The sequence below is a fragment of the Haemorhous mexicanus genome, chromosome 6, assembly GCF_027477595.1.
Source record: "Haemorhous mexicanus isolate bHaeMex1 chromosome 6, bHaeMex1.pri, whole genome shotgun sequence".
Lineage (NCBI taxonomy): Eukaryota > Metazoa > Chordata > Aves > Passeriformes > Fringillidae > Haemorhous > Haemorhous mexicanus.
This window is the reverse complement of record NC_082346.1, coordinates 18,339,154-18,466,320: the sequence shown is the minus strand read 5'-3', so window position 1 is coordinate 18,466,320 and position 127,167 is coordinate 18,339,154. Positions and strand designations below refer to the sequence as shown.

The following is a 127,167-nucleotide window of genomic DNA, read 5'->3' as shown; positions in this document are numbered from 1 at the left end:
AATACTCTCTGTGTGTAGGAGGAGTCAGAAATGCCTCCCCATCCACATGCATGATGCTTTCCCAGGAATGCTAGAAGGAAGGCCATGGAGTGCAGTGCTGTGTGATCTGGTGTGGAGCCCTGTGAGCTAAATGAAGCCTTTCTTCTCCCCAGGGAGCACTCATGCTCTGAACAGCAGCAGCACTGTGAGGATAACCCCAGCGTGGGCAGGGGGCTGACTCATCCCTCCAGAAGATTAACACTGTTTATTAATCACAGCTCCTTTGAAGTGAAAAAAATGGAGAAAACCTCTCGTGGCCAACGTTGTGATTAACCACCTAATTGTTCTGCTGGTATGTTCGCTTAAGGGGCTTTCTTTGCTCTGTGTACACTAAGAAATAGTTTCTCATCCTACCGTTGTTTCACCCAGATGATAGTCATTAGCAGTGTACCAGACATACCCATTGTGTAGGCCTTGTCCTGACCTTTTTTCTCCCCCCCCCACCCTCAAGTCCCTGGGTCCATCTTCAGTGTTGGCAGAAGAATGACAGCTCTTCCAAGTAAAGTCTTCTGTTTGTTCCCAAAGCATGCAGGGAGTCAATTCATGGAACAACCAATTCCTTGTCCCTTCCAACTGACCCTCCAGTCATCTTTTGCATCATGGGAGATGGTGCCACAAGTGATGGAGAATGTCTCAACATCATTTTCTGGGAGAAGACCCATCAGGCTGAGCTGGAAGCTTGCTGAATTGCAGAATCACAGCCTCTGCCACCAGCTCTGAGCATGCACATTCCAGATAAGGCTGATGTTAGAGCACAAGATTTTGGAGGGAGCTGGCACACCTAGCCCTAGCTCTGGGGATGTCTTCTCTTCAGTGCACGTGGGTTTGCAAAAGGGCTTAAACCTTGTTGATGCTCTGTATCTCCTAAACTCTGCTTGTCTTTGCTTGAAATATGAGACCAGGCTTAAGTCTTGGGACTTGGCAGAGGACATATGGGTGAGCTTTAGTTTGATCTGCAGTACAAAAAAGGAAAAAGATCACTTTTTCTTTGCCTGCTTTGATATTTATGTATCAGTAAATATGGCAAATCTGGAGACATGCATCTTGGCTAGCAAAATGTAAAAGAAAATGGGATCAATGGAGGACAACTAGTTCTGGAAAGGACAACTTAGTTTTGTCTAATGACACATTCAGGTTCAGCTAAATGTTCCATTTCAGGTACAGATTCCATGAAAATGCACTTTAGTAAGATTTCAAGCCATTTCTTACAATATCCACAAAAAAAAAAAAAAAAAAAAAGGGAAGCTATGAAATGAGAAGTAGCTTAAAGCCAGGGAAGACTTATTCAGTCTCACTGACATAGCTGTTTCCTTCCATGCACCAGTGCACGTGGTGAGCTTTGCAAAAGCACACATTTCCTTAACCCTGCTGCTGTGGAAGTCTATGCAAGTGTCAGTGTGTTTGGCACCAGACCCCAGAGCACCTCAGATGTTCCTCTACGTTGTGCACAGTGCAATGTGGTTGACTTCAAGAGAGGTGTTTTCATGCCCTGGGCACCTGTGTTGCAAGTGTGGCGAGAGGCTGCTGCACTGTGTGGTGCTGCGAGGCTGTGGGCTGCAGCTAGAGGGGGTGAGCAGGCAGAAGATAGTTCCATCTAAAATTTCACACTCCAAAGCTTTTCATCTTGCCCCTCTCTTTCCTCCTTCCCCTGATCTCGGGTGGCACCTGTGTGCCTGCCTCCAGCGGACTTGTACACGTGCAGGTTTATGTCTGTGTGTGTGTGTCTGGGCATGCCTGGTGTATCTCAAAGTGATCATGACTTAGTCTGGTTTGTGGCCAGGCATAATGTGAGGTCTCAGCTGGTGGCTGAGGCTAAAGTGCGTGAGGTGTTGTGCACATGTCATGAGTAAATGGCCCTTTCCTCAGAGATCTTGCGGTCCAAGCGTATGGTTAGGAACAACAGATGGATACCACAAACACACAGGCGCCGTGGGTGGGGGAGGAACACAAAATAACACTGAGATATTAAGATGAATGATTAATGACTCAAATGGGTAAGAAGGGGCCAAAACACTCACTGAGTATTTGCTGGTGATGCTTCACAGGAGCCTTGGCAGAGGTGGCCAGTGGATATACAGTATTTTGGACTTGCTCATCATTAACGCTGCTAAATTTCTCAGTCCATGCTTGTGGCAGTTCAGCTGTAACATTGTGTTGTAGCTGTGCTGTAAGGATGGTGTATTCTGTAAGGAATGCAAACCCAGCACACTGAAACACTGCTCTTTAAAGGAATTTTGATCTTTTAGGATTTGGCCCAACACCCACTGAAGTCAGTGAGCTCTCTACCCTTACGTGATTTGGGACAATCCTAGAATATTCAAGTGGGCTCCAAACTGGGAAAAACAGTTGAGATATGTAATTAAAATAATAATAAGAAATGCATTGTATGAAATGCATTTAATATATTTCTGTTTGCTTGTATGCATTTTTACTGTATGAAATCAGGTTTGGTTTATATCTGCTGCATCTATCTTAACATGTGGTGTATGTTACACTGGACTGATCAGTTCTGTGATTAAAATACACTGTAAATACACAGCGTGCTTAGCACAAGCAAGGTTTTGAAGTGATTTTTAACCCCAGTCTCTTTGGTTTTGTTGATGTTTGTTTCCTGAGTTGGCTCAGTTTGTCTCATGAAGTTCCTTCCATTTTTATTTTTTTTTTGTGGTAGTTGAGTGGCCAGTTTTTCCTAGAGATTGTCCCCACTCGGACAGGTTGGATGTTGGTAGAAGAGGATCACATGTGTCAGCTCCCCTGGGTGTCAATGAATGCAAAATGTCAATGTTGCTGGGTTGGCAGGTTCCACCACCACGGTGTTCCCTCAGAAGTAAAGAAAGTGGGGAGGAAGGATGCAGAAGGTGCCAAGGAAAGATTTCCTGCTCCATCACACACAGTTTGGTCGTGTGTCTGCTCTGTGTAAAGGCTTGTATAGGTGGGTGGCCAGGTGGGATTTCAGATTGTTGGACTCCACTCTGGAGAGGGTTGTATATGCACAACTTTGGACTGCTCTCCTGAGTAAGCTCAAATTATTACAAAGTCATTTCCAGTAAGTCTTTACCTCTAAGGCCAGGGTTGCTCTGACAACCACTCTGGGTGGATCATCTGTGGGAAGTGAACCTGGAGCCTATGGATCTGAAAGGACAAGACTCCATTGTTAGAGCTGGAAGCTGAAGTCCTTTCCTATGGCAGTAGCAGCTGCCTCATTTGTGAACCCCTCTGACATTCAGAAGGATGGAAGCTCCACCTGGGCAGCACGAGTTATGCTGCAACAGTGTTCACAGGGACTTGCTCCAGCCTGATGGCCACAGATGCTGCTTCTGTGCTCACTGTTTGGATGGCCAGTTGTGTTCCAGGTGAAAGCTTTGTGTGTAAAATGGGTGCATGTCCTCACAAGGAGCTACTCTGACTCGCACGCTTTCTTCAGCGTGCTAGGTGTTTGTTGAATCTATTATCATGGCTTATATTTTCACATATCTGGGGGTCAGTGGAGATGGACTTGTGTGCACGTGATATACCAGAGGGAAATATTTACAGCTGTTGTCACACACGTGCAAAAAAAATCTTGTGCTCCTTTTCAAGCAGAGCTTTTCAGACAGCCAGACTCGGTATGAGGATTCAGAGAACGATGCTGGCTCTGATGCCAAACTTGTGGTTTCCTTTAACTCATTTTGCAGGGCCTCTTTTTGCTGGCTAGAAAGCCTTCACTTGAAATGCAATTACCCAGATGTAGAGAGGAGGCAAAGCCCAGCCATATCAGAAAAGGGGTCATTTCCTCACATTACCCCTTCACCATCAACAGTGCCACATTTTTGAAGCTTCCCAGATACAGGGGGAAAGGCTTGGGCTGGACACCTGTATGAATGCATAGCTGCAGATATTCACTGACTTCAACAGAGCTTTGTTCTGAGTCCTCTGCCATAAGGAAAAGTAGGTAGATATAGGGTCAGGTGTAATCTCAGTGCAGTACAAATCAGTAGTTTCATAAGAGTCAATTGAGAAAAATCAGTGGAGAAGCTGACTTTTTGTGTGCACCTAACTGATGGTAAGAGTGTAGTGAACTTCCTCCTAAAAACTGCCTGCTTTTGTTAGCCCTTACATTCATTCTGATCTGCTATCCTTTAAAAAAAATCCTAAAAAATATATATTTTTTGTGATGCATTGAGAGGCTGGTCTTTTTTGAGATGTTTTCATAATTTCTGGTTCTTTCTCTTACTTGTTCCATTCATTCAGTACTTCACTTGTGTTGTCTCTTCATTTTTTCCCCCCTGCTTCTCATGTACCTCTTTCATTCTTTTACAGCATTCAGAAATGCAAGACTCTGGAATTAATTGAACTGAAATATTTCTATAGAATGGACCAACACATAAATCTTTGTACTGCAGAGTTTTTCTTAATCCTATAATTTTCCCCCTCTGATTCCTTCCTGCGTCTTCATTCAGCAATAAACTCAGTGACTATTTCTTCACTGGGGCTGTCTAAGTGCCCATCCACTCTTAACCAAATTTTGAGAAGAAGCTGTTGACAGTGGAGAGTCATGCCAGGAACCTGGAGCCAGGATATCACTTTCTCCTTTTCTGTCTGGAAATGCTAGAAAAATAAGTATTGACTGTGATGATAGTATTGAATTCTGAATGTGAGTCAAGAACACCATGGAGCTGGAAACAGTAATTTTCCTTCATCTCTGTAAACAAGAAAATTGGTCTAATTCTGAAGTTCTGGATGATGGAGTGGGTCTGAGCTGGTGATCATGGTGGATGATGGTGTTCTGTGGTCTGCAGACAGCAGCTGGTAGTGGAAGGAGAGCTGGTGTCACTTGTCCTCATTCATTCACAGGGGCAGCTCTGAAGGCCATGTGGAAACATGGTGTGCTCAAACTTGTGCCTGTCTGCTCAGGGAAGAGGTGTCCCTGTCACAGAGGGTGCTGCCACCTCTCTGAACCCTTCACTCCCTGTCCAGAGCTCAAAGGAGCACCTCGTGAAACAGAGATACTTCCTTGTGAGAAAGGACTGAAAGTTCCCAAATATCATTCCAGTAGCCTTCAGCTTTGCTTGCCTTTTCTGTGGCAGCTGGAGGTAGAAAGATCTACAGCCCATGGGAGCCAGCAAGCGGGTCAGGAAGTGGTGTAATGTTTGGGAAGGGGGCTGTGTGGTGCTTGCTCTTGGGAACAAGGAGACCATCCTAGTTTAGGGGGTTAGACAGGATTGTCAAGGTCTGTCTGCCAAGTCTTTGGCGAAGGCCAGCAGCCTTACTAGTGAGGGACTACTTCTGCTCCTGAAATGAGCTTATTTAAGTGGTGGAGCTGACCCACACCAACATCTTTTACCACTGACTAGCCAGAGGTCATTGAGGGTTTGTGGCTATGGGAGTAGTAGCTGAGGCAGAGGATGATGTGGCTGTACCTCTGTTTCCGAGAGAGGAAGGTAATGGTTATTGTGACAACTGAAAGGCTGGTGAAGCACAGGGGTGTGACTGGAGGAAGGCACTGTGGATGGATATTACCCTACAGAGGGTCTCTGGCAGAGGCCATGTAGACCTGGAACAGCTGGAGTGCATGGGAGAGATGATTTGTAGGCTGGAGCTTCAGCTGATGTGTTAGAGAGGCAATGAGGCTGCCAGTGTGGTGGAGTTCTCCAAACAAGTAGGAGACTACAAAGGGCAGTTGTGCACCTTGGGTGAAGGACCTGTACTCGTGTGATTGTGGGGGAAAGCGACTGCTAGTGGAGGAGACCTAAAAATAAAAGCTGGTTTTGCTGAAGAAGTGAAAGAAATGGAAACAAAAGAGATGCCAGTAGAGAGGAGCAACTAGCCCCCACTAGAAGAGAGGGGTAACCCACAATGAGTGCTGAAGAATGGTGCTAAAAAAGGGGCACAAACACTGAGAAACTGGGGTGCTGGAGACAGAGCAGAATATCTGTAGTTTCAGGAAAGAAAATCAGGTGAATAAGCATATGGTAATGGATATGTGTCAGCAGGTAGAGGAGAGAAAGAAAGGACTGATGCCTATTTGCATGGGTGATATGTAGTAAAACAGTGCCTGATCTGTTTGGGATATGGAGTTGGATCAGCTAGAGACAGCTGAAATATACCTGTGTAAACTGTTGTGAGTCTGCAAAAAATGCAGCAGCTTGAATTAATCATACCCGTTGCAAAAGTGAGCATCTTGGGGTAAAAGAAACATAAATACTGTTGAACGTGATTGCTTACTCAGGAAGGGCAGAGATGGAATATAATCATGTCCACGTATGCAGAAATATTGCTATATTTTGGTGAAGAATCTGGTAAGGATAGCACAGGTTAAAACAGGACATGTGCTGGGAAAATAGATTTGGCTATGAGTTTCTAGCACTGAGGTTGTGGTGGCTTTGATTTCTCAGGTATAGATTGAAAAATTACAATAAACTGTGAGCAGTAATGGCCAATTAATTATTTCTTCAGATTGTTCTTCTGCCTTCAGTCAGCTTTGGTGTTGCTTCTTTTTGGTGCAGAAACTAGAAAAGTTGTAGAATGGACCATGAGTTGATTAATTTTTAAATGAAATGGAAGAGTAAATAAAACTACCCTTGCAGCTCAGTTTATTGATTTCAAAAGGGTGAACTTCTTGGAGAGGTTGATGTGCTCAGCTGGGTTAAGGGGATCAGCCACTCAGATGTGCAGGAGTTCTCTAAGTACAGGGTGCTGCAGCTATTGGGGATCTGTGCATCAGGAAAGGGCAGGGGGCCAGCTAAGCAAGGGTTTCTGTGCTTAAATTAACAGAAAAGGAAAAAGCATGTGCTGGTTAGCTATGAAGAATATTTGCCCAAGACAAAAGGATATGCATGAGTTTCCTAAACAGTCAAGAAATCAGATTCTGGGATTGTTTGTTGACACCAAAACCAGTTTTTCATTTGTTCTTTGAAGAAAATAAAAATCAGGGAGGATTATATGGTAGTTGGTTCATACAATAGACTTCATACAAAAGACAGAATTTAATGACCCAAGACCAATCTGTCTGTCTGTGGTCTTAAGATGAAGAGATGTTTGCAAATATGCAAGTTGTATGGTTCAGGATGGAGACAATGTTTAGGCTATTGTGTACAAGGGGGAGATGAAAGCAGACATGCATAAATAAAATCTGTTGGGGGGTCCTGGCTGAGCATTGCCTGCTGCAATCATTCCCCAGCCGCAGGCAGCGAGGCAATGCTCGAGACTCAGAAGTCTCCCTGGCTAGCAGCCACTTTATTAATAGATGGGGCCCTCAGCTCTACTCTATCTGCACAGAAATTTTTTTCTCGATCCCCTTTTCGTCTGTGTTTGCTGTGTGACTCAGTACCCCACATCTGAAATGGCTGCAGGTGCCCCAGACATGCTGTGGCTGTTTGAAGTCAGGCAGTCCCTCAACAGACTATACAAAGATGAAGGCACTTCTTTTACAGAGAGCAGTTTGTTCCCACTCTCCTCACCACAGTGGGGCTTTCCCTTTGGGAGGAGGTTCAGGGGAGTAGTCCATGCAGGCCTCCTGTGAGGAACAGGTGATGAGTTTTCTCCCACGAATGTCTGCAAAGTGGCATCTTCTGGATTTTTTTGAGGAAGGCCTTTAATGTGACAATTATGCACAATGTGAGATGGCAGAATGCTAGAGGAAGCTGTTAGCCAGTCACTGTTTGGTCTTGTGGTGCCTGTTGTCATTGTTTATTTACACATCAACTTATTTTGGGTGAAGAAAGATCTAACTCATGTGAGTGCAGCATGTGCCAGCAGAGGAGCAGAAGTTTGCAGTGTATTTGTGCTGTGTTTGCATTTTAACTTCTTGCACTAATCTTTGTTAAGAGGTTTCTATTCTTCTCTGCTCTGCTTTCTGGTTCCTCAAGGAACTGCTTTAATAAAATACATGACCCAGCGTCAGTCCTGCATAGAGCGACTCTGGCTGCTCTCCATGAAAATCTTCATTTCTCATGAACTGTCAGCAGGGGAGTGTGACAGATACATCTGTCACAGGGAACTGGTCTGCTTCTGGCAGCTGCTGCTGGTGGCTGCCATGGCTTGGGTCAAGTGCTTGTTCCTCTGACTTGTGCACCCACATCCATTGTGTAGGTGTTTTCGGCATACTGAAACGAGAGTCAAACTGCACAATGACAACTGCACAAAGAATTATGAGAATGGGGAGTAAGAACCTATATTTTTGGAGTTTTGTAGCATTATTGCATAGCTACAATGACTCATCTTCCTTGGTGTTTCCTGGTCCAGCTTCTTTTCTATTAGAAACATTTAGAAAGTGAATAGGGAACATGTGCAAAGTATCCAACTGTATCCGAGTGGATCACTGATGGGGAGAATGGCCGGTGTGAAACTTGCCTGCTATACCCAAAGCCCTTGTGGATTTCTGGTCTAACTTGGAGTGAGGAGGCTGTTCAGGCATGTGCTTTGGGCTCCAAATTGGTAGGAACTGGCTTTAAGTACCAACGAAGTTTCCCACTACCAAAATAGTGGAACAGTGCAGCAGAGAACTTGCCACTCTACGAGCGTGTTCAGCTAACAGTTGTGACTGTGTGTGCCCTAGAAGTAGGTCATGAATGCATCTGCTGAGTTGAGGTCTCCCAGGAACACAGATTTTTGTGCTGCTCGCCTTGGAAGAGGTGAGGTAATGTATCCTATTTGTGTCAGCCAGTCTAGTTTGTAAGGTGTACCATGGTGCTGGAGTCCGGGTGTCCTGACTGGAATTCAAAGGCTGCTGTTCCCCGGCAGGTCAGCAGCACAGAAGCACAGTTTTGATCCCTGTCTTGTGCAGAGAGAAGGCTGTAGCCAGAAGTCTATTATTTAAAGCATTCTCCTGGGGCACTACAGGCTGCTTTTGCTGTAGATCTCTTCCGTGCTCTTCTCTTTTGGCTTTGAATAACATTGCTTGCAATTTAGCTGGCCTTCACCTTAGTGCTTCACAGACTGTCACATTAATGCTTGGCCTTTAAAAAAAAAATAAAGTCCCTCAGTGTTTCTGTTTCCCTTTGAATTCTAGCTAAAAGTTACACTGGAAAAAAAAAATGTGTGTGCTTATGCAAAAAGATGGCAAAAAAATAGCATTATTGATAGATTTGCTAACTGTCCTCATGTTAAGGTTGCATTAGCAATACTTTTTATCTTTAAATCAATGAGGAGTTTGAATGCATAGTCTCAGAACAAACCTGTATTCTCCTGCCAAAAGACTGAAGTGTGGAATGTGTTCCTGCCAGTTACATGATATTTCTTTCTGTGTCTTTGAGCTTTATACTATCACCCATTGTCACGATATGGTATCCTATTCAATTCCAAATAATTTGGCAGGCCTGTAATCACTGGCTTTTCCTCACTCTTGGATTATAGTGATGTTGCTTGGAGAATGTGCTATGTCTAGTAAAAGTCAAGTACTCCCTCCTTTTAGTTTGTCTCCAGATGTGATAAGAGATGTTTTTCTTTTACGTTCCTGCTTGAAAAAGTCATTCTGTGGTGGTGGTGGTGGTGTGGGGGACACCACTGAAAGGGTTAAGTGGCTTTGAGCGCTCGCCGAGATCCCGATTCTGGGTTGTTCTAAGTGACGAATTCTGGGTCACTAACAATGGGAATTGTTCTGAATAATCTGATAATGTTCTCCTCGCTTGTATTGCTTTGTTTCAGGGTGTTGTCACTTCATATCTGTCTGGAAGTGAGGTAGTGGAAGGAGTTCTGGAATAATTCAAAACTTTTCCTTTGCTCTTTATCCGAAATCTTTGGCCTGTGCTGTTGTGTGCTGGGATGCCCAACCCTCCTGAAATGCAAAGGGAATTCATTCTCTCTCCCCTCAAAGAACTCAGGCATCTAAGTCTGAGAGGTAGCTTTTTATTGAATTTTCTTTTCATTTGCATGCATCTGGCCTGTCAGAGCAGTCTGTGAATGACAATGTTCTGTTCAAAACCAAAGCCAGAGAAACATCATCTCTGGGAAGGAACATAAAATATGTGGTGAGTGCCACAAACATCTACGAGATCAGACATTTCATTTGGCATTCCTTTGGGGAATACATCCCACAATTTGACTCAAAAGAATATGTCTTTGTTACTTGGAGCCATTTGATATCTCCTCTGATCCAAGGATTGTTTTAAACTTTAAAAGCTCTCGTAGTCCACCTGTATGGGAAGGGTGGGAGTTTAACCCTTTTGTCTTCGTGCAGCACTTATGGACAGTCAAAATGCTTCCCTTGTAACCTCTCTCTGAAACCACTGGCTCAACCAGATGCACCTTGAGTCTTTTATGTATTTTTAGTTCCCGTGACCCTGAGGCCTGGTGGCTTCACAATGGGCAAAGGTTTTGGAGTTCAAAAGGCAGACCTGTGTCTAGGAAAAAATCTTGTCAGCTGGAGCCCAGATTTTTCCACTGCCCTAGATGAGTTTTGCACAGTAGTCACTGTCAATTTACACAATGGGTTTGGATCTGGGACAAGTTATTAGCCATTGCACTCAAATGGTTGAGAGCTTTTTGCAGTCCTTCGTGGAGCATTTTCAGGATATATAACTGTTTTTTGATGTTCTTATCTGGGTGTGTGACTGAGAGAGTCCAAGTTTTGCTAGGGAGGGGGAAATACGGGAGAAGAAATCTGATTTACAGGTGGTTTTGGCTCTTCTAGACATGCATTTTGAGTGCATTGGAGTTATTGCATCTGAATGCTTTATTGCTTGTCAGCTGAGCAAAGGTAACTGAGCCCCAGGGATGAGGCTATATGCACTAACTGAGCTCTCACCAAAGCCCCTTTCCTCAGAGCTCCCTTTAGGTTTGTGTTAGACCTGTTAAGATTTAGAGCTTCAATCTGCCCTCCCCCATGCTGCTTTATGGCACTTAGAACCAAATTTTGCCCTTGATGCAACATGTGAGCTTACTGCAAACTTCAGTTTCTCTTAGCTTCGCTCTCTGGAAGCTTGGCAGATTACGACCTGCCAAGAGACAATATGAACAGTCCTCAAAGCTTGGACTGTGCTTTTTTCTTCTCTCAAGAAAGCATAGAGTATGGAAAGACAAGGGGGAGTCATGGATCTCATAAAATATATCTCCCCTTTGGCTTGGATTATAATAACAACATGTCTGAGTCACCACATGGTACACTGATATGAAGCAACTGCCTGCAGAAAAACCAAAGCCATGCATTTTTTCTGAAAAATGAGGGGGAAAGAAGAAATAAAAAAACCATTTATTTTCATTCTTTTGGCTAGCCTAATTTTCTTCTATTTCTCATTAACCTTTAGAAAATAAAGCTAGCTTTCCTGAGGGAAAATAGCACTTCTTTGCCTCACCCCACTAGAGCTGCCCTTCAGCAGCCAAATTTAGCTAAAGGCATGCAGTGGTTTCTAGGCCCACTGAGTTGAATCTTACTTCTGGTCTGCAGGGGTCCTGCCTGTGTGCCCCACAAAAGCTATTGCTGAGATTATGGAAAATTGTCCATCTCTTGAGCCGGATGCAAAGTCCCCTGGAGGACAGTGTAACCACTAGGAGTGCTGAATGGATTTCTTGTTCATGATTGCTGTTCAGATCCCAAGACCAAAAAGAGATACCATATCCTTTCCAAGGCCCAAGCATGGAGTTCTGTTCTAGCCTCAACCTTTGAAGTTGGTTATCTGGGCTCTCTGCCCTCTGAGGAGGAGGTGATGAGCACCCCAGAGGCTGGTTTGTCCCAACTACCAACTTCCTTCCATTGGAGTTCATTTCTCCAGAGCCTGTCACAGGAGACTACCATAAATACAGATGTTCGTCACCTAGAGGTAGATGTGATGGATGCCATACAAATTTGGTGGCTTCTGTAAGTGGTTTCTCTTGTGGTTTAGGGATCACAGGTCTGCTTATCTTGTATCTTCACAGAGGAACATGGGGTTTTAAACTCCAGTTTCTTTATCTTCAAATCACCACAGATGTGTAACAGATGGCTGGATTTTCATCTTGGGTGATGCAAAGAAATCAAAGAGTGGAATCACTTGGGTTAGAAAAGACCCATAAGGTCATTGAGTCCAACCATTAACCTAATACTGCCAAGTCCACCACTAAACCTAAGTGCCACACATGCATGGCTTTTAAATACCTCTAGGGATGGTGACTCCACCTCTTCCCTGGGCAGCCTGTTCTTGATGACCCTTTTGATGAAGAAATTTTCCCCACAATTCAACTAAATCCTCTCCTGGTGCAACGCAAGATCGTTTCCTCTCATCCTATCATTTGTTACACGGGGGAAGAGGTTGATATCTATGTGTAAGCTTTAAAGGAGACCACCAGAAACATGCAATGTAACTGAGTTTGTGTACAGAAGTGTGGGTGAGTCTGTGTTTTGTGCTTGAGATTGTGTAGAGAATTTCTCTTCTCTCCAGAACAAAGCAGCGACAGCCTGAAAAATTGGGAACATGGCATGAAGATATGCCAAAATGACACTTTAGATACATATATTTGGTTCTGGTACTAAGCCATCATAATGGCTTGGTTAAAATGTGGAGATCTGCTTCTGAAGGACCCAGAGAATGCAATCTAGAGTTAAACTGTGTCCTCTGTTTGCTTCCAATCTGGCCTTGCCTGGTGGCATTCAGTGCCATGCACTGGTAGTGCTTCATCTACTTACGTGTCTCTGAAGTGTGTGGTTGCATGTGATATTTTAGGAATGGCCTATGTGGCCCAGCACGAAGATTTGAAGAAGTGCTTGGGCTCAGTTGTGGTCTAGGAGCACCACAGCCGTGTTAGTGGAAGACTGTCCCTGGGATGAGTAGAACTTTCCAGAGGTACCCATGTTGATGTCTCTCCCCATCTTTTCTTGAAGAACAGGATGTAGAGCTCATCAGAAACATTTCAGCAAACAGAGGTTTTGTCAGAAATTGCAGACCTGTCTTTCCATTGAGGACTATTTCAGGAATACTTCAACCTGAATGATTTCCAGTGAGGCAAATGGAAAAGGGTTGACACAGGCTATCCCAAGGGGAGCTTACTGCCCAAGCTTTCCAGAGGCTTTCATGCTTGCTAGGTAATTGGTTTTCCAGGCCGTGGGATCTCATAAATAGGTTCATCCTACCTGTCTTCCTCCTCCATGCAAAATGATGGGATGCATCAGCCTCTGGTTGCATCTGTCTCCTTGTATTAACTACAATAGAAATTTTCCTGGTTTACAATAGGCACCTAATTTTTGGGCCTTAAAGTAAATCACAGATCCCTCACCATGTGCCCAAATTCTACATAGGATTGGAGATGGAGAAAAGGGGGATGAGGAAGAAGTCAGTGTTTGCTTGCGAGGAGAGATGAACCTCAGTTTTCTGTGAGTCAGAAACTTGTCCATGGCTGTGGTTGTGTAGGTGCCTAACTTGCTTAAGAGCTGAATGCAAGAATAATTTGTAATATTGGTCATCAAGCTTGCAGATATATGACAGATGGTATCTTCCCTGTAAGCCACTAGATGGTGATCTTTATATTTGTTAGCCACGTGCCTAGGTAGGCGAAGACACTACTTTTTATAGAAACCCTTTATTTTATTTATTTTTTTTTTCACCACAAAGAGACCTCAGTGCACTTCCTACAAGGAAAGTGAACATGGACCCATTTGCCTGAAACCAAAACACTTTCCTCTTACTGTAAGAATGGAAAGTGAAATTGCTTTTGGTCAATGTTTGAATGGAGAGGAGGCTGGTGATCTGCTCCCATCCTTCATCTGCAAGTCAGGCTCTGCCCATTTGGAGTGTCAGCATCATCTGAAGTGTACTGGTGCTGGTCTGCTGAGTTCAGCCCTCTGGACTGCTCCTTTGCAGGGTCTGCTAGCAGCTGGGTGCATACAGTGGTTGTAGGTTCACAGACAACACCTGGAGATCTAATGCATTCAGAATCTCCTCTTTTGGCTTGCCTGCGTAGTTACCCTTGGGAAGCAGACAAGTAGGACTGAGTTTGTTTTAATCAAAAGGTAACCATGGCAATGTTTGTATTGGAAACACCTCAACAGGGGTGCCTCATGCTGATGTTTGTACTCAGACCTGAGGTGCTGTGTGTGTCTTGGGCAGGTTCTGATGTGGCCTTCTTGGTCACAGACTAATACAGGTTGGAAAGGACCTCCAGAGGTCCATCACTTCAAGCCCTTGCAGAACAGGGCAAAATTAGTTCAGGTTGCTCAGGGCCTTCTTGTCCAGTCCAGTTTTGAGCTTCTCTTGAGGATGGAGATCCCACAACATCTCTGAACAACCTGTTCCAGTGCTTGACTGCTTGACTGGCCTTAAATTTGAATCTTTTTTTCCTAAAATCTAGCTAGATTTTCTCCCATTGCAGCTTGCATTGTTCAAACAGAAAACTACCTTTGAGTAACCAGGGCATAAATTTTAGAGTGTCTGATGTAAATGAAATGACATCTTATTTCAGTACTGCAGTCACTTAAGTTTAAAAGTAATGTTGAATTATTGGTCCTTCTTAATGGGAGGCTAAGGATCTAATTTATCATCACCCTGTACCTTGAGGCATCATTTTTAGCAAATGAAAATATTTGTGGTGGCAGATTATAAATGTGTCAAGGAGACAGGGCAAGAAGCCCTGGGAGAAGCTGCTGCATCAGTTGAATCCATACCAAATTTCCCAAAGCCTCAGGGTGGGGGAATTGAGGGATCCTTTGTAGAGTGCAGTGCTCTTTGCTGTATTTTTCCATGATATCTGCTTTTTCTGGTTCTGGTCCAGGCCGTCTGTAGAAGTTGCAAAGTGTAGCACAAATGGGCCCCTGTTATGATGCATCTTCTTTGCTCTAACTGGTGGCAGACAGTAAAGGGACTGAGAAATGGTGCCAGCTGGTCTTGTAGCACAAGAGGACAGTGAGGTTAGCAGGAGTGCTTGTTTGGGGGTGCCTTCATTTCAAGGGAGCAACACACTGAGTCGTAAGCACTTGGAGTTCCTGTCTCTAGACCAACCTGTCCTGTCAAGCACTCCAAGGGTGCTGAAGCTCAGCCAGAAGTGTGGCTGCATCACTGCACTGCCATATGAGGTGAGAGCCATGGTTTGCCAGGGCTTGCAGCAGTGGCCTCAAGATTTGTGTTGTTTCTTGGAGGAGAGGGCAATTGCTGGAACACTTTAGAGAACACATCAACCTGCAGGATGCCTGACTTCTCTGGGTCTGAAAGGTAGTGGAAAACTTGATGGGCAGCCCAAAGAACAGGCTGGTCTGATCCTTGTAAGGCACATTGTTTCTCCAAAAGCTTTCCAACTGCATTTCTGCTGAGGTACATGTGTAGACATCTGTAAAGGAAGGCTTGTTAGCTCTTCCCAGCCAGATGGAAGTTCCAAAATCTTGCCTCTCCCTTCCCCCACACTTAGATGACTAACCTTATTCCAGTGAAATCAAGGTCAGTGTGACCAGAGAAGATGTAACACAGCCAGAACTATTCTGGTGTGGGTGAGCCTCAGCCAGCACCCAGAGCCCATCTGTGTGAGAAGGGCTTGTATGGGCCTGGACCAAACTGCATCCAGTTTGTGCCCTGAGCTGTGATGCACAAAACATTTGACCCTCCAAAGCACAAGCCAGCCATGACTCTGTTTTCTCCCATACTGTCAAACCAAAACGCTGGAGAAAGGCACAAGCTTAACTCTGAACTGCCTCAAGCCAAGTAGGAGCATGATTCCTAAAGCCAGCTGACAGATAAGCCTAGCCCAAGTCTGTTGTGCCAGCTGGGAGAGCATCAGACACTAGATTTTAGTCAGGGCTCGCCTGCCACTTTCTTGTCCCTTTTGGTTTTGGGGATGTAGGACATGGCAAGGCTAGAGTGCTGTTTCCTTCCCTCAGTCTTGAGAGAGGTGAACAGCTGCGCTTCACCAGCTGATCAGAAATGCTCACGGATGTATTTACACTGGGGTGATGCCTTTGCCCCCAGAACCTCCCCTTTCAAGCTGTTCTGCTGTGTGATGGACCCCAAGGGATGGCTCCTGGAACCCTGGGCTCACAACCTCATCCCTTGCTTTCCTTGCTGTAGGTTTGCTTCGCGCACTTTCACACACGCGTGCGCACACACAGGACGCGCCGTGTGTCTCTACACACACCCCTCTGGGCTCTTTCTTCCTTTTTGGCTTCCTCTCACTGCATTGTTTTAAGTTGGTGCCTGGGCTGACCGCCAGTTTAAATTTCATCTGCCTCTCTTCTCCTCCTCCTCCTCCTCCTTCTCCTGTGCCCCCCTCCTCCTCTCCCCCTCCATCCCCAGAAGTGATACTGTTTACTTTCTCTGCTGCTTTCTCAATGTCTTTGTACGCACTGCAAGGGATATAATCACCAGCTGTGGAGAGCTTTCTGAAACTCGAACTTATTCCTCAGTGCCCCGGGCGAGCGACCTCGCCATTAAAAATAAATAAATAAATACAACAATGCAGTATTTAAAGACAAGAAAATGCATGTTTTACATCTCGAGCTGGATCTTGAACAATCATGCTTCTTTTCTCCCTCCCTCATGTGGAATCAGTGGGCTTATATATAGATGGACAGCTATTTCGCTAGGGGAAAAAAGGCAACCAAAAAAACCCCCAACTTCCCCACCCCCCCAAAAAAAAAAAAAAAAAGAGAAAACCCAGCCCCTATGAGCAGCATTTTCCTTTTTTTTAATATTCCCCCCCCCTTCCCCCCCATTTTGTTGTGGTGCTGTTTCACTTTAATTTTCCCCTTGGACAAGAGGAGGAAGAGTCCAGTATGGAAGTGTCAGACTTCGAAGGGCACTTTGTCTGCCGGACAAAGCCTCTACAGCACTAAGGCGAAGAAAGATTAGGGGATAAAAGTGTTTGCCAGGATCCCCTCTTCCTTTTCTCCTTCCTCTGTGTGTGTGCGTCTCTCCCTTTCGGGGAGGAGGTGAAAGGGAGGTCAAACCGTGCCTACTGACCTCTGCCCCTTGCCCCCTGTGAACCAGAGGGAAGCCTTTGAAGTCGTAAAGTGCCCACAAAAACAGCAAACCAAACATGCCGCTGGCTTTTCCCTCCCCTTCTCCCGGCCGCCAGCTGCTTAATGGAAGGTGACAGCGCGGAGGCAGCGAGACGGGGGCGCGCCTCCGCCCGGCCCCGGCGGCCACTTAATTGGCACCTCAAAAGCCCACACACCCCGCACAGGGGAGAGCAGGCACCACCAAAAGGTGAAAACAAGCCCCTGCTGTCTCTCCTGCTGGCCTCTGAGCAGCTGTGATGTGGCTGAGGGAGAACTCGTGCCGGGGAAATGCTGGGTGCGGTGTGCTGGGAGGTCGCTAGTGGCTGGAAAGAGGTGGGAGAGGTTCCCTCGTGGGTGCTGGTGCTGCTCCTTCTGCTGTCACAGCCTTAATAGGACAGTCAAGGTTCCATGAGAAACAGGCAGAAGAAACTGAAAAAGTACTTGCTTCTCTTTCCCTTGACATTTGGGCCATTTCTGGCTGCAGTCCCAATGCCAACAGCAAGTCGAAGTTTGTGGTGTGTTGTCTCATGTGGCAGTAAGTAGGGTCCCCAAGCACAGAGCATGGTAGCCTTGAATGAGAGGTGGGGGTTTTACTCTAATACTTGGAGCATGGCACCTGTGTTGTTTCTGTTGTTATCTTTGAGGTCTTCATCTTAACTCTGGGAGGTGTGACCTGAAACGTTTTGGATGCTTTGAAAGGATAGGGAGTTTGTTCTCTTTTGTGTGTGAATGCCTTCTCGGTTTCCTCCTGGACAGAGGGTTGTCCCTGTTGGGAGCTGGGTGGCCAAGCCCCAGCCAGTGGGCCTGTGAGCCTCCACCTGAAGGAGACTGAGCCTGGCGAGTTCTGCTGTGAGCCCTGCTCTTCCTTCCAGCAAGCCGGTGCCTTGTGTGAGATGCCAGACTATTGCTTTGGCAGATTGCTGCTTGCTTTTAAAATTTTATGGTTTGTTCACTGTCCAACAGCTCTTTCCTCTTGGTGTATTGCTGGGGTTTGCTGTGACCCCCCACTCACATGACATGGGGGTCCTGCCCCAGGACCTTGAGCACCTCCTCCAACAGCAGGCGAGTTGTCAAACTCTGTTGCTTTGTGCATAGGGTAACACTCTCATGTACCAAAAATTATCCCTAAACCCCCAAAAGTCTGGCTCTAAACCTCAGAAAACAAGGCTGGCTATTAGCTGAGAAAAAACAAACAAACAAACAAACAAAAAAAAACACAGAAAAAAACCCCAAAAAACACCAAAAAGGAAAAAACCCAAACCACCCATCAGCCACCTTTCCCATCTACTGCAGGTATGCTTATGCTGGCTGCAAAACAATTGCAATCATGAGCCATGCACAAGTTCAGTAGTTTCAGCTGCCTTTTTCCTGTGCTTAGTGTAGTTTTTACCCTTGGATGCTGGGCAGGAAATCCCAGCCCAAATGAAGTCAAACTGAGATTTGTCATTGACTTTGTGGAACCTGGGACTTTGCTCCTTATCTGCAGCAGCAGCATTCAGGGATTCATATAGAATAAAACCCCTCTGGCTCTCGTTCTTCCTATGCCTCTGAGTGCCCAGATAAGCCCTGTGGGCTCCAGCTGGCATTTCTGATCTCATTTGTCTGGGGCCTGATAAGGTGTTACAATGTCCAATGGACAAAATCCTGTTCTGCAGTTTTACCTTCTCTTTTCCTGTATATATATTTTTTTTTTCATACTGGAAGAGAATGTGGCATTCGTGGCTGATAACCTGTAAAGAATACAATGGTTAACTATAGCAAAATAATTTATGTGTTGTGTGGTAGTAGCAACTGATGCTCAATGCATCTAGAACTGAAACTGCTCTTTTTTAAAATATAGATTCAACCATGTCCACCACAACTGTTTGTATGGGTTTAGTCAACACCTTTTAGTCCTTCTGAGCTCAGTAAAATCTTCTGTTTCTCATGTATAGTTATTGTATGTGCATTGTATTGTATGGTGCTCTCCATAGCACCTCTATAGAGGATCTGATTTTATCATCTGGACTAGCTGAGCTTTTACTCCCTCTCCTTTTGAAAACAGGACTGTTTCATATGCATGTTTAGTGATGTAGACTCTAGAAGTAGATTCTCCCTCTTCCATCTTTAATGTGTGCTAGACTTCTTCATCCAGGTTCTAAAATATTTTTTTTAAAAAAATAAAGAAAAGTAGTGTTTGTTACAGCTTTGCCATTCCAGTCTATGAGGCAGCATCAGGTTCCCCATCTCATATTCAGTTATTTCCCTCTGGGCTCATACCATGCTTACCACATAGAGAAGATTTCAGGAATTTGCTGTCATTGTGTAATAGTCACCATTTAGTGTAGGGAACCTATGTCCAGCTGCCTAAACATTGAGTGTGGACTAAGAAGAGGGGAAGGCACCTCTGGGGGTGGTTTGGACCACATAAGTAGAACAGGAGCTTGGTTCCTACCCTCTGGGCTCTGAATCATGCTCAAAAAATGACTGCCCCTCTCTCTGGAGTTTGCAGGGAGTCTCAGTTTCTAATTTGGCTATCTCAGTGCGGTCCACATGGTGAAATAGTGTCAGGACCCCCCTGCGTGTTTACTTGAACATCCATTAGAATAAGGCTGTGCTCCCAGTGTCCTCAGGCTCCTCTTTGAGGGGAGCTTTTTTAGGAATGGCTGCTTGTTAATGTATTTTTCACCTCAAGGTCCAGCTTTGATGTAGGACCTGCTTTCACAGATCTGTTTATTTGTGTTTGTGTCTTTGTTTATTTAAGGGGTAGCTCTTTTCTGTCTCCTCTTCAGACTTGGTTCTCCGTGCATATGGTGAAGAACATTTTTTGCTTGAGTGAGTCACTGCTTTAATTTCTGTGACTGCCTGCTCATTGCAGCATTGTCAGGAGCCAGTGTCTCCATGGGTCTCTGCTCCACATTTACCCTTGTGCAAAGTTTGACTTTGCTTTTTGAAGAAATGCCTCCTGCTTTAGTGCCAGGTGTGCTCGAGTTCCCTCCCTGCTTGCCAATACCTTTGTTTAGGGAGGGCAGACAGTGCTGGCCCAAGGGAGGTTCTGCCCATGAGGAAGCCAAGTCCATCTTCTGCAGTGACTTGGTTTGAGCCTGACTTTGTGTTACAAATTCACATTCCTAAAGAGTCTGAGTATTCCCACTTTTATGACCCCAGATTTGTGGCCTAGGATGCCAGGAGACTAAAGGGCCACATTTTGTTCCAAGATCAGAATATCAAAGCTCCTCCATACTTGTCTCTGGTTTTGCTGGGTGCTCTTAGGTAAGATAAATTCACCCCTGCCTGTCTTTGTGTGGCTGGCTGCAGTGCAAAACAATGACATTTCCTTTGCAAAATTACAGCAATGGAAGGATTTCCCCTTTAAAGAGTTTTCTTAGTATGATTTCATAGTTTTGCCTGCTGTGTCCATAGCTATGCCTGCTATTTGAAGGTGAACATTCCTGTGAGTGAGCTAACTCCCCATGAAGAGAATGGACACCTTCTTATTTTACAAATGTCTTTGGCAGCCTGTGATCCCTTCAATTGTCCTACAGTATGGGCACCCCTGCACCCCAGGGTCTCAAGGCTTAACTCCCATGTCAGTTCTAGTCTGCATGGTTTCTTGTAGCACTTCCTTCCATTTGCTGCCCTTTTCCCACCCAGGCATTTAGGCAGCTTCTCTTGTTCCCTTTTCCTTAAACACTGATTTCATCTTGGTAGCCTGCAAAATAAATAGAAGTACTGCAAATACCTTGCCTTTGGGGGGATTTTTTTTCTGGGAGGGGGTCTGTTTGACCAAGCACTAAGCTAAGGATATTAATCTCAGATAAAATCTCTAAACCATCCTGCTGATGATCACATTAGTATCTCCTGATTCCAAAAGACTTTGTATAGTCTTTGCTACTTTTGAAGAGTTTGAGAGATGAAAAGACAAGCACCGAAACCTTCTCTTCTGATCTTAGTTCCTTCAGATACCTCTTCTAGTGTTCTAGAGATGGTGAGATGCTGCAAAATGCTCAAAGATTATCCAAAAACATGAAGGCCACATGGCTGGGGAGACTGGATGCTGATCTGTGGTGCAAAGGCATTTTGTGATGGCATTATTTTAGCAGGTGTTTCTCAGCTGCCTCTCACTTACCATTTTGGTACCTGCGGTGTCATGAGAATGTAGTGGGTGGGATAATGTTGTCAATGCATAGTATGACTGCAAAATCTCCAAACACCAGAAGTTTTATCTCAGTGGACCAATGAGACCCTTGGTAAACAGAGGTCTGGCAATCTGTTTGCCCTGCCTGATACACATTCAGTCTACATGGCATGAGTCTTGGCGTCATCATGCTACTGTGTGGTTTGTTTTCCTTCAAGTTTGCAGCTGGAAACCAACCCAGAAAAGCCCATTTATCTCTGCTTTGTATTTTCTCCTGCAGGTGACATTGAATTCACAATTGCCAGCCTTTGAAAAATAGATTTATTAAGCACCAGATTTCGCTATCTCTTTTCTCAATTTCTATCACGATCATAAGGTAGACAACAGGGGTTGTAACCCCAGCAGAGAGCTTATATTTCAGTATCTAATGCTGGAATTCCTGTGCACCAGACAAACAGTGCAAGCTCTGGGACCAGCTGTAATGAGCACAATTCTGGGAAGCATTGACTGCACCATTTTTAGTGTCCCTGCATTTAAAGGGCAGGTTGGTTTCTGCTGCTCGGCATTTTTAAAGGGCAGGTTGATTTCTGCTGCTTGCCATCTATCAACACGTAATCTGGTCAGCCAGTTCTTTGCTGAAATGTACATTTTTATTTCAGATCTTCTCTGAAGGGAGCTTCAGAGTGTGTAGACACAACAATGGGTACACTGCCACACAGGTTCCCACTATGTGCCACTCCTGTACTGAACATAAATCTTTAATTCCCCTTCTAGGAGCGACCTAAGGAAGCCAGAGTCCTGTGGTTGTACAAACATTCATACACACAGTCTGAAAGAAGCCATCAAGGATTATTCCTGGAGTGATTAGGGACAAGTCCTAACAAGCCTTCATAATAATGCAGACTATTTAAAGCTTCTGAGGGCCAGGATCATATGGCAAAGGGCAGGGTAAATGAAAACAGGGTAATTTCTGATGCCATGAACGTGCTAAAATGGGAGGTGGGGAATGTTTCTGTGAGTCTGTGGGGGGAGTTGACTGGAAGGAGGGGAACATTATAATAATAGTTAGCATTTATGTAACTCTTCATGTATTTAAACCACTGCACAAACACTGACTAGGGAGGAACTGGAATGCACTGCATGATACCCAAGGCAGAGCTATTTTATTTTTTTTATTTTTTGGTGTTGATCTAGGGTAACAAGTAGCTCTAGTGAGGGGAGCAGCAGCATGGCTTGCCTGGCACGTGAATGGTGTCACTTATTGCAGCAGGGCCAGAGGGATGCAGAAAGAAATGGGTGTGGCTGTGGTGAGTACAGCATTCCCTGGGGAACAATGGGGAAATCTGGCTCTGCCATGCCTTCTTGTGTGCCCTTACAAAGGTATCAAAGCCCTAAAGTGCCACTTAATTCTCCTTGACTGACCACATTTTGCCCTTGGCTTGCTATTATTTTGGAAAAACATGAACAAATAGGTGCAGTGATCAATAGCTCTGATTTCTCTCCCCATGGGATCAAGGCCAGGTTGGGGGATTTGAAGTCAGATGGAAAAAGGCATTTCCCCATGACTGTGATGGCACAATGAGGTGAGAACAAGTGCAAGTCCAGCCCTACCAACAGCAGACCTGTGGAGGAGCAGCAGCAGGGTGCCTGGCCACCCTCTCTTAGGACATGTGTGTCCTCCATCAGGTTGTTGTCCATCAGGCTGTCTGCCCTGCACTGCTGGGAGAGAATCTGTGATGGTACAACCAGGGCAGCAGCAAATCCTAGCAGCTACAACAGGCTTTTCTTGTGCCTCATTTCCCAGTATTAACCCAGGGTTTCTTTGTGCTACCTGCAACCTCTTACATGATTCCCAGAAGGTTTCTTTTGTCTAGTGGTTGAGAGGCTCTTGTGGGTTCTCTTGTGCATCCTCAGTTCCAGGATGCCTGGATACAGGTGCTTCTGCTTTTGAGATGACTGGGAGTTGGGTGGATGACTGAAATGGCAGGGAAGATGAGAGGAATGGGGCAACCTTTTTCTGGCTTCCTTACTGAACTGAAAACTTTGAGGACTTCTTTTTAATTTTTTTTCCCATGCAGAAGTATTCAAGGCTCTAGACTTAACACAAACAAAAAGAAAAGTGTATAGCAAGATAAAATCTCATTTCAAATGGAAAAAATCAGCTTTTCTTAAACAAAACAGAATGGCTTGATTTTTACTCACTTGTGTTTATTTTCTTCCAGAATGAACCAAGTCACCAGAATTACTAAAGTGGTTGTGTTCATCCACTGTTTAAAACCTTTGTTCTGTGGAAACGTTTCCCTGAAATATTTCTCTTAGTGCTCCCTCTGAGCATCTCTATGTTCATCATGCTTTCTCCGTGCAGGATGCAATACTGGGCTCATCCTACCCACTCCTTCCAAGATCCTTCTTTTGATTTTGATTTTTCTGAAAGATTTTACAAAGGACTGCTAAAGGAGTTGGGAGAAATCTTCTCAGTTCCAGTTTCTCCAGCGGAGAGGAGAAACCATCGACTTAATTTTCTGTTTACAGTTCCCATTTCTTGTGTTGTCTCCAGGGTGGAGATGGATTGAGAGGGCTGCTGTGGTGTCTAGTCCTGGGTGGAGGTTCCTGTATCCCATGTGCCTGGATTTATGGTAGATCTTGCTTATTCTTCCCAAGTGACATCTGAGTGCTACTTTACATAATGTTTCCTCTTCTCATTCAGGCTGCTGTGCAGCACTTAGCTGTTCCTGCTGACTCTCAGTTATGAAATATCTTCTTCTCTCTAAATAGAAAGGCCTGTCTTGGTTCTTGAGAGCTTCCTGGGGTGTTCCTACTTGTGGACTTTAAGTGCTGTGCAGAGGCCTTGCTCCCTGCAGTCCTGTTTTTGGCTGTTGCCAGAGAAGAGCTGCTGCCTCGAGTATTTTCTTGTGCCAGTGCCCTCAGCTGTTGCACACATTTGAGGGCCACCTTTTCTTGCCTTCTCCTGCGTGCTCCACTGTTTGATACCCAACCTAGTGGCTTGGAATCCTCACAAGAAGTGCCTTTGTCTTATTGATGGACTTGGCCCAGGTTGCAAATGTCAGCCCAAGGTGTCAAAGTGAGTCACTGCACACACGCGCATCTAGAGAGGATTTTCCATGCAACATGATGAAGTCATTGACAGCCGTGTTGTGCAACTGTCCATTATGAATCATGAGGTTCAGTGGCTGAGGAAGGCTCAGGCTGTGGGACCAGCTCGTGTAATTATCTCTAATGACATGAATATAGAACAAATTAATTAATAAATGGCATGTTCTTTCCACTCACTTGGCCCCAGTGGTCCCATTGGGCAGCCTAATGTTTTGTGCGTGTTGCTGGCAGGCTCTGTTAGGTCTCCACTTCTTTTGTGGGGGAGGTGAAGGAGTCTGTTCCTTGCCTGAGGGAGATGTCAATGAATCTGGCTACTGGCAGGTAACTATGGAGCAGCAAATCTTCCTAGTGTGAGCTCTCTCTCTTCCCCCTTGCTGCTTTGTTTTTGTTTTCTTTTTACATCAGTTCCTCTCCTGATTTTTGTCCCCTTTCTTTCACCCAATCCATATTCCAATCCATATTCCTCTCCTGATTTTTGTCCCCTTTCTTTCACCCTGCCCTCTCTTCCACTTTCCCTCCTCTGTTTCCTTTCCCTTTTATTCTGCACAGAAAAAAAAAACTTGTGCTAGAAGATAGTTTTTGTGTTTGTCAGCCAAAATTCTGTGCTCTCTTCCTGTAAATATTTCAATTTCATCATGAGACAGCATTAGTTTGTTAGCATTTTTTTGACTGAATGGGCAACATATTCTTCTAATGTTTGTTTCTTCTGGGAAGTTTTTCTTGGTGTTTTTTAATGTCTTAGTATTTTATTAGCATTTCCTCTTGCCAATGTTTTGCTGCGGAGTGCCGCCTGGGCTTACTATGAATGTTTTGGTATGAGGCAAAGAGAATTCATATTTCTGGACTATTTATTCCCTTGGTATGTGTTTTGGGCAAGACCCTGTCTCCATGAATATGCCAAAGGCAAAAATTCTCATGGATTCCTTTGGAGGAGCAGGACTGAGCCTTGCTTTTGCACCCGTGGAGGATTGCTGTGCCCCACAGGAATCCTTGAGGGAGAGGGCTGGCTTGGACAGGAACGGGTGGGACGGGATTTGTGCGTGCCATGTCCACGGGACAGGGCTCTGCTGAGACACACAACAGACCTGACCTGCTCACAGCACTGAAAGGCTCAGCATCACAAGCTTAAGTCCCCACTTTTTCTGTAGTAAATCCTCAGCACTTCTCAGAGCTCACAGTCAGTAATGCCAGCCTTGGCAGCACTCAAAAATAATGAGTCGAGTCTTGAGAAACACTGATGCTGAATGAAAACAATCACGAGACTGAAATATGTACCTGCTTCTTCACAGCTGCTGCCTGGTTTGGGAGCCTGTAACTGAATTCAGATGTTATCTCCGAGTTTCCCCTAGCATTCATGAAGGACAGAAAATGTTTTATATTAATAAAAATTGTACATTTCCCTTGATTTCAAGACCTGGAGTGTGGGAAATGGATTGGCTCTTGAAACGGTTGGGGTAAAGCAGGGAGGGCTGCTGTATTCTGAGGTGAGCTGGCATCCTGGGTGGAACACCAGTAGTGCAGGGAAGTGATGGGGAGGTGCAAGACCTTGTCTTCATCTGGTTAAGTTGGTTCTTTGGGATGGAAACCAGGGGCCTGAGTATGTGTTTCAGCTACTGATAAATAGAGAAATTATGACTTCAGAGAGAAGGAGACTGAAGATTGTGGAGACCTGAGGCTGAGCATAACCACAGCTGAAGTTGCATTGCTCTGAGCAGGGTGACTACAACAGAGGTGGGGCTGGTTAGAGGAGGTTGTGGCCACGTGTTATAGAGGCTGATGGCTCCCCTGAGATTCAGCATTAAAATGTTTCACAGAAAAACAGATAGCATGTGGTATTCAGTGAGCTGAGGGCTTGTACCACACCTAGGCTGGGACTGAGAGCTGACCTTATCTGCAGGTAGCAAGAATTTCTTGCATGGATTGTGTTTGTGTTAAGCTCATCTAATAGTGTTTCCTGCTTTTGAGCCCAGCTCAAAAAAAAAAAAAAAAAAAAGAAAGCTTCAGTTTTCTCATTTGACAGTAAAATGCAGGCAAGGCAAAAAATGAAAACCATCTCAGAAAAGTAGTAGAAAACAGCTCTGGTACCTTCCATTTTAAAAGACACAAATGAAAATATTTGATTAAAGTATTCTTTATTTTTCTCCACACCTTCTCATCAGCTTTTATTCTGTTCTGCCATGGAAAGTGAGGCAACAGAGGGAGAATGAAGGAAAACAAAGCTGGAGAAGTTTCTTGTGTTTTTAGGGGTTTTTACTTAAAAATTAGAAAAATTTGAGGAAGGGTAAGAGAAAATGCTCATAAATTTATTTTCTTTTGAAGAAAAACCACTGTTCATTTTAAAAAAATGTTTTAACAATTCAGTTGTTATTTGAGTAATTCCATACATGGAGAAAGAAGGTTGTTTTCAGAATTCAAATTCTGCAATTCAGAATTCGAGCGTAGGATCTTTGGTTCTTTTAAAATACAAATGTAGGTAAACATATATGAGCTAGAGCAGTTCCTGCAGAATAATAAGGCTATTTATTTGGAATAGCCCTTATTCCCCAGCTACTTATGATGTGTTTAGTTTTCAGTGCCTAACTGGAATGATGATTAAAAGCTCTGTCTGGACAGCAGCCGCTTGCCTTCAAGGCCAGTCTAACTTCCATCTCCACCATAAATAGCTATACACCGTTTGCCATGTTTCTTCGAAGAAGTTTTTTGGACAGTGTTATCCTGATTTTTCCAGGAATTTCCTCTCCCTTGTACTTGGAAAGTGTTATTAAGTGGTGCCTTTCTCTTTCCATGCCTATAATGCATCCCAAGGGTCCTGATGAAAGGCGCAGTCCAACGATTCAACGCTGAACATAAGCACAGTAACATCAAAGAAAAGAGAGGAGCGAGGAAAGGGTTTATAACCAGAAGGCTGCTGAACAATGTAGACCCCTTCATGTGCATCCAGGTGTGGTACCTCTTCCTAGGTCCCTTTGGCTTGGAGCTAAAGGACAAATCCATGGTGTACATGAGCCCTGGCTTTCGGTGTCGTGCCAGAGTGTTGGGTTGCCATTTGGGAGAGCTGAGGTGGAAATGGAAGCCAAACTACCCGTGGCTCTTGGTTGTCTCTCTATATGAGAAACCAGGTTAGAGAAGCATCTGCTTTTGAAGCCCTCAAATAATCATCCTCTCCTCAACAATTCTCAATTAATAATCCTTTTCTTTCTGTCCCTGTGGGGTGCACTGCACCATTTCTCAACAATGCATGCATTTTCTTTCCATTGAAATGCTATGGTTGGTGTTACAGTTTTCAAATTAAAAACTGAATGTGTTTGAATATTATTTCCCACACAAACATTTCTCTGACTTGCAAAATTCTTTTCTGTTAAAAGTGTCAGAATGGATTTTTAACCCATTTTAAGAAACTTTCTGCTGTCAAAAATGACTAATATCCTAAACTCTCTTAAGAATTGTTTGTCCCCATTTTCCTGGCCGAAAAATTATGATTTCTGGAATTGTTTATTTTCTTTTTTTCTCCCTTTAGTATCCCTGTATAGCACTAAACTACACAGGGATGAGAAAAGGGTGATTTTTCTGAACATGGAAAGTAAAAGAAATGGCACGGTAGTTCAGCTGGGATTAAAGAAGTGATTTAAGCCACGCCTGATCTATAGGGAGAACATTTCTGGAACCAAAATGCTCCTACAGGTTTTTCTTGAACTTAATAACTTTGGAAGTTCAGTATACACTTCTACAAGGTCTTCCAAATGGATCTTGTTCGCTAATAAATTCCAAATAATTCTTCCTGGCTTTTGGGCCTTTTCTCCATTAGATTTTATTATAGGACTTTTTACATAATGGGAGAACACAAACAGGAGATTTGGAGCCACAATTTCAGAGCTCTTTGTTCTGAGGTTGGGAAATCAGTTTCCAGATGTGGACCATGTTGGAGATTTTTTGTTGTTGTTGGGTTGGGTTTTTTTTTCCCTTTTCTTTTGTGTGCGTATGTCTTTCTTCCTCTTTTGGCCAGGAGTGAGAGAAGAAAATTAAGATGATGAATGAAATAATGAAAATAATAAAATAACAATGGTCAAAATCCCCTTTGTTCATGGGTCGTGACTCAGCTGAGGGCAGCAGCAGGAGTGCTGCTCTGAGCCTTCTCTGATGTCAACAGCAGACATCACTATAGGACACATTTAGGTGATTTGAGTGGAAGAGGTGGAGTCTGGGGGGATGCATGGAGAAATATGCTAAGTACCAAAAGGATTCTTAGGTTCCTGTTCTCTCCCACGCTCTAATTTCTTTGTGCCACTCCGCAAAGACAACAGATCTCCCCAGCTGAGGGTTTTCCCAGCATGGGGTAGTCCACAGATGGCAAAGTTGGCTTCTAAATTAACTTCCCACAGCACAGGGTGTGGAGGGGGTGGGCTGTCACCAGCTGATGGGGAAGAGAGCCACTCTGAAAAGGACTCCCAAGAGTCAGGACAAACCCTTCTTGAGTCAGCAGCACTCTAGTATTGGCTCTGGAGTCAGTGCTCCAGGTGTTGGTGTGAGTCAGGCTGTCTCCTTTCTCCCTCCTCCTTTTGTCCTCTCCAAGGGAAAATTAAACACCACACAGAAGTGGCATTGTGTGCTTACCCACCACAATCCCCATGACTGGCCACCGCAAAGGCAGCCCCAGTCTGGCTACTGAAGAAGAGCCCAGGGCTGGAGATGTTTGCAGGACAGAGCCCTTTGCCAGGCTGCATGGTGAGGACACTGGGAGCAAGACACATGAGTGGTGTACGTGCTGCTGCCTCTGACCAGGCAATCAAGGGCTCCTCGGAGCCACTGCTTCTATTGTTCTCTTTCATTCCAGCAGGGGGAAGGACACCAAAATGACTTCTTGTTAGATATCCATTAGCAGGGCTTAAGCCAAGGATATCTAGGAGTAAATTCTGAGACAGTAAGCTGAGTCTGAGGCTTTAAGTGTAATGGGGAGAAGGGGAGTTGCATTGTGTCTCTAATCCAACCACATGCAGATGCTTCCATGGGGAGCTACTGAGCCCCCTGGAATTGCTGGACGTTGGCTGAGTTGATGACCTGGAAAAGGAGGAGAAGGGGGACTTAGCTCCATTAGCTCCAAAGGTTTTTCCCTTCTGAAATTGCTGCTTTCAAGTTGTGGACACATCTGGAAGTAACAGCAAACATGTGTAGCCTGTGGTTTTTGAGGATGGGAGATGAGATTCATATGCAAGGGTGGGAGGGGTTTGCCATCCCTGTCCTGTCAGTATGACCTTGGAGGCAATTGGAGACAAACTGGAGGCAGAGGAAGAACTCCCCAGATCAAAGAGAGGTGTCCATCCATCTCTGCCATTCCCTCGGGAGGAGCTGGGAGGTTATTCTTGAATGTAATGGACATGCACAAAAGTTGTAGCACATGACTCACTCTGGTGGTTATGATGAGATTTGCACCCCCTACTTAGGTGATGAGACACAAGGCTCAAGTCAGATGGGTGATGGATGCCCAAAATAATCCTGACTGTGTCTTTACAGCTGTGGCTGCAGCTAGGATATTTATCATAGCCCGGGAATAATAAACTCTTTTACCTAGACTGGCCATTTAAGAATATGGCCACAAGGAAAGTACAGCTCTGAGCCCCCCCACGGGCTGTAAAGATTGTCCAAGCTAGGGAGCTTGGGAGGTATCAGGTAGCTTTGATTTATCATTAGATTTTTTGCTTTAGTCCTTTGTGGGTTTGGGTTTCCAGGGTTTAAACCAGATTTTGGCCATGACCAGACTGATGATCTATCTGCCTTTACATTAGTTTTACTTGACTATCCATCTTTACATTGTGTGAAAAGCTTTCAGCCTCAACAGTGGGCTGAACTCTTCACTGAAGTCGCTGGTCTGGTTCTGCTTTTGGGGGATTTTAAACTCTGTTTTGAAGAAAATTGTATTAGTATGCTGTCTTTTTTTCCTTTTTTTTTTTTTCTGTACTTATATTCTGTTTAGACAGGATTCTTTCAGGAGGTGTCTTTAGGATTGTAATTTTTGTGATAGAGGAGGGAATGCGAGCAAGACATCCTTGTTCTTGCAACAAAATATTCATTCAATAGCAAAGTTTTTCTGGTGTCTCGTCCTGATGCTTGAATTAAAAGGGGCATCAAAGATGGGGTAACAAGTAAAAGGGAAGACTGTGTTTGACCTTTCTGTCCCAGCCTTTCTCTGATAGGGGTACATGCTGTCTCATGATAAGATGGACAAGTATCATGAAATGGAGAAAAATTTTCCATTAAATGTTTCTGTCAAAATAGCAAGATTATGCTTCTGGGTTTGGTATCTCAGTGTCTTGGGAACAAGGGGGAACCTGATTTTTGCTGTGTCAACGTCTGTGTTTATTTGAGTGCTCTTTCCTTGACGTTGTTTCCTTTTGATTTTCCAATGCTATGAGAGAAGTCAAAATAGCAAGGGAAGCAGAAGTGACAATTCACGAGATTTCCACTGGTTTCCAGCTGAATCTCTGTGCCTGGTATTTCTTACTTCACAGGCACTTCCGAAGAGCTGTTGCCAGCAAATGGGAAGCTCTGCTTACACGGAGTTTGGTAATATTTAGGCAGGCTGAATCTGCATTTTCATTTGTGAGGATGAGCTGATTCCTAGAACTACTGTGACTTTCAAAGGTTCTTGAAAACTGGACCTTAAAACCCAGGAAGAGATGCCAGGTTTCCCTTGCTGTCTTGGTAGTGCAGCAGTCAGAGGAAGCACAGGTGATGCTTACAGACCTGGGCAGGTAGGAGTAACTCTTGAGCTGGAAGAAACCAGATGGTATCTGACCAAAGATATCCATGTGGCATGGACCACCTTGGATCTGTAGCCAAAAAGGAGTCATCTGCATTTCATTTGTCTCATTTGTATCCCATCGGGACACATTTCCTGAGGATCTGAACAGAGAATGATTTCTCAGAGGAACTGCTATTCTCTAAGTCGTGTAAAACAAGACACACAGTCCGTGTCGATGAGCAGCCCGGCTTGCCCTTTAAGCATTTTCATGAATCCTTTGTATCTTTGAGTTGAATAGCTCCAATTTCATGGCAGGACAGAATGCCAGAATGAATGAAGAGGAAAAAGGAGGAACAATAACCTAAACCAAGCACTTCTATTGAAAACAGGACCCAGGGAAGAGCAAAAAACTGCTGGCTTCATAGGCCAGCTCTCTCCCTCCTGCAAATCTCCTTCATTGATGAGACAATGTCGGAATGGAACAGAAGCATCTTTCAGATTGCAGACAGCATGTTGGCAGAGGAATGGACATAAGTATCAGAGATTACATGACTGGCCTTAGCCTACAAATGTTACCTCCGGGCTCCTATTCATAAACAGACTGCTAGCACTTTGTTGAAGCAAGGAAAGTGAGTACATTTGTCACTCCACCAGCAGTGCAGCTGTGCAGGGCTTGCACGGGGTAATTGTCCTAGCTCACAAATCCCAGATGCTGTCAAAGCCCTGTGTTAACCGACTGAAAAACTGCGGTAGCACTGCTTAAGAAAACAGAAGGGGAAGGGGGGAAAAAAGAAAAAAAACCAAGAAAAACTAACTAATTGTCTTTAAAAAAGATAATTACTTTTGATGTCTGCATGGCCAGCTGTGACATCCGTCTGCTTTTCTCCTTCACAGCATGCTCAATGCTGCTGAAGGTATGGGTGAGAAATCCATGTGGTGGTTTCAAATTCAGCATGTGCCTTGAAATGAGAACTCAGATGGGCAATATCAATGTGGTTGTAGAAGCATCGTTTCTTTAGCCTCAGTAATGGGAAGACAAAAACCTCATGTGTTTCAGTAACCAGTTGCTAGTTAACAACTACTCACAGTCTTATTTAATCCTCGAGTGCTACTAGAGGAGCAGCGACATGATTGTTAAAAAACCACAGTCTTTCATTAAAAATATTTTCTGAGGTTTATTAATTGAGAAACAAATGTATCTAATGGGTCATAAATAATGAATCTGGGCATAAAACATACTAAATAAAATGTATAGGCCAAATACCACCTCTGGTTATATTGTGTAACCCAATGGAGAAGATACGTGTAAATGAGAACAAGACACAGCCCTGTAATTATAATTATATAGAATCATAGAGAGCTCTGACCACAGAAAAGTCACTGAAATTGTCAAAATCCTGACTTCATGCCAGAAACCTTGGGGCTGAATTTGACAACCACTGTGATGTGTTGTTTAGGGAGAGACCTCAAAGGAAGAAATGTACCTCTGTCCCAAAAACCCCTGCCTTGAGCTGGGCCAGCTGCCCAGAAGTGGTGTGCTGTATCACAGCATCTCAGTCTATCCCACTGCATTTGTGCTCCCATGGTTTTTATTGATGCTTTGCCCTTTTTCTTTCTCCTCTCAATGACTCAGTCTTGAACCTACTAAGATGGTGGTGCTGCTGCCTTTGAAGTTGAAGCAAGTCCTCCTTTCTGTCAGTTCAGGCATTTTGAGCACAAGGCACCCGTGGGTTTCATGCCAGTCTGGTGTTTCCTCTGCCTGTTAGGACACTTGAAGTTTGGATTCCTGGAACCACAACCTTTGCTCATTTGTCTCAGTATAATGGTAGGAAAAAATTTGTGGTGCTACTCCCTTAAAGGCTGATGCTGGCAATGAAAGGAAATTCCTGGATTTGAATGCTTGTCTGTTTACTTATTTATTTACTTTTGTGTTCAGCAGTGGGAAAATATTTTAATCTTTCTCCTTGTCTTGTCAAAAACACTTTATTCATCACAGCGGGCATCAGAGTACAAAACTGGACTGCAATAATTTCTCCTCATCCCGGATCACTCTTGGTCCTCAGTGAAATGCTGCAAGGCTGGCAGAAGACCCATGAGGCATTTCTGAGGAAGAAATGGCCACCCTCATTCTGCAAGGCCACCCCAACCAGCTCATTCCTGCCTTGGGATGTCGGCTCCCTGCCCTGGGATGCCAGTGTGCCGCACATGGTGGATGAAGTTGCCAGCGCTTGCCTTGCCCCTCTGAATAGAGAGGGCATGCCCTGCCACTTCTCCTGCTCATCCTGCCTTCTGCTTTATCCTGTCTGTGAACTCCTGACCTTGATTGCTCCCTCTCCTGCCCATGCTCCCCTCCCTCTTCCAAGCTCCAAGACGGTCTCGTGTTTCTTGGAATCCGGCAGCATGAGGGCTTCTTGTTGATTGGTATAAACAATCTTAAAGGTCACATTTCCCCCCCCCTGCAGAGGGAGTTGGGGTGTGTGTGTCTAAAATAAAAGGCTTCTCTCAAATTAACAACCACAAGGATGTAAACATGGAAGCCAAAGGGAGCTGTTCACTACCAGTGTGGACTGTGCCAAAGAAGCCCCTGAGGGCTTCCTTAGGAAAGAAAATGTGGGCACAAGATGTGGCATGCTCTTGCGGCTGGCTGGGAGGGAGAGGTCAGGGTGCCAGGGGATGGTGGCAATCATGCCCTGCGTGAGTGGTGACATTGGATTTGAGCAGCTTTGTTTGTGCCAGGGCTGGCGCTGGTCATCCCGCTAAGCTGGGGGGGAATGCAGGAGTCAGGGTGGCTTTGAGCTGCAGGGGCAGGAGGCCTGGAGCTGTGAGACAGGGGATAGCATTTCACTCAGGCAGGCGCTGGGTGCCATCCAGCTCCTAGAGCCGCTCGGCTGCCTTTGTGGGCTTCAGTGAGAATTGGGTCAGAGCCCTGTCTGGGGAGGGCTTGTGGAAAACAAGCAAAAAGCAAATGTAGGTGCTCAGGGCTCGTGTCTGCTCTGTGGCTGAACCACAGCCAGGTCTCCACTCCAGAGGTTTACGCGCTTGGTAACGTGCGCTGCAGTACAGCAGGGAGTCGCAGTTTCGACCAGCTTGGTTGTGCCAGGAAAATGCTTTGTAGGTGTGGGCTACACTGGGATCAGAATCCTTTAGCTGCTTTCATTTGTCTAATCCAAGGAGAGAATATAAATACAAAAGGGCAGCACTTACTCACATCTTCATAACTTGTCAAGCGTCTGAAAAACTGTGTAGGTTTAATGCTTTCTAGCCCAGTCCAGCTTTGGAGGGTTGTTAAAGCTGCTTTGCTCTGTGCTGCCTCTGAGATTTTTTTTTCTTGTGGTATATTGCAGGAGACGTGACCCATGTCTTCAGGAAACACAGCAAAACCTCACATCACAGCAAACTTCTCTGAATTACAAGTTAACATAATCTCATTGAAGAGAAATCTGTAGAGATTGCTGTATACATAGTGATGTAATTCTTAAGAAGTTGCTGAGTAAAAATTGTTGGAAGTGAACCCTGGAGAAAAGTACCAAATATGTCTGCTGAACTTTATTCCTCCTTTTGTGGCCACTTCTAGAGACAAGATGCCCAGTTGGTTGAACTTTCAGTCTGGCTCAGTAAAGCCACTCTTTATGTTCTACATCTACCTCAGCTTTTTGATCAAGGGCCTGATGCCCTTTCTGAAGGAGATAACCAGGCACAACTCACAGCAACTTGCATTAGTGGGCATGTTCATAAGCCTGTCACTTTGGATGGTGGGTGTGGGTGAGCAGAGCAGATCTAATTCCAGCATTCAAGACCCGAGAAAGTATTTTGCATGTTTTTACTGCCAGTTTTCTAAGGAAATAAGTCTCATGTGAGTGTGTATTGTGCATGACCTCGTGATCCTGCTTGCTCCTCTGTTTCTTTCCAAAGGACTCTTCAGCTGGTTCTGTCCTAATTTGTGAAGGGAGTAGAGATTTCTAAGATAATCCAATTTCTACAGATATAATGAAATTTAGAGCTGATGAGGAGACATTTCCCTCTAATGAGCACTAATCTCAGAACTTACTCAGACACAAAAAAATCATAGATAGAAGATGTTAGGGAAAAACTCATGGGAAAAGCCTCCTGGGTTCAGCAAACATATCAAGGATACCATGTTACCATGTTTCATTAGATCTTCTGCTGTTTTGTCTCATTTGTGTTATTTCCCTGAACCTCTGCTTATCCCAGGTCAAGCCTCAAATCCAAGCAGTGTCTCAGAAAAAGCAGGGAAAACTTTTGGGGTTTTTTTGACTGGTATTACAATAGATCTTAAGATGCCCAGAGATCAGATTCCCCTTGTTCTTGGGTGCTTTGCGTCTCGTACACAGTAAGAGATAATCCCTGGCCTGAAAGGTTTAAAACATCAAATGCAGGCTGATGAGTGAAACTGGATCACCAGCTCACACTCCTGCTGTGCACCCAGGCTTGAATCTGCTTGCTCTTGCTGATCAAGAGTCCGTGGGGCCATGTGGTTCTAGCTGCCCTTCTAAGAACTCCCCAAAATCTTGTCCAGGTTGTAATTGAGCTTATGATGATCCTGGTGATACTCTCATCAAGTTAATGTTTGAAAAATTATGTGCTGAGTATTTGCCTCCATGTCTAAATCAAAAATGATTACCCAGGTATCTCCTTCTGCTTCACACTACTTTTATTAGATGATAAATAGTCCATTTTTATCTTCTGTGGGGTGGGAAAGGAAGGGAGGTGGCAGGTTTGAGAAGATATATTTGTGTTTTAAACTGTATGGGTATTTTAGCTATTGTCTGCTATGCTGGTCTGTTGCTAAAGGACAAGAACCTTCACTCCTGCTCCCAAATGTTGCATGGCTTGGAGATGAGATCACACTGTGTGAGAGTCATTTGCTGATACACCACCTTTGTTTAAATTCCTAGCATGTTATGTTTCCTAACAAAAAAAAAGTGTCTGAAAGAGCTACTGGTGGCCCAGAGTGGTTGTAAATGTTGAGTTTGTCTCAATGCAAGTTTGAAAACTGGGCCAAAATTCCTTGAATTTGAAGTTTTGCTACAATTTCAGGCCTGACAAGGACTTTGTGGGTTCCTAAATGATGAACTTTTCTGGTACCTGAAATACTAACCCCAGTCACATAAGCACATGTCAAAATTTGAATTAGTTTTAGCCAAGACTGCTGAAGTGCTTTTTATGCTTTCTGAGTCAAGCCCTTGCAAGATGCTCCAAAGTGAGATCCATAAAATGGCAATTTTCCATATGAAGGAAAAAAAAGAGATGAAAAAGACCAAAACCTGCTTTTGTGAAGCACCAGTATATTTTAAGATATACACAGTGAGGAAGACTAGTCTGAGATCCTTCTCCTGAAGGATATGCTGGCTCTGTAGAGGAGAGAAGGAGAAACTTCATGCCTGGATGATATGAACCCTTGTGGGTTTTTTTGCCATTATTTGAATCTTCAGTTTCAAGCAATCAGGGTAGCTGATACTTTCTGTGACACATCTCATCAAACACTTTATTTTCTTTGTGTCAAAGATTTCCACAGGAAATCTCCAGCCAAAATGTAATATTAGGCATGATTCTTCCCTTGTTTCCACTGCACTAACACTGCTTGAGTGGCAGGGCTAAACCTATTTTTTGTTGAAATCTCAGACTGTCAAGAACAGGCCCTTGTGCCAGAGTGGAGCGGGAAGCAGTTTGGAGAAGTCTGCATGCATATTTTCATAAGAGATGTCACGCTCAGGGGGAAGTTTGGATCCACAGGATATGGAGGCAAGGCAGTCCACTTCCCCCGTGGCAAAGCTTCTCTTTTTTCGGAAAGTGTTCCTCCCCTGTGTCCTGGCAGGACTTGGGTCGTGCTCAAAATTCCATCCTGTCCCTCTGCTTCCTGCCCTTTCACCCATCACCAGAGTGATAAAACACCAGTCCAAAGGCACTGTGGAACTGAGTGCTCTGTTATATTTTCAGAAATTAAAAGTAACGTTGCAAAAGCTGGTTCTGTGGGAAGTTCAAAGGGACCATACTGGTGCGAGCTACCCAGCATGTCAGGATTTTTGGTGTCTGAAATCTTTTATGATTTGATGAAAATTCCAGCCTCAATGCTTAGATTTTGATTTTTGCGTACACTGCTGTTTAGCAACATGAGAAATGGTCAGAACCATCATGTTAGCACTGACAAAAATGTCCCTCAAGGAAAGGATCCTTCAGATTTGAGGTTTTGGATTGATAGGCTCAAGCTGAGAAGTTGGACTGCTGGCTTGACAGGGGCAGAGGATGCTGTCCCTAGAAACAGATCCCCACTCAGCTACAAAAGAAGCTTTTCACTTTGAGCAGCTGTCTCTTAAGTTCACTGTATTGGTCTGGGCAACCTGCTCTAGGTGTCTCTGCTTGAGTAGGTCAGACTGATGCCCTCAAAAGGTCCCTCTCCACCTCAACCATGCTTGATTTAGCCCCTCAGCATGGAGTGCATTTCTTAATCTGCAATGAGTTAATCTGGCTACTGGAAGCAGTGTATCTCCAAGAGTACCACAGAACTACCTTTTATTAACCTTTTTATGTTCTGCCTACCTCATTTGTGTGTAATTTCCATGTTTTCTCATGCTGCTCTTCAGTTCTAGACCAGGCAGCTAAGCAGAGTTAGGAGGCGATGTCCTGCAAACAGATCTGGCAGCCACCCCTTCCAGGTCATCCCTTTGGAGCAGCTCCTGCCTGTTTCTCAGTGCCATCCTGTCTGTGGCCCTGGTCAGGCTCAGCATGCCAAAGGAGACAAAGCCTCCTCCTGCATAGCTGGGGCATAGCTCAGCCACATTCTTCAATGGCTGTTTTTCCCCAGTGACCTTACTCTACAGCTCTGGTGGTCAGTGGACTATTATGCTGCGAGCTTGCCCGCATTCCTCCACCCACTCAGGCAAGCTCAGCTCGCTGGGAAGGGGCGGTGAGGCAGGGAGGAATCCGACCGTCTGGAGACTTATTCAAAGGAAACAGAAATTTCAGGCCTCTGGGGCTGTTTTGCCCATCACTTCTCCAGCAACAGGGAGGTTGGAGTAGCTGTGTGAAGAGGGTCTGACCACTGTGGTTGCCACACACCCTGCAGTGACAGGCATTCCCATGGCAAGCCAGCAGGCTCCGCTTGTTGCCACACTACTTGGCCCTTTCCTCACGCTGAGAGGAAACACCAAGGAAAACAGCCTGGAGAAACCTCCTCAGAGCAGTTGCCACTTGCCATGTTTGTGGGAGCCTTGCAGTAACAGGTTTGGGTGCTCAGCTCCTCTGCTTCGAAGGCAGTGAAGATTGCTAAGCTGAGGATCTTAAAACGCAGTAAACCACGCGGCTTGTCGGTTCTGAGAACCTTTTAATTTTGACCACTTAATGTGCAACTTCTAAAATAACAGCTTCAATTTCTTATGTATGTGTGTGAGAGAGAAAGAGAGACTAGACATGAGCTAGATAGGGAGTTGCAACGCAGATGGTTTTTCAACTCTGGAGCCAACTCAGACAGATTACAGTGGGAGAAAGGTTTGTACAGTAAGAGGAGAAGGTTAGAATCCTGCTGGTTTATTACTGCCGTGGTTAGATTAGAAATGTTAAGGATTTGTGAAGAAGTGACTGTCAGGAAAATTTATGATTCTCATCGCTCACTCAGCCACTCTGCACATCCTGTATATTTTCTGACACACTTCCAACAGCATAAATATTAATAGAGTAATACTGACATTTAGGCCTGATCCAAGTCTCATTAAATTCAGTGGAAATGCTCCCATTGTCTTCAGTGGAAGATGGATCATGGTCTTGAAAAGGAACAAAGGAGGTGAAAATACCAAGTGGGGCTTCGTGGGGCTAAATAATGTTGTTATTAAATCAGAACTCCTCAGCTTCCTGACTGAGCATTTCACTCTGTGACCTTTAACGTTAAATTATTGCCAAAACAGGAAGAAGAAATTAAGGCTTGATAAGGGTTGAGATGGTCACAGATTTTACCAGCCTCACTGATGGAATGTGACAATTTCTTCAATGGGAATGAATTGGGCATGAATTGTTCATCAGTCGTTTTGATTTATTCAACCTTTCAGCCCCAGAGTTTGCAGCGGCAGGGATTACTAGAAACTCTGCAATAGAAATTCTTTCTCCCCCTTAGTTTATAACCTCTGCAGGTGCATGAAGAGTTACAGAGAGAGGATTAGGTATTACAAAATGGCTCCGTTTACTTCATTGACGAGATAGCCCAGAATTGGCTGTGTGGATTCCATGTGAGAATCTATTGCAAAAGCTTTTTTGGCATTGAAATCTCTCTCTCCTTTTCTAGATCAAAATCTTCCCCCCAAACCTTTCTGCAGAGCAATTAGTTACAGCTGTGTTTTGCAAAGCCACCTAGGGAATTTGGATGTCCAGTTCCCATAAAGTTTTATGTGAATTAGGTTTCCAAGCAGCTTTGAAAGTTCAGCTGAGTTAGGACTGGAACCTCTTGGTTTTGATGCATTTCTGTACGTGGAACCCCTACATCTCTGGATGACAAATGAAAGGGTAGTTTGAGTTTTTGTCATCACCTTGCAGAGCACAGGCCTCAGTGAAAGAGCTTCACTGGGGTTTGCAGGACCTGCAAAAGCTACACTTTGTGTCAAAGGAAGCAGAAGTAATTTTTCCAGAGTTTTTCATGATTGTTAAGACCAGATTTTCAAGGGAGTCCATCTTTGAAACAAATTACATGCCAGGTTTCCAAAGGATCCTTTTATGAAACCACAAATGTTGCATCTCGGTGCACTGAGTTCTCCTGAAAATCTGGTCAAGGATGAAGGGATGCAGAAGACTCTGTACTCAGGAGTACCTGGCAAGTTTCAGGCCAGAACAAGCTGTAGGGTACATTTTCCTGGAGAGCTTATCAGTGAATGTGTGAACTTTGCCAACTGTGGCCACCCCCAGAATTTCCAGTTCTTCCTCTTGTCAATTAGGAGGTTCCTGTCTGATCTGTGAAGTACAAGCACAGGCAGACAGCCTGTCACATCTACTGCTTGAAGAAAAAATACACAGGCAGTAACAAATAGAAATCCAAGTGAAACAGCTCAAGAACTGCAAGGGAGAAAGTTGGACTTGCACTAGGAACCACATGACATTCTCCTTGCTGCCAACACCTACAGAGGTGATACCTTCTTTATCACCAAATTATGGCTTAAGAGGACAGAGAGGTGGGGAGAGGGGAAAGAAGAGAGAAGCCAACTAGCTGGTGCAGAAGCCTCATGGAAAGAGATTGGTTATTTAAGCTGCAGACTTCTCAGAAAAGGAACACTTCAGAAATATTTCCTGTAGCTACACCAGGGGTCTACAGATCTTAGCCAACAATCTGGAGCCACACTGGTAAACAAACATGTACTGAAAAAAAATCCCAACCCAACATATTTTGAGAAATAGGTCCAAGGCAACTTGGATGACTAGCTTTCCAGTGCTAGTACTCAGTGGCCACAGAGCAATAAACCAAAAAGATTCCCCTCTTAGTTAAAAACAGAAGCAGCTGTTTATGATCAGTCCTGTTTGGAGCCTCCAACACTGTAAAACTAAACCTGCAGTGACCTGAGTGAATGTAAAGATTTTATGGGGCCACAAAATATATGCATGTTTGCAGTGGTGTAATAGAGAGGAGAAGCCAAACTGGAGGATTTGAGCCAGTCTCCCCACATCTTCTGTTTAAAAGTTAAAGTGCACATTAGCTCTCAAAGAACAGGAATAAAATGCTGCTTTTTTTTGAACTCTTGTTTGCAATACTTGTCTTCCAGGCTTTTTGCTTTGCTGTATCTCTACCCCCTGAGCCCTGGAGAATTCCTGGAGTTCCTTGGCTGCTGTGAAATCAGCAGGTACTGAAGGAAATGGCGTTGGGTACTCAGGGGTGGCTTTCTATTCAGGCATGACCTGAGTAAAAGGATTTTATAGTGCTGGTCGGTCAGATGGAGTACACCAGAGAGAGCAGAAGACTTGGACTCCCATTCTTGTCATTCTTGATGACACCAAGCTATCATCTACTGATACTTTAGAGGGAAGGAAGGGATGCCCTCCAGAGGCACCTTGAGAGTTTAGAGACCTGGGCTTATGTGAACCTCATGAAGTTCAGCCAGGCCAAGTGTAAGATTCTGCATCTGGACCAAGCCAATCCCAGACACTGCCTGGACAGGGCAATGAGTGGATTGTGAGCAGCCCTGCCGAGAAGGACTTGGAGGTGCTGGTGGGTGAAAAAACTGGCCATGAGCTGGCCATGTGCACTTCCAGCCAAGCAAGCATCCTGGGCTACATTAAAAGAATTGTGGCCAGCAGGTCAGGGGAGGTTATTGCCCTCTCTACTCTGCTCTCTGAGTCACCACCCAAAGTATTGTGTTCAGCTCTTGGGTCCCCAGTGTGAGAAAGACACGGACCTGCTGGACTGAGTCCAGAGGAGGCAATGGGGTTGACCAGAGTGCTGTAGCCCCTCTCCTCTGATGACAGGTCGAGGGAGTTGGGGTTATTTAGCCTGGAGAAGGAAAGATGAGCCTCTGGGGAAACCTCATAGCAACCTTCCAATACCAAAAGGAGATCTACGGGAAAGATGGGGAGGAACTCTATATCAGGGAGCATTATGAGGAGTAAAGGTTTTAAACTGAAAGAAGGTAGATTTAAATCAGGTATTAGGAAGGACTTCTCTACAATGAGGGTGGTGAGGCACAGGAACAGGTTGCCCAGAGAAGCTGTGGATGCTCCATCCCTGGAAGTGTTGAAGGCCAAGCTGGACAGGAATTACAGCAACCTGGTTTAGTGGAAGGTGTCCTTGTTTGTGGCAGAGGGTTTCAAACTAGATGGTATTTAAGTTCCCTAATGCAAACAATTCCATGATTTTGATGGCCTTCATAAAAATAATGATGGTTGGATGCTGTTGGCCAAATCCTATTTTGATGACTTGTGTTATCAAACATTGTCTTACCCTTTAGCTCTGAAGAATGTCTTTTTTGATCCCTGCAATTTTATTTTTTCCAAAATTCAACATTTTTTTCCCCAAATGTTTTCAGAAATTTTGTTTTTTCTGTCTTGTTTTGTTTTATCTTTTCTCTGGGGTGCTGCTTAATGTGATCTGGATGTTGTCAGGTGGGTTCAAGTGCTTGTGAGCCTTGACCTACCACAGGAAAAAAGATAAGTGTGTCTTGGGTAAACACACATGTCTAGCAGAGGGACGTGGTGCTTGGTGGCTTTTTGTTCAGTTTTCCCCAACTAAGAAAAGTCCTTTAGTCCTTAGAAAGCTAGGATGAAGAAAAATAAGTGGAGTGGTGTAAAAAAAAATGTTCACTTCATGAAGGTGAAGCTCAGTACAGCCCAGCAGAGGTGAGCTGTGGCTTCATTTGCCATGCAGCTCTTTTCCTCTGTACGAAATAAGAATTCCCTCTCCCCATCCCCCTTTGCATTGTTTCCTCTCTTCTCTTTTTTTCTCTTCCTGTCAAATATTTAAGCAGATATTTCCTTTTTGGTGGTGTGCCAGGGAGCATTCCAGCTCTGCCCCCTTTGAAAATAAAAAGGCTGACCCCCATTTCCATAACCAAGGAAGGGACAGGTAGGCTTTGTTTGTGTTCCAGAGCATGACTGTTTTTCTTAGATTTGCACCAAAAGAAGAGAAATGACGCTGTTATTCAGAGAAGGAATTGGTCAGTGACCCCAGCAAATGCAGTAGCAACAGCAGCAAAATGGGTGGTATGAGCTGAACTCTTTTTAGTGATGAACCTTTGGCTTTGGCCAATTCCTTTTCTTGCCCTCTTCCTCTCCTCTCTTTTCTCTCTCTCTCCAAGATTTCCCTATTTTCTTGTGTTTAAGGCACGTCAAACCCTGGAATAGCCCTCACAGGCATTAGTCACCAGTGATTAAAATAGCCACTAAGCAGGCAAGAGCCTGCAATGATTTGTGCTAAATTGGGTGTATCACTGTTTGTAGCAAGGGTTGCTAATTTGCAAAGCTCCCTTGTTATTATCGTTTTTTTATTAATAGCGCCAAGGGGCTCCAGGTGACATTAAAATTCCACTTCATCCTCTGCTGTACAACAGTGGGGAATAGAAGAGTTTGTCACCTCGATGGGCACTGTAAAACTCAGGAGAAATGAAGGACTATCTGGTCTCTACAGCTGAAGAACAGATGTCCAGAAGAGAGGGAGAGGAAAATGGCAGACCTGGGAATTGGACTTAGGTTCCCCTGGCTCTGAGCAGGTTCTCAGCTGGGTGACTGCTCACTGGCTCTCTGCTGGCAGCAGGGGACTTGGTGGCCTGGTGGTGCAGACAGACTAGCTGCCAGAAATGGGTGCTGTGCTGGAAGTGCAGGGGGTACTTCTGGGAAGCCACAGAGTATGCAAAGATGGAAAGAATTCAAAACCACCAAGCTAAAAGGCCACTTTGTGGGGATTTGTGACAGTAAACTCATTTGAAAGGCTGGAAATTTCACCTTGGCCCAGAGAAATATATCCAAAACTGCCATTGTGGTTGTGTACCTACCCTTTCTTACAGAATGACAACAGCAGTGCAACCTCACAGGGACTGTGTGAGCTTTAAGGCTCCAATGTGATACGTGTGCATGACCTTGGACTGCTCCCAGTAACCTGAGTGCAAAGTCCATTTGCTATTAAGGATGACTGCTGTAATACAGTGACTGAACTTATTGATGTATTCATTAAACACATCAGGCTCCCTTCTAGTCAAAAGTATCGTTAGTGGTTCAGGTTTTCACTTCTAGCACCTAGAGGAAGCTGTAAGGATTTACCCCAGTTTGGAGCCCTTTAACTTCAATAGCAAAAAAACCCCAGCTCTGTGGTTTTTATTGCTCGAAGTCTTGGGTTCTCTCCCTGCCAATGGCTCATGGATAATACATGTCTTTGATGCAGAACAGAAATTGGAAATCTTGTAAGAACAACTTGGGTCAGGCTGTGAGTATATCAAAAGGGGTTTTCCCTCTGCATATCTGCTTCCAGCTGAGAGGAAGTAACAAAGAATGTGTTTAAAATCAATGGAATTAGACAAACTTCTTTGACGCATAATAAAGGTCTGGATTTTTGGAGATTTTAAGTGAAGTTTTGGCTATGATTTTGTTTTGTCTGCAGTAATCACATATCTCTGAGTGTATGATAAACTACAAGATCTAAGCAGGATTGCTAGAGGTTTGTGTTGCTCTGCAGCAAGCAACACTCCAGCTGCCCACACTGACAGTGACAGTGGTGGCTTTGCAGACAGGGCACATTCTAAATATTGGTTGTCAACTTGTGTGTTAATCTGTGGTGAGTTGAGTTAAGCAGAGAAATCAACCTGCAGTCAGTTTTAATACAGCAGTACATAATTTGAGGCAGCTGTCACCAGATTAAAACCATGAGCATTTTTGCTCCCAGGGAAGGGGATCCCTGGTTTGGGAAAGCTGCTAATGAAGCATTGAATGCTGTGATGTGATTAGTCTCCTTGCCATTGACAAGGCTTGAGCACTGAACTTCAAGTAAAGTGTGTTTTTGGAATGAGGGGAGAGTGTGTGGGAAATGTTGTACCAAGCCATGAGTGTGGAAAGCCAAGGAAGTTGAGTGATGAGGTTTAGGAAGGCTTCAAAGTGGCTGTGGATGGATGTGCAGCGGAAGGATGAAGTGAGGGTGAGCTGTGAAAATTACTCTCAAACATCTCTTGTCTGCAGCCAATTTATTTTGGTTTTCCTGAGAAAATGTCGTGGAGATAGAGAAAGGACATTTGGCTGCTGGATTCTCCAGCAAGAAGTGTGGTGGTTTGGGTTTGGTAACTCCAGGGAGCCGGAGGTAAAAGCGGAACTGGTGGGGCTGGCTTGTCCAGCTGCAGGATCTGGTGGGACAGTGGCACTACCCTAATGCCCTGACACACTTGCCAGGTTGTGCAATTGTACCTTGGACTGTCCCTTTGGGGTTTCCTCCTGCTTGGTGGTTTTACCTCTCACTTGATTACTAAGAGGAAAGGATGCAAAGAATCTGTGAAGCAGCAAAACTACCTTTCATTTTCAGTTCCAAAGAGACAACCTCAAAATATTCTGAGAATCTGCCCTGGGGGAAGGAACTCTCCAAACCTCCTATTAAGATGCCACCACAGCCCCTCATTTTAGCGAGGTAAGAACTCTCATTAGATCCTTCCCAAGCCATGTCTGAGCTACAGGCTCCCTTTCGTGGGTTCACTAGATGAAGGGCAGAGGGGGGAAAAAAAAAAAAAAAAAAAGAGAAAGAAAAACCCAGTCCAACTAATTTTCCAAATGCTGTTCAGTCTGCACTGATTATATAATGTGATTGATAAAGTTGAGGAGTGAGCTGAGGTCAGAGCCCCAGGATGCCAGCTTCTCCTTCCATGAAGGAGCTTTTTGTGTGTACGTGTATGTGCGTGGCGGACGAAGGTTGTTGCTTGAAAAACCCTCAGACACTCTCCAAAGAATTCCAACTTTAAAGCAGTGTAAAATGCTCCATCAAACATGTTTTACAGCCTTGACATTGCTGCCTGTGAAATCTACTCCAATGACTGTTTCTGAGACTTTTTGAATAATCTCCTGATTGTGCTTTACTTGCTGTTGGGCAGAGTCATCGTGGAAAATGGGGCAGTTGTTTTATAGTCCTGTCTGGATGGGGAAACCTTGGAGGAAGACTGTTTCACCAAAGGTCACTCAAGACATGTAAAATATATTCTGCCTCCAAAAATAAACAAGATAGATATGTATGGCTGGGCTAGGGGATGAAGCAGGAGTAAATGAGGCCTCTGGGGCTGAGGACTTGCTTTCAAATTGAGCAGAGATTACAGCGTAGTGGTCACAGAGAGATGTTTTTCTGAAGCTTTTCTTGTTTCTCCATAGTGCCATGGGGTGGGACCAGTCACGGTGGAAGCTGTCCCACAAGGGAGATTTCTGTAGATCAGATGGGAAATCACTGGATGCCCTCAGGACTGTTGAGTTCCTAGAGTCAGTAACAATGCTGTTAACTTACACAGAGCTGCATGCTGGGCCCTTGCCAATTGTCTGCTGTTCATGTACTAAAGGGACTCTCTGGTGGCTCATTAAGGGCACCTCCATTGTATTTCAAACATTTTTTTTTCACCTGCTTTGCATCTTGTAGGAAATATCCAAGACTAGGACTTTCAAATCTGCCCAAAAGACTAGGGAGCAGAACTGCCAGTGGTTGATTTGGTCTAGGTGTGGTACTGGTGTAGCAAATAGAAACGCACTGCGATAGGGCATGATCTCATCATCACTATGCCCAACAGGAAAATAAACATTTCGTCTCTGTCTCACTAATAATTTGTGTATTTGTTCCAGTAATATCTTGACTCTGGCTTAGCCTTTATGTAGCAGCATAAACCCATTATTCTGTGACATTTCTTCCTTTCTACAAATAAACAGGGTGGAAGAGAGAGGAAGAGTGGCAAAGCACTATAATGTTAGGAGCAATAAGACAAAATTAGACATGGCAAAATCGCAGTTCAATCTGAAGGAAGAAGAGTGTAACATTTCACCTGTGGCTAGGACTTGACAGTACTGTGCTCATACAGAGACAGTTCCTGCCTTGAATCTTTTACAGTCCAGAGAGATGACAAGTGATATATGACAAGCAATCCTTCCTTTTCAGAGGAAGAATTTGGGCACACAGGGTTAATTGTTTTCCTTTGTAAGTCAGCAGGATCTTAGCTGCAGCCAGGAATAGAGTTTCACTGTAAGTTGTTTGGCCAAAGTGTGTGTGGCAGGTTTGTCTCAGTGCCTCACCCATCCTTCTGTACTCTGGTCTTCACCTCTAAGATGTGAGTGATTATTGTAAAGTTGCCTAAAGTTACCTAAAATGAGGTAACCCAGGCTCGAGCCTGGGTTGTGCCTGATCTCGTGCATTTCTATGTTGTCTCTCCTCCCTTTGTGTGCTCAAGCACTAAGGCACTGCAGGCAAAACCAGTGGATGTGCTACAGCTGGCAGCAGATTGTCACTCCAGGGCAGAGAGACCCTAAGCCACCCTCAGCTCTGAGGAACAGGACATGCTCTGGGAAAGCCTGTGAAATACGGGTGCAGAGGTGCAGGATGGCTCTCACACTTGGGGCCAATTCGACCCTTCTCTGGTGTGCTTGTGGTCAAGTCCTTATGCCAGGGAGCAGGCTCTGAGCAGCACAGCAGCTGTTATCCGAACAGTCTGGGACATTTTCGTGGAGAAGTGTCTGGTGGGAGTATGGAACTCGGATCTTGTCTTTCAGCATTAATGCTCGCTCCCGGGCTGGCTGGCTTGAGGCTGGAGCCAGACTGCAAATTGCCCAAGTTATTTCTGCAATGAGGAATATATGCAGAGTCAAGCAGAAAGCATCTCGGAAGAAATGAATTACCAGCCAAATATAGATTATTTCATTTTGAGGGACGTCATCCAATCTACTCAGTTTCTCAGTCATTCAGCAACTTTTTTATGTCTATTAATGCCTTTATTTATTATAATAACTCATTCTGAAAGCTCACCCTGAATTACATCTTTATTGCTTGTTCCTGACATATAGACAGGCCAATGCCTTTTCTTTTTTCTTTGAGGCACTGAGTGCACAAACCCCTCATGTATAAGTATTTCCCAATGGATTTAACTCCTTTTTGTGTAGCAATAGGGTAGGAGAGGGTAGAGACACTGGGGTAATTTTCAAAGGAAGCTACATTCTTTTAAATGCATTTTTGGCACCGATTCAGTGAACTGTACATGTGTTTATTTATGATAGCTTTGATGGGATTTACGCATGGGCTTGAACTTAAAGGTAAGCTTTGTATTTTGCAGAATATTTGTTCCAATGCCCCGTTCGATGGTGCAAGAGTCAAACGGCACAATTTGTGCATGCTGCTTGGGCCAAAGTGCTATGGAAGAAAAAGACAGCTAAATTCAACTAATTACAAGCCCTGCATAAGTCTAGCAAAATTCACGGGCTCCATAATAAACTTCTTGGAAACCTTGTTGAAAATTGGTAGTCACCAAGTGATAAAATACGGAAACCTTTTCTCTGATAAAGTTAAAATGTGGTGATTTTTCTTCTGAAATACTCCTGCAGAAGCACTGATGAGATAAATGTATTTATGTCGTGAATAAAACGCCTGATGAAAACTAATCCGAGAGACGGAGTAACTGATTGAAGAGGGCCAGGATTGTCAGGGCTTCCCATCTGCTTTGCATCACTGAGCCGGGCAAAACATCAGAGCATATTGGTGAATCTGGCAGACGTCATGTTATTTTTATGTCATCCTTATTCTTCCAGGGCCTGATCCAAGCCTCACTGAAATCCATAGAAATTAGTGGACTTTTCCTTTACATCAGCGAGCTTCGAATTGGCTCCTTCCTCGCTCACTGGTAATGTCAGGAGCCTGTGATGGGTCTTGGAGGCATTTTGACAGAGCAGTTGGGCACAGCCGTATTTCCTTTTTAATCCTGCCCTCTGACGATCTTGTTATTGATGTATGGTGATGGCTGGAGTCCCGAGATAAAATGAAATGGGGAGCATAACAAACTGGAAAATACATACTGATTTAGAAGTGAATGAGACCATTCCCAGAAGTGCTGAAATTCAATGGGATTTAGAATCCCAAGGACCCTATTATTTTGGAAAATGGACCACATGCTTTCAAGACATTTGGGCAGCTCTGAAAACTTCATCTATCACTTCTATGGAGAGCAGTGTAGACCTTATGTAATATCACAGGCAACAGCCAGAACTGTTGAGAGTAAAACCCACAAAATGGCTTGATCTTCTATTGTTTTTGAAGGTGTGAATTCCTCTTTTCCTGATATTAAGTAACTTTTGGGTGTTGTCCTTTTCTGTTAAAAGAGGAGTCTGCTGTATATTGCAAAAAGATGTTTATAAATTCCCTCACATGCCTGTCAATCCAGACATCCCTCCTTATTCTTGTTATGTTTATTTATATAGACACATAAAAAACTAGAGAATTTTACACTTATTAATCAAGGTGATTCAGCCATGCCTCCCACTGTCTTTCTCTGATTCCAATCTTATTCCAAAATACAGCCCTAAATGTCACTGGGGTTACTCATAAAACACAGTGCTGCTCTGCATGAGTAAGATTATTTGAATCTGGCCTGGAGTAAAGTTACTAATTCTCAGTGAGAAGCAGAGCTAGACAAAGATTGCAAAATATTGTCCACTAATCTGTTCTTGAATTTTTAAACATATTTTTTGGTCTCTGTTCACTCGTGGATCTCTGAGCTAATGAACTTGCTGACAGGAATGTTCACCATAACAACCCATTTACAGCAAATATTGCAAGATCATTGCACTCTTCCCTTCATTCAAAATAATACCAGTCTCCCTCCCCAAGAAATGACCTTCCTGTTTCGGAGTTTTGTCATTAATTGTGAATATTCACATTGGTAAGATGTTTTGTTTGTTTTACTAAATCCTCTTCCAGCAAGAAAACAGAATTAAACCAATTGAAGTAGAATTTAACAAAGAAAGGCCTCTGAGCTCTGATGCCAAGAGAAGGGATGGTCCCGAAGCTGGAGCAGCAGGGAGATGTGGAGGTCAGTTCCCAATCCACCAAGGGCTTTGCTGCTCTCTACCTTGCAGCACACTGAAATGTGAGCAGCTTCCAGGACCTCAGATACGCTGGGGTGTGCATGAGGGATGCATAATACTGACAAATCATCCGCTTGTGACCCGTCTATAAAAAAAAGAGGTGTAGAAATGATTTAGTTACAAGTTCTTTACCTAAAGATGTCCTTTCATCTGCTGGTGGATATGTTCTTCGAGGAGATTATTCATGGAGCAAGGTTCTAAAATAAAAATTGAGGAGGATGGAGCAAAGCTGGGCTTTGGTGAATACATCTAAACCCTAGACACATTGCAAATAAACTGAGCTTGTTCCCAGGCAACTCCCAAGTAGAAAATAGGCACAACTGTTCTGAACGATTTTCTCTACGATTTGTTTACCTAGCTGTAGGGTCTTCTTCAGAGGCAGGCAAAATCAAGGGAGAGACAGTTATTGACCTCAGCTTGCTTTGCATCTGGCTTGTAATGAGAGCTATACCCACACCAAGTTGCAAATTCCAAGCAGCTTGATGTGGCCTTTTACAGAGAAAAAAATGGTTAGAATTTTTATTACAATAAGAAAATGCAATTTTTCATTCTCTCCTCATTTCAGAAGGTCTGAAGGGATTTTACTCAACTTCCTCTTCTACCTTCAGGCAGAGACCAAATCTGAGAAATTGCAGCCTAATTTTGGAAAGTTCTCAGGATGTAAAAATCAGGGGCTCATGATGGGAAGCTGCTGTTCCATGCACTTTGTTGTCATGAGTGCTTCTGGGAATCCGCTGCAGACCAGGTGCCCCCTTCACCCTCACTTTGTCTTGTTTTATATCCTTACACTCTCTGATCAGAATGATGTAAAAACAAAAAAGTGTCTGATCAGAACAGCAGGAGGCTTTGCCCTGTTGGGACCAGGATGGCTAGAAGGTAGCCAAGATCTGGCCTTGCAGAGACTGGGAATTATCTAGCATCTTCTAGAGTGTGACATACAGCAGAAAAATGTAAATCTTTTCACTGCCTGAAACTCAGCAAGGTCAAATGCAGTCCTGCTGTTACTCTGGCACTGAATTTAGCAGCCCCAGACAAAAGTGCAGGGGCAGCTCAGGGAGGAGGAGAGAAATGACAGCTAAATTCAGGGGTTCTTCCTTTAGGCAAAGTCCTGAAACTATTGTCCAGGCTTTTGACGATGCAAAGTGTAATAGAGTTAGTATTGATCTGCTTTTGCTATGCTCAGTGTTTAGAAGAGTGCGGTGTGTCCTTATCAAGAACAAATGTGAGCCTCATGAATATCTGAATGCAGCTGGTATTATTTTCAAGCCCAATTTAGGTACCCTTGTTAGATATTTTGGCAAAATTCATGAGCAGTATGGAAAAGAGTCCATAGGACTGGAAAATTTTGCTGTGAATTCTCTGTTGTTACATCCACCAATTTGGAAAAAGTCAGCGCAAAGGCACAATCCTTAAAATAAATAAAGAAAATGTCTCATAGCTGCCGGCAGGCACTGGAGCTCCCCAGCAGAGGCTGCCTGGGAGCAGCACAAACTGTGCACAGCTCCTCAGCCCCAGTAAACAGCAGCTTGGTTTCTCCCTCCCTGGGAGAGATGTGCTCTTTGCCATCGGTGTAGGTTGCTGATGCTTCGATCTCTTCCCTGGCTATAGAGACCTACTCCTAATTTGCGATCCTGCGCTACTCCAGGAAGAGCTGGAGGAGACAGAAGGTGTGAATGGACAGCCAAGACCGAGCAGAGCCAAGGGACTGGCTTGGCTCTGGAAGGCAAAATGCAAGCTGAGCCATTGGAGCCGGCTGTACACAGATGAGAAGGAAAATGCACAAAGTGATAAATAACTTTGCTTAGGCTGCCAGGAAGGGCTGCCAGAACATTCTCGCTTGGCTATGCTCTGACTTGGCTCGCCTGCCGCCGCCAGCCCCCTCCTGCACAGACGAAATGCCGGGCCAGAGCCACGCATGCATCTCAGGGCCGGCTCACCCCGTCCACCCACTGGCCAGCCGGCCCCTCGGGCAGCTGCCTCTGCCCGTGCCTCTCCCGAGCCCACCCTCTGCCTGCGTGGACACCCCAGAGGTGCACCTGGCAGGAAGGCGTGGAGAGAGAAAATCATGAGGTGTTCCCTCAGCTTGGGTTGTTTTTGGAGGAGCCACCTCTCCCAGTGCTTCCCTGACAATCTGGATGGCATCTGCCTCTAGCAGCATCCTACAGTGCAGCAAAAACCCTCCTTCTCCAGGGGTCAGCTCCACACCTTTTTGTCCCAAACACAAGTAGTGCACATGGGTGCTTTGATCAGAGGTGACCACATGCCTGCATTCCCACCCATGAGTGCCTGGCAGTTTTCAGAGCAGCCTCAGATGAAGGGCTGGAGCCTCAGCAGGGGATGTGCGGCACAGGGATGAACTGCCAGTGCCATGCACGGCAGCATGCAAATCAAAGCAACACTTTCTGTGGGGCTGTGTGGTGCTACCAACTTCATGCCTCATTGGAGTGGAAGGAGAGACGGATATTTTAGAGGATTTATCAGGCAAAAAGAAGTGTCGGCATTTCTCAGTTTCAACTGGCAGCTCCAGCTTGAGGAAAGCTATTGTTGCAGGATTTCCAACGTCTCGTTGCCTTTCTGATCTGTGGTGCACATTGAACATATGTCTCTGTTTAGTTGCCCATTATTTAACCTAGATTTTTTCCCCCCTTGAGAGATTACAGTGAATTCAGGGCACATGAAGGGTATAATTTATCATTTTCCAATATAGACTGTCATGCACTTATATATACTGAAAATAATTTGTTGTCAAGTTATCCAGTTACCACCTCATTTTATATGCTTCATAATAAGCCATTTGTAATGATCCATGCTCGTCAGAAGTCTAAATAACCAAAATATTGCCATCTCACTACAGATAACTACTAAATATTTCCAGCAGCACTGAATCATCATGATCCCTGGGAGAGCTATGTCCACATTTTTACAGAAACGGTTTGCTACCAGAAAATCCCTTTTCAAGAGTGCCCAGTTTTCTTTTGAAACCTTATAGACTGTGGAAAAATTCATTTTGAGGGGAAAATGCTATTTTATTGGAAATATTTTTTAAGCTTGTTCCAAGTTACATTTTTTTTCCTGTTTTCCTCTTACTGTCATTTATTCCCTTCTCAAAGGGACCCTCCTCACAGCACTAGCACGGTGAAGGTTATGGGCATGCCCCTGTGGTGCATGCAAGGTATTTTTCTAAAATATTAGAATGCCTAGAGTACTCTGATTAGCACCCTTCATGCCACAAAATCCCCAAATCCTTGTAGTCGGTGTTCGAAAGGGGTTCAATCCCACTCTGGGATCCAGATGACCCTTGGATGTACCTGTCCCACCTCCTGACAGCTAAGGTGTGTTAGCCTCCTGCTTAGAAGAGGCTTTCAATTAGGCAGATCAGTTAGGTGCATAGAAACGGCTTAGGCTGAACCTGGCTCAAACCCTTCTTTGTTCCTCTGTGGTTTGGTGTTAAAGCATTTCCCTCCCCTGCAAGCGGGAGACCCCAGCACCATTTGTTGTGCTTTAGCGGCGTGTCGTTGTGCTCTGCTCTGCCAGCCTGATGGGGTAGCTGCCCTCAGGGATTTCCAACCTAAGTTATTTCTACTGTTATTTCATGGCATGACTTCGCACGATGTGACATCCCCGTTTGGCTTGAACAGGGCCCAGTGGCTTGGGCTGCCTGACAGAGGATAGTCAGAGACTAATGACTGCCTGCATACTGCTAGGAGGAACCCCCTGGGGCAGCAGGGGGACCGCTGCCAGCTCTGCTCTGAATTAACATCTTCACTAAGGAGCAGGCAGGGAGCTTAGGCAGCCGAGGACAGAAGGACAAGTAACACCAACCCCCCTGGTGTTGCAGCTGTGGAGAAGTCAGCCTTTTGAAAATACTGCGAGTAGGTTGTTCAGGTCGATCAAACAGATAAATAATCAAGGACCCACACTGTTCCCCAGGGGGTTTTAACGTTTCAGATGGATGTAAACATGGCAAGTTGTTATCAGAGAAATTGCAGTAGCTGAAACTGGACTGAAACTGTTTGTACACAGAAATGATCTCCAGTGCATACGGTTAGGATGTTTATAAAGTGATGAGCTGCTAGCTGCAGTTTCTGTGGCTTCCTAAACAAAATGATGGGCTTAGGTAGAAAAATCCCTGCCCTGCATATTTTCAAGATGCTAAAACAAGGCTGCAGAAAAACACAGTAGTGGAGAAAAAATGGGGGGGTTTTGAGAGCTTCTTTGAAGCAGCTCTCTGGAGGAGGAGCACCTCAGAAAAAAACCCAGGGGACCAAAGAGCAAAAAATTAACACAAGATAAACTCTAAACTTGAATCTTTCTGATTTTCTAGCTCTTCTTTTGCAACTGTATTTCAAATCTTGTAATTAAAAAAAAAAAAAAGCTTTGTTCTGTTAGAATAACATTGTTTTTCTTCTTTAACCTTGAGTGGGCTTTTGAAGGAATTCAGATAACTCTGGAAAGCAATAGGAACACTGGGGTTTTGAAATATTTCTGAAACCAGAAGCACTTTTAAGGGTTTGTCTTTGCAGAATACATCATTATTCAATTTTCTGAAAAATGGGTGTTTTGAAGCCTTTTGAATTTGCTGTTGTTTGTTATTGGTGGTGGGTTTTTTTGTTTGTTTGTTTGGTTTTCTTTGGTTGGCTGGATGTTTTGGGTTTTTTTTTTTGCTTTCCAGATAATACAGTCAAATTACATAACTTGACACTGGAGGGGGACACATGGCCCTCCAAAGGTTTGCTTTGGGAAACCTGGTGTACATTTTGAAGAGAAACAAATGGCAATACAAATGAACATAGATAAGCCAGGGATCTTCTGTTGTTTGATCAGCTGTGCAGCACTGGCACAGAACACCAGCTCAGGGGTGTTGTGGCTCTTTCTTGGGCATCAGGGCCATTGGATGGGAAAAATTTGTTTGGAAACATCTTCAAGAAGTGCCATGGATTTGCTGTCTTGCTGATACTACACAGGAGATCGTACTCCAGTAAATGAATGCTGAGGCTTTGCAATATGGTGTCCTGGAAACTTGGGCTCTTTTTGTCATTTTGCTTCTGATTTTTTCCCCATCCACAGTCCAGTTACTCCATCAGCTATGGGCATGGTTACCTCTGTCCTTTCTTTGGATTATCTGACCAGGAAGTGTTCCTAAACTGTTCAGGGCTGGCAATGTGTTTTAACTTCTTCAAGTTATTCACATCAAATTATGATACTTAGGAAGCTGATGGACTTTTACAGGTGGTAGTTGGGCTGTTGCTCCTAATTTTATTGGGTATTATTCTCACTGACTGCTCACATATTATGCCTTCCCCCAGTCCAGCCCTCCTTGCCGGGTTCATGAGAAGTGTGGGGTTAGGAGTGCTGTAGCCCCCACCTTTTTCCCCAAATCCTCCTCAGGAAGATATGTACTGTAGGTGAGATAAAGGAGAGATATCACACAGCTGGTCTGCACCTATGAACTCTAGCCAGTCTCTGTATTTATTTTAAAACTGTAGCATTGTTTTTGCTTGACTTGTCTTCACTTTCAGGCAGAAGTGCAGTTAACATGACCTCTGTTAAACTTAATGTGGGTGTTATTCATATATCAAATTGCACTCAATTAATGAAATCACTATGAAATAATGTCTTGAATGATAACGGTATGAACTGGGGTAGCCCCAAAGTGATGTGAAATAACCATAGCAATAGTTAAGAATTCTGTGCTGTTGCCGTGGCTACTAGCCTATTTGACTTACCATTGCAGTGGAAGAATATTAGCCAGGAGACAACTCATTTCTGAGACTCCCACATGACAATAATACTTTCTGCCAAACCTCCCTCCCCCCCACCCCGCTGGATTGAAACAAGGCAGACATCAAACTGTTACTATTGTTGATTCTTGCAATGTGCCCCAAAGGGGAAACTAGATTTTCAAATGTCATTAGAAGGGGTATTTGAAGTGATATTTGAAAATTTTCACATAGGTTGCTCTTTTCTTAATAAGAAAAAAAAGTTTTTAAATAAATTGATTAGTTGTATATAAGAGAAAAAATTGTTAACTTTCTGCAGAAATTATTTATATTTTTAAAAATATAAACCATCCCAAACTGAACTATTTTAATCAAAAACCTTGGCATATGTTCTACAAAACAACAGTGTGGTGCCCTTTTGAAATTCAGCCTGAACATTCCCTTTATCTCTCAAGCATCAGAGCAGGCAATCTGAGGAGCTCTCCCAAAGTGCACTGAGATTCGGTGGTTCTTTATTTGCACTGTCAAATGGTTCCTGTTAAATTACAACCTAGAAACATGTCCAGTCTGCTCCAGTAGTTCAGAAATCCTTGTGGTTCTGGTGGCTTTTTCCACTCTTGGTTCAATGTGCCTAGGAGGAAATCTGTTAGCAGGAAGGCACTCAGCATAATCTGAAAATAATGTCCTTTGGATAGGTAATAGGGACCCCACTCAAACCACTACCTGCTCTTGAAAATTTAGACCAGGATGTTTTCTTGCCTGTCTGAAAGGACTTTTCTTTGAAGAACAAGTCACCGGTGCTTTGGACAACAGTTATGAGGATTTCCTCAGATGAAATTTGTAGAGATGATGTTGAATATATGTAGTTGAACATATGTAGTTAAATATATGTAGTTAATTTTTTTTTGGCATAAGACCATATGCATCACTGTAGCTATAAAGCCTCACAAAACTGCAGGGCTGAAGTTCCAACAGCAGCATTAGAGGCGTTTGAAAGGAAGAATGAGAATCTCATTGCATCCTAGTATCCCAAAATTTTTACCACAGATAGGTCTTGTGCTGTAGATGTTTTTCTTGGCCCAGCTTGTGAGATATAGGTAGACAGCCATGGAGTCCTGCGTCCCTGCAGTCAGAGGGCTGGAGTTTGTACAGAATTGCCTCCAGCTCATGGGCATTTGCAAGGCAGCTGTTGGACAAGACACCGGTCTTCAGCTCTCCCCTTTCTGGCTGCTCCTGCTATGGAGACCTGTAGCTGAGGTGTTCCTTGGTCTGAGTGGGGCTGAAGCAGGTGCCTGGTGTGGAGGCAGCAGCAGAAGGGCTGCAAAAACCTCCTCGATTAGCCACTCAACATATCTAGTGCAACTTCTCAGGATGCCCTGATCGAGAGCCTAAGGACAGTGAGTACATTTGGATGACTCACTGAGGTGGGACAGGGTGGAGAGGCTAATCCCTGTCTGCTCCTAAACAGTACAAAAAGGAAGATCCAAAACAAGCAAATTATCACCAACCTCCAAGGAGTCAAGGAGACTTGCTGGTGGATAGCTGGTGTCTCTCCCGCTTCGTGTCCTCGCAAGGGATCCTGGACTGGGCACTTGGAACACACATCTTGATGCCTGCTGATGGCCTGGCTGCTTGGACATGGTGAGTATGCAAGTGTGGGGTAATAATTTTTACTTTAAAATGCAATCATTTCCCCCTCCTTCAAGATCCTGCAGTGAACTTTGCTGCACTGTTGCAACACTATTTCCTACATTTGTTCAAAGAGGAAAAGATAGTTCAGGACCCTGCTTTAACCCTAACATGAGTCAGTCCAGTGTGCAACCTCGGTCACATTGACTGGTGAATCCAGACCAGCACTCAGGGAGCTGGAAAGAGGGGAGCAGTTCAGGAGGAAGCTGAGAAGAGAGGATCTGATGGGAGGAGGAAAAAGCTGCTCCCAGCCCTTGAAGTGCCTGCAAGGATGCGAAGGTGAGAGATGCTTAAAATCAGCAGTCAGCTCTCTGTCCCAGTGATGGCTTGAGAAAACTGGGATGCTAGGGGTGGTCTCTGCTACAGCAAAGAGCGTGTCTGGAGCCTGCTGAGGAGGAAAGGCAGCTTGCATGTAGATTTGTGTTGTTGTTGTTGTACAGCTGAATGAAAGCATAAATCAGCTTTCCCCTCACCCTGCCTCCCCTCCTCTTTCCATGTCCCTTAATACATAAAAATAAGGATCCTTTATGTGAATAAAAGTAGAAGGCGCCTCCCCTAAGTATGTTTTAAAAAAGCCAAAAATAGTCTCGAAGTCTCAACCAAGAGCGAACATAGCCAGAATTTCTGTGGAAAATGTCTGTAGCTGAAGTGGAGTGGGGGGGGGGGGGGGGGGGGGGAGGAATTCGCATTCAAACAGGGGCTGCCTGTGCAGCTGGGCACTTCTCTTTGCCCCAGCCCGGCTGCCTGCCCTACCCCCGCCCTGCGGCGGGGGCTGACCCAGCGCGGAGCCGGGACGGGGCTCTGGCCGGCCGGGCGGACCCCGGGGGGCAGCACAGCCTCCGCTCTGGGCTTCCCTGTCCTTCGTCTGACAGTTCTTGGCAGCTCTGGCGCAACGTGTTGTTAACAGCAGTCCTAATTAATGGGGAACATGTGTGTGTTGCAGAAATCTTTCTTTTTCCTTTTTTTTTTTTTTCCTTACCCCCTTCTTCTGTTTGGTGGAAATACCGTAAAACTGTTTATATCCACTATAAAAGAGGCGGGGAAGGGGTTTACTATCTTCCTATCCCAAAGGTTTCCTTTACCTCAGATCAACCCATTTTGGGAACAGGCACTTCTCTACTCCCTGGGTGCCTTTTCCTAAATGCTTTCACACATCTGCACCACTCTGTCCTGCATTCCTGCCATACCATCATCTTGTCCTAATGAAAAATAGCAGACTTCAACCCTGCCAAGTCCCTCTTTTTCTTTTTTTTTTAAAGACAAAATCCTGTTTATCAAAAAGAATTTCAGAAGTTTGTTGATTTTTTCCATTCATTAACTTAAATTTTTGAAAAAAAAAAAATGAAGAAACTTTTGCTTTCCCAACTGTTTTCCCTTCTTGAGTAATAAGAAAACAAATGTTTATATACCATCTGCCACCAGCATGTTCCACAGATGATGTGGTAGACTCATGTCTTCAGTTCACCCCTAGCTCAAAAATAAGGGTCCCATGTCATAGGTGACTTGCTCTGCAGCTCAAAGAGTGTTTTGGTTGGCTTAGGAATAAACACAGGAAGAGCAAAGCAAGCGAAGCATAGATCTGTCCTCAGCTGGTGCTGAACACTGAGAGGACAAGTGAGCCCAGTGCAGTGCAGGATTTCTCTGATGCCCCGTGAGTGTGGTGGGGCTCAGGGGCCAGAGGGGCAGTGTGGCAGGGCTGTGCTGGGGCAGCGTGCTCTGAGCGAGTTGGACCTTGGCAGCCCTTTGGGGTGGGTGCCCTGTTATGCAAAGCACACAGACCCACAGAGTTTACTGCAGCCAGGCCTGGAGCAAGGACCACTTCCAGACCTCCCCAGGGCACATGGTGATGCTACAGGACACCCCTATAAAGCTGTGCCTGGCCTTTCCTTGATGCTCAAGCTATAGTGACAGCTGTAGGAACCCTTTCACAGAGGGGTGAGTAAAACCTAAGACATGGGAAGAGAGCCCTAATGAATCTGATCTTCTTAAGGGAGGCAGATATTCCTGCTCCCATTTTATAAATGTGGAAGAAGGAGAGATGAACTAAAAAAAGCCCAGATGGTGGAAGTTGGTGGAGAAATCCATACTCCACACCCATCTTCTGAAGTTTTCTACTGCCAGGATGAGGAGAAGCAGCTGATAACCTTCTGGATTTCCCCAAGATCTGGAAAGGCTTTCACATCTCCCAAACTGGAGCATCACCCTTGGGTGGGCTCTCCTGCAGCTGGATAGATGAGGTGGGCTGCAGGATCAACAAACAGCACAAGGGCTGTGGAGTTGTCCTTTGGACTTCAGGTTGTGTGTGTGCACTGGTAACTTGGAAAAAACCTGTCATATCCTGACGAGTCTGGAAGGAAATATTATCCTAGACTGTAACCAGGTTCCTGAATGTGTTTGCTGAAGGTCCTGGGAGACTGGATATCAACAAAGAACAGCTGTCCAGTCTCTTCTGGAGAAGGACATTTCTGAGCAGAGATGTAGGGAATACCTGTTTTGGAAAGAGTGGCTTCATCCAGATACTCCTTGAACTCCGATTGCCGTGGTAAGCTTTTGGAGACGTATAGAGTACATAGGAGGGGAGTAGAATGATGAATAGCAATCAGTATGCTATTTTGGCTTAGGGCAAAGTTAAATCTTACATTTTCCAGAAGAATGTTTTTTCTGGTGGTTTTGGTGTTTTGCATTAAAGAACAAGTTCTGAAATTACATAGATAACACATTTTCCTACATTTGCCCCAAAAGGAGGGAAAAAGAGAAGGCCATTCGTAAAGCCTTGCCCTTTGTTTCTTGTGGAAGACAGCAGAAAATTTGAGACCAAAGCATCAAATGTTTCACTTCTCATCAAACCCATGGAAATGTCATTTTTTCCAGGTTTACCAGAGCCACAAATATGTTCACATAAGCCGATACTACCAGTACAGCTAATGGGCAGGTCCACAGCCAGCATTAGTTGGCACTGCCCCGGGGTATACTTGTTACCTTAGCAGCTTGCCAACCAGGGTATCATTTTCCAGATGATTTGCATGGAACTATGGCAATTTGTATCCACTGAGGACCTGGCCAGCTTGGGTGATACCCACCCAGGAGGACTTGCTTTTGCAGAGCTTTACCCTCATCTTCTAAACCAACCCTCCTGAAGTGACTCACCTTTTTGTCAGGTCCTCAGCTGACCTGAGGCTTCCTCCACGAAATTATGTATTTATATGGGTGACATTTTCTCCATGGCAATGCATTGTGTGGCTTTGTGACATATCTGGAAAAGCCCCACTGGGAGGGTCCAGTCTTGGTGAAACTCCAGCAAAGGAACACGGTAGGGGTACTTTGTTTTGCAGGATGAACAGAAAAAAAAAAAGGAAGAAAAGCAAGAAAGTGGATGAAACTGGTGGAATCCTAAGGTGAAAGAAGAGATGGGGTCATTGCAGAATGACTATAACAGACCTCGTCTGAGGTTACTGATCTGTGACAACCTTGAAATCTTATAGATACTCTGTTTTTTCCCCACAGTCTGCCAAGACCTTGCTGACACATTTAGCATAAAAAAAGAACCAGCATATGCTGGTTTCTGGATAACCCTCCTCTAATGTATTTGGTGCTTTAGCATGCAGAAAGAGAAGGCTCCATCTTTTTGTCTTTTATGAGAAGCCAGCTGGTCCTTCCTATCCCCTTTTGGTCCACAGACTGAACCTATCCAGTTCCCATCCTTTGTGCCTTTCAGGCAAGGGGAGCTTTTCTAAGTGTGTTGTTTGTGATGCCTTCAGGGCTCACCCCAATACACATATACGTGTAGTCTGTAACAGCTTTCAAAGCAATATCCTTACCAGCATGACCCGTTGTTTTCTGGACACTGGTGTCTAAGCAAATAGTGTTGTCAACTTCAGGTAGCACAAACTGCATTTGCTTTTAGAAGAGCAAGGCAGGAAAAGTTGCTGTAAAGTTGGGAATGAAAAGATAAGAAGTACCACTGGTGGGCTGAGAAAGCCACAGCATGCTAGTCCTCAGAAATGTCCACAGCCAAGCCTAGGTTCATCTCAAAAAGGGTAAATATCCAAAATGGGAGGGTCTGGGGAGGCGTACTCAAAGAGGGGAACAAACCCACCCATTTTGGGCTTTCCCACAACTGAGAGTGTCAAACCATGTGTGTGCAGAGTTGACTTCTCATCACCATCCCACCCAAGCCTGTCTGTCCTCCTGGTGCTTCCCTGCTCCATCAAGGTGCCTCTGCAGCTGAGGAGGAGCTTGGTGGGGTGAGGGAGCTGCTGTTCACAGTGACCTGGTGATGCACACCAGGGCTGCTGTGCCGTAGCATTTTATCACCAGGTCTGGCTTGTTTCAGCTATGCTTGTAGTCCTACATGCCTTTTTTGGTTTTTTGCTGGACACTGACTTGGAACTCCGCATTATTTTTCTACTTCAATTCTCTTGACAAATGACTGTTCAATCTAGGCTTCCCCATATCCCCTCTCTGTTTCTCTTTCTCTTGGATCTTAGCCACTCTTGGGGTTTTAACCAGGGTCTTTGACAGACATCTTCAAAGCAACCTGTTTCTGTATTCAGCTTGAGATCAGTTGTATATTATTCTGTGGCCAGCCTTTTTTTTTAATGCAATCTCTGCTTTAGAGCATAGTGCTTATATGTTTCTTCTTTGTGGGTAGAGAAAAAGGCATTCTTCTGATTTCTGGCCTGTGGTATCAGAGCTGGATTTCTCCCTGCCAAGCACCTCAGGACTAGCAGCTGTCAGACATAACTTATGTCAGACAAAAGTCTTATGTCAGCCAGTCTGACTTGTCCCACAGTCGTCCTATAGCTTCCTAGGTGCAGCACAGAGTACTATAAAACTTTCCATATTTTTGGTATTTCAGCCTTGGTAAAACTTCCAACTACTTTGTGCAGCCACTACCTATAGCTTTTTTTTTTTTTTTTTTTTTTTTCCTGGTGTTCAGCAGCCACCTAACACTTCCATGGTCTTTAGATAAACCTGTCTCAGCTACATCTTCTCCAAAAAAAAGCAACAGACCTTGCAAAGGCAGCTCCCTTTTTGAAAAGAGGGGTGCAGGGGCCCTTTGAGAGCCTGGTACATCCCGTCTGGACCCGTTTAGGGTGGTGAGGAGGGTGGCAGTGGGTTTTAATAAAAGGTGAAAGAGGCACTCCGCAGGGCTTTTGGATGCCTGTGTGATTTCCTATGAAGGAGGGTGTTAGATAGAAATGGGGTGGAGGAAGAAATCAAAGATAAGTCTTTGCTGGGAAAAGGATGAGGGGTGGTGCTGTGTCAGAGGTGCTTCTCTGAAAGCTTCCAGAAATCAGGGCTGAAGAAGACTACAGTCAGTAGAAACATTAGGGTATCATCTTCCTAAATTCATGTAGGCAGGTGAGGAAAGGTAGGGAAGAGATCTCCAAAAGTTGCCTGTCTATCTTCCTTTATCATAAGAGAAAATATACAGGGAGGCTGGATATTAAAAAGAATTAAAAATAAGGAGGGGATCTTCCATTATGTCTTTTATGCAAGTCCACAAGGTGAAGGCCCTGCAGGTTTGCCCTCCACTGAAGGCAATCTCTAGGCAAAGTACTTCAGGAAATTGTTATAGGGGAGAGCTGAAGTGACTGATGGCACAAGAGATGGCAGACTAATTTGGGAGATAACAGAGATGTGGGAAAAGTCAGATGTGTATCTTAATGCCCACCAACAGGGAGTTAAGTAACCCATGACACTGAAGTACCACGTTGCTGAATGAGGGCTGTCAGTGCTCCTCTGCAGCCCAGGAGCAAATCAAACTCTGATTTCCTGTGCTAGAGGGAAACTTTGGACAGATGGGCAGGAGGGGTGAGAATTGCAGCAATTCCAGCAGTTTTGAAAACCAGGTGACCTAGGAGAATTTGAGAGAGGGCAAATTTCTGAACCTCTAAAAACCTATGTGATTGTTGATTTTCCTTCATACATCTGATTAAAACCTGCTCAAATTGTGTTAGTTCTTACTATTTGTAGTCTGCAGCTTGACTTACAGAAAAAAAAAAGGGAAGAAAAACCCTGAGGAGAAGAGGAACAGACCCAAATCCACAACACATCAAGTGGCCGTGTAATACCACATTGCAAATGGGTTCACCATGGGCTTGCAGATGACTTGATAGTATAGAACGGCCCACAATGCTCCAGTGACTCATTGCATTTGCTATATCTGTTCAAACTCACCATTCTGAGTAAGAGATCTGCCTTCAAAAAATCTCTAATAAATTCTGTTGCTTTGAAATATCCCTGGTGCTTTCAAGAGTATGATGGCATATCTCATCCTCCAAGAACGCCTCAACCCACTCTGTGGGGCTCTGGTAGGACATGCAGGCAGTTCAGCCTCCTTCAAGCCAGATTAAAACACACATTGAGCCAAAAGGGACTTGAGAGGGTTCCCCACAATCCTCCTGAGGTGAGCAAAATAGATGATTTGGGATAGAAACACAGTTGAGGTGTATTTCTCATCTCCTCCTGCTAGCCAAGGGATGGGAGATGCTGCATTTGTTGATTCTGGGCACTGGGCAAGGAGCTGTACAGCAGTCCCATGCCAAAGATGCCCCTGTGCCTTGCACGTGTGAACCACCAATGTCCAGCCTGTTCTCCTCTGGAGCTTCCCACTGCATTGCTTGAGCTTGATTACCTTGGGCTTTGACTTTAGTAGGGTTATATTGGTACAGCCTAGTGCAAACTAAGGTCCTAAAGTCCCTACCTTCCTCTCTGCCTCAGAAATCCATTTACCTGTATTTATTGGATGTACAGCAGCAACTTAGGTGTGTCAATAAAATAACTGCACTGGTAGCATTTGTGGAAAGACCACAAAGTCATGTCAGTCCTACTGTGCATGATGCTACAGATACATGCACAAGAGGTAGGATGCCCTGATCTACAAGATCTTGGCTGTGGAAACAAACTTATTGAAATCACTTTTAAATTTAATGTTTCATTTATTCAATTCAGCCCAGACTTCTTTCTGCCAGCTTGCTTTTTTTCCCAGTGAACTCTTTACCTGCTCAGCTGAATTAATTATCACAGCTTACCACAGGTTCTTGGTTTTTACTAATTACCAAAATTGGCAATTTCCCTCTGATGTCAGTATGGTTTTTACCTGTGGAAGGACTAAATGAGACCCTCAGGATTACAGCGCTCCATAGGTTTTAGGAGAGGGGGCTTTTTATGTTGCTTCAGTGAGGGTGTGTGAGAGGGTTTGATAGAAAACTTTCTAGCTCAGCTCTCTTTGGTTACATTTTCCACGAAAGGTAACAGATGGTCATTGTGACGTGAACGTTATTCCAATATCCACAGAGGAGGAAAAAGGACCAGCGTGATCCAAACTTACAGGTTAGTTTATTTTAAGTTATTTTTTGACGTCAATAGGCAGTGATATATATAGCAAAATATTTTTCCTCCTTACTGCAGGGCCTTTAAAAGGATATCTTTGTTGTCTCGGTTGCCATAGCAGTGACAAATGTGGATATGTATCCATATGCACATATATACACTCGAGGAGGGATTCCCCAACCCTGGGGCTGATTGTGTTGGCTTCTGTGCTTGTATTTCCTCTTCCTTCCGCTGCTTGAGGTGCTCCAAGGCACTAAGACAGCTTGTGAAACGTCCCCAAGTTGGAAAATGAGTATTTTCAGTCAACCATCTTGAAGCGTGGGCCTTATCGTGTTTTGCAGGGCTCTGTTATGTAGTGCTTATCTCTAAAAACAGGTAGCCAAGGCTGGGCAGGGCAGAGCTCCTCCGTGCCAGTGATTGGTGTGTGAAGGAGATGACAGAGATTTGCGGTGTGATGGGGCTCCATAAATAAATTAGGAGGCTATTAGTAGTAAATGCGTTGTTTACTATTTAGATGGTTCACATGTGCCCAGATTGTGCTGAAAGGCCTTTGATGTATTTAGCTCATCCTCACCTTGGAATAGATTTTTATCTCTGTGCTCATGTTTCAAAACTGTTCCTCCCTTTCAGCAACCTACTAACATACTCCAGAGATTTTCCCCCAGTGGTGTCTGTCACTGTTCTTCTCTGCATTTTTCCTTCCCTGGGCTCTGCATCCTGTAAACAGCAGGACTGTGATCCAGACCTGGAATGGTCCCTGTGTGCTGCCCTTGGGAAGTGAAACACTTGCAGAAAGTCTCTTGGTCTCCTTCCGACCAAGTTCAGTTGTCACTTAACTTGAGGCCCCCCTGTGCTGGTGAAGAGAGAGGATTAATACACAACACCATCCCAGAGAGCAGAAATAGGTGAATCTGAAAAACTAACCAGCCTACATTTTTTGGTTTTAAACTCTTGCTTCCTAATGTTTCTATTTCCCCAGTGGTTTTCATACTGGGCCTTTTTCACTTTACCTATCCAAACCTACATTTCTGAATGCCCACAGCCTGCCAAAAATCAGCTTTTCCCTTTTTGCCTGTTTTTGTTGTTACCAACAAGTGAGATGTTGGAATGAGAACTTGGCTGGCCATTGTGTTGATGACAAATGAAAGAGAAGCAAACACAGCTTGCTTGTCTGCAGCTTCAGTGGTTCAGCAGGGCTGGCAGTAGTAAAGACATGTTATTTGTTGATAAAACACACAGCACCACACTCTGAGGAGGAGCTGAGACACTATCTCAGTGCAATCATCTGCCTGTTCTGCCTGTACCTTTGGAAATCCCAGCTTCTTGTGCTGGCTCAGCTGGAAGAAGTCGTAATGGGGCATGGTTCCTGCTGGGTCAGGTCAGGAGGGGCGCTCCAGGAGGGGCTGTGAGCTCCTGACAGGTAGCACAGGGCAAATCCCAACGTGCGGCCGTGATGTGCGCATTCGGTCTGTGTCCATGCAGCTTGTGTCTCCACATCCATCTCTACACAGATATAAACACACACACACAATTCTGTGTGTGTGTCCATGTACACACATGGAAATGCGATGGAAGGAGCGGAGGCACCAAGTGCCCCGGTGTGCAGGGCAGCTAATTGGTGCTCTCTGAGTTTTAATCCCACCTCCACCAGCTCTCTACAAGGTGATCTCACTAACACTGCTTAATCTCCTCCCCTTTGTGTCACTTCCCTGCTGAGGCTGAGAAGTCTTCATGCAGGGAGTGTCCTTCCATGTGTGTATGCTCAGTGCTCAGCATGGGAGGCCTTACCCAGAGATAATTTAGCAAGCTGCTGCTGGAAGGCATTTGAGGATCAACCTTCAATGAGATTTTGGAGCAGATGCAGGACCTGTGCTCTTAGTGGTGTGGTGGCTCCTGGAGTTAAGGATCCTGAGAGCAAAACAGGGAAGAAAAAGGTCTCATACTTTGTTTGTAAAAGTCCTGCCTCTGGCACAGCAGAGGTTTAGCCCCTGTAAAGAAAAAGGGTGCTAGTGTCACACCCTGATGTTCTTTTGGTGCTTTGGGCTATGCTGGTCATAAAGGACCCTGTGACTGCATGCAGTGCAGTACTGCTTGCAAAATGGTGCTTGCATGCCAGGCTGCAAAGCCAAGGCATTGCCAGAAAGCTCAGCAGCCCTCTGAGGTCAGGGATAAACCCTTGCCTTACTCAAGCAGTCATGACCAATGCATGCTGGGGCAGAGGTGCACCTCAGGGCAAACCCCTCATATTTCTTGCTCTTCTTGTGCAATACCTTTGCATTGTCACTGCTGAACAGTGACTCCCTGGGTTGTAGTCCCTTTGGGGCTGGATTTTGGGGTGCTTCTGGTGGGTGACTGGGGTGGATTGTCCTTCACAGTGTGTGTATGTCCCAGGAAGGGGTGGTAGAAGCTGGCACAGTGTTTAACAGAGGTCTGTGGGAAGGGGTGCTGGAATGCAGCATGTATCAAATTCTCATAATTACGGTGGTAGCTAGAACAGTAGGAGACAGACTTGGACCATAAAGCTGGCAGCCTGAATAGCCAAGAGGCGCAGGATGGCAAGGAATGTGGAACCATGGAGGGGAAACGTGACTTTCCAAGGTTACACAGTGGGGTGGTGGGATAGCCATGAAGAGTGGCCTGACTCCTAGGCTGCTATCTTAGCAACATGACCACATTCTCCTCAGTAATAGGAGCCATGCTGAACTTTTGCCAAGAATCATCTTTGTTCTGCTTTGAATGGTCACCATTTTTGAGGGTTTTTGTGGGGGAAAGGGAGTTAAACAGTAAGTAAACCCATTCTTTTCTACTTCTAGAGGTATTAAAATCAGTAGTGTTGGAAACCAGGAGTATTATTGGCTTTCTTCATTGCCCCAAACCTTCTGGGAGGCAGAAAACCTTCACCTCTGCTAGTGTTTCTTCTAAGGCTGATGTCTTTGCTTTGAAGCATCCCAGCTGCTGGGTGCTTCTACAAGACATCTTTTTGCTTTTTGGTTTGCTTACTAGAGTCAGTGCTGGAAAATGGGACTATAACAAACCTGGCTCCTCACCAGTTTAAAAAGTTGCTTTGTAAATCAAGGTCCTCCAATAGGCAGCAGTCAGAAGTCTCCATCCATCCATCCATCCATCCATCCATCCATCCATCCATCCATCCATCCATCCATCCATCCATCCAATTTTACTGACTTGATAATAACAACCTCTACCTTGAAAATAAAGCATCAGACCCTCAATTACTTTCACATGAGGATAAATAGATTGGTATGGAGTTTATGGGTGTTAGGGACACTGGTCCAGGCTCTGAACAACAGAGCCCATTTAATTTCAAGAGCTGAATCTCCACAAAATGTTCACAATAAAGCCCCAAACTAGGTGCAATAAACCTAACACCAGCCAAGTTTGCTAACCCAAGCTGAATTGTAGGGAAGCCCAGGGCCAGGTTTCCAGTCAGCTTTGAAGCCACAGTTTTAAAGAGGTTCCTGATCAGGATTTTGATCTTCTCACAGGCTGTGCTTCAAGCAATTTTCACCAGCCAGGATTTGAGCTCACTGCTGCCAAATCCCAAACTCGCTTAGGATGGAGCATTGGCAGTGTCCAGAGGCGAGTTTTAGCCATTCCTAGCACGCAGTTTGGTGTAGGACTGGTGCCCCAGGGAAGGTGCTCTCAGTCCAGCCAGCAGCGTGGGCAGGGCTGAGTGGCAGGCAGCTTCCCCTATAGATTGTAATGGTTTCATTTTCACTGGGTTTCAGCACTTGGCATTTTGGGCTGAATTTCACGCCAAGTTTTAAAATCCAAGAGGCCCACAGGCCTTGTGGACATGCAAAACCACCAATGTAATGAAAATTGGTTTAAAATTGATTTAGTTAAAAAGAAAAAGGAAAAAGAAAAAAATAATTCAAGCCACCATGTGGAAACATTTAGAAGAGTCAGTTATGAAGTTTAACCAAATGGAAGTGAATGCCTTTGAATGTGTCCATACAAAGCACTGGCACTGGCAAAAGGAAATCTATTTATCATGAATTTTAATTAAACCAGTTGAGCTCTTTTTTAATAAGAAGTATTGAGTAAAATTTAGCAAAATACCAGTACTCCTTCTTAGACTTTCAGAAATGCATCAGTCTTGCAGTCATCTTTGTAAACATAATTTTTTGGGGGGGTGGGCATTGGTATTTCAGTCCAGGTCCTTGAATATATTTACTAAAATGCCCAAGCACCACTGATTTCTAAGAGGACCTAATGCCCCTGAGGATCTTGGCTTGCAGACCTCATACTGTTTAATCTGAGAAGTTTCTGTCCTTCTTGGTCAGCTGAAAAACTGTAACTGGACTGCAGGATCCTAAATGACTTAGGCACAGTAGCAGTTTATTCTTCTTTAAGGTTTTGAGGCTATGAAGAACTGTAATCAAAACACATAAAGCAGGGGGATGCATTGTAATCCCGAGGTTTCCAGCCTCTCATGGGCTTGTGGAAATCATCTCCAGGCTTAGCACTTAGTGGTCCTTGCTTTAAGTCAAACCGGTTTGGTCAAGGCATAAGGTTGGGTGAATATTTTTATTTTGGGCTGTTTCTGTGCAGGCTGGGTAATTTCCCATTGAATAAAAAGCACTCAGCAGTCCCTGTACTAGGTTTCAACACAGCAAAGAGCCAACTTCAAGTTTCCAGGTAGGTTGTCCTGACAGCGTCATGGAAGAGATTTGTGGCTGACGTTGCTGAGCTCTCACAGCAGCACCAGTTGTCTTTGTCTCTCACTTGTTTTGTTCTGTGCATTGTGGTTTCCCGTTGGGTTTTTTCTCTTGCTGGGGTTGTCCTGCAAACCCTACCTGCAGTGCCACAAGTGCAGGATACTTTTGCTCCCTGTCTTTCCCTTCAGCATATGCTCATGTGCACAGCTCGGCACATAAACACAGCAGTCTCAGAAGGGATGTGATCAAAAGGTTTTAGAAGGGCTCTGCATGTTATGAAATGTTTTGAGGCTCAGAGCCCAAAGAGGGAACTCCATCATGAATTCCCTGTATATAACTAATTTGGGAAAAGGGATTAAAATGGGACAGAGCCTCTTGCTTTTTCTCCCCCCTCCTTGATGGCCCCTTTCAGAAAATTAGGGGGCCCCTCTCCAAGGAGAAACTGTTGAAAATTGCACACTGCTTTCCCTTCCCCTTCCTCCTGAACATAGCCAGAACAGCAATATACATTTCTGAGGTTTGGCAGCAGCATCTGAAAGCATGTTTTTTTGCCAGAGAGGACTGGCTGATGGGGGCCAAAGTGCATGTGGGTTGGGGGGACACTTGGGGAAGCAAAAGGAAGGCACCTGTACCCTCTCTTCCTGCCGCTGCTACTGCAGATCTAGTTCCCACCATTTCCCAATTGGTACCTGAAGATCATGTTTATTCTCTGGATTGTATCATTGGCTGCTGGAATGAGACCCATCAGGCGAGATTTGTGCCTGAACTTCAGTTTCATAACAAAAGCAGAGACAGTTGTTCTTGCGACAGACCTCTCCTGGACTGAACAAAAACATGTACGACCCATGTGCGGTCCATACAACTGAGGAATATGTTAGCTAAGCTAGTCCAGAGCTAGTGATGGTCCTGTTTTATGTTAAGCTTTCCTCTGCTGTAGCATCACTGCCTTCCTCCTGCCAGCCCCATCTCCATGCTGCCTGATGCAGCACCAGCCCCAGCAGCTTGCTGAAAGCCCCCTTGGTCTGCTTTGTTTCTGGTTGCTGAGATGTCTAGACTGGTATCTGGTGCTACAGCACACACTCATGTTTTTAGCACCATGCTGAAGTCTAATGATGTCATCTCTTATGGCTCAGAGGAAGAAATTTCCATTTCATTTCAGAATTTTTATGGAAGGATTTGAAAAGTTTGGAAGGGGGGAGTGTGGAAATTTTGATGCCCAATGAATCTGAAACTCGAAATGTTTTCATGGCTCACAAGCTCAAAAGCCCTTCCCTCACTTCCTCCTCTGCACCTTTATTTTCTTTAAAAGGAAAAGGGAGAGGAAAACCAGAAGAGGACAATAAAAGAGTTTTTCTCCCCTCCTGAGCAGCACTTTTGAAATACCATAAATGAAATATTCTCTGAGCATTTTGTTAGCATTAAAAAAGGATTATTTAGTTAGAAAGAAGCCTTTCTTTGACAAGTCCAGACTATTTCCAAATCATTTATGGACATAAACCTGTCTTTTGTTGTGCATGTTTGATGTGGAGGTTCTAGGGCATGCCCAAAGCCCATGCAGCAGCAATATGAGCTTACGAATGTTTCCTTATTGTCTGTCATCATAATCAAGAGAATAAATATGTACATTTAGCTCGCCACCTTCCTCAGCTTGGGATGGGAGGAGGCATTCTTGCTCCAGTGATCTATTGTCACGTGGTTAAACTCTGCTAAACTTCCTCTGCCAGCCCACAGCAGAAGGGTGGATGGAGCTGTTCCTGCTGGCCCCGAAGTTCAAGCCCCCATCAGAGGAGCTGCAGCCATCAGCGTGGGAGAGGAGAGAGGGGCTGCTGTTATTCGTGTTTGTACATGGCTGGGTTCCACTCTGGCAGACGGGAGAGACTGAAGTCTGAAAGCCATGGGCTGATAAGTGGTTTTTGAGAGATAAGATATGAAAGACTCTGTAATTCTGGAAGAGAGTGTTGAGTAGTTTATATGTGTAAGTCCAGATGTTCAATAGAAGGAGCTGTTCCAACCCTTCAGCTGAGAATGTCTGCTTGCACGTGTATGGTTGGATGTGCTCATGGCAATGGCCAAGCAATGTGGTCCCCAGGAGCAGCAAATGGAGCGCTGAGCTCCCTGTGGAACTCAGGGAAACCACAGGGTTAACGTCCTCAGGTAGTGTCCCATTTTGCTTTGACAGATGTATTCCACTGAGAAGATGAGGCTGCTTTCTGATCACAGGAGCTGCACACCTCTTGGTCTCAGGGGCTGTCTTCCTGGTCCCATGGGACACTAATTTACTACTGGCCCATTAAATGCTACCTACATGTGGGTGGTGTGGATGCCTGAGTCTTCCAGAACACAGAGAGGCTCAGTCAGACTCCCTAATTTCTCCCCTGAGTAATGAGTAAGGTGTAAAGTAGCTCACCACTCACATCTGATGGAGCTAAGGTGATAGTGGCCACTGCAAGGCAGGAAGAGGGTTTGTCCCTGCCTCTGGTGTCAGGCTTTGGAGCACAATTCTGGAATTTGGGTATATAACCTGCTTACCAGCAAAGCTGTGTGAGTATTCCTCTTCCAGAAAGTGCTTTTCTTGCAGAGGGAAGGCTTGTGTCCAGAGCAGCTGGACCACTTAACTGCTCTTGAATGTGAATCATAGCTGAAGGAGGGCTGCATTTAACTAGAAGCATATCTTATCAGCAGCCCATGTCTCAAACATGCAGTCACAGGGTAAAGGCTGTTTGAGTCAGAGAGAGATTCAGGGCCAGGTTCCCAGGATCTGTCAATTGGGGATAGCTTCCCTAAAATGGATATAGCTGTATTGATTTAAATAGGGTGGGAATTTAGCCCTGAATACTCTGCAAGTAAATGAACTGTCGTTGGCCATGATTTTTCCAAGGAGGCACATCGTTTTTTATCGTGAGCAAGATCGTTGCAGACAGGGAAACAGATAAGCAGCTGGATTTTCCTTTGGGCTGTGACTTTAGGAATAGATGTGTTGGTTCATCTAACTGGCTTGCTTAGTTGGTGTTTGTATAGAAACAGAAAACATCCCTACTTAATGAAGCCTCTTCAGAACCAAACTCCTGTAATTTATCTGTTTGTCTCTAAGAGGAAATTTTATGTGGGGCCCTTGGACATTTTGATTGGTAGGCATCATCAGGTTGTTCATGTGTGCTCAAGGGCAGGTAACCATTCACCTGGAGGATCTAAGTGAGGTGTTGGGGATCCTTATCTTCTCTGCAGGGCTGCATATCCCCCAAGGAGACCTTTCCAAGTTTTGCCTGCTGCTTGCACACACAGCCTGCTGACTCTGCTGTCCCCAGTGGTGACCCTGACAGGGCGTGTGGTGGGTAGTGGGGGGTGATGGCCTCTTGAGCATGCACTGTGTGTTGAACACTCACATGCCATGGAGTGGCTATTCTTGGCCTCTGGGGATGCCCTGCTGAGAGCCAAGCAAAGCATGGTAGGCTCATGTGGGAAAGAGATGCCTGCAGGAGTCAAGGCAGGGATGGTTAAAATGGATGGGGAAAGACCCTTGGCCTGGGAGTGACCTGGCTGCTGGAGCATGAGCAGCTCGTGGTGCTGTGTCATTGTGTCCCTGTACAGCAATACTCTACCTACCTCCTAAAATCCCCCTCGCCTGCCAGAGGCCTTCAGGCACCACCAGCTGCTCCTGCAAGCTGGAGCCAGAGGAGCATGACCACAGCACTCTTCTGTTCCACATTACAGCCCGGGATCCACCTCTGCTGCCATTAGCGTGCATTCCTCTCTCTGATTCACAGTGGCATCTCTCTCTGCCTCTTATTCATTACCCAAACATCTTGGCGAGCAGCGGCCTGTTAGTGGCTTTGGTCACTTGGCACAGGCATTGGAATCTCATGGTAAACCCAGAGACACTTTATGGAGGTGTAATATCTTGGTTTTGGTTCCCATTGCATTTTTGTAGCTCAGAGGCCAAAAACACATCAAAGAAGTGGATCTGGCAGTGAGCACCAACCCTAAATTCATTACACTCCAATTAGGCTGTTAAGAAGAGATAAAAGAAGCAGCAAAACTGAATGTCCTCCTCAATTTCTGTTTGCTGAGGTTACTTCTCTCTTTTGTGGTCTGGGTCCCTGGGTATCTCAGTCCTCTAGGACCAGTGGTGGTGTGTGCTTAGGGGCAGCTGAGGCATCCTTCTCATTAAAGCCATGATTGGATCAAAGTGCTTTAGACAGTCCCCAAGGAAGAGTGGAAGATTCTTCTTCTTGTGCCTCCCTTTGGGATGAACAGCTTTTTCACTATTTCACCTCCTTGTCCTGGTCCCCTCCTTCTCTCTGCAGTTTGTGATGGATGTGGATTCCTTGCTGCAAAGCATGAAGGCCAAGGCTTTGGGCAGCTGAGGCAATGGGCATTGTCTCTTGCAGCATCCTTTGCTCGGATGAAGTGTCTACAGCTGTCTCTTGGTCAGGGTCATTCCTCTGAGGACAGGAACAAAGCAGCAATTACTAAGATATGGATATCAAGAAAGAAAATCAGTAGCTTGGTTGCAGCTTGGGGATTTGGGTGATGAAATATTGCATTCCAGTGTCCCCTCTCAATGGTTTATTGAATTGGCAGATCTCTTTAAATTGTGTACCACTGCTTCTTCCCATGGCACTAAGTAGAGGATCAAAAAGGACTTGAGTGGCAGCATCCATGGCAAAAGCTGCCCTTGCTGTTAGCTCCTGGCAGAAGAAATTGCAACTAATCTTTTTTATATTTACCAATATTTCATTTATGATCTAGATGCCTAAATAATGGTAAAGACTTCTAGAGAGAATCAAAAGGGTTTTACAAACAAACAAAATCGAATGTTTTAACAAACATTGATTTTTGCTGTTGGAAGTAGTGGCAGTTTTCCCCCACATCTTGAAATGTGAAACCTCCCGATAGTAAGACAGAAAAATTAGGATTTCCAAAAACATTCAGGAGTGATTTGTTCAGTTCAGAAAACCTGATAAAACCTGTGAAAATTTCTTGACAGCTTTATGGATAACACCGACTCTATCCTCAAATGGATCTGGCTTTGATGGATGAAGAATATTTCTGTTTGTTAACATGAGCTAAAAGTGCCTTTTCATAAAAAGTGGAAAACATCACAGTAGGGCCATGGTGTCTCTGTGGGACCATCTGGGACATCCAGAACTTGACTAGGACAGGGGGGTAAGGTCATCAGTGGTCCTCAAGAAACTCCTGCATGTAAATGATGCATCCAGATGAATCTCTCTTAACTAGAGGGTGTGTGACTGTGCCTCAGCTCCCTGATTTTTCTTCAGGGCACCATCTTCTCCTGCACATGTCCTGGTGGTCATGGGAAGGAAACCTGTGCACATGAGTAGTCTTCAATCATATCCTCTCTCCTGGATGTCTCTCGTGGCAATGACCTCAGGCGACAGCATGGCATGAGTCTGCCATGCAGTTTAGATATGGCCCCAAAACACCAGTCTCTGAGTCCAGGGACAGTCTGTTCTTTCTGTTCTTACTGTGTGACAAAAAGGTAACAGATCCACTGCATGAAGCACATTGGGTAACAGTTCCCTCAATGGCTGGGACAACTGTCAGTTTGTCAGATCTTATTAAGCAAAGTAAATTAACAATCCTTCTCTCCTTTTCTTTCTCATCCCTTCCTTTACTGTAGCCTTGATGACAAAAGCTGACTTTGCCTTCACTGGCAGAAAACGGGGTGCTAAGTAGCAGGTAAAACAGAATTAAAGTTCTAATTCCAGAGAAGTCACAGGAATTGTATTTTTTGCTTCATTTTCCAGATCAAGAAAATGCTGTCTTTGGGCTGGCCTGCTAGCTCATCTGAAAATGTGTAAACAATCCTGTCTTTCCAAGACATTTCCTTGGTCTCAACCACAGTATTTTGTTTTCATTAATCTTAGCTGATGCTCTTTATTCCCAGTAAGATCTCCTTCTGGCTGGAGACCACAGGCAGAGGGACCACAGATGCCAGCAGGCATACAGGTGATCCTTCTCTCTGCAGACACAACCAGCTCTTTCCTCTGCACCACAAGAGGCTTGTAGAGAACCCTGGGTTAGGCCCTGGTCACCAAGAAGTGGGGAAACCTGTGCCCCCAAATAATAGAAAGCAGTTGATGTCTTGTGGGGAGCCAGCACCAGCAGTTTCCTCTTAGCTGTCTGACAGGGGAGGAAAAGGCTGCAGGAAGCCAAGAAGCCTCAAAGAGATCCTCAGCAAAGCTCGAAAGGGATTTCCTAAGCTCACTGCAAAGCCACAGGGGAGGACAACTGTTCAGATGCTTTTGATTCAGCACACTGTGGTCCAAATCCTACTCCCTACATGTGCTTTTTCCAGGGGAGCACTGAGCTTCTCCGCAGTGTGTAGAGCCTACCCTGCCAGGACTGGCCTCTGTGGTAGCATCAAGGATGGAGGAAGGAGGCTTTGGGGTACCTTTCTCCTCGCTGGGGAGGGAGCAGGGTGAAGAAATGGGATTGAACACTTCCTTGGATGGCCTGTGGTATGGCAAGTATCTCAGGCAGGACAGGAGCTGCTGACTACCTGATAAAAGGGAGAGGAGGGAGAAAACTTACTGTTCCTCTTTGTGCCTAGGACCACATGATGAGCTAAATCCAAAGGCACATTTTTCTCCCTCGTGCCCTGATCTTTGCTGTGCAGGGAAAGGACAGCTGCTGTGAACAGGCACTAGAATATGTTCTGGGTGCATGGGGGCCCTGGACCCTCATGTGGGCAGGGGCATTTCCCCATCATTCAATTTGTTACTGGCTCTCTGAAAGTCTGCAAGACAGGAAAGAATTTCTCTCTTCCACCCCATGGTCTTTTTGTCTTTGAAGCTTTCAGCTTTGTTGTTGTTGTTGTTTGTAAAACTGGTCTCTGAAGGATCTCCCCTCTGCATTCACACACATGATCAATAAAGACTTCCAGAAGAAATTTGAGTTTGGCTGGAAATTGCATTCAAGACTTCTCCCTGTGGAGGAAGATGAAAAGATTCTTACAGAAGGTTTTCACCTCTTCTGCCAGGAACTGTAGTTCTTTGGATTCACTTGAGTGACCCATCAACTTCCCGTACTCAGTCTGCATCACCATTTTCCAGCTAACAAGCATCTAGTGCAATCTGTGTCACCATTTTTCAGCTAACAGGCATCCAGAGCTCCAAGAAAGAGTTGTCAGCTGGGTTGCAGCAATGTCAGGAACTAAGGACAACCCCTTTTTTGGTAAGGCATTTCGAAATCTGTGCCTCACATGTTGATAGAAGTTTCCAGATAGGCCCCCGAGGCAGCTCTTCTTCCGCTGCCCGTGCCCACAGTTGGGGAAGGAGGTACCAGGGCATCTCCTGCCCTGACAGCAGCAGCCAGTTTTAGCCTCAGCAATGAAATCATTAAGCAGGTGGAAGCCTTGCTTCTTCCCATTTGTAATGTCTATGCTAGAATATTTCATTAATGAAATCACTGATGTTTATTACCTACTAAATGATCTCTCTCTCCAACAATCTCTGAGGGTTATTACCACAAAGACTTGCACAACAGATGTTAAAAGCCATCACTTTAAATCAACATATACTTTTATTAAAAACAAAACCAAATGTTTTTTTTTTTTTTTCTGATCCCTGCATTCCAGTCACTAAAGCTGAGATAATCTTCTGGAGAAGCTAATGGATATTCTTAATATCTGGATTGAATTTATAAAGAGCTAGGAGAGAACAAACAGGAGAGCAGAGACAACCTTCAGCAGCAGCAGCAGCAATGAAGACAATCTGTTGTGCTTTGCTAGCAGAGCTCTATTTGTGCCAGCCATTTCATCCATTCAGGATGATGCACAAGATGAAGTTGGGTATTTGTAATTATGCCTTGCACTTTTTTTTTCCTGACTCAGGATCCCAGATTTAAAGAGTTAAGCAACTGTAATGTCAAGAGTGTGTATTTGTTGTCAGCCATTTTTCATTCTTTGTGGTTTGCTACAGAAATCTAGACAGGCTGTTGTTTGTGGTCAGTTTAATGCAATTTGAAACTTTTGTGAAGGTGACTAAAGGTCTGACATCTTCAGTCGAAGCTTATTTTTTCCCCCTGCTCATGAATGGAGCCAAGTCTAAGCAAGAACAGCCTAGGTTCAAATCTTTCTAATGTACTGGTTACTGCTGAGGATGGATTTGCTTAACTGCAGGAGTGACACAAGGAGCAGATGAAAAGCTTTGGAACCTGATTGCATTGAGTGGATGTTGTCACTGGTGAGCTCTAAAAACCAGCAATACCTCACAAAATTGAAACAACTGCACTTTACAGTGCCAGTGGTGTTGTATAATCCATGCTAGTGTGAATGGTGATACAAGATAAGCAGGGCACCATGAATGATGGTCCAGGTGTGGCCTTGCTTTCCAATTTCCACAAAAAGAAGGTTTCCAGTTGGGACTTATTTATGTAGGGGACTTTCTCAAAGCTTTCAAAAGATCGCCCGCAAATTGACGTGTTTCCAGTTGATATAAACTCAGAAATCAATTCTAGCATGTAGACTTCAGTGGAAATTTTTGTAATAAAACCCATCTTGTGACATTTCATCAGGTACTGGAGAAGAACTTTCTCCAAGAGACTATTTTCCTGATGCTTTCTTTTCCCTCACTTTGGGTAATTTTGTTTTAAGACCTGCCGTGAGTCATGTCCATCGTAGTGGATTAGGAATGGTGCCTTTGGCATGTTTCAGAGTACTCGGTTTGGAAATAACGTTATGGTTTCTGCAAACAGTGTAAACTGAAGATGTGCAGAGAGCTCATTCCTAGAGCTTCAGAGTGCCCCAAGGGATGGCAGGGCTGGCAAACATGCCTCCCTGATTTCAAAACAGAGGGGAGGCAATCTAAACCAAGGGTGCTCTTCCCACCACTCTATGCATCCATAATCGTCTCCCAGTCTGACTGCCCACCATTTGCAATAGCCATCCAGTCTGCCTCTCAAGGACCTCCTTCATCGTCCTCACCTTTCTTAGATTAAATAGGAAGTGGCAAACACTGTTTCTCTCTTTTTGTCCTCTTTTCTTTTCTTCCCCCCCTCCCTTTCCCTTCTCCATTCCTTAGCAGAGCCTGATGTCACTCTTTCAGCAGAGATGTGGGAGGTTCGCGCTGGGATTTTCCTCGCTGGGATAACGCACAGTGTTTACTGTCTGTTGGCTTTCCGGTGGTCTCCTGGCCTCCAGCAATGGGAGTCACGAGGTCCTTTCCCCCCCGTCCCATGGTCTGTGGTATCTTGTTTTCTGAGCGCTGGAATCTTTGTCCCCGTTACGTAGCCCCAAACCTGACCTTGTCGGAGACCACACACGGGTGTCTCTGGATGAGAGGGGAATGTATGGAATGTTTTTCAATGAGCAGTTTATGAAATTCCTTTCCTATATGTTTCAGAAATTCTTTAAGTTAAAGAGCACAAACATTTCTCCAAGGAAACTAGAGTTCGCAGGAGCTCAAATGCAGGCACTTGTTTTTAAAAACATTCTTTATTAAGAAGGGGGGAAAAAAGGAGGGGGTGAAAGAGAAAAGAGAAAATGTAAACAAGAAAGCTTAATTCCCTGCTCTGTAATGCACAGGCAGGAATAACAGCACAGTGGGGCTGCACTCCTCTGAGGCCTGGGAGCAGGCTGTGTCCTCCCACCAAGTGATAGAGCTGAACCGACCCTGTGTGTGCCAGAGAGTGCAAGGGGTGAGACCCACAGAGCCTCATCCTGACCCACAAAATGTGGGGAAAGAGGAAACAGGCCAATGCTGATTGTGGAGGTGCCTGAGATAGGCAGAGGAAATGCTGAGGACAAGGGATGCCTTAAATCCAGAAGACTCTCTTGAAGAGAAAGCATATGGCTTTTAGGCATGTTTTCCTCAGACAGTGTTTTATATATTCACGCATTGAAAATAGCAAAATCAGGTATTTATACAAAACTTGACAGAGGAAACCAGGGCCAAGATCTTTCTTTCTCTTTTTTTTTTCCTTTTTTTTTTTTTTTTTTTTTTTTTTTTTTTTTTTTTTTTTGCCTGCAGCTGAAGTGCAGGGGGAAGAAGAGGGAGGGCTCTGGCCAGGGCACCTTCTGCAGTGCAGGGCTGAGTCCTCACGAGCTGAGGGAAACCAGCTCTGCCTTGGGTGTGTGCTCCAAGCACTGAGCTATTGTATGATAAGGTGGTACCACCTCTTCCTCTGTTTGTGTTTTGGAAGAAAGTGGAGTTGCCGTTGCATGTTTGAAGGGCCCTGGCTTTGGTGGCCATGCTCCAGGAGATCCTGGGGAAGTAGGGATGAAGGTGAAGAAAGGACATGGGCATGGAACTGCATGTCAAAGCTAAGGTGCTTTCAGGCATTCTCCAAAGCAGAATTACTAATTTTGAAAACTCAGTGGTTTCCAGGGACTGAGGAGGACCTTTGTCTGGGCCTCACATACCTCAGTCCCACTTTAAGTACCTAGGTCCCTTTTTGGATCTGGGCCTAATCTGCTAATTCAAATCCAGCTTGCATGCGTCAGAACTGTAAGCCAATATAGAGTTGGCAGGAAATGGCTTTCCTATCCTGTGAACATTTTCAGGATTTTTTTTTAACCGAACCTGGGTTTAAAAATTGGGCCAACAGCCAGAATTTTGAAAATTTTTGCAAAATGAAAACCCAAGTTCTGAATCCTTTTCCTCTAACATCAGCTGAAACATTTGATTTCAATATTGACTTCTGCTTTGTGTTTTGTTCTTTTATTACCAGTGGTTTAATTTTAAAAACAAAAGTGGAATTTAAAACTGGAGGGAGTTGGTTGAACTCTCTCGCCCCATCAAAAGTCTTGGGTTTGACAGATTGGCATGTTCTGATCTGAAAGGCACTTCATCAGAAACAACCGTAGGCCGATGAGCTGCAGCTGTTGGCATCCAATGGCAGTGGTCTGTAATAAATGAGGATGTCAGCGTAGTACAACAGATGAAAAACATAACAGCTGGTGTACACTGGCTATCTCAGCAGAGGCACCATCTCATAGACACAGAAGATGATTTTCCTTCTTATGAGGCATAGTTTCTTATCTCCTGGTTGAGGAACATGTGCTGTGACTTGTAGTATCACTGTGTGGATCATGGCGTGATGGACAAGGTTTGGATCTGGGACATTTCACCACTGTATGCCATTTATGCAACAGATCCTTAACCGTATCTTTTAGCAATTTTCAGTATGGCTAGGACTTCTCCTGCTGTATATACATTTGAATTTTACTTTCTGTGCCTTCTTTTATGTTACCCTCTATGCCTGGCGCCAGTACTTCCCCCCTTGGTTCTGATCCAAAGACCATTGGAATCAACCTAAGTCCTTCCAGCAGCTTCAGTGGGCTTTGGAGCAAATCCTTTGCATGCTAAAGAACCTTTGTCTCACCTTTCAGAATCACAGAGCATTCTGAGTTGGAAGGGACCCACACGGATCACTGAGTCCAACTCTTAAGTGAATGGCCCATATGGGGATCGAACCTACAACCTTGGCATTATTAACACCATGCTCTCACCAACCCAGCTAATCTCAGGAATTTCCTGGAAAATACACTTCTTTCACAAAGCTTTTAAGCACAGCTGATCCCGTGTAACTTTTGCATTACTTTGCAATAGACATTCATCCACTAAACTGTATGTGGGTCAGCTGGAGGAAAACCAGGATTCACTGATCAGGGTTGCTCTGTATTTGCTCTTTCAGAGCCCACAGGCAAGAAAATAGGTTGTTTATTAGTACTGAGGATGAGTTTAAAAGTGTGATAAGTGCCATCTAGAAACATGCGTCATAGCTCTTTCACTGTCATATAATATTGTTGAAGAGATTTGCAGTTTCTTTCCCCATGATATTGAGAGGCTTTTGGAACCAGAGTATGGAAATGTAATGAAAATGTGTGGGTGTGGGGTGGCTCACTTCAGTGTCTTCTTGATTCCAGTGGCCAATAAATTAGAAATATATTGCAGTTTAAAAAATCCTGTGTGCAGTGAAAGCCAGAAAGGTGTCAGATCTGTAGTCTTCCATCATACCAGGTGTTGTCTTTCCTTGGAGGACAGTGAATGCTGTTGGCTTGCCATACAGCAGTTCTTATCTGTCCCTGTATGACATTGTGCAAGCAGACCTGTTCAGGCTGTGCTGACAGAGTTATCCACCATGCTTTTTTCATTATTCTCCACCCTTGGCTATTCTTAATCCCAGACACTCACTTTGCCTGCCATTTTTTTTCCCCCTCTCCTGCTCTCTGTCCCTTCTGTCTCTATATTGAGTGCTGATCCTACAATGATGTTAACTGACCCAGACCTGCCTTTTGGGTAGCACAGATGACATGCAAACACGAAACAATTGTCCTTGCCCTGAAAAGACTAGACAGCTGGAGAAGATGCATCAGATTCAGAAAGGTGCTTGTTCAGGACTGAATGTCAGGTTGAAGAGAGAAGCCCAACCCAGTGAAATGCTCACATTCTCTTACTGTTACCCAGGTGATGGCTCACCTTACCATGGTCAGTAGAAATATGAATCAAAAGGATTCTTACGCCTGGGGCCTGCACCTTCATGGTGTGTTGAGCAGACATAGGAAGATGATATTCCTACCTTGAGTAGCTGGTGATCTCCTCAGGTGAGCCACAGACAGCGGTGTGGGGAGCAGAGCAGCCCCCAAGAGCAGGAAAGAGCAGGCAGCTGTCGGTGGCGTTATGGATGGGCAGGGTTAACTGTCCCTTCAATGGGAATTGTGGGCATCTGTTGAGGAAGAAGAGGTCAAGGGAAGGTGTGGAGAAAGATAGATAGATAGTTATTCAGAGTTTCCATAAGAAAGAGAGCATCTAGGAGGACTTTTAAGAATGGGAGGAGGCCATGGAGAGGGTAAGGAGCCTGACCAATTGTATGGAAGTAATGGAAGGGGCAGAGAACAGAGATTCGCACTGTCTGGCACCCTGCTGAGTTTGAGTTCCAAGACCAAAGCAGAACATCCTGGAATTATTGAAATAAAGTATAGTGACTGATATAACTAGATTTGCTGGCTTGAAAAATATTTGGAGGTTTAGAAATTCTCTCTTCTACATGGCAGGAAGGGGGGGAGGGGGAAGGAGTGGGTGGGGGTTGGAAGGGGTGTGAAGAGAAATCAGAGATACTCGAAAAAACCCACAACCTACTGATCTCACAGAATAACATCATTTTTGAGGGTGACAGAAATCTTTGTTCTCACTGAACTCCTACCATACAAAAGTTAAGCTTGTGGACATTGCAAGAGCAGAAAAGGCAATTGAAAAAGCCCTGTCCAGACTTGCCTCTCCTCTCCATCCTAATTTGCTTTCAGATCTAGCCAGTTTTATCCTCAGTACACCCTATGTCACTGCAGTGGGTTTTTTGCTGTGCAATGAAGTTGTTAACCTGAAGAACAGTGACTTCCATCCAGTTGTCTCTGCAGTTTTCCAAACCAAAAAAAGAACAAACAGAATGAGACCATCAGCCTATCGAAGAGAAGTGAACACGACTTCACTTTTAAAGCCATCTGTCAAACAGCTGGCTTCAGAAGGAAAATTTACCAAGCAGGAGTGTGGAGGAACTCATGATTATTGTTTTGTTTTTTCCCCTTCCTTTCATCTGGCTAGGATTAAGTATTTTGTTTTTCTCTTCTACATGCATCAACATGCCACCATGGGACTATATTACTTCATACACAGATGAACAAAAGTAAGAAAAAAGAGTTACCAGGGCTTATATGGAACATCAGCTGGGTTGAGGTAGAAACTGCTCAGGGCTGAAGCAGAGGTGTGAGAAGCACAGCATTGGCTCCTAGGCAGGGGAGTGAAGTCAGCAGCTTTCTCTGCATGTTGGGGGAGAATGTGAAATTTCAGGTCATTCCAGCAGCACGGGGGTGAGTTTAGAGAAGTGTTAGAGAATACGGAAGGGAAATTTTGCTAGCTGATTCAAGGTTGGCTTATTACAAAATCATGGGAATCAGGGCTAGAAAAGAAAACATGTTCTATTAAGTCATTCTATCCGGTCCCTGCAACCAACCAGTGTACACTTCCTCCCATGGGCTTTCCAGGCAAGGTTAGCCCTTAGAGAATAATGAGTGATCATTGCTAAAGGACAAAAGGAAATTGGCTTCTGGATTTCTTCCCCCTCACTCCCCTGGAAAGATATCCTTTCCTCTTTCTGATTCACATCTCCTCTGCTCTTCCCACCCTGCTGAGAGCCCTCAGACAGATGTCTTCTCCCATCTCAAAAATAAAGGTCAAGGAATACTAGTATCAGAAAAAACAAAGATTTAGGAGGTGACTTAAAAGATGGATGGTCAGAGAAGTTCTTAATCCCTTAAGAGAGATGTCTCTTTCTTTTCCTATTCTAAAGAAAGCTCCTTCCTGCCCTCCTACCTGCCTTTGCAAACACTTAGCAAAGAGGATGATTTACCAGTTGTTATCTAACTTGGAGCTGTCGGTTTCCTGAGGACGAAGGCCCAGTGCACAATACAACAACAAGGTCTTACATTTAACTGCAAAGTCCCTTGACACTGCAGCATTCCAGCACAGCAGGCTGGAAAATGTGTTGCAGCTCTGTATAAATTGAAAGGGGGGGGAAGAAGGGGAAAAAAAAAAAAGAAGAAGAAACATAATGAATTAAATATGGAAATGAATAATACACCCAAGTATAATCTTGCCTGTGTCATCTTGGTATTCAATTCCATTTATTTTATGTTGTCCCTGCATGATCGACTTGCACAGATTTATGTGTAGTGAATGTGAAACTGTTTTGTTGAGATTATACAAAATAAAGCTGGAGGCTCAGCCATGGAGGGAGAGAATAGGAAGGGTTTGTAGGGCTTGGAGGGGCTTAAGAAGCAGCCCAAGAACAGAGGGAAGCATGTAACACTGGCGTTTGTTGCTGGGGTAATTGAAAGATGCACCAACTGCAATTGAAATAAATGCCTTTAGGTTTTGCTAGACCACTGGCTCAAACAAAGGAGAGATCCCATCCATCAGAGCTGCTTTTTCAGGCTGACATTATTTTAGTGTTTATGAGGATATCTAAATCACAAAATGAAGTTTGAGGTTTTCAGAGGAATGTAGAGCTTCTGTGGTGCAGAAGACTGAGCTTGGAGTAATGGAGCTGTCCACCCTCATCCTCCATATGTGACTTTTATTGCTTTGACATAAAGATGTGCAGCTTGATTTTTCTCCTCTTCTTAATATCCCATTATTTCTAGTGTAGGCTTCTTTTTCTGTGATCCCTAGGTGAGAACAGACTGTGGTGAGTCTCTGTATTTTTCCTCTCAGGTATAGTTAGGTTGCAAAATGTTTTAATAGGAGCTGCTGTGGAGTGAATGTTTTATGAAATATATTGATCCAAGAACAGGTTAACTTTAGCTGATGAGTTACCATGCATCAGCTGCTCTGCAGTAACTGTCCAAGCACATGCTTTTAAACCTAAGCACTCCCATGTAATCATGTGTGCCAAAGTGCTAAAATGTCAGTTTGTGTTTGACAAACTCCAAATGTTTTGTGATTTCATTACATGTCTAGTATTAACTACCCGCACAGTGAGGAAATCGTATCCTGCTTCACAGATGCATTTGTTTAACATTAGCCTGAATTCTCTCTCAATCTTTTTGTGTCTACTGGTGAAAGACTTGAAAAGTCTGTAAGGCCTCTTTCCATGCAAAAGTACCCACATATAAAAATCTCAAGCCACATTTTGACTAGCTGCAGCAGATTAAAGGCTTATACTCATAGCATTGCGAGACTTGTTTTCTCTTGCAAGGTCATTTTTGTGACTTGAACACTGAGGTGTCCATATCCTTCCTGCACTGGGGATGCCAAGACTGAAGATATAATTCTTCTGAGTTTAAAGTGGCCAGCTCAGGGACAAAACCACTTCTCTGTTTCTACTTGGTAAAGCCTTTTTTTTACACCTGAGTATCATATTAGTCACCAAACACTGTACTGAGATCTCATGCTGAGGTGGTTAATTTTGATGTTCTTTATGCACAGATTTGCAAGACAGATTTTTCACCCTAAACACAGGGCCTTGTGACCCTTCAAACTTCAGTCAGATTTTCCTGCTGGAGGTGCCATCTTTTCTTCATTGACCATAGAGGAAGCCTATGGTCTTACTTTAAAAGCTTTTAGTGGAAGGAGATGGGTGGAGTTGAATCTCAGCTTTTATTGCCAGGTGTGATAAGTTTCATTTGCCTCTAGTAAAATGCACATATTGCATTGTGATAATTTAAGCAGGTACTTCTTGTTCCCCTCTCCCCAGTTCAGCCTGTTCCCTTTCTTCTTTACTATCTCAGTAATTTGTATACTACCTGCAAATCCCACTGTCAGAGATTTTGTGTCATCTAGGTTATAACTGAAAATACTGAACTTTATTGAACTAATAACCAATTTTCGAAAGCATCTTGCTAATAATGGTCCTATTTACAATAATGCTTCCCAGTTAATAACAATATGTTGAAAGCTGTCACTGCAACACATGTTGGTAGGTCCAGTGCATGCCTTACTATTTCCATACGCTGCAAAGTATTTGTGTCTTAACTAAGGTCTCATGAGATATCAAATTACACGCCTTGGAGCAAAACAAATATTCTCTGCTATTGCAATTGACTTTACCAAGATAAACCTTTGTTCAAAGAAAGGTGACAGTCTGTGTTTCTCATGAGTACCAGTGCATTTTCACACCTCTGTAGGTCTGTTTCTAAGAGACATTGAATTTGCTGGCAGATGGGGTTTAGCAAAAGTCCCATGGCAAACCTCTGGAACTCAAATTTACTGCCTTTATTCCCTCAGGACATGTTGGCATTCATGTCCTGTTGTTGTTGGCCAACATCTCCTCAGTTGTCCATATCTTGCATTTCAAAGAATGTGACCCTTTCTTTGAGGAGGTATCCTATTTCCTTGAAATCAAAGACTGTTCCTCTCTCAAGGTCTTGAAAAGTTCAGCCCACACTTCAGATACTTGTGTGATCTACCACAATTCCCAAAGCTGAGGGATTTTCTTATTTACTTCCAGATACTCAGTGCAGGATGTGTTGGCAGAGGACAACCTAGGAGGGCAGCTTGCACCCACTAATCAGTGCTGGATGTATTTTACCTCATGTAGAGCCATTACCATTCTTCAAATTGATGTACAGGCAATAAGGAGTTATCTATGTGTCATTTGTCAGATGTTGCTCTTGGAGTCCATCTTCCCAGGGTTTGCCTGCCTCTCTCTGTCATGTTTAATTCTTCTTGCTAAGGGCTCTGGGACAGGAACCTGTGATTATTTTTTTCCTCATTGTAATTGTAAAGGCCCATAAAGTTGCAGACCTCCTCTAGTACTGAGTAAATAATAAACAATGCTAATTCTTTTCACTCAAAACTCAGTCTGCAGATTCTTAAGAGGGAGAATAGTGTCAATGCAATCGCAAAAGTGCACATCATCACCAGATGGAAATCAATACATGGCATCACTGTGAGAGTCCACATGGTAGCATTTGTCAGTAATTCTCTTCAGTCTGTCAACACAGTACTCCATCACACAAACAGGAGGAGCATGTTGTGGGTTTATGCATTTGAACCTCTCTGGGGACACCACTAATATAAAAAGCATTGCCACCAGAGGCTTCTTCTGCAATTAATGAAAGGAAATACATTTTCCTTCATTCTCTCCTTGAGCTTGTGGGGGCTCGGACTCACAGGGCACAGCTGTACTCTTCTTTTGTGGACAGCAGCACTGCAAGAGTTACTGGCAGCTGTGATAAGACTTCTGTAGGCTGAGCTAGGACCAGACTCTTGGTTCCTGTTGGCAACATCTATAAAAAACTTTCATACAAAGCCTGCAAGTCCAGGCACTGGAGCAATGGGGTGATGTTGCCCAAGCACAGGACCTCCAGGCCTTGCATGGTGCTCCTGTGCTACTCTCCTTGGAGAAGAAATAACTGCAACAAGCGGTGGCCCATTTGGTCACGGCAAGGGCACAAGTGCTCAGCCAGCCATGGGCACGCAGCGATGGAGAGACGTTCTGGCAGCCCACAACTCACTAGTCAACCATCTTTCTCCACTGGTCTCCAGTGGGAGCTCTCCACAAGGTGGCAATGTAACACCACGCATCCCGCCATTTCCGCTGGCACGTGACGCCCGGTTGGAGTTTCCCTCATCCCAAGAGTGGTGCCCTTGGTTCTGTGCACCCGTTGCGGGCATGAAGGCAAGCCCAGCTCAGATGGAGGTGAGTACAGTGGTCTTTCTGCCACGGTTCTCTGCCATGTCTTCAGGGACAGAGAGCCAAGTCCAGCTTTGTGGCTTTGACGCTACTTGTTGGCCATGGAAAAGACCAGGCATGAGCCTATGGAGTCACCAGGCTTGGAGAACTATGGTCATGCTCTTTGGGAAAATGGCAGACTTTTGAGAGACCAAATCTGGTATCTTTGTCTTACTAAATTGTACTTAATTGAAAAAGTAATCCTGCTGCAATATGTAGGATGTCTGTGAAGCACAAGATGACCCTTGACATGAATGAGCAAGCCAAAAAATGTCTGTCCTAGCTTATACCTGCTTCCCATTAGTTTAAAAGGAGCCAGGAAACATGCTAGCTGAAAATGAGATGTGATCATTATTAGGTCGCTTAAATCTAGCAGGAGTAACCAAAGAAATACAAATGATAGATACATAATACTAGCTCCCTTCTACACCACAGGCCAGGATTTTGTGAATTATCCCCAGATTTCAGTACCTCCCCTCCAGCTTCTGTTCTGTCTCTTACAATAAAGATTTGCTTGCCAATTTCTTTGAACAGGGGAAGCGAGCCAAGCCAGTCCTGGAAGGGGTTGATCTGTGTTTGTTGTGCTACGTTTTGGGAAGCCCTTTTTTGACATGTGCCAATGTACTTTGTCCCCCTTAAGTCTCTTTATCCTTGTGGGGGATCTCTGTCCTTTAGCTGATGGCTTGAGAAACCCTCTCAGAAAACCTGGGGCAGATCAGGGTGGAAGTGGGAAGGATGCTTTGTCAGCTCCTCACAGAGAAAGGACTGTGTAAAGCTGCAGCGTCCTGTAGCTACTGTGCAGTCGTGTTGTCTCTGAAGCAACAGGTATTGGTCATGGATGGCAAGAGGGGAGCACATTAGATGGATCCAATGAACTCATCTGGTATGGCAGGCTTTAAGCAGTTTGAAGCCTACAAGGGCATTTCCATTTCCAAACCACAAATTATTTCCAGAAACTGGGAAACAAGAGGAGGGAAACAAGAGGAAGGAAAGCTTGCACATGGCAAGCTCAACAGAGAAGAAAAATCCTTTGCAATGAAGTCATTGGACAGAAAGTAAACTGCCCACAAGCCCTATTACCAGAAGAGTTTGGATCAAGAGTCCAGTGAATAGGAGAATTATATGTAACATGCAGTATATGAACTGCCTGGACAATAAAGAAGTATTGTCCATGGACTGGTCTCAAAACTTCCACTGAAGCCTTTAATGCATGAGTCAGTCCCAGAGAAGATTGGTATACATTACCAGAGCTAGGTTAGAGGAAAGGTGGAACTTTTCACAGAAAATAGTTAACGCTTTGCTTAATCAGGCTTGCTAAACTTTGCTTAACTTGTGCAATGATTTCTGGCTCCTCCATACGGCCTTCACCTTTGAGTACTATTGATTAACTAATACCTAGTTTACCATATGATCTGAGTTCCTCTTAAACACCTTTCTCTTCTTTATTCAATGAAGTTTGTTATTTTAACCCTTTGACTGGGAATTTACTCACTCAGTAGGTGGCTGGTACCTCTTCTGAAAAGCTTTGTGTTAAGGAAGCAAGTGAGAGAGACTGAAGATCCTGTCAATGAAAGGCAGATCTTTTGAACTGTTTAGGCTCTGAACTCTTTGTGTTGTGGTAGGATCTAGTAGGAATTCTTCAGCTAGGAGAGGGGGGCCTGCTCTGAGACACAGGACAAGCACGAAATGAGGAGGCTGCTCCTGCTCTAAAGAACTGCAGCCAGCCTGAATAGAAAACACAAAGAATGGGAGGAAAACTAGAGGAACAAAGGAAAGAGATTACTTGGCCAAGATTGAACAGTAAATCAGTGGCAAAACTTCGAAGAGTTCCCTTGAGTCCTAATCTGGTGACCTTTCCAGTGGGGCAGGCTGCCTCTGGCTTTTCACTGAAGTGTGCAAAGCATTGGCTTTTGATTTGCAAATAGATTTAAGCATACAGCACCTTATGCCAAAAAACTTCAGCACAAAGTTAACATTGCCTAATGGAGTCTCGTATTGTTCCAGAATGCATAGAGGATTAATCCTCAGCACAATGTGAAAAATTAGTGCATATTTAAACTTCTGAAAAGTAGGAAATATTGGTACACTGTCAAAATAATCTTAACTCTTCCCTCTTTTTGAGAATTGCTGCTGTATTTCCTTGTACAGACCAAATCTAAGGGAAAATTCAAGAAACATGAAAGCATCCAGTACAGATTAATATTGTCTTTGTCAAATCCCATCATGAGAGATGGAACAGGCAGCAGAGGGTTCTCTTAAATTTCTCCATAGCCACTTCCCTTAAGTTCATAGACTTTAAAGTCAGGAGGACCTCCCTGGAACGTCTGACCTTATCTATAACAACTTTCAGACTCCTTTTAATTCCTCTGTATTGAGCCAAATGCACTGACATTGTCCACAACATCTTCAACAAAGGCAGGTCTTGAGTGCTGGAGTAGTTTCAGACAGAGAACCTATTGTCTGGGGGCCTTGGCTCGGGTCCTCCCCTGCACAGCCACCACAAGGTTGGCTGGCTAACCTTGGCATGCTCAGCCAAGATGATGCATTTTGGGGTATTGAGGCATGCTGCTTTGGGAGGGCTTAGAATAGTCCACCTAAAACAGGAAAGTGATGCTTGGTATTATCTATAGCAGAACTGGGATTCCTCTAATACCTGGATGAATTTAATCTAGTGGCCCTTTTCCTTTTGGGGTAAAAGTGGTCTAGCCATGACGCAAATAGGTTACAATTTAGAAAATGGTTTGGCTCTTCAGGCCTTATGGTCCCTCCCATCTATCAGTAAGGTGCTAACAGCTCAACTTCCAACATCAAGAGCAAATAAATACATTTATTTAGTCAGGATGCTTTCTCACAGAGGGAAAGGGCTAGTAGGGGTCTGCAGATCCAGCAGCATCCGCAGAGATGCTGTCGGTATGTGGCTGCAGGGGACCTGGTGCTGGTAGGGTGGCCAGTGCTCCCATCATGGCAATGGGGGACTGGGTGTGGGACCCCCAAATCACCCTTGGACCTTGCTGAAAGCACTGTAGCCCCATGTATGCTTCAGCTCCTCACTTAGCAGCACTTCTCCCTTTGCCTGTCTTATTCAGCTTACAAGCAATTTGGGCAGAGCCTGTGGCTCACTCCATATGCTCTGGGTGTTACATTTAAGTGTAAGATGTTCAAGTCTAGTATGTTGTATATATAAACCCTGTTTTTACTGAGCTGGGAGGAAGAAAAATCCTCTTTTCTCATCTGCAGCACACCACACTCTTGTTACCCTGTAAGTAAGAGCTGTGTAGGGAGAGCTCAGATTCTTGTGCCATTTAATCACATCTGATCTTACAGCCAAGTGAAATGTTTATGGGGGGCCATTTATTAGATGTCTTTTCCCTCTACGTGCTCAGGTGCTTTGAGGAACTTCCTGAATTTACCCCTGTGCAACTCTCAGTTGAATCATTCCTCCAGACAAGTTTCAGCCCCAGGTTAATGGCAACTTGAGTGCAAACATGATTCACTCTTTTGACTGGATGCTGAAAGTCTGGTATTCCCTTGCCTGGACAAGGGCAGCTGTTTTTATCTTTCTTAAAAAGAAAAAATAATGAGTAAGGGAGAGGAAATAATGTACAATGACTCGCAGTCAGGAGTTATTTGTGTAATGAACAATGTCTTTGCAACGCTTCCACAACACTGGGACTAAAATCCAGACGCCAAAGGGAAAGTGGCTGAAAGAGGATGCCCATACAGCCTACCCATCTGGAGTGGTCCCATCTGGTCCTCATCCCTCACACCTCAGTCATGACATGCTTTCATTTTCTCCACCCTGCAGTGATGCAACATCTCTATGTCATGGTGGGAACTGAGACACAGGCTAGATGAAATGTCTTGCCCCATGGCTAGTGGGAGGCAGACTCCAAGTCATTTATAATGTTTTCTTCACTTCCACTGGGCACATTTCCCCAGAGATTTTTTTTTTTTTTTCCCCCAGAGTGGAAGGAGTTTCCCTCATGTGCCCTGGTATCTCTAAGGGACATAGACACCCATTTTTTTTGGTCTCTATACTGCTGTTTCCTGGAGACTAAATATCTCTCCATGCCCTGTTCTTTACATTCATCCCTGAATACCTGTTACCAGTTACTGTCACAGCCAAAACACTGCACTGCTTGGACATTTGGTCTTATGCAATGTGGCATCCATGTTCTTATGAGAATTGGGCACTTCCCTGTTTTTCATTGTGGTCTCCACTGAGCAGGTAGCATGCGAAACAACCCCAGAAAATTTGGTGTCAGTGCCTCTCAGACATTTTCTTTTCCATGCAGTCCTACCTCCAGCGGGGTTGGCAGTTGACTGAGATCTCCACCACTCCTCCAGAAGGTTTTTACCAAATACATATTGTGTGTTCAGCAAAGAACTACTTTTCCCAGGAGTGTAAATGGGAGTTTTGCAAGCAAAGCATGTCAGATTCTGGAATCCTGATTATTACCCCAATGAGCTGCTGCCATCACAGAACCTGAACCTTCAAACCAACCTGAAAAAGACTTACCCTAACTGTTGCTTTGATCTCAGTCACTTTTGGTTGTGGGTGAGAAGGCACACGGATGCCTCCTGAGCAGCGGCCGGGAGATGGGATAGGTGTCTGGCACAGCGGAGGGCAGTAGAAAGGAACAGAACCACATTGCAGAGCCAAGGGGGCACAGTAATGGCCTTTTGACAGGGATGTGGTTTCCAGACTCTCTCTCTATTTCTGGCAGAAGATGTCAGGGCCAATGAATCCTGGAAGCTCTCAAGTGCAAGTCTGGATATGTTCTGTCTCAGTGTGCCAGCTCTGCTGAAGGAAAAATGACTGCCACACCACTGTCCCATCCCTCAGCAGCTATTTGGCAACCTCACCCCTACACAAACACAGCAGCTGGCTTGTCTGCTATCTGCTGACCCTTTTCTTTTCCTCAACCCCATGCCCTGAATGGATCAATTTTTAGAATTTACGAAGAGTCAGATGTACAGCTGAGAACTGAACATGGATGAAAAACTACTGGAAAAACAGGTGGGGGTTGCTGGAAAGCAGCATTATTTATTCCCCATGGCCAGCATCAGGTCAAGCAGCACCTCTCCTGGCTCCCTTGCAGTCCTTTGAGCCCCTGCTGAATTTGATGCTTGTTCAAGGTCACCTGGCCCCTTTTGGCTCCTGGCTCTGTGCCTCAGCCCCTTGATGGGTGTGTTCTGCAGCATGAGCAGCCAGGAAAGAAGGGGCAAACCACACAAACCTCACTCACTGACACAAGTATTTTTGTTCAGTTCAGACCCTCTTTCTTTCCTCCATCAACAACCTTGGATCCACCAGTTTCTTTGACAACGTCGTTGGCTCCAAGCAGTTACGGGGGCTGGGCAAAGTCAGAATTTTATTTTGGTGCATCTCTCACCTTGAAAAGTGTTACAAAAACATGAAGTCACTGCTAGAAAGGGTTGGAAATTTTATTTCACTTTTTTTTTTCCTGTCACAAAAGACAAATATATTCAAACTGCAATTGTTTGTGGTAAATGGGATAGTTTTAACAAGTTTTTCAGCTTACAAAACTATTACAAGTCTTCTAAACCAATTTTTTTCTTTTTTTTTTTTTAATGATTAGAAATTAAAAGGTTTTCTACATTGAAATAACATTTCATTTTTAAATTTAATTTATAGTAGAAAAAAGACATTAAATAGCAAGGAAAAGTCCAAATCCAATATTTTAAAATTATTTTTATCTGTACCAATTTTTGTTTTGCCTAGCTTTGTTTTTGTTGTTTGTTTGGTTTGTTTTTTGGTTTTGTTTGTTTGTTTGGTTTTTTGTTTGTTTGTTTGTTTAAATTTCCTCATGGTTTGTGAGCAGTTCTGAGATTTCCTTCCAGTTTTCTTTCTGATGTGGAGAGGAACATCAACTGAAGTTTTGAAAACTTTTTTAAGTAAGGGAAAGTCTTCCCTGCCAAGCTCTAGCTACAGCTTGGATATGTCTGAAAACACTGACTGTCAAAAGCTGTGATCTGATTTTACCAGGAAGGGTTTTCTTATGTTGTCACACCCCTGTGTAGCCTCCGAAGAGTGAGTAACAGGGAGCTATTCCTGACAGTTTGCACCTGCGTGAGCTCTTAAACTTTTCTAAAATAGAGTATATCATGTTTTGGAGATGGAGATGTGTTAAGATGCTTGGAGACAGCCAGAAGGATTTGTAAACAGAATTATGTGAGACAGGAGTCAATGAATAAGAATAATGACATGTAGGAAAGGATTGGGAAATAAGTTAGGGATGACTCAGTGTGAAGGTACACAGTACACAGCAAACAATCACCCATCACTGACAGAAAATGCATGGGAGAGCTTTGAAGCAGAAGATTATCTCCAGTAGAGACTCCAGCTTGTAGAGGTTTGCAGCTCAGGGACTCCTTGAGCAAAGAGGTTCATCTCTTTGTTTATAGGCATGGCTAAAGTATCTTGAAACACAGTGTGAACACTGATAAAAACCTAATAATTGTGACTTTTTGAAAGTCGAGTGGAACTGCTCAATGGAGCCAATGGAAAAGATCCTGTGGCACTTTATTTGTAAGAGCATCTTTCTTTTCCCCACATTTCATTTATCCCTGGTTTGATTTCTAGAACAATCATGCCAGTCCTGTGTTTTTGACTTTTGCTTTTGTCTGAAAAATATTCTTTTTGTATAGTAAGCCTTCGCCCTTTCTTCCAATGAAGTTTCAATTAAAAAAAATAAAAAGTCAAACTGCAATTTAAATCTTTTATTCCACCCCACTTTTAGCCTTATCTCTCTCCCTAGCAGAGTAGTTAATTGGAGAGATGAAGCACTGGGGTGGCTTTGACCCTGAAGAACATCATCTACTCTTTCTTCTCCTGCACATAAATCTCAGTGGTGCACCTTGGCCTTTGCAGCACGATAAGACTGAGTGACCAGCACACACTCAGCAGAGCAGATGAGGAGGGTGTAAGTACAGATAGTTTCCAAATGACCCCAGAGAAGTGCACAAATTATGTTGCTAACAACCATACTCTACATGGCAGGGATCCAGGGCCCTGCAATTAGATGTGAATATTACAGTTGGCTTCAAAACACTGTAGAAATAAGAAATTGCTGTCTTTTGGGGAATTAGAGCATCTTTTTATTGGATGTGGGGAGAGCAGATTGGTGGCAGGCTCGTTGCATGTTTTTATACTCCGGGCAGTTTGCCTGCTCAAGAGGAAGCTATTTATTGATCTCTGACTGTGAGGGTTAATAAATCTCTGTTCAGACTAGTTCAAACTCTGGCCAGGTCAGTCTGAGGCAGATGATAACTGCTTCTTAACCAGAGGCACTCTCTGAAGCTGCTCTGCTCTGGTCTGCACTAAGAAACCAGGGGATTCTTGATCTTCCCTCAAGCCTCTAGCATTCAGGTAGTTTGGATTTAATTCACATGGAGTCCTTTTTTTTACTGCATGGCATTGAGGCCAACAGCATTTTTTCCCATCCCTTCACATATTCTGTTACGCATCTGTGCCACCTTCAATGGGGGCTTGGCAGACAGGCTGGTTTCATTACCCCGTCTCCTCCCCTCGCCTCCTGAAGGACATCTTCATTAGGAATCGCTGTGGGTGGAAATCAGCTTGTGCTCCACACAATATGTGCAAGCCCCCTGGAAGGATTTTATGAGAGGTCACACGCTGGAGCCTGCCTGTCACTGCCCACCCGGGGGTGGCCACCCCAGCCCGCCGCCTCCCCGGGACTTGCCCTTTGATTCCTCACCCTGAGCGCCAGTGCCTCCCCTTCAATAGACCTAATTTCCAATTGTCTCCATGCGCTATGGAGCTCTCTCTATCACACCCTGAACAAATATGCCTTTTTTTTTTTTTTTCCCTTTTTTATTTGTTCTTCTGAGCTCTCTGCTGAATAATCGGTTCTTTCCCCCACTTCCATGTTTCTGCTCTAATCAAGGACAGATTCTTGTGAAAATAGATTGGTTTCCCACCCCCCAATGTGTGCATGTCCTTTTTTTTTAATAATTTCCTAGAACTGGTAGATTTGGCTGGCCCTCGGGTCTCTTCTGCTGTAGCAGGGTTAAAGGGAGAGCTGGGTGGCCTGTTTGCTTTCAACTTTAACTCTTTCATCATTTTCAGGGAAAACCCTTTCCCCTACCCCTCTTCCTTAAGAGGGTCAATCTCACGTGGTGTGGGACCCCCCACTGAAACCTTGTCAGCAGCTTTGGGCTCAAGTAATGGCTCCTACCAGCTGCCTTGAGCAGCCCTGAACTATGGGTTGATCCTGAGAGGTGCTGGATGTCTGTTGGATGCTTAGTGCCCTTGGCTCTCACTGGAAATGCCAGGACTCAAGACAGGGACCCTTTTCTCCAGGGCTGTAAGCACACCCTGAAGTGTGGAAGCTCTTGATGTTTAGTTTCATAATCGAGGATATTGCATTCCCTGGACTTCTCCATTTCCCTGGCCTCCCACTGGGTGTGGAAAGCACCAATTCTCACCTTCCCTCATGGGTGCTGGATGCCTGGCAGTGGAACAGCAGGGCCAGATGCAGTCTCACATCTAGAGGAAGGTGAACCTCGCATCCAGAGGAAGGTGAACCTCTGCAAAACCTGAGGAGGGCACTAGAGAAATGCAGAAATGTCAAGACAGGGACTCAGCCAGCCGGTGCATGTGGCTGCCATCTGCAGAGCCCACCACCTCTTCTGCTAGGCTTTTCCTGGGAGGGTGAGGTGAACAGCTTGGGGGGGAAAGGGTTCTCAGACAATTTTTTATGTTGTGGAGCAGCTAAGGTCTTATCAACACTTTCCTCCCTGTCTGATCTGTGATTACTGAGCCTTCACGTGTGCACACTGGCTGTGTGTGAGTATAAAAATATATGGCTGTATAATTAGAACCAGCCAAGAATATTTGGCTGAAATGGTGGTGAAGGGGAGGGGGGGAAAATCAGGGGGTGTCCAAATACACCGATTCATTGGAGCCAGAACGCTTCATGGGAAGTGTCAGGTTTGATGAATTTCCCATTCAAAAAAAAAAAAGAAAAAAAGAAAAAAAAGAAGTTTTGACATATTTTAAACATTCCAATGCAGCATTTTTAAACCATCACCTCCCAGTCTCATTTTTTTTTCCTACTTGCAGAGGTTTTTGAGATCATTCTGAATCAGGCAGAATATGGATTTAAAGTGTGGCCAATGTCCTAAACACTAGGTAAAGAGCATCAGTCAGTCACTTTCTCTCCTTTTCACCAAGGAAAGCTTCCTTTTAAAACTGATTGGAGCTGAAATGGTCCACAGGGATATGTCAGCTTTAGCCAAATAGTATATCTGACTAGATGAGGAGATAGCCACCTCTAATTGGAATGTCTTCATTGTGTAATTTAGTGACTCTTCCCCCCTCCAAGATGCACCGACCATCCTACCCTATCGCAGATTTTTGACTGAGTCCCTTAACTGCGCTGGTTTTTCCTTCCTCTCCTCATTTGTCCATACCTTCCCATCTTCCCAGAAGGGCTCCCTGCTCCCTCACTAGTGCAGCAGAACCTCAGCCTTGCCACAGCAACAGGAGCTCAGGGTGATGGCAGCACTGGCAAAGGCAGAGAGTACCATTCATCAAGACAGTGTGTGAAACCCACACAGTTCAGAGAGACTCTGAGGAACTGGGACCCACCTATTGAGGATCTGAGCCATTATGAGAACCACATCCACCAGGGGAGCTGGCCTGAGGGCCACGTGGCCCTTTTTGGTACTTTTGCCCAAACTATTACTCATGCTCACCTAGGCAGAAAGTCCTTGCACTGAAGCCCAGATCCTCAAAGGTTTGGTTTGATCAGAGAATCCAATACCTAAATACCTTTGAGGATTGCAGCTTCAGTCACTACATTGACCACCAGTTTTAAATCCACTCTGGAGAACTTATAAATGCTTCTTTATAAGCCTTTCAAGCTGTACTCTGACCCGGACTGGCTTTGTCCTGGCGACACTGAGCACCTCAGCTCACATCCTTGCTCTCCCTTCCCCGTGCAGCAATTTCCCTGGGGTCTTGGCCACAGCTCTTCCCTTCCTCCAAACCCTTGAGCAAAGCAGTCACCTGAGCCACTGTTTCAGTAGGTCACTGTGGGGTGGGCTAAGCAGAGGTTGACAGATGAACAAAAAGGTAATGTAAATTTGCATGTCTGTTCACATCCAAATAATACATAGACAGCCCCATATGTTTATACATATTGAAATATTCATGTTATTCTCATGCTGGTGTTCCAATGCTTTGAACTAGTTCAGAGTCAGGCTGAAAAGCTGGGGACAAAGGATCCATTCCCAGTGTTCTTTCCACAGTTCTCTTCTGAGTGACACCACCATGGATGACAGCAGCTTGTCACTGTCCCAACACCTGCATTTGGGAGCAGTGGGAGGGACACTCAACATCTCTGTTTCCTTCCTTGGGACACTGGAAAAGAATTTCTCCTGTGGGTCACATAGGAACTGCCATTTGCAAGGTTTTCTGCACTTTCCTTGCCACCATCAGGTAGAAGCTCTAGAACTCCAGATTTAATTCAGCTTGAATATCTATTATTGTCCTTTTTTTGTTTTCTGTGCCATCCATGTCACCTTCAAAAGATGTTTATCTCTCCATGTTCTTTTGCATTAGGTACAAAGGGCAATCTTATTAGATACGGTGATAAATAGCAGCAAAAAAAAATGCAAGCAAGAAATGATGAACTGTTAAAAGGGAATTGCACTGTAAAGTATTCAAATGTTAATAGAGTACTCATAAGTGTTGACAACACTTCACAGTCCTGGGGTATTTGAGATCAAAGTTTGAATTTATCCATTTTATATTGTGGCAAACTCAAATCCAAACCCCGAGAGAGCTCAGAGGATTGATCTGGTACCATCTGAACTGAGAGCAAGCCAAAGTGCTGCCATACTGGGAAGCATGGGAGAACCTGACTGAACCCAGCAGGGCAGAGCTTGTCCCACTGATGTGCAGCCAGTGCTGATGCTCCCAGGGGAGCGTGGCCACCAAACCTCTGCTGGTCCCACAGCCCAAATAAGCTCAGCATTGCAATGCCAGCTAATTGTGCCTCCTTACAGGAGCTGGACTCAATGATCCATGTGTATCCCTTTCCCACTCAGAATATTCTGTGTTTCTGTGATACATCCCCCAAAACACCACCAGTCTCTGACCTACTTTTGTCTCCAACAAAACCTTTTCTATTCTTATTTTTCCTGCTCTTTGCCCTGGTTTTCAGCTTGCTTTCCATGCCATGCCTCTGCATGTACCTTCAAGGCTTATACAGCTTTTATTGACTTTTTCTAAAATATGGGTTTGGGCTGCAACCCACCCATTACACATTCAAAGGGTTCTTGATTGACAAGTCTTTCCAAATCAGCTGCACACTATTCTTTTATTTTCTTCTCCAGAGATCTGCCTGGACCCAGCTGTGCTGTGCCAATGCTCAGGCCTGCCTGCTCCCCGCAGACATTTAAGGGAGCTTTAAGGCTTCCCTGCATTGATTTTTATGTCCCACAAGCTGCATGAAGCAGAGGGCTGGCCAAGCATTGCACCTTACAGTGGGGATGCAGGGGCTGCCCTGGAGCTCTCCAATGAGATCCGTGGTGGGGCTGTCTGTGCCAGGGGTGTGCCCTGCTGCTGGCACGCACACAGCCCTGCTGTTGGCATGCATGCCACCACACCAAAGCAAACACTGCAGCCAGCTCTGTCTCCAGAGCAGGAGAGCATCCCCTGAGCCAGCAGAGGCAGCAGCTCACATCTGTTCAGGCGGCCACACGAGCTGCACAGCCTGAACACTGCTGCTTCTCATTTATTCACCTGCCTTTTTTTTCTTTTTCCCCCTCCACCCTCTTGCAGACGGATTTCCCTCAGACAGGACCTCCCGGTGGCTGTCTCTGCGTGTGTTGTTCTCTCTGCTGAGTTCTAGGCCCTGCATAGGGGTGGGCTGGGGGCTGAGTTTGCCCGAAGGGCATTGCTTTGTACCTACCAGATGTGCTGAATTTCTCACTCCGGCTCCCTCTGAGCAGCCCCCTGCTTCCTATTGACCTTGCTGTAATTTAGATTCTCAGCCTTTTGCCAGTCCCTGCAGCTGATTTATTCTCCTGGTGTTTAATGTTGGATTTGCCTCTTCGGAGAAAGGTTATAACCACCTTGGAAATACTTGAAGAGCCGACCTTCTCTCTTTTTTGTTATTTTTTTTCCTAGCTCCTTGAGAGCGAGCTCCTGTTACGGTATGTGGTAGCCTGCAGTTTCCCCGCTAGCAAATTCTCTGCTGGTCAGGTCTCTATGTGAGCATTTGCGTTCTATCATTAAGCCTTTAGAGATCTTGCCAGCCACTGGTTTGGCATCCAGTCATTCTCAGCAGGACTGGTTGCCTGTATCCTGTCTTTAGCTAATGCTCTGTCAACCACAGGGGAAACTCAGCCAACAAGATCTCTATCAGCCTTTCAAGGACCAACCGTTCTGCCATGTGGACTGAAGTCGTATGCTCTGGCCTGATCTATTTATTAAAGGGCTCTGCCAATCAGCAGACCTTGTCAAAAATAATGTTTCCCCTTATCCTCTCCCTCCTTCCTGGAAAATGTTGATGCGAGTGACAAAATGTTTGTTTTCATTGACTTATTCCATGGAAATTTACAGGTTCTGTTGGAAAATTAAAGATACTTTTTCAGCTGCTGAAAACCTTTCATTTTAAGGCTTTTCAGATTTCCAATAAAAGAAAAATAATTGAAAATTTTCAAGGAAAGGCACTAATCACTTGTTAACATTCCAGCAAAACTGCTCTTTGCTTAGGCTGACTAGTGATTGAAGGGTTTTCCTATCACAGAGGTGCTCCTGCGGGATGGTGCTGAGGCTTGCCGTGGCACACATTGCCACCTGCTCTTCTGGGCAGTGTTGGCTCCCTCTTACCACCCCCGTTATTGTCCTGCATTGCTGGTTGACTTGACACATGCAAAAATGGTCTTTTTTCTTGATGGAGTCTGCTGGCGATTGATCATCTAGATGGCTTTCAAGTATTGTTTCAGAAGGAGCGGGTTTTGTTAGGAAGACAGGTGTAATTGTGTCTTCTTTGTGTGGCAAAAATCTTGGTCTTGTTACTGTTTCTTTCTTCCTGTGTGGACTAGGTGTAGTCATATAAGCTACAACCAGAGTCTTCCTCATTCCTTTGTGTTTGAGAGACGATGTCTGAATGGAGGGGGACCTCCCCTAGACACTTCAGACCCAAGACAGGGGTTTCACTTCACTTATTCTTTAGATGTGTAGAAATCTGTGACAAAACCAAACAATTCACACAGGTATCTTGCATTTTGATGACCACATCATCCTCTCTTGCTCATCTGAACACATCTGGTCCTGCCTTTCCCTCCCATGAGATATTTACCTGCTGTTAACCTTCCAGACCTAAACACACGTGTGGGATCACGTCTTTGTTTCTATCCAGGCCATGGGCTTCCTACTTTATGGACAAGAGAGTGAGGCATTGCATGACATCCAGCTCATTAGGCTCTGCATTGCTGTACAGGCAGGAGGGAAGGTGGAGAGTGTTAGTGAGATATGCTCACAAAGCCACTGTGATCACCGGAATCCAGTTTTAAAGTACTCTGAGCAAAAGCTGCATTAGCTGAGCTCTGAGAATGGCTGTGTCTTCATGTGTGTGTGCATGCACATGTGTGTCTCAGCCAGATGTTCTCAAGCTCAGCCTCCCTGAGCTTGGCAGAGAGCTCTTTCCAGAAACTTGGACTTGTGACTTCAAAGCCCAGTGGATTCCTCTGAGCTGGCCTCCAGTTTGTCTGGCACATACTGGCTGGCCATTTAACCACAGCTGGATTGGTAGGATTGGAAACCAAAGAGCCTTGCCCATCCTTGTTGGCTGGAGGAGATGCATCTCTCCCTCTTGCCTGCCCAGCTCTGGAGGTGCTGTCACCCTGACACCTCAGCTCTCTCACGTAAAAAATCTCCTAACAGCTGGTAGGGCAAACACAGGAAGAGCAGGTTTTCCTTTGGAGAATGCAGCTCTGTCACAGAATAAAACACAAAATATCTTGAAATATTTTTAATATGAAAAGTGCTATTTTAAAAATCTTGAAACAACTTTTTACAAAGTGCTGTAATAGGTTATATGAAATATAAAGTAAGAGAATTTAGTCGTATTCATGTTTTATCCTGGCTTTGAAGAGAAAACCCTTCTCATCTTGAATGAGTCCAAATTACAGTACCCCACTTCTTTTGTGAAACAAAATACTGGTTCACAGTGAAACTTAATGGGAAGACTTTTCTTTAGGATCAGACCCTATTTATGCTGCACAACTGAATCATTCAGCTGGAGTTCTCTCACAAATGCCTCAGTCCCTTGCCTGGAAAACAGGAAAAGCCCCATGTAGCTAATGTGACCGATCATAAAACATGCACATTGAGTCAAGCATGATAGCAATGAGGAAAAAGAACGACCCTGTGGGTAGGGCAGTGGTCTCAGGACATGAGATCCGGGTTCCCTGTTCCCTGCAAGCGGTCCCTGTGGCCGTGGCCCCATCACCTGAGATCATCCTTGTTAGATAGCAGTTATGGCTTTGGCAGTGGCTCTCAGGGTGCCATTAGGACCGATCCAGTGCACCATGTGCGCAAAGCCCCAGCCCGATGACGAAGGTGGCCCGAGGAGAAGAAGGTGATTTGGTGCTGGGTATCAGCTCCTTGATTATAAGGAAACATGCAAACGTTTTTCCTCTTGGCTTCTATTGCATTGTATTTTCCTCTTAGCTCCTTGAGGGGAGCCAGAAAAACGCCACAGTTAGAAGTCTGCTGGAAGCTCACCAGTTGAGGGGCTGGTGGCACACAAGACCTGACAGACTTGGGAGTGAATAGGAGTAAACCCAGCAAGGGTTAGGTGAGGCCAGCGAGCTTTATTTTTGAAGCGGCACAGAGAGAGAGAGGGAAGAAAGGAAGGAGGAAACAGCTGTAAGGACATTTTTGTTGCTGACTGGTCCAAAGGAATGTGTATAAACAGCTTTAGATGTATTTTCCTGAGCATGCTAAGTGTATTTACTCCCTGCTCTAATTGGTCCTGCCTGAAGTTAGCCAGGACTAAGAGTTCCCATGGGAAGTACGCCTCACTGACTCAAACGGTCTGCAGACTGACTGGTGTTCACAGTGCAACCTGTGTTTGTGATGGCTCCCCAGCTGTCCTTTCTCACAGCCTCCTGCTGCAGTGCCCAGGGCCAGCGCAGCCTTGGCCCTGCCCAGGGGTGCCCAGGCCAGGTGGCTTTGCTGCAGGGCAGCAGCAGGGCCTGGCTGGCACCAGTGTGGACCTGGCAGCACAGGAATAAAGGGCTGTGTCTCCCTCCCGGGAGGGTTGGTCCACACGGCTAAGGCAGAGGATGCTTGAATTTATTTCATGAACCAGCCGTAGCTCAATTCTTCACTCAATCCAAGCAAGTTGCAGGTGAAGGCTCCATGAGCAGGAACGTTTCCCTGGTGTGTGCATTGCCATGTAGGCATCAACAACCAAAGGCATTTTTGCACGTGCAAATGCCCCTGGATGCACACAAAGTGTTTGTTCCCAGCAAAACCCAGACGGACACTTTTTCTGATGAAATTGCAAGCAGTCAGCAAAAAAGGGGGGAAGCATAAACCAGTTTCTCGTTGCAAAATGTCGTTTTGATGGAACTGACATTTTTAGCAAAGCCAGTATAAATTTCAATGTTTTGTTTTGTTTGTTTTAAAAAAACAAACACAGAAAATGTCCAAATATGTAATATTGACATTTTCAGAACCAAATGTTTTCCTATTCCATCCTAGCACAGTTCTTAAAATTTGAGTTAACTTTTTCTTAAAAATACTACAAAGACACCAAAGGAAAAAGAAGGCTTAAGTTCTTCTGAAGTATGTGGGCTTTCCACAAATATTATCTTTTCATTCTGACTCAACACTTGAGCCCATCCATCAAAGTGAAAATGAGATGCTCTCTTTTGGGAAATGCATGTTTTACTCCACTATCTAAGCCAGTTAGTTGTGAAAATGTTTCCAAAGAGCCCTGCCCACGACTGGTGATCTTTTGGGCTGCTGGCATCCTCCAGCCAGCAGACACCTGTAAAATGCATCCTTGGCAGGGTACCAGCACAACTGCCCTTCCCATGCAGGGAGTGTCGAGGCAGAAGCAGGTTACAGCCTGGGCTATCACCTTGTCCAAAAGAAAGATAAACCAAAAATTTCATCTGCCTGCTGGATTTCTAAAAATGGCTTTCCCTGAAGGTGCTTGAGGGCAAGAGATGTTGAGGAAGGGAAAAGTATGATGTGAGAGCTGCCACTGCCCTGCTGGTTGCCAAGCTGTGGAGCCAGCAGAAGTTGTTGACAGGAAGGGAAGCACTGGTGTGGTTCTGACAGTTTTAAAGCACTGTGTAAACACTGGTGATAAGGATTGATTATGACTGCAATTCTCCTTCATCCGTTATATTGCTTTGGATCTCCACAGAGAACCCAGAGTGAGTGAAGAACTGAGCAGTGGGTTTGAGTTTGGTGACCTTGGATGCTGAGTTGGGCTCGGGATCTCCAGCAAGGTTTGTTTCATAAACATGCTGAATCTCTGGTTTCCCTTCTCTTTCACTTCCACCTTTCCTTTATAGCTCTCTTTCCTTCCATGTTTCCCCGATCCCACCAGCCTCTGATGGGTTGGACACAACTCTCAGGACCTGGCAGCAGAACCTCCCCATGAGCCCAGGAGGTGATGCCAGTCACACCTGTCATTCAGAAGATATTGCCCACAAATTTGCTAGAACTGCTGAAGGAAACCAGTAGCCGAGGAGAGATGGAAAAAAAAATCAGCCCCCAGAAAAGACCAGATTGCTCCCAGGAGGAAAGCTGATCTTCAGGGGGTGCAGCGTGTAAAGCACCAGCCACATGCAGTGTCATGCATGATACGCATGCCAACTCTCCAGGAGTTTTCCAAAAGCATTTCCAGTCTCCAGGAGGTTTGCCAGTTTTTATCTCATATAGAAGTTGATGCTCTGAGCCCCAAAGACCTCCTGTTCAGTCCCTCAGGACATGGGCTTGCTGCCCATGGCCCAAAAATTCTCAGATTTTACAGCTGGCTGGAGGGGTTGTGAAAACCTGGAATAAGTCCAGTGTGCTTTTGATTTCTTTTTCCTTGAGCTGGCTCTTTCCATGGCTCTTCCTTTATCTTGCTATGCATCCCATGTCATCTCTCTCCCCCTTCTCCTGTGGCCCCACACCAAAACCAACTCCACCCTTCCCTGAGTGTCCCAGTTAGGAAGCAAAGAGGTAACTACGTGCCAGCTAGTACCTTCTTATCTAGTCACAGTATGTTCCCCTAAGGGAATTTTTGGCCTGGGATTGTGTGTGTGTGTGTATATGTGTGTGTTTTATATGCTTTATTTTTATCACAGAAAGGATAGACAGTACATTATGTCTTCAGTCCAGGAGGTTACACACTAGATAAGAGACAGACAGATATACTACAACTGCTCCAGCCTGTGGAGTTGTGTTCCTGAGATAGCACTGGCAATGTAACAGGTAAACTGTTTCCAACCCCCCACATTTGGGCAGTGGATTTTGTGTCAACAAATCCAGATCCAAGCAGAGATTTCAATGTTGATGTTCCTGCAGACAGAGAATAAAGTCCACAGTGCTTCCTCCATTTCTGCCAGAATTGAACCTTCTCATAGGCATCAGTCTCTCATCACCCCCATCCTATCCACTCCTCCTCTGGCTTCGTTCTCACCCTCTCTGTCCATCTCCAGTCTGGGTGTGATCCCCTTGGGGGTCCTGGGGATCCCCTTGGGCTCCTCCAAGAATGCATCCAGATTCAAAAGGAAGTGGAGGCGGGGGGGAGGGTGTGTGTTTAGTCAACACTGGTGTCAACAACCTCATAGTAGCACCTGTTAGCCAAAGTTAGGAAAGTAAGTTTAAAAAAAAGGTATTTTGGTATTAAAAGCTGGAATCAGAGATGGTTTATCTGTACCTACTCTTTGCATCTTTTTTGAAACCATCTGGGCTAATTATAATGCTGGAGACTGTATACTAGTTTTTAAAGGATTAAGGGTGAGCCACAATAGTGGGTGATCCCCTCTACAGTGATCACCCCAAAAGAGCGATCCCTTTTTATTCTATCTTTTCAATAACAGTGTCCTTGCCACTGAGCCACAGCTGTGGCAGCCTCCAGCAGGCATCCAGAGTCTGATTCTCAAGCACCAGCACCATCACTCCTCACAAAGCTCAGGGGCACACAGCCACTTCCACAAAGCCATTCATCAAGGGAGGTGTTGCAGAGCCTTTGAGTGATCCCACAAAATCCTGCCCTCTTTCACCTCCGCCCAGAGCCTTTGTCTTGTGCTGTGAAGGTTAACAGCATGTTGCAGCATCGCGGTGCTCCTTTGGGGATGGTGATGCTGGGTTTATTTTCTCAGGAGAAGCAGATAAAGGTGGCACCAGCTCCTACCCAACACTAAAGCTAAATTAGTAAATTTATTGTTCTTTCAAACCTGAGGGACGTGACAGGGACTGTTTTGGATTTTGATCCAAAGCTTAGCAAAGCTGTGACCTTTGAATCAGCCTGACAATGAGCAATTGTGGCCGTGCTGCCCCAGCATCCATCAAATGCAATGATTTAGTGGCTTGACTGGCATTGCAGAGATAAAAGTCACTGTTACTAAACATTGTCACAAGATGGATGTCTCCCACTTAGAAAATATTGTCTTAACTTAGGCTTTAGTTTCTGGGTGTTTCTGTGAGGGTCTCATCCTGGCGTCTGCATCCTTTGCAAATATTATGCAGACTTTAACGAATGTATCTTTGTGGCTTACCTGTGAGACAAGAGCAAACTATCATCCTAATTTCAGAGTGAGGGAAATAAGGCACCAAGAGATTATCAGCAAAGTTTAGCTATTCCTTGTGTTACCTAGCAAGAACCATATAAATTTCAGTTTTCCTGATTAGCTTTTTTGTAGCTCTTTATGCATATTAAGCATGGCTCTGGCTGGCCCCAGGTCCAGTCCCAAAGGCTGACAACCTTCACACATCCAATCTCTCATGTCTTGCACTTGGCAACTTGAAATGAGACATATGCAACACACATCTCAAAGCTCTAACTCCCTGACCTGTGAGGGCTTGACATTGCCTTTTTGGTGTCCTGATGCTTCTGTTCATGCCACAGTTATTCAGTATGCACTTATGTTTAAAGTAAAGCTGACATCACCCCTGCAGTGTTGTTTTCAAAGACTCCTGTGGTAAGGCTAATTAGGCCATTACAGTATCTTGCAAGATTTATAATTGCTGGCTATATCAAAGGAATCTATCAAACAAATATCAGATTACATTGTACCTATGTCTCCCTCACCTTCCACAAAACTCCACACTGATTGTTCCAGTGCTACTTGTGCAATACAACTGTGGGGCAATGTGTCCTCTCAAGGTTTCAGATGAGGAAAACCAAAGCTGCTGGAGGCCAAGTCAGCAAAATCCATGTAGCTCTCACAGCCTTCTCCATCTGCATGTGTCCTCAGCCATCTGCTGGGAGTTTGCAGGTTGAGGAGATGGGGCAGGAGGATGGTCCCTGCCTCATCACACTGCTGGGTCCAGTCGAGCTTCCCTGCAATAGCTACACTTCTACTTGAGCCCTTCAGCAGCTTCTCACCTCCACCTCCAGAAGACATGGGCAGAAGGGACAGATTTGTTTTGGATTTTTCCTTCCTACTGAAGTCCTTCTTTCTGGTTCAGCTTTTGGCTCCGCTTTCCCAGGCTGATGATCAGCTGGGACACCAGAACACTTTCAAGGTACAAATTAAGTTCTGAGCAATGACTTCTGCTATTCTTAATGCCTGGCAGCTTGTCAGAAGCTCCTCCCAGGTCCCCCAGCCTCCCAAAGACCCTCCTCACCCACTGTGAGGTTCTCTGTTGCCAGCTCTCACTGTATGGCAGGGCTTTGCTGGGGCAGCACTGTGGAGCCGGCAAGCCCACAGCCCAGGTAAGCCTTTCTCCTCCAGCTCTGAGACTGTTAAAGCTTGCACATTCCTGAGGCTGAGCATCTCACAGTGGTTTTGGGAACAGGTTATTCTGCCAGCCTCTAGCTTGCTTTTATATTTCCAGGTCTCCCAGCTGCTCTGCATGGGCAGTAGGAGAGTTGGGGTCTGCTTCTTCCAGTGTGCATGGTGGGAGAGGGTCCCTGCTCTGCCATACAAGCAATAATTTATTGCTCTCCTGGGTGAGGAGGGACTGGCTGTATGCCTGGGCAGGGGGGTTGGGACCCAGTGGGTGCTCTTGCCAGCCAGAGGTAGCAGAAATGCTTTCGTTCCAGTTAAGTGGTGTTGGAAAAGTGTTTTCTTTTCATCCTCTTTCTAATTTTGGGCTCTGAACTCAGAGCCCAAAACACACATACACCCGAGTCTAAAGTCCAGCAGGCCAAGATACATGTGTCATTATGGGGACTGTACAAACAGGAGCAGGATGGAAGGGAAGGAGCCAAACAATGATGTCTCCCTTCTTGCTGCCCAATATTTATTGTGATTTTCATGTGTCTGTCCCTGGCTACCCTCAGACATGTCCATGGCAAGTAGGGTTGAGCTGCACCTTCCTTGTTTAAGCCAGACCTCCTCTATCCACTCCATTTGACTGTTTTTCCCCTTTTTAAATTCATTTATCAGATTTTCCATGATGGAAGACAACAGAGGGAGCATCACTGCGGCTGCAACACAGCACACTCCTGCCTGTTTCCAGGCTAAAGTCACTACACCTCCCATCATCTGGGCAGCACAAAAACAGGACCAGAAGCACAAAAACAGGACCAGAGTCCTATGTGGGGATGGGATGAGGAAACAGCCAACCCATCCACAAACACAGCCATCTCTGCCCGAAGGATGTGGCCCCAGGACAGGATGCAACCAGGCAAGTAAAAAGCCAGCAATTCATGAATATTTTGCAGACAGACCTAAAGACATTTTTAAGTTCTAATGGAAAATAATATTTGATACCTTGCAAGTCAGTAAAAACTGATTTTATCTATGTGACTTTTTCTGCAAGACAGGCAATGGTATCACATTATTGATGGTATTCTTTGTACTCTGTCCTTATTTGCACTGTTTCCCATCTCTTATCCCAATCACTCATGAATAGCTCACTCATTCAGCCACATAGTTAAATGGACAAGAATACAGATCAGTTGGACCTTGAAAATAAGGAGTTTCTATTTAACATATTTTCATCTGTGAAGCAAGATAGTGATATTGGCTGAAAGTGGATGATTCCACAGCGAGTTTCCTCTCTCACACTTCCCCAGAGAAGAGACCCCTACCCACCATATTTCACCACCTCGTGTGTCTGCACAGGCACTGGGTACTGAACAGAGGCTGTACTTGGAGCAGTGCACAAAATATTATATTCAGCACACTAAAAAAAAGAAAAAAAAAATGTAAAATTATCGCGTCCTGAGAAGTTCCCTAAACATTCTTAAAATAGATTTTTCCATCATTTAGGGTCTCATGCAGAACCCTGGTTGATGAGATCTGGGAATCTGCTGTTAATTTGCTCATTAGTAGGTGTTTTTACATCAGCTCTCAGCACTCATGAGTTTTGTGCTCTTTCTAAAACACTCATTAAACTTCCAATAGCAAACTGCATGAGGAGATGAATGCCCTCTTGGTTGATCCCATTGATCCCCTAAAATCAGCACTAAACCCAGACTCCCCCATGGTCTCCTTCTGTCAGTATGGTGCCTAGGCAAGGATCAGGCACATTCACATCCCCAGATATGCCATGACTGCAAAGTCCTGGGTTCAGATTAGGCCTGGAGGAGCTTTTACCTGTCTGTCCCAGGAATGCACCCTGCAGGAATGCTGCCTCTGCCAGCCGCATGTGTGCCAGCAGCGCGTCCTGGGCCGTGACGTGCGCGGAGCAGCAATGCGGCTGGGAGTGTGCTGGGGAATGCCGAGGATGCCACAACAGGAAACACGGAGACATAACATGTCCAAGTGGGGGAACTGAGGCAGACGGAGCAGGAATGCGATTACATGACCCCCGCGGGATTTGGCCGGGACGCCAGGGCGTGCTGAGCTCATTCCTCCGTCAGAGGGAGGAAGAGAGTGGAGCGGGTCTGGCTGTTTGTGTTTTATCAGATAGAACCAAACGGCATCAGCAAACATTGTGGTTTGGGGAAAGATGGATTCCAGCACATTCCCCAGCTCCTGCTCTGTGTCCCAAAGTACAGAGAGAGCGAGTGAAAGTTTCCACTGGTGTAGGAGAGGGAGCCACCTGCCAAGGCTTGCCAGGAAGCCAGCGGATGCCAGAGGGTCAGGTTAATTCAGTGTGCAAGCTACAGGGCCCTTCTATGTGCTCATTCTTCAATGGGATCAGGAGTTTTCCTTTGAAAGAGTTTCAGGTTTTTAACTTGAAAAATACCACTTTCTCCAAAATTAAACTGTCTGTGGAGGGAGAAAAAAATAAATTTCAGTGTCAGCTGATGCTAATAGTCCCTTGTCAGTGGTTTCAACTCTGGGGAATCCTGCACCAAAAATATTTTAGGTTCAGTAACAGTATTATGAATATAGAGAACATGAAGTACAAGGGACTGAATATGGAGTAAAAGGACCCTGAGACCCTATTAATGAATCATCTGAGTGTTCTTTTCTGGGTTTTGCAGGTATCTTAAGTGTTTTATGCGCAGCTCTGAGAAAACAGAACTACCATTCCATCTGTGTAACGTGGGTTGCTCATTCTTCTTCTTTCTCAGCCCAGGTTGGGATTATTCCTATCAGCCCTTTTGCATTTTATGCACAGCTTCCCAAATTCCATCACTTCATTAGGAAACAACTGTGTTCAGCAGCACTGGCAAGAGCAGGAGCAGATCTGAGGTGCTCACAGAAAAGCTGGGAACAAAATTTTCAAGAGTTTGGAAAACAGTTCTCATAGCAACTGGTTTGGGTTGGTGCCTGAAGCACCCCCATGGCAGGTCAGAATCAATATAGGGGATCTCATCAAAACTACTTTGCATCCCAGATATATTTCCTCTGAATGATTCCTGCTTTTCCCAGGTTGAACACTGTGTATAGGCTAAATCCAGGAAGCTTTTTTCCCTTACCTGGCAATACTTCAAGTCTCACATGGGTATCTGAGCAAGTAGTGAGATTGCTTCCATTCTTCTATGCAATTCAGAAGTCAGGATGTTTATTTAATTTTCTAAACTATATGGACCATGTCAGAGCTCTAAGCTCTGCTGGAATTTCTGAAATGGTTGATTATGGGTTTCAGTTCACACTGGAAGGAGGATTTAGGTGACTCTTGGTGCATTTGGTGCATTCATATTCCTGTCCTTGTCCTTCCTGGTTTTAAACTGTCACCTGCCAAAAACATGCTGAAGTCAGGATTCAGCTGTTGGCCTGGCTGGTGGGAGAAGCAAAAACTGGCCTGAACTTCCCTCTTTTAGCTTTGCCTGAGCTTGGGAGTGCTGACTTTAGTGAAAACTTGTTTTTATCAGTCTTTAAAGCTGCTTGCTTGTTACTCAAGGGGCAGAGAGGCAGTAGACTCCAGCTGGTTAAAGTCACTTCTCTGACCACAGACTTTGACCCCTCCCCAAAATGTTAATTTCTAGTGCCAACCCAAAAAAGGTTGCTCAGCTCCTCTTCCCTGTCCCTACCCCTGCTCTTTGACAAATGTAGATATTGCAACTCTTTTTCTTTTTTTTTTAATCGATTCATTCAACAGTCTCTCTTCTCTTGTTGTTATGTACCTATCAAAACATATACAATCCAGAAACACCTCAGAGTACCTTATTTATTTCTCTTTTACTAGCAGGCTGATGTTCCTAAACAGATGGCTGAAGAACAAACCGAGGCTCCAGGCTTTAGTGCTGATTTTTGCTGTATGGACCCCGGGATGTTTCTGAGCTGGTTTCTTTGAGAAATGAGGGAAGTCCCAGGGATGGTTCTGCTGTGAGCAGTTCTGCTGGCTCCTTCCCCTGCAGTCACAGCCAGGCAGCCAAAGGATCAGCCGTGAGTACTCAGAGTCCTTTTCCCAGGAGGGCCTGAGCCAGGTGGAGGTGAAGGATGGCAGGAGAGGCAGCAATGTGCCTGTGTCCCCAGCAGCCCTCGGCTGAGTTCAGCTGGATGTGCATTACAGTAGCCTGAAATGTCTCTTTCTGCTGACAGCTGAAGCTGATGATGCACTGGGCCAGACATTTCCTTTGCCCAAGCACCAGCCACTTTGGCCAAGATCTAAGGCAGGCCTTGAGGCCAGGCTGAGAGAAGAGGCAGGGCTGTGCCCAGCTGTGCAGCCCTTCAGCAGAGAGCCAGCATTTACCACCCTGACCACAGCCGTGCTCCTGCATACAATAGCCAAGAAAACCTGCAAGAACCACTGGCTTGAAACATGCCCATGGGGAAGATGATTCTCCTCTGGCTCATTAACTCCTGAAAAGACTTTAATCAGGGCCAGCTTGCAAAAAAAACCCAACCCAAGCTCAATAAGGCAGAGACAAGAAGGCAGCTGGTTAGCTATAACTAGTGTATTTAGCTACTTCCCTAACCATTGTCCACCCTTATTAATGGTTAAACACTCTCTGTGTCATTGTTTGCTGTTTCTGGCCAGTTCAAACTCTTTCAAGCGGGAGGAAGAGTGAAGTGTGGAGGAAACCAACACCAAAGGCCTGCTTGTATTTTACAAGACACCCAATTAAATGTCACCTCAGGTTACCTATAAGTGTCACTTGCTTTCCTGTTAAGGGACATTTATTGGAACTCAGAAATGCATGAATGAGCAGGGCTCTTAACCTTGCCTTGAGACTGGTGAATGCGTATTGTGCCTAACTGCCATCCTTCGTACTTGCGTGTTATCTTTCCCTTATCTCCACAGTATCAGAGAGCTTCAGTTTTCTGCTTATTTATCTCCATGGTGTCCTGAGGACTTCCTAAAAGAATGAGATCTGACTAACTTGTCCAAAGTCACACAAGAAACTGGCGGCAGCACAGAGGATTGGTGATTTGCCAGCATGACAAGTGGGTGACCATGAAGTCTTTCTAGAGCACCTCAAATGTCACAGCAGCCCTTTGGCCTTGGGCCCCTGCCCTTCTTGCATGGGAGGGGTGGAAGCTGTGCTGGGCTCAGGCCCTTGTGGGTCTGGGTGCCCCGTGGCTGCCCCTGCATGGCACAGCTGGAGTCATGGGGGCTTTCCCTGGCCAGGGGGCTGTGGCAGGTAACTCATGCCCCTGCTTAACCACTGATGTCTTGGTCCTCCACCGAACAGAAACTGCTGAGAGTGGCAGATCTGCTAGACCGTGTATTTTTCGTCTTGCAGCCAGATGCTCAATCAGGATTAAGCGGAATCTACTACCTTAATTTCTTACTTCCTCACTTCCAACTCCTGCCCAGTGGCCATGACATTCTGTTTCAAGCAGGGATTAACCTCCTCTGGTAAATGAAGACCCATACCCAACCCTTGCCTCAGACTTGTACCAAACTTGACTCTTCAGTTGAGTTTGAAAAGTTGTTTCAACATTTTTTTCAACTTTCACATTCCTCTGCCCTCTTTGGGATTTGACTGGAGGTAGAGGCACCAAAATACCCTGAGGAATGCTGTCTTAGATTAATTTCTGACCCTGCTGATTAACCAGTCTCTCTGATCCTGGTTAACTCTGCTCATTTACAGGCCAAAAACCCACTTGGGCAAGATTCAAACAAACATCCAGGCCAGCAGCTTCAAGTGCTCATTCACAAGCGATCAGTCAGAAATCTCTGCTGATTTTGGTGGCACTGACATCAAAGGTACTGCATTTTTCACTGCATGACCACACTGACGTCACCACTGCAAAGCCTGATGGAGGATGGAATGAGCAGATCCTGCCAGTTTTCTCTGCCTGGATTTGGCAGCACGCAGAGGTTTCGTGATGAGCTCTACTGGAGGTGAGGTGATGTTGGACAGCTGTGACAACCCCTCTGTTAGATATGGCACTCAATAACCTGACCTCAGGGACAGCACTGAGACTTTCTAGGAGTCCATCACTAAACTGTCATGCTGCATAAATAGCTCTGTGCTTTCTTTTTCTGTTTTTTTTTTTTTTTTCCATCTTCTTGCTCTTTTATCTGACAGACAGCCTAGTTCACAGAACAGTATGCTGGGAAGATGGGCTGATATGAGTGCTCTTCCATGCAAAGACATCCAGTATTTTCTCTTGGGCTGTCTTTCCCATTCCAGTGCTGATGTACTACAATATGCTCCTGCAGATGCTGCTGTGGTCCTTGTCTTTCCTGAGAATTTACTAGCCTTGGATGGGCTGAGGTATGAGGGCATCAGGACCACCCAGTGCATGGCTGGCATATTGTCCTTACAGCACTCAAACATCCGAGCAACAAAACATTATGCAGGAGATAATGAACCTTTTGCAGACAATTAAAAAAATCAGACAGTGGCATTTCAGCCAGCAGGATGGCTTGAGCAGCTTCCACCTGCCTAGCCCTGCCATTGAGATAAGGTCCACCTTGCACTGCAAGAAAAGTGATTGAGGGGCAAGAGGGAAGTGGCAGTGAACAGTCTTGTGTTTAACATCTGTTAATGAAAGATAATTTAACCAACTGCAAAAGCAAGCATGGTCACTACTTCAGCTTCCCAAACCCATGGTGCCCCTGCACTTCTCAGAATTGTGCTCCCTGTAGGACAACACTGCCAGGATGAAAAGGAGTTTAGTTTCAAGCAGATTATTGCTTCATAGCACAGGGGATACAGGGACTTCAGGGCTTGAGTCTGAGCTTGACAGCCCCCCCATACACACATCAGATGTCCTAGTCCAGCCTTCAACCCTCCTTCCCTACCACAACAGCATAAGGACAAACCAGACAGAGTTGGTCTTAAAGGGAGAGCTGGCTGATACCATTTTGGTGGTGAAGTACGTGCATCTGGATGGATGCTGTGAACAGCAGGACCCTCTGCTTCCTGAGAAGGAGATGAAAGATCTGTTATGGGGCATGAAAGTAGTGAGGCCTCCAGTGGGACTGAGAGAGCACTAGGTTCCACAGCTCTGCCTCAGGCAAAGAACAGGCAAGTCCTTCAGGAGGCTGCTTTGCTTCCCTGTTGGTTTTTTTCCTGCTTCTCAGGGGAGACAGGGTGAGGTAAGTCCCAAGATTATCATCTCCCTGCAAGCAGCAGCCACATCACCTCCACCATGCTCTGAAACCAGCTGAAGGTTCCAGGTCCATTGCCTGGTTGCCCTCGCAGAAATTGCCTCAGAGAAGCCTCATCAGCTTCTTCATCTCACTCCATAGGAAAATCATGGTGGAGCACAATTGTTTCTTTATCTCAACTGACTTCTCTTTCTCCCTTCTCCCTCCTGCCCAGGTTGTTTGTTGGCACCTCCCCGGCAGTGTCAGTGTCAGTGTGCAGCAGAAGGGCATCTCATCCCTGAGCCATGCTGGATTAGGAGGTGGGAGTCAGCACTTTTCTTCCAGCAGATGCCACCCAACCTTGACCTCCACCATCCAGATGTGCAGGTCAGTGCCCCAAAGCAATGTTGCTCCTTGACTCTGATACTTCTACCCAGATGATCATTTTAGCTAGTAAAGAATTTTTCTAACATATGAAGGAACAAAGACCTAGCTAACCAAAATATAACTAGTGCCCAGCTGCCTCTTTATCTGGCTGTGCTTTGTTTGCACAAGCTGAAGAACTTCGTGGTGCCAGGAGGGATGCGATAGAAGTTCTTTGTCTCATAAATTATTTTGGCCCAGTCTTCCCCCGGGAGATAGGGCTTGAGAGCAAGAGCTGGCAGCATGGGTTCTGCTCCCAGCTTTGGCACTGACCTGCTGCGTGACCTTGGACAACTCACTTCACCTCCCCTGAGCTTCTGTTTCCCCTCCTCTCCTTTGTCTGCCTTGTTTATTTGGACTGTCAACTCCTAGAGAAAGGAATTCAGCCTCCCTGGCAGCTTGAAGATTGCATAGCGTGACAGGAGCCCAATCGGACTCGCTTCTGGGAGGTACTACAGTAAAAAAGTTCATAATGACGACTGGAAAATTGTTTAGCATTTGCTAAACAATTGTATGGGAGCTTTTGCTTATTAAGGGGCGTACATGAACTAGCAGAACATCTCTGACGGTTCAGTCCTGTCCAGGGACAGCAAGTGTTTTTGTTCCTTTTCCACGGCCACACTGAAGACCATATCTACCAGCCCCATAAATATTGACATCTTCTCCCCGTCTCAGCTGCACAGTGGGAGGAGTGGGAAGCATCTGCTGAAGAAAAGGGAATGTTTGTTGGAGGTAATGAAGAAGGCTTCTCTTGGTGTCCTCCCCCTCGCACACATCTGGACAGATAACAGCTCTTGTGAGAAAGGTTGAAAGAGCCGGGGAGGCCTCCTGGGAAGGGCAGGGAAACATTCCACTTTGGAGCTGGTTGGCACCAAGGGCAGAAAGGTGGAGAGAGGCTGTGGGGGCTAATGCAGGCCCTGTCACCCCGAAGTCTGGGATGGAACAGACAAAACCGAGGCCACCAAAAGCCTATGGGGCAAATCATCCTTAGGTGAAACCACAAGAGCCTTGATTCCAGAATACACTTCTTTCAGGCACGTGCTGCAGCTTTGAAATCCATTTTGCCTTCTGGATGGTATCAGAAGGCGTAATGAAGGGCTTGTCTTTGCATTTGTGGCTCTAGAGGAGACTCCATGCTCACCCACTGCCTCCCACTCTGCTCAGAGTCCCCCTGGCAGTTCCACTGCTGTCCCACAGCCAAGAGCACGGCCTCCTCTTCCCGCTGAGTGACCCACAGCTGGGGTACACAAGGACGTCATGATAGGACAAGAGTCACAGCGTTTGTGCTACACGCCACTCCACAGATACAGCTAAGAGCAAATTGTTTCTCTAACATGCCAAGGATGCCTTCAGAAAACCTCCTACCCCACTACCCCTTCGGCAGTAGCCCTGCAGCTTGACAAACTCCACTGGAACGCTTGTCTGCTTTTAAAATGTCTTGAATGCATTGCATGTATTGGCCTGTTATTGGTTTTCTCAAGCCCCAGCGATACAGAGGGGTCTGCTGGGAGCGGTGTGGAAAGCTGCTCCTGAAGTGATGCTTTCCAGTTGACAGGACTGGAGGGCAGGCACTACCTGCTGTTAAGGGAGAAAGCCAATCCACTTGTTAATCCATCAACCAGAGGCCAAAGCAGAATTGTTCCCCCCAGTGCTGCTTTCCAGTGCTTTGTCCATTTATGCCTGTGCTGGTGAAGGTCCTCCCCCTGCCTGCCTGCCCCCTCAGAAGCATCCTTCTGGGATGAGTTCTTCCTACCCTGGCAATGCCTGGGAGTGCACAGAGGCTTTTTCTGTCTCCAAATGTAACAGGTGGCATAAAGAAGGAACAAAAAGAGGAAAGATGATCTAAAAGAATAAACTCCATCTGGCCTTAATTCTCTACTCCCCACTGCAACAGGAGCTTTGGAAACTCAAAAGACAGATGAGCACACATGGAAGAGCGATGCTCAGGTGCAGAGTGAGCAGGAGTGTGCATTGCCACTGACAGTGTTTAGAGATCTGTGTTCTGCCACTGCATCCATCTTGCTGCACAGCCTGAGGCCATCACCACATGAAACAGGTAAAAGGCAGTGGCTGCATATTTAAAGGAAACATAATAGGAGAAGAAAAAAGTCTGCTTTTCACGGCTTGCAGGTTGCGGTTAAGTACTTACTCCTTTCCATGGCAGTCGCTGGGGCTCAGAGACCACCACAGACATGCAGTTGCCAGGGTCTGAAGGGTGAAATTCCTGTGTCTCAGTCTCCAAATTCTTCAAATAGTCCCTCCAATTTTTATGTTTTCATAAAGGCATGGCCTGCTGCCGGGTGACCTGGAAGAGGCATCGCAGTGCTTTGTCAGCACACTCGCCTCACTGCAGAAGCTAAGGACCAAGTTGTCTTATTAATCATTTAAAAAGTGGGGAGGAAAAAAAAAATAAAAGGCACAGTTCTGGCTAATTATAGGGGGGAAAAATGAGGTCAGAGTTCATTTTTTTCTCTGCTGTCACTTCACAGTTCACTGCCTGACAAGGAAAGCAAGATAAGAAGAGACTGGAGATAGTTCAGGGAACTGAACTCCCTCTCCCAAGGAGAAGTGGGGGAGTTTACGTTTCTGATGTGGATGGAGAGGCAACTGTGCTGGGTGTTGAGCCACAGGACTTGGCAGAGAGGATGCCATAAGCTGCTCCAAGAGGGAGCGGAGGGGTTTGGCATGGTGCTCACGGAGCAAGCATGTCTCATTTTTTGCCACCCCATAAACGTATTGATGTTGGTGCTGCTCACAGGTAAGTCTGAGCTGAGAGAAACTGGGAGCCTCCTGCACCAGCAGCCATGCAGGATTTCAAGCAGATACAATCTAAGCCTCAGCAGCCATGCAGGATTTCAAGTAGATTCAATCTAAGCCTCAGGGTTTATCCACTCTCCATTTTTTGGGATTTTTTAAAAAATTCTTTTTAATTTAACATCTATGCAAAAGTATGGATTGGAGGGGAGAGCAGAGCCCTGGTGCTCCTTCCTGCTCTGACACTGGGCTGATGATACAGCAAAGCCTGCCAAACCACCCTTCCCTCATTCTGTCCCCCATGGTCGCTCCCGCTAGGAGCTGCAACTGCTGGAGTAACCGAGACCTCCTCAGGAGCGTGAGATCCAGAATCATTCATTTTATGGGGCCCTCCTGCGAGAGCAAGGGATTTGTTACCCTGATTCCTGCTGGGGAAGCGCTCCCACAGCCACAATGTGAAACACAATACGGCACGGACTCTGACATTCAAGCTGGGTTATTTGAGGCAAGTTTGTTACACGGGGCCTATGCAGCACAATTCCAGCAGTAATTATCCAGGCTCCTTGCACCATTCTGGCCAGTTCAGTGCTAGCTCTGGCCTGAAATCTCAAAGTCATGAGAAAAGCTGATGTGTCTTGCTTGGCTTTAGGGGTATAGAGGGAGGAAAGAGGTCAGGAGGAGGAATCCCAACCAGGGGGTGGCTGTTTAGTGAAGACCCCAATGCTGGGGACGTGCTCTAGGGGTGGGATGTTTGTCTCTGTGTGAGCATAAGCACTGGACCATGGGACTTTCTTCAGCAGTGGCACTCATGGAAATTCCAGTGTTAATGAGAGATGTAAGCTTTCTGCTACAGAAATTGAAGTGATGCCTACAACTCCTAAGGTCAGGCCAGGGGATCACAGCAGCCTGTGAATCTCTGTCCCAGGGCTATTTAGCTTAATATTTATCTGCAAGATGTTGTTTTAAGGTAGGATCAAAACTAAGATTAATGTCTTTTTCCTTCCTCAACTGAGCATGTGCAGAGAAATCAGGGATTGCAGGGGAAGTGTGAGGTGAGAAAGGTGTCCTCAAACTCTTGGGAGAGGTTAACCTGGTTCCTGAAGTTTGCACAAGCCCCCACCAGCAACACTGGTGGTGTGGCAGAGCTGAAGGCTGAGCAGGTAAAAGGCAGGAGGGCCATTTGTGCCAGTCCCCAGACAAACATGAATCACCTCCAGCATAGCCAGTTCCACCATGCTTCGAAGCAGAAAACAACTTCTGAAGAGCCTTGGAATGCTAAGAGATGTAAGAAGGAATGGTGGATAGAAAGGGCTGAACAGGGGACTATAAACATGTACAAAGATATGTTCCCCTGCCCCTCCAGCCAGGATACCCATCCCTTCCCAACCCTATTTTCCACTAATGCAGGATAATTCCTAATTGCTTTTGCTATGGAAGTAATAACATGTCAGGGTGTTTTCCTCTTTTCTTTTCTTTTTTTTTTCCTCTTGGCAGGGACAACAATCAGGACCCTTCTGCATTTAGACATGAAGGAAAAGAAGGAAAACAGTCTTGTTTTCACTAAGACAGGGTCTTTTCCTCCATTGCTCAACTGCCCATTTGCACAAGGCCTTCTGGCCCTGTAGTAGCCTGTTTCCCTGGAGAGTACAATCAACATGGGGAGGCAAGGCAGCATTGGAAGGTAGCCTGAGGATAACAGGCGTTATAAAGAGGAATTTTTTTCCCTGCTGTTTTTGTTTGTTTTACCACAGAGGCTCAGAGGAGCTGGCCAAGAGCCTCACACAGCAGGTGCTGCCTGGGAATGCAAGGGGAGCAAAATTCCTACTAAATGGAAGCATTATTTGACACCACTGCCTTTCGCAATCTTTTTCTTTTGTTTCTGACAAACTCCAATGCCTCCTGGGCTTTGTGGTCAAAGCTGAGTTGGACTCTTCTGCAGGGGAGGAAAGGGAAGTAGTAAGGGTGTCCCCAAACATGCCAAACACTTGGGTGACAGAGACCAAGCCTTCTGGAAACAATACTGCTGGGTTCCCACAGAAGTAGCAAGAGGGCCAACAAAAAAAAAAAAAAAGAAAAATCACCTTTGGCTCCCTCACAGCACCTCACAGCAGTGTTATACCTTTTTCCTTTTTTGCTCCTTTTTTTTTTTTTTTTTTTAGTGAAGGAGAGGCTGAGCCTGCACACCCACACCAAAATGCTTTTGATATTTGGAGATCTACAGGAGTGGGTCACTACTCTGGCCAGTTTGTTGTTGTCTACCATGGCTGTTGCAAGACTCAAAGAGAGGGTAAGTGTGGTTAAAGGAAAGCAGGATAACTCCTTCCTTTACCAGAGGCTTCCCCTGTGGCTCAGTCCTTCAGCTCCTCTAATTTTCTTTTGGACTTCAGCTCCTTCCCAGTAAAACTGGCAGAATCCATGGGTGAGGGGGTGGTCATATATCAGCAGCATGGGATGTGTAACTATTTCATAAATGATGGAACAGTGTAAAAACCCAGAGAGAAGGAAGTCAGAATCTTCCAGAATTGACAGGCTTTGCAACAGACTTTACATTCTTCTAGGTTTTACAAGCAACCAGGGTGCCTCCATCCAAACGCTCTCCTCCTACCAGCAAAAATGTCGTTTCAAAGTCTCATTTTTCATAGCCTTTTGGATACCCTCAGTTGCCAAAATGACCCCACAGAAGTGATAGCTTGTTTCCAGAAGCCTTCAAAAGGTGCAGTAACTGTGTGTTCAGGTACATCTGTCTCATGGTTGTCCTCCAGCAAAGGGACAGTGTTCTGGTTTGCTCCACACCTTGTATGCTGTCATTGTCCTCACTGATGGAGCCCTGGGGTTCTCCTCCAAGGCTGGTGCTGTCAATATTAATGATTTTCTCCCCCTTCCATGCTCTGTGGTTCCTGGGGGGCCAACAACCCCAGCCTGGATGCTTTTAAACAGTGCTGTGTGAGACACAAACACATTCCTTTGCTGTAAGTCTTTAGAATCACCCACCAGCTCTCCAAAACAAGTTCAGAGCACGACTTGAAGCCACACAGATGACGTGGCTCTTCAGGCCCAGAGGTAAAACCTACAATATTAGCAGCACAGTGGATAAGTGGTACCCACATTCCACTGGCATTTCTCCCTGACAGTGTCCAGCTATTGCATTCCTCAGCCCAAACAGTAGCTTTCTTGAATTTCTTGTACTGCAAAAGATGGGGAAATCCACGTGAGACAAGTGTCTGATGCTTCCCAGTTCTTCCACTGCTATTTATTGAGTACCCTAAAATTAATGAAAACCAAAGACACTTGAATGGAGTCCAGAAAGTCTTAAAGTTCAGAAAATGAAAATTGAAATGAGCCTCTTTCAGAAGGCCATTTGTATATCATTAAAATTTCAGTCCACTTAGAAAGGGGAAGGAAGCAAAACTTAAAAGCTTCTGGTGTAAATTTGCAATGGTGAGAAAAGTATGTCCTTGACAAATAGCCAGAAGGACAAGCTACTGCCATGATCAAGCTCTTCAGGATCAGGAGTTCCAGTGAATGGTATAGCTGATGAAAAATAGAAAGGGTGTAGACTGAGGCTGCACAAATCGTTTCAAAGTTGGAAAATATGCCTTGATGGTGTGAAGCACAGATCAATCTCCATCTCCATGTCTAAAGGGGATGGGGAGAGTGTAGTAATGTACAACACATCTGTGCAGAGAGATGGGTGTAGTGTTCAGAAGTCCTTTGGCAAGGGTGGTCAGAGCCCTTGTTACAGCAAGAAATGTCTGTCTGGTTTTTACATCAGCAAGTTCAATTTCTCTTCATTTTTCTAAATGAAAGTATTTTGAAAAATATTTTCTTAATATCCCCGGTGAATTTTTTCTGTATTAGATGAGGACAAATGATAATGCAAACAACAGTGCAAAAAGTTTTTAAATAGCTAAAACTGCAGTAAAGTTGACTCACAAATACTTCTAATATATCAACTTTTTGTCCAGGTGCCAGGATTAAAAACAAACCCAACTCCAAGCTTTGAAGGATGTAGGATGCCAGGCAATGCCACTCAGTTATGAAGCAGAGGAAAGTGTAAAGCTGATGGCTACGTGTGAAGCCAAACAAAAGCAGATTAGAAATGAAACACGTTTTTAAATTAATGTGAGCTTCGAAATCAAGTAATTTGATGAGTCTCCAACTTCTGATGTGTTCATATTCCCATATATTGGTATGTCCGAAGCTGGATGTTTTTCTGGAAGATGCAGCAAAGCTACTGGGCTCGGTCCTGGGCTAATTGACTGCAACTGAATGGCTTTGAAATATAGGAAATCATACCAGATGTTCTCATGGCTCCTTCTGGCCTTAAATCCTGTGATTCTATGAATGAGTTTCTGAATCTGCGAAATCCGAAGTCCTGAGAATACAAACATATGAGTGGAGTTATACTTCTGGCCTCCACATCAGAAGAAAGATATTGAATGTGCATTGTTGTGATAAATCAAAGAAGCAGCTAAATCAGAGCTGTAATAAAAGTCAACTGCAGATCTTTGTGCAGAAATTGGTCATATGTCATGTGAGGACAAGGTTTGGAGATGAGATTTCTCAACATCTGAAATGACTTCTTCTGGAAGCAGCCCCTTCCAAGCACTGTGGTGGAGATCCTTCAGACTCTCCACAGTCTTCTGTGCCACACAGGAGCCTGTTTGACAAGTGACGATCAGTGAGGCACTGAATGCTGCTGACCACAGTGTAATTGAGATGAGCATCCCTGCCACGAAAACCAGCAGCGAGACATTCAAGCCAAGAGAAAGGGGTTTTGTTTTTCTGGGCTTCCTTAAGGGGAAGCACATCAAAACTGGGGAAACTGAAATCCATAGTCAGCAAGAAAGCTTGCTCAGCCCTGGTCTAAGCACAGTCACACCAACCGTGTATCCACCCACTCCGAAAAGTTTTTTGAAAAAGGAAGAAGAGCAGCAACAACAAAAATCTCAGAAGAATTATGATACTTCTGTGGGATTTGAAAACACACCTAAGTAATCTGATTAATTCTGGGAGGAAATCCTCTCTATACCCCATAACTGGTTTCAGATGACATGAGTGTGAGTATCACCACTGAAATTCCTTCTTGTCAAGCTCTGAGCATCTCCAGTTTCCTGTCCTCACCCTCTGTCTTGGCTATGCCTCTGGCTCTAGCTGGAGAAGGCAGCAGAACGAGCAGGACCCACCTGGGAACCAACAGGTCTCATCAGCACAACATGGGGTGGTTCCTAAGATGCATGGTTGATCACTGTGATGCAAATCTCCCTCTTTCATGCATGGAGGGTTCTGGGCCCTTGCAGCATGGACCCATTGCTTTAAAGAAAACCTTCAAGAAACAGACACTCGGTTTGAATGAAACGCTCAGAAAAAGAACATGTCCTGCCAAAATTCTCCAGTGAAGCACCCTTATTATATAATACTAGTCTACAAGTGTCGTGCAAAGTGCTGTCTGTCATTTGCAGAGGGCCCATTGATGCTCTAACGTCACCACCAATGTCACGCAACACTGGGTGAAGCAAAGAGCGCGGCGATGTCACCAGGAAACACATAATGCCAATGACAGTGGAACTAATGTACAGGCATTGTCCTTACATTATTCAACACTTCCAATTGCTCTCCGGTTTAAGTGGCTATATGATGTAATAATATATAAATACTGTAATGAAGGGTTTATTTATAGCCATCCTCAGTGTTACTGGTGAAAGTATTAATGTGCTTTTCCCACGCTATGTTCATTGACCGCAGCCGTGTAACCCATTTTCAAGGGACCATGTCAAAAGAGTGTTTAAGCCATTCCTCAGTCAGAGGAACAGGTGAACAGCTAATGCAGCAAGGGAAGTAATCAGCTTTGAAAATGGGAATGGAGAAAACCAAAAACAAAGCAAAGGAGTGTGGGTGAAAAGAGGACACACCTCAAATGGAAAAAGAGGGTAAAGTGTCTCCAAAGCTGGCAACTACTTTCCAGCCTGGGGAACAACGGACTCCATGGAGAAAAGACACTTGCACCTAGCTGTCATTTAAGACATGAGAACTGATGGAGGGAGCAGGGGGAGTGATCAGACCTTGGACCAAAAGCAGCTTCAAGTCTTAGAAATACGGAGTGATGCCATTCACACTGCCAGAGTTGCTCTCGATTTCAGTGTTGACCTTAATTGAGCTTGCATTTCTGTATAATCTTTCACATCTTTTAGCTTTCCAAACCACCCTGGAGCCGCCAGTAGCTTCCAGATGTTTTTTTTTGCCTCCTCCCTGAGGATGGCATGGAGAGAAAAACAGCAGGTCTTGAATGGTTGAAGGTGCAGGATTTCAGAAGGACTGTGAGGCTCTTGCAGAGACACACAACTCTCCCATTCCTACGCTCCATCTGCAAAGAGACTTCCCTTTCACTGTAAACACAGTAAAAATGGGAAAAAGCAGAAAGAAAAATTTTTACTTGTGGGAGAAATGTGTGATTTCATCACTGCAAAGTGTGGGTTTCTTGGGGTGTGTAGAAGAATCCACAATTACCTGGAGAGACAAAGTGGTGAAGATGGGGCTTCTGGCTCTCTGGCCTGCTTTCCTCCTGTGCTGCACCAGGTCCTGACCCACTGCTGAGCCTCGCCTGTTACTGCAGCTCCATTGCTGACCTAGGAAGAGAAGCTTTTCAGAAATTCATCTGATACCTGCATTTCCCTATTTAGGGAGGAGCTTTCCCTGTCTTTGACTTGGCTCATCATTCCTTGCAGGGTGTACCGCATATTTTCTTTAAGGGCTCTTTGAGTGGTGAAAACAGGGCTGGGCTTGTAAAGATAATGTCAAAATTTCTCCACCCAGATTAGGACTTCCCCATTCATCTTTCTTAAAATTTGCCATTCCCAGAGCATGAAAATCCTGTGTATCCATGTGGGCTTTGAGTGTGAAGCAGAGCAAGAAATGGGGCAAGAAATGGAGTGACAGCAGGAGGGGATGTATCTTCCTCCACTGCATTGGCATGCTGCCAGCAAGTGCAAGAATCTGCCTTTTTTTTCTCTGTTTCACAACAGAGCTGCGCTGTAAACAGCATTCATCACACAGGGAGTTCCACTTAGAAATGGGTGAATGCTAGAAAAATACTATTTACAAGTCCTCCCTCAAATAAAAACCATGAGTTTATTTTGGCACTGGCAATGATTCCCCAAGTGATTGCTTCTGGCAAGCGCTCAGGCAGGTACAACAACACTTGCTGAAATATTCAGAGGATGGAGACGTGTTGGAGATACTTGTGTAAATGTGAGCTGTGGGACAAATGGTTGTGCAAATCTGTGCAGTGAGGCGTTTGCATAACTGGTTTTGATTGCTGCTTGTGGGTTCCAGACTCCTCGAATCAAAGTGGTGAAGCTCTGCCACATGACGGAGGTAAACAGGGACACACGCAGAAACTCATCAAGAAGAGTACAAATGAAAATTAACAAAAAAAAAAAGGCAACAACAAATAGTTGAACTGCAGTCAGGCAGCATAGTTTACAACCAGCCCAAAGACTGAGAAACGGCCAAAGAAACCATTCACGTAATAACGGCATGTCAAACACATCTGTAAAGTTCCTGTAGCATTTGCAAACAGCGGCCTAAACTCAACAGGATTTACTTGGAGCAGATCGTGAGATTAAAACCAAGAGAGCATGCAAATATCTTTCTGGAACAGGGCCAGGAGACAAGACCACAATTGCATGGTTAATTGAATTTGGCAAGCAGTCACCCAGCTATATTTCCTCTGGGATTGACATGTGGAGTGGATCAATTGATACTGGAGGAATTAAGGATGGGGATTGCAGAAAAAATGAAGATCTGACCGGGAGGGCTCACCATGGTGGGCAGATGGGCTAATGTTCAGTAGGTGGCACCTACGAGCAGAGATCCAAGGCTGGTGTCACCTCAGATTGCCCCCCCATCTTCCAAACACTTGTCCTGATGCAGACAGAGACTTAACCATGTGCTGGCTGTAACTGGTGTGCCCACATGTGAAAGCAATTGCAAGGCTGGAAGGGCTTGGGTTCAGTTTTGTTTGCGTTGTTCATTATCTACAAATGCAATTACCAAGGGATAAATTAAATTAGGTTGTAGCGTTATTTTGAACATCTTTTCTGGTTTGCTTTACTTCAGATTTTCTGAGAGGCCAGTGTTTATAGTTAAAAGTACAACTTGGCAGAAGTACAATCAGGAGTGAGCAGCACATACCACAAACAAAACCATTAAGACCATTTAGAAAATTTTTGCAAAAGACAATCAAGTATTACAGGCCTAATTTCCCACTTGGTCACCATGATTTTATGTCAACATTAACACCATTGACTTCAGCTGAGCCCTACAGGCACAAAGCTTGTGTGATGGGGTGGGAAACTGGCCCAGTTTAGGATTATGTATATCGTATTATTTAAAAGACAAAGAAACAAATCCCAGGAGTGCGTAAGTATGCTGAAGTCTCTGAATGTAGACTTTTCCCACTGAAATCAAAAGCAGAGCATCTGTGTACTGGGAGGAGTGGAATCAGGTGTCCTCTACCTGCTATTGGCAAGGCATGGCCATCAACAATGAACATTTTGGGGCTGGATGTAGAGTGTAGGACAGGATGGATACTCTGTAAAATAGAGAGGTGACTAAAGGGAAAGGTGTGTCTTCTTCCCTGAGAACCTCCTCCCCCAGTCCTAAATACCTTCTTATTTCTCATTACTTCATACACTAGGATCTATTTTTAATGCTTCTCACATTAGTATAATGGTTTTTTTTCCGTACGTGTACGAATATAGAGATACATAAACCCAAAGAAAGATAGGAGATGTTTTTCCTACCTGGTTGATCATTGTTTTGGATTTTTTTCATTTTAGGGCTTTTGGAAGGTTAATTATATTAGACATACTGGGCTGGCCACTGGGATGAGTAAAACAGTTTGGGAGAAGAAAAGGTTTGTGAATATTTCAGGATAATTACTAACAGTTAGTCCCAGACCCAGAAAAAAAATATTAAAAAGAAAAGCAAAGAAAAAGAGAGAAAAAGAGTTTCGCCTGTTACTGATTTCCTTTTTGGTTTCAGGGGCCATTGTTTGTTTTAATGACAGGAAAAGAGAGCTGTCAGAAGACATTTGCATAGTGCAAATAGGGTCACAAATCAGAGGGGCTGTGGAGATCATGTAGCACTGAGCCGGCACCCATCGGTGTGCTGCTACAAGGACGAGGTTGTTTTCTGTAGTAATGGGGAAAAGCTGATAGTTTTTCCACATGCAGTTAAGGGCTCAAGCAATTTTGGGGAAGAAAAGCTTCCCACTTGCAGCAGGGTCTGCTGGGCTCTCATGAAGGCGTTGCTGTTTGTTTATTTTCCTAGCTGTGTGCTTAAGATGCATTCTTTGAAAATTTAGCTGATGGGTCTGTTTGTATAGACTGCACTGCTGGTGAGTTAGACCAGGGGTTTGTGTTCATTTGGGAAAAGAGAAAGAATCCTGGCCATCAGAAATGTTTACTATATCAGGAAATGAATTCACTACTTGAGGGTTCCAGTGGATATAAAACAAAAATTAAAACAAGAGCCTTGTATAAACCCACTTTGTATTGCCTCCTCCATAAACAACCCCATACATGACAAAGCTCGGAGTGAGTGAGAGAGGTAGTTTTATTGGGGCATGTGGAAGTGAGTTAATTGCTGTTGTTTTTTGATTGTTTTTTTGCACATGTTGGTGAGTTTGAAGTGAAATCTGGTTGTCTTTTCTTTCTCCCATTCCAGGGAGAGCTGAGCCTTTGCTGAGAAATAACACTAGGCAAAATGACTTCAAGCTGTCACCATTACACAACCTAAACTTTATTTCTTCATTAATGCATTACAGAGCAAAAAAACAATGAGAGCATTCCTCTGGAATGTGTGTTTACTGAGCACA

The 127,167-nt window shown here is 44.9% G+C and overlaps 3 long non-coding RNA genes across 5 annotated transcripts; 1 reads left to right on the top strand and 2 right to left on the bottom strand.

Annotated features, from left to right (window-relative positions):
• Nucleotides 1–49,221: 49,221 nt before the first annotated feature.
• On the bottom strand, nucleotides 49,222–56,795 carry LOC132328832 (uncharacterized). The gene is made up of 2 exons (XR_009486877.1): nucleotides 56,654–56,795; nucleotides 49,222–49,510 (listed from the first exon to the last, which is right to left on the bottom strand). It is a non-coding gene; the product is annotated as an uncharacterized LOC132328832 (long non-coding RNA).
• A 118-nt stretch (nucleotides 56,796–56,913) lies between these two features.
• Nucleotides 56,914–126,833, top strand: LOC132328830 (uncharacterized). Of its 3 annotated transcripts, XR_009486875.1 has the most exons (9): nucleotides 56,914–57,113; nucleotides 103,489–103,573; nucleotides 107,672–112,427; nucleotides 112,663–112,916; nucleotides 114,346–114,497; nucleotides 116,340–116,589; nucleotides 117,023–117,291; nucleotides 119,447–119,574; nucleotides 121,253–126,833. It is a non-coding gene; the product is annotated as an uncharacterized LOC132328830 (long non-coding RNA). The 3 variants fall into 3 exon arrangements; XR_009486874.1 differs by having other exon boundaries at nucleotides 107,672–112,916; nucleotides 116,428–116,589; XR_009486876.1 differs by lacking the exon at nucleotides 103,489–103,573 and having other exon boundaries at nucleotides 107,672–112,916.
• LOC132328340 (uncharacterized) lies at nucleotides 78,773–82,694 on the bottom strand. Its single transcript, XR_009486743.1, has 3 exons — nucleotides 82,514–82,694; nucleotides 81,395–81,541; nucleotides 78,773–79,718 (listed from the first exon to the last, which is right to left on the bottom strand). It is a non-coding gene; the product is annotated as an uncharacterized LOC132328340 (long non-coding RNA).
• Nucleotides 126,834–127,167: the final 334 nt, after the last annotated feature.